The sequence below is a fragment of the Xenopus tropicalis genome, chromosome 2 (genome assembly GCF_000004195.4).
Source record: "Xenopus tropicalis strain Nigerian chromosome 2, UCB_Xtro_10.0, whole genome shotgun sequence".
NCBI lineage: Eukaryota > Metazoa > Chordata > Amphibia > Anura > Pipidae > Xenopus > Xenopus tropicalis.
Genome location: NC_030678.2, coordinates 36,062,121 through 36,206,299, shown reverse-complemented (window position 1 = coordinate 36,206,299; position 144,179 = coordinate 36,062,121). Strand labels below are relative to the sequence as shown.

The window sequence follows — 144,179 nt, the reverse complement described above, 5'->3', positions numbered from 1 at the left end:
CCAGTATGTATCACATGGTTCTCCCCCTACAGCCCTGTACCTACTGAATGGTTCTTCCCCTGCAGCCCAGTACATTCCAGATAGTTCTCTGCCTGCAGCCCAGTACATACAGATAGTTCTCTGCCTGCAGCCCAGTACATACCAGATAGTTCTCTGCCTGCAGCCCAGTACATACCAGATAGTTCTCTGCCTGCAGCCCAGTACATACCAGATAGTTCTCTGCCTGCAGCCCAGTACATACCAGATAGTTCTCTGCCTGCAGCCCAGTACATACCAGATAGTTCTCTGCCCCAGTAATACCAGATAGTTCTCTGCTGCAGCCCAGTACATACCAGATAGTTCTCTGCCTGCAGCCCAGTACATACCAGATAGTTCTCTGCCTGCAGCCCAGTACATACAGATAGTTCTCTGCCTGCAGCCCAGTACATAGCAGATAGTTCTCTGCCTGCAGCCCAGTACATAGCAGATAGTTCTCTGCCTGCAGCCCAGTACATAGCAGATAGTTCTCTGCCTGCAGCCCAGTACATAGCAGATAGTTCTCTGCCTGCAGCCCAGTACATAGCAGATAGTTCTCTGCCTGCAGCCCAGTACATAGCAGATAGTTCTCTGCCTGCAGCCCAGTACATAGCAGATAGTTCTCTGCCTGCAGCCCAGTACATAGCAGATAGTTCTCTGCCTGCAGCCCAGTACATAGCAGATAGTTCTCTGCCTGCAGCCCAGTACATAGCAGATAGTTCTCTGCCTGCAGCCCAGTACATAGCAGATAGTTCTCTGCCTGCAGCCCAGTACATAGCAGATAGTTCTCTGCCTGCAGCCCAGTACATAGCAGATAGTTCTCTGCCTGCAGCCCAGTACATAGCAGATAGTTCTCTGCCTGCAGCCCAGTACATAGCAGATAGTTCTCTGCCTGCAGCCCAGTACATACAGATAGTTCTCTGCCTGCAGCCCAGTACATAGCAGATAGTTCTCTGCCTGCAGCCCAGTACATAGCAGATAGTTCTCTGCCTGCAGCCCAGTACATACCAGATAGTTCTCTGCCTGCAACCCAGTACATACCAGATAGTTCTCTGCCTGCAGCCCAGTACATACCAGATAGTTCTCTGCCTGCAGCCCAGTACATACCGAGTTACATAGGCAGATAGTTATCTGCCTGCAGCCCAGTACATACCAGATAGTTCTCTGCCTGCAGCCCAGTACATACCAAGATAGTTCTCTGCCTGCAGCCCAGTACATACCAGATAGTTCTTTGCCTGCAGCCCAGTACATACCAGATAGTTCTCTGCCTGCAGCCCAGTACATACCAGATAGTTCTCTGCCTGCAGCCCAGTACATACCAGACAAGCAGATAGTTCTCTGCCTGCAGCCCAGTACATAGCAGATAGTTATCTGCCTGCAGCCCAGTACATACCAGTACATAGCAGATAGTTATCTGCCTGCAGCCCAGTACATACCAGTACATAGCAGATAGTTATCTGCCTGCAGCCCAGTACATACCAGTACATAGCAGATAGTTATCTGCCTGCAGCCCAGTACATACCAGTACATAGCAGATAGTTATCTGCCTGCAGCCCAGTACATACCAGTACATAGCAGATAGTTATCTGCCTGCAGCCCAGTACATACCAGTACATAGCAGATAGTTATCTGCCTGCAGCCCAGTACATACCAGTACATAGCAGATAGTTATCTGCCTGCAGCCCAGTACATACCAGTACATAGCAGATAGTTATCTGCCTGCAGCCCAGTACATAGCAGATAGTTATCTGCCTGCAGCCCAGTACATACCAGATAGTTCTCTGCCTGCAGCCCAGTACATACCAGTACATAGCAGATAGTTCTCTGCCTGCAGCCCAGTACATACCAGATAGTTCTCTGCCTGCAGCCCAGTACATACCAGTACATAGCAGATAGTTATCTGCCTGCAGCCCAGTACATACCAGATAGTTCTCTGCCTGCAACCCAGTACATACCAGATAGTTCTCTGCCTGCAGCCCAGTACATACCAGATAGTTCTCTGCCTGCAGCCCAGTACATACCAGTACATAGCAGATAGTTCTCTGCCTGCAGCCCAGTACATAGCAGATAGTTATCTGCCTGCAGCCCAGTACATACCAGATAGTTCTCTGCCTGCAGCCCAGTACATACCAGTACATAGCAGATAGTTATCTGCCTGCAGCCCAGTACATAGCAGATAGTTATCTGCCTGCAGCCCAGTACATACCAGATAGTTCTCTGCCTGCAGCCCAGTACATACCAGTACATACCAGATAGTTCTCTGCCTGCAGCCCAGTACATACCAGATAGTTCTCTGCCTGCAACCCAGTACATAGCAGATAGTTCTCTGCCTGCAGCCCAGTACATAGCAGATAGTTCTCTGCCTGCAGCCCAGTACATACCAGTACATAGCAGATAGTTCTCTGCCTGCAGCCCAGTACATACCAGATAGTTATCTGCCTGCAGCCCAGTACATACCAGATAGTTCTCTGCCTGCAGCCCAGTACATACCAGATAGTTCTCTGCCTGCAGCCCAGTACATACCAGATAGTTCTCTGCCTGCAGCCCAGTACATACCAGATAGTTCTCTGCCTGCAGCCCAGTACATACCAGATAGTTCTCTGCCTGCAACCCAGTACATACCAGATAGTTCTCTGCCTGCAGCCCAGTACATACCAGTACATAGCAGATAGTTCTCTGCCTGCAGCCCAGTACATAGCAGATAGTTCTCTGCCTGCAGCCCAGTACATAGCAGATGGTTCTCTGCCTGCAGCCCAGTACATAGCAGATAGTTCTCTGCCTGCAGCCCAGTACATAGCAGATAGTTCTCTGCCTGCAGCCCAGTACATACCAGATAGTTCTCTGCCTGCAACCCAGTACATACCAGATAGTTCTCTGCCTGCAGCCCAGTACATACCAGATAGTTCTCTGCCTGCAGCCCAGTACATACCAGTACATAGCAGATAGTTATCTGCCTGCAGCCCAGTACATACCAGATAGTTCTCTGCCTGCAGCCCAGTACATACCAGATAGTTCTCTGCCTGCAGCCCAGTACATACCAGATAGTTCTTTGCCTGCAGCCCAGTACATACCAGATAGTTCTCTGCCTGCAGCCCAGTACATACCAGATAGTTCTCTGCCTGCAGCCCAGTACATACCAGTACATAGCAGATAGTTCTCTGCCTGCAGCCCAGTACATACCAGATAGTTCTCTGCCTGCAGCCCAGTACATACCAGATAGTTCTCTGCCTGCAGCCCAGTACATACCAGATAGTTCTCTGCCTGCAGCCCAGTACATACCAGTACATACCAGATAGTTCTCTGCCTGCAGCCCAGTACATACCAGTACATAGCAGATAGTTCTCTGCCTGCAGCCCAGTACATACCGCATGGTTCGCCACTTCAGCCCTGTATATGTCACCCATATGACTCATGTCGTTAGTGTTAGAACTATCCAGTTTCAGATATTCTTTAAACCTGATTTTAACACTAAACAGTAAAGTGAAATGGGGTCTCCGAAATACATTATCAGTATAATAGGGTTAGCTGAATTTCCTGCAGTCATGTGCATATCACAAGCTTTTCCCCCCAGCAGCCCCATACACAAAGCAGTGTTCCCCAGCAGCCCAGTTCCCTGTGTGCCTTCCTGCATCCCTCACTCGCATCATTCCACCCAAGTACAGTGGGCCTCCTGCATCCCACTCCCTCCCAAAGCCACTCAAAGGCGGCCCTCCTGCACACCTTCTCAAAACAACCGCCCCTATAGCAAACCTTTAATCATTGTAGCGCTGTAGCTTTCTGCCACTTTAACTCGGTGGCACTGGGCCCACAATAATTCTGCGTTTCAATCCCCCCCCGTGCATGGGCTCTGCTGCCCGGCCGTCACGTGGTGCTGTGACGCTGTCACTCCCTGCAGATCCCCAGCAGCACAGGAGCGGCACACTCGGGCCATGTGATTTCAAGCTGCCCCGCCCACTTCTTCGTCACATGACTTTGACATCACGACCTCCTCAAGGCACTCCATTCTGGTATCCCAAGCTGAACTGCCCCGTTAAAGTCCTGGCTGTGGAGACAGTAGCCTCATTCCTGTGCCCAGCCCACAAAGGTAACCGCTCTTTCCAGCATGTTATGCTTCTGCATGCTGCCCCCTGCAACTGTGTAGTGAGGGGTTGTGCCAGCTGTTGTATTTGTGTCCGTACTGCGGTGCCTGTAGTGCATGGGTTGTATATTATGGGCTGTTACTGTGCATTAAGGTTGCTAAGCAGCTGTCATCCTCTAAAACGCTGGTTCTTAATCTGCAGTGCCCACATGTAGCTGAACTACTATTCCCTGCTGTCTGTAACATCAAGATCAGGCAAGTGAAAGTTGTAGTTCTAATACATTTTGGAGCTAAGCTGTTATGTACTATAGATTGGGCCTGAATAAAGTTTAAAATCCCTGCGCTCTTAGGGTTTAGACTACAATTCCCAGCATTCTTCCAGCGCTGCCCCATGTTCAGCAGATGATGCAGTTCAGTAGTTGTGTGCAGAATGGTTCTCTTTGCTATAATGTAGGGAACACAGACATATTTTAGTTCAATTTTTTGGCTCTCCTAACAGTTTGTAAGCACTGCTTTTTATAGGCATTACAAATGACGGAATGTACAGCATTCTTATTATCTGTGCACCCCCCCAAGACCCATCAGTTCATAATGATTTGTCATGTGTTACACTTCTGCTATACTGAACACAATATAAGGGCAGCACAGTGCTACACAATGCAGTCCCCTAGATCAGTGCTGTCCAACTTCTGCGGTGCCGAGGGCCAGAATTTCTTGCGCATACATGGCGGAGGGCCGCTAATAGAAGCCAGTTTTGACCACTCCCCCTTTTAAACCACACCTTACCCACTTCAAACCACACCCATTTTATCACAATGGTGTTAGTGCAGAAAAAACCCAAATGCTTGGTCCTCACTGCAGGGATATCAACCATCATTCATATGTGAAATAATTATATTATGTCATATTAAGACACACCCTAAAATCCATATGACTTCTCCTCCCCTGTGTGTAGCACAGCAACCCCCAGCATTTAATTACAGACCTTAGGGACCATTTAATGGCTATTTCCAACTGCTAACAAACTCCCAGAACAAACCCCTGCCAGGTTCACCTCCCACAGGCAGCATAGTGTAGAAAGAGTATGGCACACACAGGCAGCACTCTGCCTGGCCTACGCTACCTGTGTGTGCCATACTCTGCCTGCCCTATGATGCCTGTGTCTGCCATATGCTGCCTGTGTGTGCAATACCCTCCCTGCCCTATGCTGCCTATGTGCCATACTCTGCCTACCCTATGCTGTCTACACACAGGCAGCATAGGCCAGGCAGTACATACAATGTCTGAGGTGTGAACAGACGAACAATGTGGGTGATTACAGCCCAAACCTGAGGTGTGAACACTGCAGGGGGTGAAGAATGCATAGATTAAAATGTGTGAACAGTACAGAAGATTACATGTTTAAACAATACAGGGGGATTACAGGCTGAATCTGAGGTGAGAACCATGCGGGGGGGGGGGGCAGTTAATCTCAGTACTGATACCATTTAAAGCTTACACAAGGGTAAAACATCAAAGCAGCCAGACAGGTGGGGGGCCACAAAGAGGGGGGTCGAGGGCCGCATGCGGCCCGCGGGCCGCCAGTTGGACAGCACTGCCCTAGATCAACTATGTTTGCAAAAGGAGATACAAATACATCTTTATGCACTGGCAGAATATTTTTAGTGCATTTATCCTGCAATTACCATTACTTAGCAGTACTTCTCAATAATCTTGGTGGGTTAGTGGAGTAAAAAGCACTTTACTCTCTCTGTGTAAGTGATGTGTTTAAAAAATCAGGAAGTTCTGTTGTTCCTGCTGCTGAGGGTTTAAGTTAATATACATTTTGCTTAAAGGAACAGTTAGGCTGATGTCACGTGGGGATGATTCTCGGTCTGCGGAGAATCAGCCTCCTAACTTGCCTGCACCCAAAAGCATTGTGTCGGCCTGGGTGCAGGCACATGTGGTGGATAACTGCTCCGAATTGTGAACTCTAGTGTTCTTTGCCGATATCCGCTGTGTGTGCCTGCAACCGGGTCAACACAATGTTTCCGGGTGCAGGCAAGGTAGGAAGCTGATGACAGTGGCAATGCTGATTCTCAGCCAACATTTTACTACAATGTGTTTTTGGGCTCTGGCACACGGGGGAGATTAGTCGCCCGCGATTAACTCCCTGTTCGCGGGCGACTAATCTCCCCCGTGTGCCAGAGCCCTGAATGTGTCTTTGCTTCAGAAGCACTACTATAGTTAATATAAACAAAGTTACCGTATAGCCATGGAGGCAGCTGTTCAAGTTTAAAATAGGGCTAAATGACACAAGTTACATAGGAGATAATGGATAAGCTCTGTAAAACACAATTGCATTCTACATTCTTATCTGTTGTCTTCTTTGTAACCTGTGCCTTTATTCCAACTTGAATGGCTGCCTCCTTGGCTACACAGCAGCTTATTTATATAAACTATAGTAGTGTTTCTAAAGCAACCCTAGAACTTTTACCACTGCAGGACAACAGTACATTATATTTTAATTACTTTAAATTGTTTTGGTGTTACTGTTCCTTTAAGGCCCATGGGCCCCTTTGCAAAGTTTGTTGCAGCGTCATCTCCTTTCTATACCCACACCAGTATCTCCATTGACTCCTGTGCTTTTCATTTTAAATTGCACGTGCATAGTGCACAAATGTGTGCAAAACAGAGAGTTTATGTGTGTGTAGATTCTATTCATAAGGTGTTTGTGTCCCTACACTCTCCAACTTGCACCAAGTGCCATGTACCCTTTGCTCCTGCCCTAATGAATTCCACACAAGGGCACGCATTCATTAGCGGCTTGCATTAATAACTGCAACTGACTTGCTCCAAGTGAATCAGATGTTATAAAAGGAAAGGTAAAAACTAAGTAATCTTTATCAGAAAGGTCTATGTAAATACAGCCATACATACTTATAGAAACACTGCACCGACTTCTCTGTCAAAAGAAACAGGATTTGTTGTCTCTTTGTTTTCCTGTGCCTGTGAGTCTGCACAGCTCTCTCCTCTCTCCTGCTCCCCCCTCCCTCAAGAATGCTAAGAACTCCCTCCCACCCTTAGGAATGTGTGGGGAGACTTAAGGGCACTATTGAGAGATCTGAAGGTATGCCTGCAGCTTGAGATTTATTAGCCTTTCCTTCTCCTTTAATGCTAGAAGTAATAAACAAAACATACTTGTTTATTCAATTTACCAAATTGGACACAAGTCAGCATCTGTATTTGTGCACCATACACAAGCTGCAGTGGATGCAGTTTAGCATGTGCTAGCAATGGCACTGGAACTCTGCATTATGGGTAAAACACATTTGTATTCATATAGGTTTATAGTACAGAACTTGCCGTGGACACACCTGCAGTTACACTGAAATTCAGGTGGAAAGTCAGCATTATGGATAAAAAAAAAAAAAAAAAAAATAGATTCCAAAATTTGCACTTTTGCACTTTGCCCAAATACAAAATCTCCAAAGTTGATCTAAGGGAAGTGGCACACGGGGAGATTAGTCGCGCCGCAACAAATCTCCATTGTCGTGGGTGACTAATCTCCCCTCAATGCCATCCCACCGGCTTCAGTATAAATCACCGGTGGGATGACATACACTTTGTTGGATGTCCCCCAGTCGCCTGAAGTTGTCTTTAGAGGAAACTACGGGCGACTGCGGGACATCGCAGTGACGCGTATGCCATCCCACCGGCAATGGGTTGGATGGCATTGCAGAGACCGGCAATGGGTTGGATGGCATTAGTCGCCCGCGACAACAGAGATTTGTTGTGGCGCGACTAATCTCCCCATGTGCCACTGCGGGTGAAGACACACAGAGCTACTAGTAGCAGCTACTTGCCACGGCTACTAAACTAGACAATGCTGATCATTTACTGATAATTGTCTCTACGTGTGTTTTAGCAAAGGCAGTTCTCTGTATTGTCTATGGCAGGGTATTTTCTGGGATTTAGTAGCCGTGACAAGTTGCTGCTACCAAGTAGCTCCGTGAATCTTCACCCTAATACCAAACTGAGCTCGCAAAATAAAAGAATGTTTATTATCATCTTTATGCTAGTCTCCTTTATAGCACCTGCGGGTATAGGCTTTTATAGAGCATGCAGAAATCAGTCTTGTGATTTCACTTGCAGCCTGGCCAATGGTGATGAGTGCACTGCTGTTTGCCTGTGCAAGTATGCCGGTACGGGAATATATATGGCTTCATTTGCAGAAATTGGCTGGAGAGAATAAGGGCAATATTGCATCTAAATATACCAGAGAGAAGGGGTCAATCTGCAACTAGAAACTGTAAAACTGTTGCAGGACCACTTCAGTATGTAATAGGGGCCGTTTGCCCTTATCCATCCATGGCTTACCAGAGCTGGACTGTCAACACTGCTAAACTATGCACAAGTTCCCAAACAGAGGACATAAATTGTATGTCTAAAATAAAGTTTGCAGTTCCTTTACTTATGCATGTTAGTTGGATATGGGAGTGCCTGCTGTTCGTTTATGATATGATCCTCCTTGAGCTGTTGGATACTGTTTGTATGATTATACACTAAACATCCTTACTGAATTCTGGGAAAATTGCCTTATTATGGCTAAAAAAATACAGCAATTTGTGTGCATTTTAATGCTTTGCACTGCCATCAGTACCTGAGGCCCAGTGTTATTCAGGTTCATTAACGGATAAATTTGATTTATATTTTTTAAGCTATCTGATATAGATTTGATCTGTGTTACTGCACTACTGCAAATTTGCCCACTGTTCGTAAATTTGTCCCAGTAATTTTGTAACATTTACTTTAAACATTACACATTTGGAAGTGGGCTTTAATGTTTCTATAGTTTGTAATTAACATCATTTTCTCCATTAAGAAGGCATGATCACAGTTATATCATTAACGGTTCTGCAGTCTGTCTGCAGTAAAGAAATGACAGTGGGGAATAAAGGGTTGTATCCATTTCTTAGAAAATTCTGTTCATTAGACGAAGTAAGTGGACATAATCTGTCCCATGCTAATTTTAAAAATGCTCTGAAAGACTATCTTTTTAAAAGTGTTTATATTTTGCTTTGTGTTATTTCACAGATTATAATGCATTTGGGAAAGTAATATTACCTTCAAAATGGAGTGGCTTTTAGAAGCAGTCAAGAAAGAATTAAACATTGATTCAAGGCAGCTTATTATGGCTGAAGAGGGAACCCACGTTATTGCCTTGGTATCACAGAAATGGCTGGCAAGCATTAAAGAGCGCCGAACAGTCTCTTCGCAGTGCCCAAAACCAGAAGGGTTTAGCAGTGTGGAAATACAGACATTCCTTCAGAGATCTGTGCATAAGTTACCAGCTGGCTGGACTAGAATAGAAATCCATGGGGTGAGAAAAGAAAGATTGGCCTACCCTGTGGCACTGAATGATGGCTTCTTAGAGGGAAAGAATATTGATTCTGAATCTCTCATCAGGTTTATGCAGTGCATCGCTGTTCAGAATTACAATAACATGTGGAACGCGGCCCGTCGGACTTATGTGCAGCCGTACGAAAGTGTGCATAAAGTGCCAAGCATTCAAGCATTGGATGCGCTAAAGTTGTCACTTCAGAGGGTGTATGGTTGCCCCTTTGTTTTTATAAATAAAGCAGTGCCGAGTTTATCTCCTTCTAAAGACAGTTCCAGCTTTGTATTAGGTGCTTCATCCAGTTCCAATATTGTCCAAGCCGAAGCATTGCTGGAATCTGTATCTATATTATACATAATTTTACCTTATATACAATATTCCTTGTATGATGTGGTCACATTTAGTCCCGCTAAACTTGCCAATAGTCATGCCAAAGTACTCTTTATCTTGTACAATGTACTGCAGGCTCTAAAGGCATGCCATCAAGGGGGGCTATCAAGTGGGGCACTAACATTACGCAGTGTCTTAGTTGATGAGAAACTGTGCAGCCAGTTGAGGCCTAACTTTATTGACTATGAAAGAGAGTGTAAAAGCACAAAAGTGAAAGAAAATATTAATACAGAGCAACTTAGGACTGTTGGGTTGTGCACTTCTTGTAACAACGAGTTAAAACAGATTTTAATAGATTGGATTCATGGCAGGATCAGCAACTATGACTACCTTATGTATCTGAATAAGCTGGCTGGTAGACGAGAAGGTGATCCCAATTACCACCCAGTATTGCCTTGGGTTGTAGATTTCACTACCAAGAATGGAAAATTTAGAGACCTTAGAAAATCTAAGTTTCGATTAAACAAGGGGGACAAGCAGCTGGATTTTACTTATGAGATGACCAAACAAGCATTTGTAGCTGGAGGAAGCAGTTCAGATCACCTGCATGTTCCTCACCACATTTCTGATGTTCTGTCTGACATAACATACTATGTGTACAAGGCTAGGAGGACACCAAAGATTGTACTTTGCAACCACGTGCGATCTCAGTGGGAGCCAAATGAGTACCCTGCAAGCATGGAGCGAATGCAAGGTTGGACTCCTGATGAGTGCATTCCAGAGTTTTACACAGATCCCACCATTTTTAAATCCATCCACACTGACATGCCAGACCTTGAAATACCATCATGGTGCAGTTCATATGAGGACTTTATTCATGTCCACCGTGCACTTTTGGAAAGCCGAGATGTATCCCAGGATCTTCACCACTGGATAGATCTTACCTTTGGGTACAAATTAACTGGGAAGAATGCACTTATGGAAAAAAACGTTTGCCTTCATTTAGTGGATAATCATACTAACTTGACATGTTTTGGGGTGGTCCAGCTTTTTGATCAGCCGCATCCAAAGCGTTTATTAGGCCCCAGTTGCTCTTCTTTTGAACCCCCTGCCATATTGTCTACTCAAAACATTAGTCAAATGAGTGCGTGGAAAGATGAACATACTGGTAATGGAGTCAATGGTCCGGTAGTAGAGGCCACAGTGTGTGAGGCTGTTTGGAATACTGACAAAGTGTGTGCAGGGGATGAAGAACTGGAACAAGGAACAGAAGCTCTTGACTCGCTGAGCATTGTAGGAAAAGGTAATGATCAAGTATGCATCCCCTCTGTTCAGGTTACTAGTGCCAATATATTCCAAGGGGAAAACAGACCTCCAGGTAGTAAGCCAAATAGGATAAGCAGGGCCACAACTAATGCAGAGGAAAGTCAAAGGAAACTATTACTTCCTGATAGTTTTAATCCTGTTCAAGCCCTCGAAGAACTTGAAAAACTGGACAACTTTCTACTTAGGGGCTTACACAGTACTTTACTGCCGGTTGAAAAATCTTCTAAAATATTTCCACTTAGTCTTTTGGGTCTTTTTCAAAGAGATATGCAAGCCTTGGGTGTCATGATTGCAGAGATTGTTTTTGCTGGAAAGATTCATACCACGCCACCAAAAACCTCTTTGCTAGAACGTTATATTTTAGTTCGTAATCTTAGTAGACACCATCCAAAGGAGATTCCACTTCCCCTTTTGCAAATGCTTGAGTCATTACTGCAACTGCACACACCAGAAGAAGAGCTTCTTAAAGATGGTGGGGAAGATACAGGGGCCCTGCTTTTTGAGTTTCCACACATTTCAAAAGGTCTTCCCCCACCTTGTCCTTCTTTACTCCTCAGTCCCTTGTGCTCCATAATCCCTTTTCCTGCATACTTTCCCAATCTACACAAATTTATCTTAACGTACCAGTCAAGAAGAACTGAAGACGAGAGTCAAGGCCGGGAGCTAGTATTTCAGCTGTGGCAGCAAATTGATGGTATCCTCTGTGAGATTAACCCTGAAGGATTGGAGATCCTACTTCCTTTTGTCTTGTCTTTGATGACTGAAGAAAGCACAGCAGTCTATGCTGCATGGTATCTTTTTGAACCGGTAGCCAAGGCTTTAGGTCCAAAAAATTCAAATAAATACCTGTTGAAACCACTAATAGGGGCTTATGAAAGTCCTTCACATCTTAATGGAAGATTTTACCTATATACAGATTGCTTTGTAGCACAGTTGATTGTACGTTTGGGCTTACAGGCATTCCTGTCTAATTTACTTAACCACGTTCTTCAGATACTTATTGGGTTGGAAACCTCAGGTGAAGAGAGAAAGTTGCTGTCAGGAGGAGCTGAAGATGAAGAAAGTGGTGGTGATAGCCCAGTATCCTGCAACTTTGGAGAGGCAAGACAAACCAGTATAGATCAAAGTGCATCCTCTCATGAGCTCCTGGACTACACTTCTGGTGTCACTTTCCATGATCAGGGTTACCTAGCAGAAAATGAGGATTTTCAGGGTACTTTATATGTAAGTGACCCACTTCAACCACAAGAGCCAGAGTCTCTTAGTTTAGGGAGGTTAAGTGACAAGAGCAGTGCAAGTGAAGTCTCCCTTGGGGATGAAAAAGTTACAGACAGTGATTCACTAAAGGAGAAGGGGAGCTTGAAATCTGGAGACAGCAGTCAGGATTTGAAACAAAGTGAAGAATCTGAAGAAGAAGAGGATAGGGAACCCTCTCCTGGGCTCTCTGAGCTAACGTTGTCGGTCAACACTGATGTATCGGTGGATACAGTCCTAGCCAGTGAAAGCAGAGAGGACGAGGAAGAAGAGCAAGACCTAAATAACCAAACAGAGGAAAAGGAGCAAAAGATTTTAATAGGTAAGGCTTGTATTTTGTATTTCTTCAAGTTTTGTCTCTCTCTTTCTTTGTCCTGGTCAGTGACTTCATATAACTGTTATGGGCACTCAAAGCAGAGTTTTCGACAGTGCTACTTGACAGTACTGAAAGAACTAGCAAAAGTACTGAATCAATAGACTACCCACATGGGATAGGAAAAAGGACTGAGTAAAATCTTTAGCTGTAGATAAAGCACTCATAGAAGCAAAATTATCCAAAAGTGTAGAGAAGGAAAAGAATCCCTCCTATCCTAAACTGGCCTAAAGGTGGCCATACACGCACCGATATTATCGTACGAAACCTCGTTTCGTACGATAATCGGTGCGTGTATGGCATGTCGGCGAGTCGACCGATATCGCAGGAAGCTGCTGATATCGGACGACTCGCCGATCGGACCAGTTTGAAAATTTTGATCAGGCGCCATAGAAGGCGCCTGACCAAAATTCTCCCTTCAGAGCTGAATCGGCAGAAGGAGGTAGAAATCCTATTGTTTCTACCTCCTTACCTGCCGATTCAGCCCTGAATGGTGTGTGGCGGATCTTACGATGTTTCGTGCGACCGATGGTCGTACGAAACATCGTCAGATCGCCACGTGTATGGCCACCTTTAGGTGCCATAATGTCTGTCTAGGATAGATTTGGTGGATGGATGAGGAAGAATTAATAAGAGATTATTAGTTAATTTACTATGAAGTTACATGTATTTAAATAAAGATATTTAGATATATTAAACAGGAACTTCAGAAGCTGAAAAAAGATTTTTGTGTAATGAAAGCAACTTTCCAATACACATAAATTAGAGGGAACCCATACCTCTGAACTTTGCTCATCTAAGTAAAAACGTATCTCATAAAATGGCCCATGTCCAAAACACCGTTTCATATAAATAAAGTCTTTTTATGAACCTGTACTTTTTTAGTAGTATGTGCCTTTAGATAATCCCATATAGACAAACTGCTATTAACTACTAAAGTCTACTCTGTGGCACATACAAGCCTCTTTACTCACACAGAAACTATTCAGGCAAGCTGCGTTTTTTCTTTCCCTTATTTAATGTTTTCCCGGAATTCATACCATATTGATGCAGTCCCCCTGAAAAAAATAAAATCGGGGTTTTACCGTACATGTTTTTACACTACTCCAAACCTCTGTCCAGTGAAGTAGTTCCCAAAATTTCACTTAAGTTTAACAGAGTTTTATAAGAAACTCAAAAAGAATGCTATTTAGCCTATCAGTCAGTAGCAGACACACCAAGACACACCACACCTACAGACTGACTGTTATGAGGCCAGAATCTTGGAAGTAAAAGGAGAGGGAAAGTTGCGCATATGGTAAAATAATTAAAAAAATATATATATTAATCCAATTGAAAAATGTTGCATCTGTTTTATTTTAGAGGTTGAAATAAATGTGTTTTGCTTTAAGTGCATTCTTATTTTACAGTGCTCTTTATCTTTTGCCTCGCTTTTAAATGTTATATAAACTGCCAAGTTTTTAAAGGGCTAGTTCAACTTAAAATTAACTTTTAGTGTGATGTAGCTAGTGATATTCTGAGACAGTTTGCAATTGGACTTTTTTTATTTATGGTTTTTCAGTTATTTAGCTTTTGTTCAGCAGCTGTCCAGTTTGGTATTTCAGCCACTATCTTCTTTCTACGATCTTATTTTACCTAGAAACCAGGCAGTGGTCTGAATAAGAGACTGGAATAAGTATTGGGACTGAGTAGGTGATAAGTAACAATAACTATAAAATTGGAGCCTTACAAAGCAATAGTTTTTTGGCTGCTGGGGACAGTGACCCCCATTTGAAAGCTGGATATAGTGATAGAAGAGGAAGGCAAATAACTAGTACAGGTATCGGACCCCTTATCCGGAAACCCGTTATCCAGAAAGCTCCGAATTACGGAATGCCCATCTCCCATAGACTCCATTTTAATCAAATAATTCAGAATTTTAAAACTGATTTCCTTTTTCTCTGTAGAAATAAAACAGAACCTTGTAATTGATTCCAACTATTTTTTAGTAGACTTATGCTATTGAGATCCAAATTACGGAAAGACCCCTTATCCGGAATACCCTTGGTCCCGAGCATTCTGGATAATGGGTCCTATACCTGTAGTACATTTTATGCCATACTAAAAGTTATGTAGTGTACTACCCCTTTTTAAAGGAGAACTATACCCCCAGGCGCATACCTTGCCGATATCTTCTTAACGACTGAAGACTCTTTTGGGTCTCACCGCCAACACCTAACCTGCTTGCGCAGTTGAAGTGGATTTCCTGCTACCTCCAACTGCGCAAACAGGTTCATATCGGCAGAGAGACCTGAAGTGTCTTCAGTCAGTAAGATGTCGGCAAGGTACTTCGCTGCGCTTCTCTGCATTTCTCTGTAAACATAAAAACTATGCGATAAAGGAGAGGTGAGGGGGGTATAGGCAATGATAGTTAAGGGAGCTTTTTGCGCCTGGGGATATAGTTCTCCTTTAATTTCATCAGCAGAATTTTGCTTTAAATTAGCTGATCAGAAACCTTATCTGCTTGAGCATTGGCTTATGGGTATTTTATGGAAAGGGAAAAACCTAAAGCAAAAATCTGACTTCCTTCCCAGGGTTCCTGTTTTGCTCGTGGACAGGCATTTTAGTATGTTGAAAAGGGTTGAGAATGGTTTAGAATTGATTAAATTGAAGTGTTAACCCCCACACGTATGATATTTATATTGCAGAACTATACCAGGGTCTTTGTATAAAAGGAAGCTATGGATATTATTAGTGCTCGTTGTTTTCTTTATTACAGTTCATGTGTCACATTTCTCTTGTTTACTCTTTATCAGTTTGCAGTTCCTCAGGAACACATTATAAATCATTTATGTATCTGCCCGTATTTCTTGCAGACACCACATGTAAGATGGTGAGGTGGCTCTCGGCCAAACTTGGTCCAACTGTGACCTCGCGTTACATCGCCCGAAATCTGCTGAGATTGCTCACATCCTGTTATGTTGGTAATTTCTTTTTGTGTGTTTTTTGTAATTCTTTCATGGATAATGCTCTACATTAAGAGGCATCTTGCCATGAGTTATGTTGGAAAAACAAGATAGGAAGTTTCCATTTCCGATGCTATTTAAGAGTTTTTGGCCAGATTCATTTGGATGAAAAACCAATTTAATTGTTTATAACATGAAAATTAATTCAAGTCTACGGGAAATCTGGAATTGAATCGGAGGTCACCTATATCTTTCTGTTACTGAAGGCAAGATACATTTTTAGGTTTTATGTAAATCTAGAGTTGGTGGAGGCTTCCTCCTCCAGCTAACAAATGCAGAGAGTACTCCTTAAAGGACACGTTAACCCCAAGTTTTTGCCTAATAAAAGAAAACATAATTCTAAGCAACTTTCCAATCTGGCTTTATTAAAATTTGCTGAACTCCTGGTTGTTTCTTTTTAAACATTGATGCAAAAGCCAGTCTCCTCCAGCAAGACAGGTCTGTCAGGCTGCTGCCTTGTGTTACAAGAGTCAGAGCCACCAGGGCAGAGAATACTGTAGAGACAAACACTACTTTTAACAGCAATTATATATACAAATAACTCATAAACTATTAGTGAATGTGTATTGCAAAGTTTTTTCTTTTATAAGGCAAAATTATATCATGGGCTGACTCATCCTTTAAACTTAAAGAAAAAGTAACAACAAAAAATGAGAATGTATCAAAGTAATAAAAATATAATGTACTGTTGCACCGCACTAGTAAAAGATGTGTGATTGTTTGTATAAACTATAGTAGTCTTTCTGAAGGAAATACACAGCTTTTACCAGTGCAGGGGAACAGTATGTTATATTTAAATTACTTTTATACCCTTTCATTTTTTGGTGTTACTGTTCCTTTAATCCAGAAATGCTTTACATAAAGGCTAAGGTACTGCCCTGCAAGAGTATAGTAGGCACTTGATAATAGCTCTGCAGCTAATGCAGGGTTTCTTGTGTTTTAAACATCTTTTTTTACATTCTTAGGTCCCCAGCGACAACAGTTTGTGGCTAACATGGAGGAGAATAGCCCACTGAGTGTTAAGAAGCCAGTGTGTGGGGACCAGGTGTCTAAGCCTGTGTTGGACTGTCTCATGTATTTGGCTCATCTATATGGGGAACCGTTCCTTACATACCAGTATCTGCCTTACATCAACTACTTGGTAGGTCATACTGTTAAGCAGGTTATATGATATTTTTATGCTCATAGATTGCCATGTTGTGCTGTCTGGCCATCCATAAAAAGTAGGATGAGAGCAGCTACAACAATCACTGCCCTAGGAGCATTCCATTTTACTGGCACACCTTCCAGTAAACATATTATAACATTTGCTATTAAACTGTTATTTCTTATCTTTTTAGTGCTGTGAATAGAAGTGTCATCTGAGTTTTCAGAAGCAGTTGGGGTGGGTCTTTTAGTACGCTGTATAGTGTGCTACACTCTAGCTGCTTCTACACCATCATAGGGTATCTTCCACCTCCAGACACTATCAATACTCTGGAGATAGAGCAGTGTCTGCCACTTATAGAAAATAACAGCAGCTTAAAATTCAATGGTTTAAGCATAATCAGTATATGTAATAACCATATGATCTATTTATCTTCCTGAGTTTCTACCTACAACAGCTGCTATTTATGTTCCCCCACAGGAGTCAGTTCAGGTTGAAACACACTTAATGGGTAGTTCACCTTTAAACTAACAGGGCACTTTTTGCAGAGAGCAATGTCAGTAGGTGCAGAAGCCTTTTCTTTGTGCTTCCTAACACACCATAAATTGTGAGTCTAAATGAAAAGTGTTAGGGGGCATGTAGGGGTGTGTGGGGGACACCTACATGCCTCGCCCCTCTTGGATCCAGCATTGTCTGACACAGCCAGTGCTCGATCCCTGGGACATGCCTGTGGTAAGATACACACTACAGGACGCAGTGCAGAATAAAGGCAGACTATGGCCTTTATTTGTCCATTTGCCTCTGCTGTCCTTATTGCTTGTGTGTGTTAGATGGTTGCACAGATTCTCTAAAAAGCAGAGAGACCTGAAGAAGAGCCAGACAATCATGGATTTCTTATGTATGTCTGTATATAAAAACATTATATATATATATATATATTCATTTCTGAAGTTTCAGGCAGTGCACTGTACATAATCCCAATTAAACATAACCCCAATTAAACAAGATAATATCAGTTGGAGGGGGGGGAGTTATTTTTTCTCTTTAATATTTGTTCTGGTGTTTTTGCAGTATGCTCTTCAGCAGACTTCTCATCTATTGCTCTGACACATGAGTATCTTCATTGCATTTTTACAGGTGGCCCCCACCAGCGGCTGTAGACTGAATAGCCGTAAGGAAGCCAGTCTATTAGCTGCCGTGACTCTGACCCAGAAGATCATTGTCTATCTCTCAGACACTACTTTGATGGATATTCTGCCCAAGATTAACCAGGATGTTCTACTGCCTGTTCTCAGCATCTTGACTTCAGCCACTCTTGGGTAAGGTACTTCATGGCTATGTTCTGCACTGGATCACTGCTCATTTATTACTCATTGTTAGTTTCTATTGGTGGGTAGGCAGAAATCTCAATGCATTGTACCTGAGACTGAGCTTTCAGAAGGAGCCAGCGCTACACATTAGAGCTGCTTTCAGGTAACCTATTGTTTCTCCTACTCCCATGTAACTGGAGGAGTCCCAAGCCAGACTTGGCTTTCTTACTATTGAGTGCTATTCTGATATCTACTGGGAGCTGCTATCTTGCTTCATCCCATTGTGCTGCTGATCGGCTGCTGGGAGGGGGGGGGGGATATCACTCCAACTTGCAGCACAGCAGTAAAGTGTGACTGAAGTTTATCGGAGGACAGCTCACATGGCTGTGGCACCTTGGGAAATGAAGAATATGGCTAGCTCCATGTGAAATTTCAAAATTAAATTTAAAAAATCTGTTTGTTTTTGAAAATAGATTTCAATGCAGGATTCTGCTGGAGAAGCTCTATTAAAGGAGACTTGTCACCTTAAAGGAACAGTAACACTAAAAAATGAAAGAGCTTTAAAGTAATAAAAATATAATTTACTGTTGCCCTGCACTGGTAAAACTGGTGTGTTAGCTACAGTAACACTACTATAATTTATATAATAAGCTGCTGTGTAGCCACGGGGGCAGCCATTCAAGCTGGAAAAAAGGAGAAAAGGCACAGGTTACATAACAGATAACAGATAAGTTCTGTAGAATACAATAGTGTTTTATCTGTTATTTGCTATGTGCCTGTGCCTTTTCTCCTTTGAATGGCTGCCTCCATGGCTACACAGCAGCTTATTTATATAAATTATAGTAGACTTTCTGAAGTAAACACACAACTTTTACCAGTGCAGGGCAGCAGCACATTATATTTTAGTTACTTTCATACACTTTCATTTTTTGGTGTTACTGTTCCTTTAAGAAATAATTCCAAATTGTTTTCTATTGTGTTTGTCAAGCAAAATAAACTTTACGTACACTATATAAATTATTTGAATTGTAGTTTCTTCAGCTTTGGAATTCACAATTGCAGCAAGCAGGCAGGTGCCATTTTGTGGACGCTGTTATCAAAGCAGGCATTGCATCCTGACAAAATCTTGTTTCTGTGCCAGTATGGGGGGGACCGGATACCCATGCCCATGCACTGGTTACACAATTACATAGTGAGGAGGCAATATATGACTGACAGCTGGAATTTTTAAATGCTTTTATTATGGGTATGAATGCGGTAAAAAAACCAGGCAAAATTCTCCTATTTCAGATCACTTCCCTTGTGATTACCATGCATGGGGAAGTGAATATCACTGGAACCAGTTATAATGCATTAAGATGCAGAATGCTGAAACTCTCAGCACTCAACATTTATCAGTTTCATCCATCACAGTCATTAGAGTGAATGTTTTTTTTTTGTTTTGTTTTTTTCTTAATTAAAAAAAAAGATCAATGGAGATTGTTAGAGGAGTAAACATTGCTATATATTCTATTACTCAACACTTAAATGCATATACAGTGTTTTGTGAGCTGGTAGAGACACAGATCATGCTTTGCCAGTTCACATCACGCCTGTAGAATTATCTGTATATAAAACCTGTTTTTGACATAATTCCAAATTAACTGGGAGCGTTGTAATGATTGTACTGACTTACTAAAGCCATTTCTCGCTTCTCACCTTACCTTCAGTTAGGGGCACCCAGCAGAATGGGGATTACTGCAAGTAAAACATTTTACATGCAGGCTCTGGCTTAATCATGAGAGAATGTGGAAAAGGCATCTTAATCAAGCATCAGCAGTCATGTTTATGCCTTGAAAATGTTTCTTTTTATGAATGAAATACCAAAACTGATAAATAACATATATTCCCTGTATATAGTTTTCCCAGTGGTGCACAGGCCCGTATAGCTCTGTGTGTAAAGTGCAGCAGTCTCCTTTCTCTAATCTGCCTGAGGATCGGACGGGAGATGGTACAGCAGCATCTTGGTGATACTCTCAGAATTTTCTTCAGCAACTTTACATTAATGCAGGAACTCCATGAACAGGTTTGTGTGTCAACCGACATTTACTTTGTCAGGCTGACAGCTGAATATCCACCAGTGCATTATAGCAGGCTGAAATTTGTGGAGAGACCCAAAGGCTTGGATTTGGATAATAGAAATTGTGAAGTTGGTAGGTATGCTCCGCCCTAACCTTCTGGTGTCACAGCATCCTCTCTGCTTGTGCATACACAGCACAAAAACAGAAATTAGCAAAAAAATTCTGTATGACACGTGCGCTTGCCCACGGTGGTGCAGAGTATTTTGAGGCACCAAAAGAGTATGGCAGTGCAGAGAAAAAAATATATTTTTTTTGGAGCAACCAGCCCAGGGTAATAAGTAAGCAACCAGAATCACCGGGGCATGCCAAACAACAAATTATCTTGGTGGCAGTTCTCAAAAGGGGAATCTGGCCCCGTGCCTGAGAGTCAGTTAATATTTCACAACCTTTAATTTCATCCCCTGGGAAAAATGTATTTAACTTGCCTTTCCTGTTAATTTCATTTATACTTTTGCACAACATTGTAAAATATTTATAGGAACATAGTTATTCTAAGTTGTAAATTATCCTTTTTTTACATTTCTTTCTCTCACAATCTGAAAATGCTGTTTTGTTTTGTTTGACTGTAACATTTAACTAGAAGATTAATAGCAGAAACCTTGGCTTGCCAAATTCAGATAAAATAATCTCGAGTTTACACTAAAACATTCATACAACTCTTTCCCCCCGATGTAATAAAAGGCATTAAGTTTGCCCAGGCGCAATAACCCATAGCAACCAATAAGATGTTTGCTTTAAACAGGTGACAAGTAAATGCTGAAATAAAAAAATCCACTGGAGAGCCAAATGCGTTCTGTGTTGTTTATTAGTTCAGAGATGCATAGCACTACATGTTTCGGACCGCTGGGGTCCTTCCTCTGGTGCAGTATAAAGAACACTAGGTGAACATTCACCTAGTGTTCTTTATACTGCACCAGAGGAAGGACCCCAGCGGTCCGAAACATGTAGTGCTATGCATCTCTGAACTAATAAACAACACAGAACGCATTTGGCTCTCCAGTGGATTTTTTTATTTCTACATGGTACCAATTTGTAGACCTGGCGAAACCTACACCATTGTGATTGAGCCTCCTCACTGAATTTCACATTTTGTGGCACACCAGCTGTATTTTCCTTTTTGACAAGTAAATGCTACCTTCTGATTGGTTGCTATAGGTTACTGCAACTGGGCAAATACAGTGGTGTGAAAAACTATTTGCCCCCTTCCTGATTTCTTATTCTTTTGCATGTTTGTCACACTTAAATGTTTCTGCTCATCAAAAACCATTAACTATTAGTCAAAGATAACATAATTGAACACAAAATGCAGTTTTTAAATGAAGGTTTACGTTATTAAGGGAGAAAAAAAAACTCCAAATCTACATGGCCCTGTGTGAAAAAGTGATTGCCCCCCTTGTTAAAAAATAACTTAACTGTGGTTTATCACACCTGAGTTCAATTTCTGTAGTCACCCCCAGGCCTGATTACTGCCACACCTGTTTCAATCAAGAAATCACTTAAATAGGAGCTACCTGACACAGAGAAGTAGACCAAAAGCACCTCAAAAGCTAGACATCATGCCAAGATCCAAAGAAATTCAGGAACAAATGAGAACAAAAGTAATTGAGATCTATCAGTCTGGTAAAGGTTATAAAGCCATTTCTAAAGCTTTGGGACTCAAGCGAACCACAGTGAGAGCCATTATCCACAAATGGCAAAAACATGGAACAGTGGTGAACCTTCCCAGGAGTGGCCGGCTGACCAAAATTACCCCAAGAGCGCAGAGACAACTCATCCGAGAGGCCACAAAAGACCCCTGGACAACATCTAAAGAACTGCAGGCCTCACTTGCCTCAATTAAGGTCAGTGTTCACGACTCCACCATAAGAAAGAGACTGTGGGGATGCAGTTGGACAGTGGGGATGCAGTAGATATCATCTATTTGGATTTTGCCAAAGCATTTGATACCGTTCCCCACAAACGACTGCTTTCTAAGCTAAGGTCTATTGGTCTTAGTGAAGCCGTTTGCACATGGATAGAAAACTGGCTACAGGATCGGGTACAGAGGGTGGTTGTTAATGGTACATTCTCTACTTGGAATAAGGTCCTCAGTGGGGTCCCTCAGGGTTCTGTACTGGGTCCACTTTAGTTTAATTTGTTCATAAATGACTTAGGGGAGGGTATTATGAGTAATGTATCAGTGTTTGCAGATGACACAAAACTCTGCAGACCAGTCAATTCTATCCAGGATGTGACATCCCTGCAGCAGGATCTTGACCAACTGGCAATCTGGGCAGCTAAGTGGCAGATGAGATTAAATGTGGATAAATGTAAGGTCATGCACCTGGGATGTAAAAATATGCAAGCCCCGTATACCCTTAATGGGACTGCACTAGGCAAATCCATAATGGAGAAGGACCTTGGAGTCCTTGTAGATAATAAACTTGGCTGTAGCAAGCAATGCCAGGCAGCAGCTGCAAGGGCAAACAAGGTTTTGAGCTGTATTAAAAGGGGTATAGATTCACGGGAGGAGGGGGTTATTCTTCCCCTTTACAGAGCGCTGGTAAGGCCCCATCTAGAATATGCTGTTCAGTTTTGGTCTCCAGTGCTCAAACGGGACATTATTGAGTTAGAGAGGGTCCAGAGAAGGGCAACTAAGCTGGTAAAGGGTATGGAAAGTCTCAGTTATGAAGAAAGACTGGCCAAGTTGGGTCTGTTTACACTGGAGAAGAGGCGCTTAAGAGGTGACATGATAACTATGTATAAATATATAAAGGGATCATATAATAACCTTTCTAATGTTTTATTTACCAGTAGGTCCTTCCAACGGACACGAGGGCACCCACTCCGTTTAGAAGAAGGGAGGTTCCATTTAAACATTCGGAAAGGATTTTTTACAGTGAGAGCTGTGAGGTTCTGGAATTCCCTCCCCGAATCAGTCGTGCTGGCTGATACATTATATAACTTTAAGAAGGGGCTGGATGGATTCTTAGCAAGTGAGGGAATACAGGGTTATGGGAGATAGCTCTTAGTACTAGTTGATCCAGGCGCTGGTCCGATTGCCATCTTGGAGTCAGGAAGGAATTTTTTCCCCTCTGTGGCAAATTAGAGAGGCTTCAGATGGGGTTTTTTGCCTTCCTCTGGATCAACTAGTAGTTAGGCAGGTTATATATAGGCATTATGGTTGAACTTGATGGACGTATGTCTTTTTTCAACCCAACTTACTATGTTACTATGTTACTGGGCAAAAACGGCCTGCATGGCAGATTTCCAAGGCGCAAACCACTTTTAAGAAAAAAGAACATTATGGCTCGTCTCAATTTTGCTAAAAAACATCTCAATGATTGCCAAGACTTTTGGGAAAATACCTTGTGGACCAACGAGACAAAAGTTGAACTTTTTGGAAGGTGCGTGTCCCGTTACATCTGGTGTAAAAGTAACACAGCATTTCAGAAAAAGAACATCATACCAACAGTAAAATATGGTGGTGGTAGTGTGATGGTCTGGGGTTGTTTTGCTGCTTCAGGACCTGGAAGGCTTGCTGTGATAGATGGAACCATGAATTCTACTGTCTACCAAAAAATCCTGAAGGAGAATGTCCGGCCATCTGTTCGTCAACTCAAGCTGAAGCGATCTTGGGTGCTGCAGCAGGACAATGACCCAAAACACACCAGCAAATCCACCTCTGAATGGCTGAAGAAAAACAAAATGAAGACTTTGGAGTGGCCTAGTCAATGTCCTGACCTGAATCCTATTGAGATGTTGTGGCATGACCTTAAAAAGGCGGTTCATGCTAGAAAACCCTCAAATAAAGCTGAATTACAACAATTCTGCAAAGATGAGTGGGCCAAAATTCCTCCAGAGCGCTGTAAAAGACTCGTTGCAAGTTATCGCAAACGCTTGATTGCAGTTATTGCTGCTAAGGGTGGCCCAACCAGTTATTAGGTTCAGGGGGCAATTACTTTTTCACACAGGGCCATGTAGGTTTGGATTTTTTTTCTCCCTAAATAATAAAAACCCTCATTTAAAAACTGCATTTTGTGTTTACTTGTGTTATCTTTGACTAATAGTTAAATGTGTTTGATGATCAGAAACATTTTGTGTGACAAACATGCAAAAGAATAAGAAATCAGGAAGGGGGCAAATAGTTTTTCACACCACTGTATAGTGCCTTTTATTACATCAAGCCCTTTCTTCCTTATGCTGCTTGTAAGGGCCAAACATAGAAGGGACTGTTTGTTGAAGTGATAAAAGGGAAGTGGTCACCATAACCAAAGCGTGGAAGAGAAGTCTTACTAAATGCGTGTGTATCATTTAGAAACCAAACACATTGCTTTCCTTAGTTGACCAACATATTTCAGAATATACAGAAAGACCATAACAAAAAATTCATTAAAACGTGTGAAATTCCATAGAGCTTTTATCAGCCGGTGTATGGGCAACAAAAAAAACAACAACCAAATATACATAAAATACAAAGAATGAGCTTGTCTACATGTTGTATTTAGTAAGAGCCATTTTAAACCATTTACAACTTGGCTTGTAGGTTATAGCATTTTATCATTAATGCATTGTGTATTGTTCCCAAATCTTTAATGTGTCCTTGCTGAGCCTTTCTGATATCTCCATTATATTTGGCTGTTTTTTTGTCTACAACACTAGGATATCAGATGGCAAATCAGAGTAAAGGTAGCCCTACAACGGCTGATAGAAGCTGCCAACACACCATGTTGGCAGCTTATTGGCCTAGGTGTGGGGCAAATCAGGCAGATGTTGATTGGGCAGGTTTAAATGTATATTTCATACATTGGGTGCAGGCACAGGTAGGAGCGTATGGCGATATTTTCAGCTTGCTGAAATTATACGCCATACGCTAAGTGTGGCATCAGCCTTAAATGATATGTATCTACTGAGTGTTTCTTGAGTGAAAATGTTGCATAATCTTTCTTTGTGTGTGTGCAAACACTCCTGTATGCACTAAAAGTGGCAACCAATGCATAAAACATTGTAACAAAGAGCTGTTTCTACCTACCCTGATAGAAACAAACGAAGCACTAATGGTGCAGGTAAAAACTGCTTTCATTGGCAAACTTTCCCAGTCTTGCTTGAGAGAATTTGTTGCCAGTTTATTTTGAACACAGCTTATTGAGTCTCCGCTAAAAGAAAATAATTGTAAACCGTGACAATGTTACATTCATTTGCATTGATTAGAGCCCAAAGATACAGCTGTTGAGCAGCATAAGAATGCAGCATTCTAGTATGTGAAGAGCCTCGATGTATTGTTAGCAACTAAAATAAAAGATACAAATAATCAAGGCCACATTACGGTTTTGTCTGTCTGCTTCTAATTTCAGGGTTTAGTCATGGAGAATCCCGATAGCTTTGGAGCCAGTGGTACAGCATGTACAGTGCAAGGATGGAAGCACCCTGCCTGTTGATCTGAGTTTGCTTGATGAGCTGGAGAAAGTATACAATGCAGAAATGGCCTATGCCACCTATGTCCCCTTCTCGTGCCTTATAGGTATGTGATATTTCTTCAGTCCAGTGGAAATCTCATAAGGGAGCCTTCACAATGCCCCACATAGTGTGCAAAATGCAATTTCAAAGCATAGAGACCTGTGGACTGCTAAAGGGGTTGTGAAGGGGGGGCACGTAGGTGTCTTACCTATGCTTCAAATGCACATGCAAGGTAGGGAACGGAAGGAGGAGCAGCCCACACTGGGACCCTGTACTTACCAACTGCCCATAGACAGCAGTGTCCAAATGCTGCTTTCTGTATTAAGGCTCTCTGTGCAGAGAGCACCATCTGGAGACACAGCCCAGCCCTTTCCCTGTCTATGGGCAGGTGGTAAGTGCAAATTAAGGTAAGTGCCAGCAGGACAATGACCCAAAACACACCAGCAAAAACCTCTGAATGGCTGAAGAAAAACAAAATGAAGACTTTGGAGTGGCCTAGTCAATGTCCACCTGAATCCTATTGAGATGTTTGCATGACCTTAAAAAGGCGGTTCATGCTAGAAAACCCTCAAATAAAGCTGAATTACAACAATTCTGCAAAGATGAGTGGGCCAAAATTCCTCCAGAGCGCTGTAAAAGACTCGTTGCAAGTTATCGCAAACGCTTGATTGCAGTTATTGCTGCTAAGGGTGGCCCAACCAGTTATTAGGTTCAGGGGGCAATTACTTTTTCACACAGGGCCATGTAGGTTTGGATTTTTTTTCTCCCTAAATAATAAAAACCCTCATTTAAAAACTGCATTTTGTGTTTACTTGTGTTATCTTTGACTAATAGTTAAATGTGTTTGATGATCAGAAACATTTTGTGTGACAAACATGCAAAAGAATAAGAAATCAGGAAGGGGGCAAATAGTTTTTCACACCACTGTATAGTGCCTTTTATTACATCAAGCCCTTTCTTCCTTATGCTGCTTGTAAGGGCCAAACATAGAAGGGACTGTTTGTTGAAGTGATAAAAGGGAAGTGGTCACCATAACCAAAGCGTGGAAGAGAAGTCTTACTAAATGCGTGTGTATCATTTAGAAACCAAACACATTGCTTTCCTTAGTTGACCAACATATTTCAGAATATACAGAAAGACCATAACAAAAAATTCATTAAAACGTGTGAAATTCCATAGAGCTTTTATCAGCCGGTGTATGGGCAACAAAAAAAACAACAACCAAATATACATAAAATACAAAGAATGAGCTTGTCTACATGTTGTATTTAGTAAGAGCCATTTTAAACCATTTACAACTTGGCTTGTAGGTTATAGCATTTTATCATTAATGCATTGTGTATTGTTCCCAAATCTTTAATGTGTCCTTGCTGAGCCTTTCTGATATCTCCATTATATTTGGCTGTTTTTTGTCTACAACACTAGGATATCAGATGGCAAATCAGAGTAAAGGTAGCCCTACAACGGCTGATAGAAGCTGCCAACACACCATGTTGGCAGCTTATTGGCCTAGGTGTGGGGCAAATCAGGCAGATGTTGATTGGGCAGGTTTAAATGTATATTTCATACATTGGGTGCAGGCACAGGTAGGAGCGTATGGCGATATTTTCAGCTTGCTGAAATTATACGCCATACGCTAAGTGTGGCATCAGCCTTAAATGATATGTATCTACTGAGTGTTTCTTGAGTGAAAATGTTGCATAATCTTTCTTTGTGTGTGTGCAAACACTCCTGTATGCACTAAAAGTGGCAACCAATGCATAAAACATTGTAACAAAGAGCTGTTTCTACCTACCCTGATAGAAACAAACGAAGCACTAATGGTGCAGGTAAAAACTGCTTTCATTGGCAAACTTTCCCAGTCTTGCTTGAGAGAATTTGTTGCCAGTTTATTTTGAACACAGCTTATTGAGTCTCCGCTAAAAGAAAATAATTGTAACCGTGACAATGTTACATTCATTTGCATTGATTAGAGCCCAAAGATACAGCTGTTGAGCAGCATAAGAATGCAGCATTCTAGTATGTGAAGAGCCTCGATGTATTGTTAGCAACTAAAATAAAAGATACAAATAATCAAGGCCACATTACGGTTTTGTCTGTCTGCTTCTAATTTCAGGGTTTAGTCATGGAGAATCCCGATAGCTTGGAGCCAGTGGTACAGCATGTACAGTGCAAGGATGGAAGCACCCTGCCTGTTGATCTGAGTTTGCTTGATGAGCTGGAGAAAGTATACAATGCAGAAATGGCCTATGCCACCTATGTCCCCTTCTCGTGCCTTATAGGTATGTGATATTTCTTCAGTCCAGTGGAAATCTCATAAGGGAGCCTTCACAATGCCCCACATAGTGTGCAAAATGCAATTTCAAAGCATAGAGACCTGTGGACTGCTAAAGGGGTTGTGAAGGGGGGGCACGTAGGTGTCTTACCTATGCTTCAAATGCACATGCAAGGTAGGGAACGGAAGGAGGAGCAGCCCACACTGGGACCCTGTACTTACCAACTGCCCATAGACAGCAGTGTCCAAATGCTGCTTTCTGTATTAAGGCTCTCTGTGCAGAGAGCACCATCTGGAGACACAGCCCAGCCCTTTCCCTGTCTATGGGCAGGTGGTAAGTGCAAATTAAGGTAAGTGCAACCCCAGGGGGATGCAAGTGCTGTTAAATGATCACTAAGGGGTGGGCTCTTGTGCTTGAGCCCCCCGGATGATAAATGACCCCCATAGTTTTTTGGAGCATGTAAAGATGCAGGTACCTTTTTGAATAGCATGAGTAGGGGTCATTTACAACCCCGGGCGCACAAGTGTAAGAGCACTAAGCATTCCAGCCCTGTCCTACAAGGCCTTTACAGTATGTAGGCTGCACCTCTTTCCACTCTCTAACTGAAATGGAGCGCAGGGCTCTGCACCTATTTGCACAATATCCCACGCAGTGAGCAAAGTGCATAGAAAACTGGCTGACTGTAGCCTTTTTTTGCACACTGCGTGGGATAATGTGAAGGCCCCCTAATATGTGCTAATTTTTTTTTAATTCATTTTAGCAAATACGTTTGTAAGTGAGCCTTAAAGTCGTAGGAAGTACTCCATTATGCACATGCACCATACTGAACTAATATTCTTGTCTTCAAGGTGATGGCATTGGTCATGTGATCCCTAACCATGATTTGATATGGAAGCTAACAATGGTTTATCAGGAAGGGGTGATCCCAAAAGACATTGAGAGTCCAGCAGCACCACTGTCATCCGGTTCAAGGATAGGCTCTTCCTTTTACATTGCAGAAGATGATGGACAGTCGGGTACATTTGGCAGTGTCATGGTAGGCAACAGGATTCAAGTGCCTAAAGACATCCAGTATCCCATGTCCAGGTCAACATGCTGCACTCCAGTGATGGAGACCTTTCAGTCTGATGAAAACTCCTTCAAGCAGGACCTGCAAAAAAATGCCCAAGGGCTTTGTGGCAATTGGCTGGCATACTGGCAGTACGAAATTGGGGTCAGTCAGCAGGAACCTCACTTCTGTTTCCATCAAATTAAACTTCAGAGCTTTGTGGGTCACTCTGGGGCCATCAAATGTGTCAAACCACTGAGCGGAGAAGATTTCTTCATGAGCGGCAGCAAAGATAAAACTGTTCGCTTGTGGCCTTTGTACAACTATGGAGATGGCACCAGAGATATAGAAGCCCGTCACATCTATGCAGAGCACAAGAGGTCTGTCTTCTATGTGGGTCAGCTGGAGTCTGTACAGCAGTTGGTGAGCTGCGATGGAGCTGTGCATATTTGGGACCAATATACAGGTATCATTGTAAAGTAAAATCATTTACAAGTAAGGATTACACTGATATAAAAGCTGTAGAGAAGAGAATCCACAATTTGTTTTTTTATTTATGGTCTTTTAATAAGTGCTTATATTATTATATTAAATGTTGATCCAATGGTTAAACTGGCCATATTTTTGCTGCCACGTTCGCTTGTGGACTTCCAGTTGGATAGTCCTGTCTTAAAGGATAAGTAAGCCTTTAAAATAAGTGAATGTAAAATTCATAAGAGTGCTATTCTATTAATAGTAAGTGCTATTCTAAGCACTTTTGCAATTTCTTTTTCAAAAATATTAAGGAAAATATGTACTGTTAATATCAATTAATTTTGTTACAACAGCGTCACCTACAGGTCTGTTTCTGATCATGATGTAGTCAATGAAATTGTAAGGAGCAAAAAAGGGCTGATCTAATGTCCTTTTGCTATTAGAAAATATGTAAGAAAACTTATCTGCAGTTTCCTTCATGTCAATTCTCTCAACTACATCATGGTCAGAAAATGACCAGCAGATGGCACCGTTGTAACAATTCTTTCATATTTAACAGCACACATAACACTTAACATCTTCCAGTCTTGAAAAAAAATATATGTAACATCAATTTCACATTCACTTAATTGTTTACTTTAAGATTGGTTTGCAAAATGTGTATTTCTGTACTGTGCATGTTTCTTGCTTCAAAAGGCACAGGGGGATGCATGGGACACCAGAACAAGATATGAATTGTGGAGCCCCCACCCATGAATCCTCTCTGGTCCCTGCCTCTGTTATCCAGTAGGCTTGTAGTAGGAAAAGATAAAGTCAGTATCTGATTTGTAGGTCTCTGTATATCCGTGATTAGTAAAGTTAATATCCAACCAAGCGGAGAAGATGACCTCCACCAGATTCCCCCCTGCGTCTCTTAGCAGTGACACAAATGGTGTGTATGCCTGTAACTGCTTAGAGACATGGCGGTGCCTCAAGCAGTTGCCATGTTTTGTTTTTTTGGTTTTTTTTTTGTTGGTGTCGAAATTGCTCGGTCTGACGTTAGCCTCATATTTAATTGTGGGCATAGTTTTGATATCTGTCCGCTTTGATGGCAGTCTGCTTCCTATCTTCTTAGAAGCTAGAGGATAAAAAATTAAAATAATTAGGCCTCGGCCATGCTTCAGATGTATGTTTTATATGCGTACTACATCCTGTGCAAATAATATTGGGAGAGCGCCATCTAGTGGGGCATATTTGGCCACTTCAAACTACTTTGTAAGACTTTGCACTATATTGTAATATAATGGTTATTCTTTGTGGGTCTTTTTGTAATTTTTTAATTATGGCCAAAACAAGATATGAAAATATATATTTGTTTCTAACAGGTAAGAGTATTCGAACCTATGAAGCAGCAGATAGCAAACTGCCAATCACTGCTGTCGCCACCATGCCACCACCTTATTGCAGTGTGACTGTTGGAAGTGCTGACTCCATCCTTCGCTTTATCGATCTCAGGAAACCAGGACTGCAGGTATCCAAGTGATTTAGTAACGAGGAGGCTGATGAAGAGTCAGGAAAATGTCAATCAAAGCACTTGAAGGTTTTATTGCTTAGTGGCTGATGCCTGAAAGTAGCGTTACTAATGGGCAGGAACTGTTTAGCTTTCTTTCTATGTTTACAGGACAAGTAACACACAGCGGTCTGACAATGGAACTTTGTTACCTCTCCTTTAATCACATCATTACTGCTATTGGCAGTTACCACAAAGTAGGCAGCACAGTCTTTTAAATAATCTCATTGTACAAGTTTCAGTGGAACAAGGGGCTCGCCAAATCAATTAAAACAGTCCCAGACCATAATTCCTCCTCCAGCAAACTTTGCTCATTCATGCAGGCCATGTTCTGCTGGCACCCACTAAACCCAGGATGTTAGACTGGCAGATGTCAAGCAAAATTGACCATTTTATAATATTAATTTCACCCTTCCCCCATTCCCCAGAGCATGGCATTGCATACAGTAATTAAAAACAGAGGATCTTCCCAACTGTATCCAATGTTCCCCCATCAACTGCCCCCCCCCCCCCCCCCATACCTGGCAGCCACCTTGTATGATTGCATCACATTCTGTGTGCAGGCTCCCCCACAAAGAGGCGCTTGCACCCTGGAGGCTGCTCGGGACCTATTTTTAAGTGTGGAAACTCATGATCTCCAGTCAACCCCTGGAACCTACACACTACATGTGAGGTGGCCAGCCATGGCAGCTGCCAACCCCACACTGCTCTGATTTCTTGGGCCCCTTGATGGCTAATAATCCAAGCATCTGTGCTTTTATGGGGCTGTGTAAAGATACATACAGTACCCACCTGCCTGCTAAAAATTGCAGTGATATTTGAAGAAGGGACATAAATCCTGAAAACACCTGAAAATGTGCAAATAAAATGTGTTTAGCCCTCAAATCACCCTCTATAACAGTACCTGACAGGATTGCCCCCTGCCCCCACCCCCCATCATCTTTATAGCTACATGCCATACATGTAAATGACTTTATAAATTGCATCCTATTCAGAACTTCCTTAATATGTGACTGAGCCAATGAAATCTCTGCTGGCTGTAATGAGTAAAATCAGGACCCTTACCATAACCATATCCATTTATACATTTTTTTTCCTTTGTCTTTGCAGCCAACAGCCCTTTAATGCCTTGGTGTACTTATCCATCAAGATCTGTATAAAGTCTATGTACATAACTATACTCTGCTGCTCCCAGTCACTTCAGGCCAAACATGGACACTGGACAGATTATTTTTCTTTGGAAGAACATGCATTATTAACAAGGCAATGCTTCCTCCAATGTGCTGCCTGTTGCCAGATAACAACCCTACATGTTCCCCATGAGTATTTAAAAATTACAGGGTTATGAGTTAGTCATACTTAGCTGTGTAAAATAAATTGCAACTAGCTGGCATCTTCACCCCATTTTGCAGTCCTGTCTAAAGCTTTAATGAAAGAATATATAAAAAGAGTGTATTCAGTTAGTAAATGGAATCATTATATTTCCATATATTCATGCCTCACTCATGAATTTATATTTAGGCCAGTAGATGGCACTGTGTGCTACTGTAAAATTACAGTCCCCTTCCTTATGTTCTTGTTTTGCTTTTCTCAAATTATTTTTTGGAGGGGGGAGCAGTGTGCTTCCAAAAAAGTCTATTTAAAAGGGAATCTATAGGTTCTGATTCAGTTAATCACCACTTAGTACACAATTTTTTCAGGTTTTTGAATATAAAATGAAAGCAAGAATGAGGGCTAGCACATTCCCTTGTATTGTTCTCTTTGTCACTGGTCTGCTGCTTCATTGCCTCGGAGTAACTATATACTCATCTGTTGTTGTTTTTCAGCATGAATTTAAGCTAGCAAGTAATGTGAATGCTGGCCTTATCCGATGCTTGGCAGTCAGCCCAAATGGACGCAGCGTTGTAGCCGGTTATTCTTCGGGGTTTATCATTCTGCTGGACACCAGGACAGGGCTGGTCCTAAGAGGCTGGCCGGCACATGAAGGCGATATCCTGCAGATGAAGGTAAGGAAGCCAGAGTCGGGTTCACTTGTATTTGGGTGGAGCTTTTGAAGCGATTTTCATGACAAATGTAGGGTATTTTGTATCCTAAATTACCAGCCTAGGCCATTTCTCACACACCCATACCTCCATCCCACAACCCTCTGGTACATTTAGCAGATCAAAGGCCACAGAGAGTGGGCAGTGCAAGCTGCCTTCTGGTTACCTGCTACTTTATTTGTGTTACTGGCTGAACAAGTGAGAGTTTAATTATGAACTCAGGAAGGGAAGCCTACATAGTGCTGTAACTCAAGGTTACAAACCTCAACAAATGTCTCTTGCCTCCCTTGGGCCTACAGTACAAGGGACACTTTGTTGTTGCTATCTCTTCCTGGGATACACACTTCCACGAATTGTTGCATTCACTTTACATTTAGTTTCGTGGGAATCTAGTCAGTGGACTAGGGGTACATATTTTTGATAAGCTAGTAAACCACAGACTACTTGCCTCAATTTATGTTAAAGTCAATGGGAAGCAACCACAACCATTGCTTGTGGTCTGTTGCTCTGCCATCCCACAGTTACACAGCACTACAAGCGGCTGAACCCCCATCTTTACAAATGTTTTGCTTTTAATAATTTTCTTTGAAGAAATTAAGACACAGACATAGGATCTTTTATCCAGAATGCTCAGGGGTTTTCTGGATAAGGATGTTTCCATAATTTGGGTTTCGATAACTTAAAGTCTGCTAGAAATGATTTAAACGACAAATAAACCCAATAGGATTGTTTTGCAGCCAATGTGGATTCATGCAGCTTAGTTACTGTATCTTTAAGCAGAAAGCACTGGTAAAACTTTAGGAAAAATTAGAATTATTTGCTTAACATGATCTCTTGGGGAGATCCTGTTATCCTGAGCTTTCTGGATAACAGGTTTCAAGATAAGCAATCCCATACCTATAGTTGTATTCAGTATGATTTATGTGGTACAAAGCGGCCACCATCTTTAACAGGATTAATTGTTGATGTGAATGACTTATGAACCAAAATTTGTTAAGCCCCAAACAACACTGAAACCCCTAACATATCATGTAATGTGTTTTTTCAAAAAGTATGAATAAATACCATTTCTATATGCTAAAATCATGCTGCAAAACAGTTCTTCTCTCTCTGCATCATTTGAAATCCTGGCAGTGGAGGAGGGTCAAAACATTGATGTTACAAATTGTAACAACTTCTCCACAGCTTACAGACCGCATGCAGGGACTACATAACCCACAATGCATTACACTGTGATGTTCCTTTCCTTGTTGACATCACGTGTACAGGGGATTGTGGGATTTGGAGGATGTAAGCCGAGGGCAGTCGAATACTGTTACATTTTTTTGAGTCTCAAAGTAGTCAGCCAGATCAGCAGGAGCCCACGGGGCCAAGCTTAGGGAACTGTTCCAAACTATATTATTACATTAAATATCATGAAAAGGCTCCATATTATTTAACTGATGTATATTGCAAATGTGCTTGAAATTATATTTAGTTTTCAAAGAGCAAAAGTTGTATTTGAGACTCTGCAGTGCAGATCTGTTATAGGGTTGGAAGAGTTGGACTGTCTCTTCAATACAACAAAAACAAAGTTGAAATGTGATTCTGGTGTAACTTTTCTCTGAGTAACTGTAATGAATAACCCTACTTTATATTTACCTGCCCCCGTGCTCGCTGTTATAGTTTGTTTAACCTATTGGGAGTCAAGGTGAAAGAAAGTCCAATCATGGTTTGTTTACCTGTGCAAGGAGATTTTTTTTGCTCTTTTTCAGCTTAAGACCATACCATTTTTTTTTTCTTTTTATAAAATGAATCAAATATCAGTCTTATCATTGCATTCTACCCCTCTTTTGTCCTGTTGGTGGTAGATCAGATGCTTCATGTAGTGTCAAGCTTTAATAGTATTCTGTTATAATGCAGAGACAGAATACTGCCGAATTCTCCTAGCACATTTCATTAATGAGAGTACTGAAGCAAACACCATATGGACTAGTTTAACTCTAGAGCGCAGTTAGAATTTAATGACATTCTCGTAGCAAGCACTTCTCAAATCTCCTGAGCAACCTTTATATGGTCTACGATAAACATGGCTTTAGCTATACCATGAGAAATATGTTGATGCATAGGAAACACACTGTTGCCCAAAAACAAGGCAAGTCCAATCTAGGAAATGTATTATCTGGAATATCTGAAATGAGATATAGCAATAGAAAGTGCAGGCTCCTTAGAAAATATTAAAGTTGCTGCCTGCATAAAGAAGATGGAAACGTAAACATCCCCCATGATCTTGTGTGGCTGAACAAATCCTTGGATTGTCCTTTTGCTTATGATGTTCATGTTATGTTATAGAATTGCATTTTATTTTCTCTTATCACTAAAACAGTGATGTTGTACAGACCCATAAGGCTTTCCTGTTTTATGGGTACGGGATATTATCTCAGAAAGGCATGAAAGTCATCCAGAATGGGTTTTATTTAGTATCAACATAAAGGAGAATTCATAATACACATTTATGTCATTTTGTGCACTGTAAAAAAAAAGTCACATTTTAGAACAGTCCTGCCTTGGATATTTTATTTTGCACCGAAATAAGTGTGTTTATATAAAAGAAAAAATATATTTTCTCTGTGTGCTTAATGTTTCCTTTAGCATTGTTCTTAGTATAGGGGAATACTGGTAATGGTGTATGTTATGCCTCTGCAGACTATTAGAAAATTGTCACAGCGCCAGAGACATTAGTAACACTATTAGTAGCAGGAACATTTTCCTAAAAATATAGAGAAAATATTTTCCTTCTCTCAGTATTTCCAAAGTATTTGAAAGACCTATGAAAAACAAGTTGGCTATATCTGATACTTCTGAAGGTGGCCATACATGTAGTAATAAGGATCTTTTCTGCGACCACTGGTTTGTTTCCCCCATTGACATTCAGGGCTGAATCGTCACATATGGAGGTAGAAACAATAGACATTCTACCTACGATTCAACCCTAAATACAGATTTTGCTCGGGCGCCTTCAATGGTGCCTGATTAAAATCTTTTAACCCGCCCAATCGACAAGACGACCAATATCCGCAGCCTTTGTGATATTGGTCGCCTCATTGATCCACCATACAAGCACCGAATATCGTACGAAACAAGGTTTCATACGATAATATCAGTGCGAGTATGGCTAGCTTAACTGTCTTTCCACCTACCCAACACACAGACTCCAAGTCTGACTCCTCTGATCTCCTTTTTGTCCTCTAAAATCTAGTCAATCAAGAGTTTCCCTCAGTCCTCCACACCCCAGTACATCAGCATCTCAGTTTAGTTTTTCTGCACCCTAATCCATTATCACCTCCCATCTACCTTCCAATGTCACATTTTATCAGCATAACCCCCTGCCCATCCCAATCCAGCAGCATCTCTTCTCTACACCTCGGCACACCCGAGTCCACCGCATCTTCTTCTGGTCCCTATACCCAATCCATCATCATCTTTCCTCTGTCCTTCAGCACTTCCTTTTATTGGGCCTAATAATTAAACATCTTACCTCTTTTGGCTGCCATGCTCTCACCCTTTCTCCAAACTCCAATCCATCTGCATTGTTCCTCTGTTTGCCTACCCTAAGATCCATCAGCATCTCCTGTCTGTCTGCCATGTCTGGCATTATGCCTGACTGTTTCTTCCACTGCTAGTGACATACGTGCTTATACCTTCCATACCCAGTGCCATACCGTATCATATACCGTAAACGGTTCAATACATTTTATTTTGTGATTCTAGTACTACAACAGTGAATGAGTGGGGTGATTTCTCATGTAGTGTTTATACCCTCCCTTTCCTTCCCATGCAAACCTGATCCTTTCCCCTCACCTTGTGACATTGCCATGCATCCCTTCACCCCCAGTGACTCCGTGACATATCCATGGCTCAGTATAGGTTTTTAGGATTGGCTTGAGAAGGATTTAATCTGGGACCCACCGTTGGCCCTTTTTGACCATGCAGAATCTTTATTACCAGTAAATTGTGAACTGGCTTGAGAAGGAACCTTAATTAACAGTAATACATTTCCAGGAGTTCCATGACCACTTGGACACAAGGCCAAATCCCTACATGTTGTGGTTGGTCAAAGGTGATTTCTAATATGTTCATATGTCTGTAAGCACCTGTGGTTGCTATAGGTCATATATGTCAAACACAAGGCCTGGGGGCCAAATCCGGCCCACCTGGCTGTTTTAGGTGGCCCTTGGTGAGTGTGTCTGACCATCCAGCCTGATCAATTTCCATTTTCCTCACATAGTAACTAAGACTAAGGGGTATATTTATCATGCTGTGTAAAAAGTGGAGTGAAGCATTACCAGTAATGTTGCCCAAGGCATCCAATCAGTAATCAGATTTCAACAGTAGCAAAGCATCTATTGGCTGCTATGAGCAACATCACCGGTAATGTCTTACTCCACTTTTTACACATTGCGATAAATATACCCCTTAGTATCTTACTAAGTATATTAATAAAAATTTGGCCCACGACTTAGCCTGTGTTTTAGATTTCGGCCCCCTTATGTGATTGAGTTTGACACCCCTGCTATAGGTTATTAGAACAGTTGCATTTTTTCATAGAAGTAAATCCCATTAATGCATCACATAATCTGTGTCATCTTTCTAAAATGAACCTTGTGCCGGCAGTTTCAGGTTCAGTGCTGCATTCTATGTTGAATTGTAATGTTGAACAAAGCAGATCCACCCGTTCTTTTGGACTCATACACCTGAGATGCACGTGGGTATCCAGAATGCACTCTTGGCTCAGTGCTAAACTCCATGGGAGTTTTGTCAGATGGTGTCTTGACAAATGCATCCTACAAGACGGATGTAATCACATGGGTTAAAATATTCTGAAAATAATTCAATTGATCCAAAAACTGATATGTAAACTACACAAAAGAATTGCTATCTGACATGCCTGTTAGGAGGGATCGCTGCAAGCTGCAGCTTTATCTGACCAGATAAAATCTGATTGTGTCTGACAGACTTTTTGTTCTCACCAAAATACATTGAGTGACTGTTGAATGTAGATGCAGGAGCAAAACACGCCATCAGGCTTTATATTACAGCCTATGGAGAACAGATTTTGTGTGATCCTACAAAAATCACATGGTGTTGCATGACAAGATCAGATAAAATCTGACCCACAAAATCTGATCAAAATCTCCCTTGTAGTTTAGCTCTAATGGCTAAACTCCACAAGCACTTCACAGCAATGGCAGGTTGACCTGAATATGGTTCTAAACATAATAGATTCAAGGCCCCCTTTTATATCACCTGCTTGGAACACAATACAAGGCTGTCATAAACAGGGTGTTATCAACTTGATAACATGTAAAGTAAAAGAAAGTTCACCATGACAGTACAAGGAGCACTGTAGTGGAATATAGTGTTAATTAAGCATAGACATGTTTATCACATTATTACGTTTATTTAATCATTACACATAGCACATATGCAGTAGATGTACTTTGTGAAACATTAGATTATCTTGCTATAAAGAAGGGAGCTAATTAAAATTTGTGTTTGAAAAATTATTGGCTCATTCTTGTCTTGCAGGCAGCAGATGGAAACATTGTGGTGAGTTCCTCCACTGATCACTCGCTAACAGTCTGGAAGGAGCTGGAGCAGAAGCCTTTGCATCAATTTAAGTCCAACTCTGACCCAATTCACGTGTTTGATTTGTACGGAAATGAGATTGTCACGGGCACTGTTGCAAATAAGATCGGCATCTACTCCATGTTGGATTCCTTAGCCCTGCCCAACAGCACCACTAAACTCAGCAGTGAGAACTTTAGGGGTACCTTGACCAACCTTGCAGTCCTTCCTACCAAAAGACTCCTGCTTCTAGGTTCAGACAATGGAGTCGTACGGCTTCTGGCTTGACACATTTGACTTAGGTATAACTTTTATTTAAACAAAGACAGCGGATCTAAAGCGTCACCTTGTGTTTATTATTGCCAAAAACATGAAAGTGGGATCATAACATGGTTTTAAAGAATTTGAAACTTATTTATCTTAGAAAAATAAGTGTAGCCATTTCGCTACGATACAACAATATTTGTGTTGTACATATAGGAGACTATATAAGCTGGTCTTAAAGGGGTGCTATGCCTATAGCACAAAAAGGCACTTTATATTGAGTAGGGAATATTGAGATGGCCTTACTGTTTGAGAGGAAATACAGGGATTCAGATTCGCTGGTGTTTGGCAGAACAATTCTTTCTCTCTCCCTTTCCTCAATACATTGGGTGCCTACAAGTACAGGAGAGGCCAAGAGTCATTGATTTAATTGGAATGGAGGCCAGCGCTGAGCAGATGCCTTGCACTTGATTAGCCCCTTGGAAATGTCCACTTGTGGCTTAGTATAAAATGTTCATTACTATGCTAATATTCAATGAAAAAAAACGATTTAATCAAAGGTCAAGATGAAAATTAGACTTTTCTCATTCAGATCAGATCAAACAGAATTTTTGCTACTACAAATGTCAGGAGCTCAAACTTACTGAGATCCATTCTGAAGGATGGACACAACTTTTCTTTGAATGGAAATCTTTCTATCATGCACTTACTCAAGAGTTGTCCTCGAGATACTTCATCATTAGTCTATGGGAATAGTGCCAGAAAAAGCTTCTCGGGCATTGTCATACTCGAGAAGATCTGGGGGGCAAATAATAAATGCTTGGGACCAAAACCAAATAAAGAAACATTATTTGAACTTATCACATGCAAGATTAGAGAAATATTAAGAAAAAAATGAACAATTTTGACAAACCTTGATTTTCTCAATTCATCTCTTATGTAAGAAATCACAACAAGGTTTCTAGCATTTTTTATGTATTATGTAGGTTTTTTATCATTATTTGTTTCTCATATTGCACATATTTCCACAGACTTAAATGGTGAAGCAGCTCCAGAGCAGCTTCAAGTTAGTGGAGCAATAGAAAGATTTCCATTCAGGCACTCTTATGTTTGATAGGATCTTGGAGTTTTTTTTTCTTATTTTTTTTAGAAAAAAAATAAATTGATAACTCTCTAAATATTGTACTGATGAAAATCAATTTTTAGCTTGAGCTTAATACATTTTTCATCTTGACCAGTAATTAAATTGGCCTTTTAGAGTTAAAGGGGATAGATTGTGTAAAAAAACTAAAACATATTCCTCGAATTATAGAAGGAATGTGCAGTTAAAAGTTGCATAAAATTGGCTTCTTTTGGCTGGTTTCCCAGGCTGTGCAGGGAGCCTAGGAACTTTGTAGGATACCAACCAATCAAAATCTAGATGACCTGACAGTGAACCTCATATTGCTAAATGCAGGGTTGTGATTGGCAAGCCACTTCCTACTGTCCTTCTGCAAGGACTGTTTCGGCACGCTTACCAATGATTCGAGGTAATGTTAACTGTCATTTTCTGCCCAGATTGAAACTGGCACCAGCTATTCTTCACTATTGCCTACCAGATGTAGGGGTTTTGAGATGTACAGTGTGTCCCCCTTGAATCTGATATGATAAATGAGACCGCATTTGCACAACAGGTACAAGAAAAGGCTATATAGACGGGAACAAAATGTTGCTTGTGTTATTTTTAAGAATACTTAACCTTTAATCCCTACTAATAGCTTAGTTTGCATACTTGCACTTAAAATGTATTTCCTTAGTAACAGAATAGAAATTATAAAGTATTTTCTGTAAATTGTACATGGAAGTGGTTCCATTCTTTCTCCAGAGGAGCTGGACCAGCGTAATTCCTATTTATTACATCGGTTAAAAGCTTCCGTATGTAATAAAGGTAGTCGTGCCGTGAATAATAGCTGCCGGTTGCAGCACTGTACAGTAACTGACAAATAGCTTTTTTTTATGTAGGAGTTATCCGATTCTGAATAGAAATCACACATTTCTTATGTTAATTGCTTTTGGCAATAAACTGTGGCTGCGCAGGAGTCATAATTACAAAACCTGAAAAATAGGCGTCTCAGGAAATATAAAAATTCTCAGGCTTTCTTCACACTCATTATATTTTGTGTTTGTTTAAATATTATCATTGGGGTATCGGAGTCATTTTCATTTCTGCTGTCTATATCGGGGATTAGCACTGAGCCCCGGATGCTGAAATCTCCTGAATTCATTTCTCACCATTCTCAAACTCTCAGGAACAACTTCCCTGGTTTTCCTACCACCAAGGGTGATGGCACACAGGGGGTTTGTTGCCTGCGGTTAAATCTGGCTTAACGTGGGGGACAAATCTCCACCTCCTCGAGAAAGCTTTGGTCAACGATGGAAAACTAAATCATTCAAGGGAGGTTTGTTGCCCAGAGTAGCCCAAATTTAACCGCAGTTGCCAAATCTTCCTGGGTGGCATTACCCTTAACAAAGCTTACGGCAAACAGGGGCAAAAGCACTCAAAATCGCCCCTATTGCCTTCCATTGACATGCCTAAAAGAGCCAGCACCTGAGCTTTACACCCTCTAAAACACCCTAGTGCATGATGGGGGTTGGAGGCTTTTGCTCACACAATTATAAGCAGCACTCCATTATAAATTTAAAACACCTTTATTGTCACAGCGTGACAATAAAGGCATTTTAAATGTATAGCTGCGTATAATCTTGTGGGTAGAAGTATTTCCAGAAGTGGAAGGACCCTGGTGGATGTTCACCCATTGCTTAATCCTACATTTAAGTGTTGTGCAACCTATTTGCTTTGAGTTTGGAGGCTTTTGCTCCAAAGCTGCCTCAAAATACAGACCGAAAATGCTTCTAAAATGTACAACAAAAAGGCAGATGCTTTGCATTCTGGGTGATTGGCAAGACATTATAGATATAGATTATTAAGTACGTTTGCACTACAGAATCATGCAGGTAGATAAGCACCCCGACCATCTTGGCCACCCTGTTGCAGGTGCATTAAAAATCAGGTGTGCGGCGCAGAGTGCAGTCGGGCCCCGGACACTACTGACATTACTGAATGACCACTAAAGAGGTGTGATTTTGCGCCCCTTAGTGCTCTAGCTCTTGCACTTGGGCCTTTGTAAATGAGCCCTGCTGTTTCTGGCATACAAAATTGTAACCTCTGCTTTAACCGAGCAACCGTTACAGTAACACTTCCCTGTCCCTGTCGCCTTCAGACGATTGTCATTATAAAAGCATTGCAAGAATAATTGCCCTCGCCCGCTGCAATATCACATGCGGAGTGAGACTTCCAGACCTTGAGGAGAGAACTAATCATGCAGTAACATCCAGCGCTATTTTTGTGCTTATGAGGTCAGGATGTCCCTGTCTCAGCTCAATATGACTCGCTTGCCCATCTATTAAAGGACCAGTAACACCAAAAAATAATAGAGCTCCATATGCATAGCGTTTGTTTAAATCATGCTGTCTACATTTATAATATTATTTCTCTTTAAATAACTCCTGGGTCCAGGAGCAGACTACATCCCTCTATTCTCTGTAGGCTATGGGTACACCAGGTGCTTTATCTGGAGCTAAAAGTAGCAGCAGTCAGAAAGTCATTGTTCATCCCTAATTGTTTTCTTTCGATAGCAGTGGAAAGCACCTTGAGCAACCCTGGGCTTGCGACTTTCACCCCACACACACCGTGTATTCACGCTGTCTCCCTTTAAAGCGTATGAACAGTAATAAATTGTTCCCTTTACCAGGGCATCTTTTAAAGGACCAGTAATGCAAAAAAAAGAAAAAGTAAAGTACGAAACAACTGCAGAAGCTCTAATACCATTTATAGAAATAACCTTATTTGTTACTATGAACTTTACAAAGCATATGGCAAGTAAGCTGTTTTGAATGCAGTGGTTTTAGTACTTCAGTGCTGGTTAGGTTAATCTGGGATATATATATATATATATATATATATAATATATAGTTCTTTGCACGTGTACATAAAGATCTTATGTACTCCGAACAGTACTCCTGTTGCCAACAAACATGTTACTTACCAAACAGAAATAATTTCATTATCTATATAAATTCACTTCTTGTTTTCATTGGCCCTTTTTAAATCTGGATCTCAAACTGCCAGGGCTGCGCACCAATGGTATGTACCTTAAAGGGCATGGTGAGGTCCACTGAATTGTATGGGAAGAGAGCAGCAGAAGTCTAGTAAATGTGCATGGAAAGTGGGCAAAGTACGATAGTGATGAATGGAACATCGACCAAGTAGGGGTGTAACATATAAGAAGGGTTAGACCAACTGTTTTTGGATTCTGGTACCATGGATACAGGCCCAAGGGGGACCATCAAAACAGCATTTATGTTGCCTTAGTGTGGAATGAAAATGGGTAAATGCCCTGTTGCCTGTATTGAATATTACTTTAGATAGACTACAGTACACATGGGGTATATAAATTGGTATGGTTAACAAATATTCTCATGTAATACCTAAAAAAATAGCCTGCCACAGAACCCTCAGCAGCCTGTGCTTTCATTAAGCTAACTACCCTACAGTAGACTAGACAAAACTCATCTTCTATTGGTTGCTGTTTGTTCCCATAATGGCACAAACCTGCTCTTTTGTTGGTGAATTTTCCATATTGTCAAACTATTTTACTATCCCCATCAGTCTTGACGCTTAATATAAGTTTGATACCCCACTTACTAAATGTTTAGGGTAATGTACATCTTACAGGGGTGTATAGGCAGCCCTAGAGGCTTCTGGGATAGTGACCTCATTAACCTCTGTCTAAAAAGAACTTTGTTGTATTGTTCCAGTTGGGTAGAAAAGTATAAGATATCTTTTACAGAGAGGTTTCATTCTTTAGCTTTGTCATCTCTATGAATTACTGACATCTTTTTATTATCCAGGTTGAGTGCTAAAACCATTGTATCCTACAGAGCTAATGTGTTATTTTTATACGTAAAAGTGCCCCATAGCCCTATGAATCACTGTCCCTGTGCTACAGAGCAGGTTATATAGTGAATAATGGGCCCCCTTTTGTAAAATATAATATAATAATGTACAGTATAAGATACTGAGGAATTCCATGACCATAAAAAGTTTATAGAGGCTGAAGGCTGAGTGCTTTTATACAGGTCATAGAACTACAAGGTGATTTTTAATCTCATATTTTACTACAAGGGGGTACATTATTTATTATAATACACAAGTTTCGGTGAGGCACGTGACATAAAGGACAAGTAAATGGTAACAGTAAATCCATTTAAGTTTTTGGTGTTGCTGCTGTTTTATGCAATCATTTTTATAGATGAATTTTAAAAAATTCTTTGCCCAGAACAGACTGTATATTCCCTTCAAAGCATTACTGGCCCAGCAATGAAATCAGGGTCACTTTTGTCTTGAGATAGCCCCCCACAGAAACTGCTCAGGATTCCATGTGACTTTGTCTTGTGTGTATACATTTACAATACAAAGCTTGTATTTCATATTTGCTATATAAATAGTGGGCGGTTGTGCTGAGGGGACCCGGGTCAGCATCAAAATTTCATATTCATGATACCTCAGTACATTTTCTACTTCTCATAGATGATATGGCTTTTCTAGTAATCCATCGCTGTACATAGTCCGAATTAAATCTCTTGTATGTATATAATGATTTTATTTAACTGCACATATGACCTAATAATAAATTTAGGATGCTCATAATGTGAGTCCAGTGTATTTTTTTTTTTAATAAAATGGAGCAGTAAGTGAGATGAACAGGAGTTTTATCTTGACGTTGGTCGCTACCCAATATGTTGGACGGAAAATGGACCTTTTTAAACAAAGTTTGCTTCTAACCCAAAGGCCTCTCCTTCCCCCTCCTGAACCACAGCCACTGGGCAGCCATATAGCTGCAATGATCACCATAACTAATTATAAAATGCAGAGTAGGGGGCACCAACTGATTTTGTAACGGGACCTCTGCTTTAAGATCACCAACACAGATCATGTGTTATCAGGTCTGAATTGGCTTCAGTTTTACATGATCCGTGTGTTATAAAGGAACATAAACAACCCCCTGCTTTATGGGGGGGGGGGGGGGCCGGGGTCATGGCCATGTGGCCATGTTAAAGGGCACCTATTACCCACTGGAAGTGCAGACTAACAGAGACTGCACCCCCAATGGGGGAAAATATTTTTCTAGTAAACGCCATTGAGGGCTCTGGCAGGCATATACACAATGAGCGAGTCCCCCAGCTTCATCATTATGCTCATGTGTCTGCTGTAGATCAGACAGTGCGTCCCCCAATCCTACATTGCACACACACGTTAGGGCTCTCATTATGTGCGCCATGGGCTATAGTGTTAGGTAGAGGGATTTCATAGGAAAAAATATTATTGTTTCCCCATCCTGAAAGCAGGCTCTCTCTTTTTATAGGTGATAGAAGCCATTTAAGCCACTGTTTGGCTCTTTACAAAATGAATAATCACAGGTACAGTGAGGGGCTGATTTACTAAAATTCATTTTTTTCTGGCCTTGAAAGTCGTAGAAACTCGACATGGTATAAATTCAAATGAAATTAGATCATTATTGTATTAATATAATGTCACGATAATGCTTGAATTATTTGTGACAAAGGTAATGGACATTTGTTTCCATGAATCCTTTTTTTTTTACCCAAACAGGAATTGCTCCAGCTGCCATTTTAGGAGCATTGCCAATCATTCTTGTTAAACAATGTGTTTCACTAACAACTGGGTGAAATAGAAAACAATGAGGGGATTTGCTTCTCCTTAAAGTGGACCTGTCACCCAGACATAAAAAGCTGAATAATAGAAGTTCTTTTCAAGTTAAACATGATACCCAAATTCCTTTTTTTTAAATAACACATCCATACCCATTATGCATTTAAAAATCCCAGCTGTCAATCTTTAGCTTTCCATTCAGCACTTCCTAGATGTCACTGCACTTCACACTTTTTCCCACCCTCCCTATCACCTAATTATGTAGCCAGTGCATGGGTATGGGCATCTGGTCCTCCAACAAGATTTTTGTGTGATGCAAAGCTTGTCTTACTAACAGTGTCCACAAAATGGCAACTGCCTGCTTGCTGTGATTGAGTAATTCCAAGACTGAAGGAAACAAGATATGAAGTTTATTTTGCTCAACTAATATGATAGAAAAGAATTTGGAGTTTTTTCTTAGGGTGACAGGTCCCCTTTAAAATTGGGTGAAATAGAAAACAATGAGGGGATTTGCTTCTCCTTAAAATTGGGTGAAGTAGAAAACAATGAGGGATTAACTTCTCCTTAAAAATGTGCCAAGGACAGGCTGTCACTGACTATTCTATTCCTCTACTATTCTAAGCCTCTATAGGACTCAATGGTACTCGACAGATCAAACCTGACTTTTTTTTTTTTTTACAAAAAAGTTACCTGAACATTAATAAATCACAAATTATTGGAGTTATTTTCGAAAAACTCAAATGTTTCAGGGAAAATTTACAAAAAACAAATATTTTTTTTTTTTATAAACAAAATAAGAAAAATTGAGTACAGGTATGGGATCCCTTATCTGGAAACCCATTATCCAGAAACGGGAAAGCCAGACTCCATTATAAGCAAATAATTCTAATTTTTAAAAATAATTTCCTTTTTCTCTGTAATAATAAAACAGTACCTTGTAATTGATCCCAACTAAGATATAATTACCCCTTATTGGGGCAAAACAAGCCTATTGGGTTTATTTAATATTTGAATTATTTTTAGCAGACTTAAGTTATGGAGATCCAAATTACGGAAAGATCCTTTATCCGGAAAACCCCAGGTCCCGAGCATTCTGGATAACAGGTCCCATACCTGTACTGGCAGAAACCCATTCGTAAATCTTAAAAATATCTAGAAGTAAAAATAAAAAAAACTTTTTCTCAAAATTGCTTCATATATGTGCCCCTAAGTCTCACCCGAAGGGAATGTTGTGCAGACTTGTGCAGGGAAGTCTCACCCCAAAGTTCCTGAAAGATGACCTGTTTTTGGATACACTGAAACTAGATAAGCCTGTGCCCCCCTTGGCCCAACAACATTTGCAGATCTGCCCCTGTGTTGTTAAAGTCCTTCCAAACACAGATGTGGTGTGCCCAGACACAGGGCAAGTGAGCGGTACACAAATTACTGGATGAAAGCAGGATGACACAAGAAATATATAATAAAAATAATGAAGAATACAATTATCCATTAAGTCATTGTCGAAGCGGTGGATTTTGATACTCTCATCTGCAACATCCTGCCCTCGGCATGCCCACCCAAGGAACCCCGGGGCTGAATATAAAGCTGAGTCATTATGACAGATAGTGTGTTACTGATAGTGTAGAACTATAGCTGAACTGCTGGGAGCTAAGGACAAGATTAGAAACCAGTGACTGGCAATGATCTGACTATTTCATGACTAAAACTTGTAGGAAGTGGTTTGGAGCCAAAGTACACAGTGTGCATCCTAGATGTGCCCAAAGTGTTTGTTCTCTTTACTGAAAGTCTGTGCTTGAACCAAACACATTTATACACATGCACAAGTGCCTTAATACGCACTTTATAGAAACATATAGGGGCTCATTTATCAAAGTACGATAGCTTCCGAATACAAAAAAAATTTATTTTTCGTACTGTGCGTCTTTTTTGCAACTTTTTCATACTTAGTGTCAAAAAGGGTAACAAGTTGTGCGACAAAATCATATTTTTCACGCCGAGTTTCAGATTCATTCAAGCTTCGGTATCGTGACTTTCCTTGGGCCAGGTTGGAGCTGCAGAGTGCCATTGAGTCCTATGGGAGACTTTCCTTGGGCCAGGTTGGAGCTGCAGAGTGCCATTGAGCCCTATGGGAGACTTTCCTTGGGCCAGGTTGGAGCTGCAGAGTGCCATTGAGCCCTATGGGAGACTTTCCTTGGGCCGGGTTGGAGCTGCAGAGTGCCATTGAGCCCTATGGGAGACTTTCCTTGGGCCAGGTTGGAGCTGCAGAGTGCCATTGAGCCCTATGGGAGACTTTCCTTGGGCCAGGTTGGAGCTGCAGAGTGCCATTGAGCCCTATGGGAGACTTTCCTTGGGCCAGGTTGGAGCTGCAGAGTGCCATTGAGCCCTATGGGAGACTTTCCTTGGGCCAGGTTGGAGCTGCAGAGTGCCATTGAGCCCTATGGGAGGCTTTCCTTGGGCCAGGTTGGAGCTGCAGAGTGCCATTGAGCCCTATGGGAGACTTTCCTTGGGCCAGGTTGGAGCTGCAGAGTGCCATTGAGCCCTATGGGAGACTTTCCTTGGGCCAGGTTGGAGCTGCAGAGTGCCATTGAGCCCTATGGGAGACTTTCCTTGGGCCGGGTTGGAGCTGCAGAGTGCCATTGAGCCCTATGGGAGACTTTCCTTGGGCCGGGTTGGAGCTGCAGAGTGCCATTGAGCCCTATGGGAGACTTTCCTTGGGCCGGGTTGGAGCTGCAGAGTGCCATTGAGCCCTATGGGAGGCTTTCCTTGGGCCGGGTTGGAGCTGCAGAGTGCCATTGAGCCCTATGGGAGACTTTCCTTGGGCCGGGTTGGAGCTGCAGAGTGCCATTGAGCCCTATGGGAGACTTTCCTTGGGCCAGGTTGGAGCTGCAGAGTGCCATTGAGCCCTATGGGAGACTTTCCTTGGGCCAGGTTGGAGCTGCAGAGTGCCATTGAGCCCTATGGGAGACTTTCCTTGGGCCGGGTTGGAGCTGCAGAGTGCCATGAGCCCTATGGGAGACTTTCCTTGGGCCGGGTTGGAGCTGCAGAGTGCCATTGAGCCCTATGGGAGACTTTCCTTGGGCCGGGTTGGAGCTGCAGAGTGCCATTGAGCCCTATGGGAGACTTTCCTTGGGCCGGGTTGGAGCTGCAGAGTGCCATTGAGCCCTATGGGAGACTTTCCTTGGGCCGGGTTGGAGCTGCAGAGTGCCATTGAGCCCTATGGGAGACTTTCCTTGGGCCGGGTTGGAGCTGCAGAGTGCCATTGAGCCCTATGGGAGACTTTCCTTGGGCCAGGTTGGAGCTGCAGAGTGCCATTGAGCCTATGGGAGACTTTCCTTGGGCCAGGTTGGAGCTGCAGAGTGCCATTGAGCCCTATGGGAGACTTTCCTTGGGGGCCCTGGGATTGGGAGCTGCAGAGTGCCATTGAGCCCTATGGGAGACTTTCCTTGGGCCGGGTTGGAGCTGCAGAGTGCCATTGAGCCCTATGGGAGACTTTCCTTGGGCCGGGTTGGAGCTGCAGAGTGCCATTGAGCCCTATGGGAGACTTTCCTTGGGCCGGGTTGGAGCTGCAGAGTGCCATTGAGCCCTATGGGAGACTTTCCTTGGGCCAGGTTGGAGCTGCAGAGTGCCATTGAGCCTTATGGGAGACTTTCCTTGGGCCAGGTTGGAGCTGCAGAGTGCCATTGAGCCCTATGGGAGACTTTCCTTGGGCCGGGTTGGAGCTGCAGAGTGCCATTGAGCCCTATGGGAGACTTTCCTTGGGCCGGGTTGGAGCTGCAGAGTGCCATTGAGCCCTATGGGAGACTTTCCTTGGGCCGGGTTGGAGCTGCAGAGTGCCATTGAGCCCTATGGGAGGCTTGCCTTGGGCCGGGTTGGAGCTGCAGAGTGCCATTGAGCCCTATGGGAGACTTTCCTTGGGCCGGGTTGGAGCTGCAGAGTGCCATTGAGCCCTATGGGAGACTTTCCTTGGGCCAGGTTGGAGCTGCAGAGTGCCATTGAGCCCTATGGGAGACTTTCCTTGGGCCGGGTTGGAGCTGCAGAGTGCCATTGAGCCCTATGGGAGACTTTCCTTGGGCCAGGTTGGAGCTGCAGAGTGCCATTGAGCCCTATGGGAGGCTTCCAAAATCATGCACAGAAGGATCAAAGTTGGAAAGGTTTTCCCGACGTTTATGATCATTCGGATACAAAATTTTTGTGACTGTCGGATCGCCAATACAATATTATCGTGACTAATACGATATTTTCGCAAACATTTTCATTATATTTGCGATGACCAGAAATGATCGTATCTAATCCCAATTTTACCCATTTTGGGATTCAAACTCTTACTTTGATGAATCAGCCCCATAGTATTTAATGGGCTGAACACCATATTGGCAATCCCTTATAGCCATGAACATCGTTGGATTCCCGTAAAAGGAATAAGCGCTGAAGATGTAGAGGTCTCTCCCCCACCTGCACTATTTCTCGAGAATCACAGAAACCCACCCAAACCAGCGCAGTAGTCTATGGTGGGGTCACAAACCAGAGGTTAAATGGAAGTTCATTTTTAGCATATAATAGATCTGTTCTAAGCAACATTTCCAAAGGGCTTTGCTCCTTTTATTTTATATGTCTTTTTTATTTTATATTGCTTCTTTCTTTTTTCAGTTCTCTATTCATTTTCTAGTTTGACTTAAAAACTGCTCCCTGGTTGCTAGGGGAATTATCAGTTTAAATTCCAAGTCTGAGAGGAGGCGCAGAACACAAAAATGTAAATCATTAAAAAAAAAAGACCTGTTTCGGATTGTCTTAGAATTATGCTGTTTACACAATATTAAAAGTGAATTCTAGGGGGAACAACCCTTTAATAGAATACCAGCTTCAAACCTTCACTCCCAGATTTCTAACTCTTTATTTTTATTGGATTCATGTCTCAGGATTTCTAACTCAATATTTTTGAGTAAAGTCCCAAGGTGGGTATATACTCCTGTACCATTAAATACAGTTAAACCTCTTATAGTAAGAGAGCTTTGCGGCGGAATATAAGGTGTGCCAGCTGCCATGAAGCCCACCTTGTGTAAGTAGCACAACAGTGAATATACTGATGATGTTGGTTGTGCCCTGTGTGATTGATGATTTGTATGAGGTTTGTAGGATCTGTTGTGAGAGCCTCTGGTGGGAACAGTCAGGAGCAAAAGACAAGTTCCTACAGATGTTGCAAGGCAAAGGGCTTGATATAAATTTAATTCTGGGGTTACTTGTGCTTTCTGTAAGCGTATCTGTCACTCCCTGTCAAGGAATAAACATAACATGAACTATGTTCAGCAGGTTATTAAACTAGTGGCCTACAAACTATTACTGCAAATAATCAGTGGAATCATGGTTGAGACTTAACACCTCAGAGTAGATCTGATCTTCATGGGCGATGGGTTATGATGTATTAGGGTTATTAGGTCTTCCCACAGTGCTTAGAGTTTGGGTCATCAGTTTTCACCAACATGTTTCTCCTCTTCCTCTGGTGTAGGCACAGCACCAAGACATTGGGCTTCAGAACGCAGCCCCATGCCACTAGAGAGATGTGTAGATCTCCTGAAGGAAGGCATAGCTCCCAACAGAGAAGGAGACTACATACTGTTATGCATGGCCATGTTCCAACTTATTCAATACTGGCAAACTGTACCATTTTAAACATGAATATCTTCCTGTTTTCTGGTCAAGTTACATGCATTTTATAGAAGTCCTCAGTTTTTAAATGATCAGTTCACCTTAGCCAATTACCCCCGGGGGGCTTTACCTCCTAAATTTATCAAAAATAAGTTTGACCACAAAACTAGTCATTTTACTGTTAATCCAAAGCCACCAACCAGCAATTGGATCAAGTGTAGTAAGACTATGGGCCCTTAAATGCGGGTATTTATTCTTGCGCTGCGATGCAGTGGCTCTTTGATTCATTTTGCGGCAAGGAAACACATTAACAAAGCACATTCTTCTTCACTGTACCTGTGTTTGCAGTTCAGCACAGGCAGTGGCTACAGGCAACAAAGGGAAATATCTGTGTGTAAACAAGATTCTGCTGCAGTTACTGCTACATAAACATCATTAAACTTAGGCCAGAACTAGGGGTAGGAAGAAGTGCATAGGGCACAACGGGGGGTACTGGCACTTAACTTTTCTGCTTACCCCTTGTTAAGCAATGCAATGTGCGATGAACATTGTGCACTTCTTCTGTCATGTATTGCAACCCCTGCCCCTTACCCTAAGCAGTGCTTACTGCTAAGTGCCCTTACAAATGGCGTTTCCAAGCACATTTCAGTGTAGTGGCTTTTTTGTGTGGTCCACTGCCCCCAGTTATTCATAGAGCACATTCATCAAAGTACAAGTTTGAATCACAAAATGGGTAAAATTCGGATTAGATACGATAATTTTTGATCATCGCAAAAATCACGAAAAGGCTTACGAAAAAATCGTATTAGTCACGATAATATTGTATTGGCGATCCGAAAGTCACTAAATTTTCATATCCAATTGTAAACGTCGGGAAAACCTTTCCAACTTTGATCCTTCTGTGCATGATTTTGGAAGCCTCCTATAGGACTCAATGGCACTCTGCAGCTCCAACCCGGCCCAAGGAAAGCCTCCTATAGGACTCAATGGCACTCTGCAGCTCCAACCTGGCCCAAGGAAAGTCTCCCATAGGGCTCAATGGCACTCTGCAGCTCCAACCTGGCCCAAGGAAATTCTCCCATAGGGCTCAATGGCACTCTGCAGCTCCAACCCGGCCCAAGGAAAGTCTCCCATAGGGCTCAATGGCACTCTGAAGCTCCAACCTGGCCCAAGGAAAGTCTCCCAGAAGACTCAATGGCACTCTGCAGCTCCAACCCGGCCCAAGGAAAGTCTCCCATAGGGCTCAATGGCACTCTGCAGCTCCAACCTGGCCCAAGGAAAGTCACGATACCGAAGCTTGAATGAGTCAGAAACTTTCGTACTCAGCGTAACAATATGATTTTGACGCACAAATGTTGTCGCAAAGTACGGAAAAGTCGCAGAAAATACGCACAGTATGAAAAAAAAATTTTGTATTTCGGACCTGTCGTACTTTGATAAATCAGCCCTATAGGGTTGCCACCTTTCCCCCCTGCTGAAAGCTTGGCAGGGGTGAGGCCCAAGACGTCAGGGCTATGATTCAGCAGTCACCAATTGGCCAATCGCCAGGGCCGGATTTGTCTTCTGGGCGCCCCGAGGCCACCCCGTTGGTCGCCCCCCCGTGTGAATGCGCGAACACACAACACCCCCCCCCCCACCAGCCGCAAGTGCGCATGCACAAACCTTTAAACTCCCATACGGAGCAGTGGGGGAGAGGTCCCGACTGCTCCATATGGGAGCCAAATTTAAAAATTGTGTTGCGGCTGGGCGGCATGCCACCCCTTAACTTCTGCTGCCCTAGGCCCGAGCCTTAGTGGCCTCGCAGACAGTTCTGATACTAACAGCCCTTCTAAAAACTGGGGTTAAAACCGGACAGGTGGTAATTCTCTTCCTATGAGGACTATTCCAACTGAAGCAGACGGAGATGCTGAATGCAGATAACAATGGACAGAGGAGTGATATTGGGCTGCACATACACTAGCCTAGCCCTGCACAGTGCATTTGTTAATTTCTTTATTTAAAAGAGAATGTGGTGGGGGCTGTCACAAGAGCACCTTGTATTTGACACATAATATTGCTAAATATTTGATGTGGCAAATTTCCACCCTGCTTAAAATGACAAAGGACAAACACAGTAGTGGCAGCTGAGTAAGTCACTTATTGCAAAATAATTGAGGAAAGTGACATCCTCACACGTAGGCATCAGTCCCCCTCTATGATCTCGCCGCCCACATTTTCCCAGAAGTCAACCTGTGGGGCCGACATGCTTTGTAATGAATTGCTTTCTGCTTAGTAAATGCAACACTGCATGGGTTAGTAATGCTTGTTCCTAGCAAACAATTGCAGCGCCAGAATGCTCCCCCAGATGGGATTGCACGTTGAAGTGCCACTTAGGAACCTTTTCTGTTTTTTTTGTGCCAGGTTGTTGAAGGTTAATTTATTTACCAGGTACTAAGCCTTAGCAGAAACTAACAGTGTAAGGGATAGGGTTGCGATTTGGCCAGAAAAAAATGCTATTTGATCCAAATGAGATAAGGAGGTATTGATTCTTTTTCAGAAAGGGCAAGCAGGAACCTTATCTAAGATTTCAGCATTTTAATCCTCTGCTTAATTTATCTGGAACATTTAGCAACTCAAAATAATGAAAAGGAAGAATACTTTTGAACTTTATATTAAAATACAGAAAAAAATTCCAGCCTGGCTTGTTACACCAATTCATGCACCCCTCCTCCATATTCTGGGGGTGTCACAGACACAGACTGGGGTGGGCACAGGTTGCTATGTGCAGCTGGGGCTGATGTTTGCTCAATGCAATCAAACAGTAAACAGGGGAAATTGCACAGAGCGTTTCATCACGGGTGGGAAGGGCTTATTAAGAAGCTGAGAAACTGGAATTTGTTCCCTTTGTAAGAGGCTCACACAGGTTAGAACGCTGTAGGAATAGGTAAGTGTGGGAGAGGTAACTTTTGGGGCCACAGTATGTACCCTGAGATAATTTGCCCAAAATCTATCAAATAAAGCAGCTGTGGTTATGGAAAATATCAAATATATGTAGTAGCATATGTAGTAGTACTACCATTCCCTGCATTTACAGACCTCAGCTGGCAGAGGATACTGAGAATTGTAGTTTTACTTCATCTGAAGGCAATCATTCTTCCCCTTAATGACCTTAAACATTCTAAGCAGACTTTCTGTTAGTCAGGAATAGTAATGTACAGGTAGAGCTGGCTGCTGTTTGTCTGCCTGGGATAACGTAAAGGGACATGGACAAGTAACTGAGTTTGTGTTTTCTAATTTTATAACTTTCTTTGCAGGACAATGGGGCGGCTGCTGCTGCTGCTGGGTCTGATTGCTCTATCTGGAATTGCCTGCTCCTCAGCTGTAAGTATTTATTGCAATATGTTGTTTATATTCATGGGGAAGTTAATATATAGGAATAATTCTGACCCTGATTTTTGCGTCCCATTATTGCTGCCTGCTGAAGGACTGTTTGTTCAGTGGTTTCAGACCAAAACGGTGTCACATGATGCATTGGTAGGTGGTGGGGCACTAACAAGCAAAGTGCACCAGTCAAACTGATAACCTGATAGTCTGTTGCCACATCACCTCAGTAACTGATGACTATTAAAACCATGTTCTGTATAAATAATGTCCAATTAATTTGGGTCCATTCTGCATAGCTGCACAGAAACCACCACAGTTGGCAGCTGGCATTTAAATTTACCCCGTGCTAAATATGTGAGTGGGTTTTAAGGGTGAAGACACACCGAGCTACTAGTAGCAGATACAGAAAGAGACAATACTGATAATTGTCTCTACATGTGTTTTAGCAGAGGCAGTTCTCAGTAATGTCTATGGCAGGGTATTTCTGGCATTACGTAGGCATGACAAGAAGCTGCTACTAAGTAGCTCCGTTTGCCTTTAACCTAAGGGCTGGATATGAAAAGGTGCCACTGGTCAACTTGGAAGTGTGTGAATTATCTCTTATACAGTCACATAGTGCTACCTGGCCAGAATTCCATGTATGTGACTATTCGGCTGGTCACATGTGCCATACAGAGCAGCCGTCTGGGCACGGGGGGTACAAATGTAGGGGCTCACTCACTGGCAGGGCCCTGAAAACCAGTACAGTATATCCCTTATCCAGAAACCCATTATCCAGAAAGTTCCGAATTACAGAAAGGCCATCTCCCATAGACTCCATTATAAGCAAATAATTCTAATTTTTAAAATGATTTCCTTTTTCTCAACAAGCCTACTGGGTTTATTCAGTATTTAAATGATTTTTAGCAGACTTAAGTTTTGGCGATCCAAATTACAGAAAGACCACTTATCCGGAAAATACCAGGTCCCAAGCATTCTGGCTAGCAGGTCCCATACCTGTATTTAGTAACGTTTATTATGACAGAGGGAGCCCAAAATGTTACACTTGTTCAGGGGCCTAGTGGAATAAGTGATATCCTTTTGATTGTAAGCTCTTGTGGGCAAGGCTCTCTGGTCCAAGGCTCTCTGTATAAGCACAGTGAGTTTAGCCATAACGCAACAATTTCAGCGTATACGACATTCTCTATTGTTGTGCTCAAGGGAATTGTGTAAATTGGCGCTGGGAAGTAAAACTTACAACTGTCACTAAAAGACTGTCTTGTGCTCTGATTCCTAATGGGCTACTGCCAGGTAATAGGCAACCCCCTTTCCCTTCATTCTGTCTGAAATCTAGGGGTTTGTAGAAATGTATTTTTCATACAGATTTGAGGAAAATAAAGTGAAAATAAAACCAAAAAATCAAGTTGGCTTATTCTGCAGTCCTAATCAGTGATATATTATAATCCTACTGATAATTTGTTGTCACAATCTGCTTTTATAAGGGTTTAAAAAACATGTAGTAAAAACGAGTTGCAGAACACAATCTGGGGTAGAGAAGAAAACAAGGAGCATAAGGTTTGGTTCTCCGCTTTCCTTCAAATCCAATCATAGCTTGTAGGAAAGGAAATAAAGTACCATGATTTAAAGCTCTTTCAAATTTAGTAAAAGCATTTAGATATTAAAAAAGGGTTGTAATACTGTCAGCGTGGGTTTACTCTAGTGAGAATCAAACAAAGAGAAAGAGTGAGCGCTCGGTGTAAGCATTGGCCAGCGCCTATTTTTCAGTACTCGGACCAACCTACACTGTGCGGCTGCTACAAACGGTAATATATTTAGTTCTATATAGTTCTCGCTTGTTACTATGTACCGAGAAAAGAATAAAAAAAAAATGTCAAATTTTTGGCCATTAACCTCGCCCCCCCCCCCCTCCTTTTGTATGTAATAAAAGGGGCTCATTTTGCCCAGGGGCAGTAATACATAGTAACTTGTAATAAAATGTCTGTGTTTAAACCGGTGACCAGGTAAATCAAAAATGTTTTACATTTGCATTTTCCAAATGCGATTTATCAATACAAATTCCACCCCTCGCAAATTAATGCAAGCGTTTTTTTTCCCGTATTCCGGTGTTTTCATAAACAAACTTATGTAGAGTGCTGCTGTGGCTGCGTTGGGCATTGCCCTGCTTGGCCCCTTTACAGGCAGCTATTGCCTACTAAGCACTGGTATTATTCTGCTGGCGAATCAGTAGAAATCATCTCCAAGTGCTACTTTTTATCCCCTATAATGGAAGCAGTGATTCTCAACATTTTGATGGCAGGAAAATTTGATATACAAACATGGTACTTGGGTGCCATTCTCATTTTTAAAAGGAGAACTAAAGCCTAACTAAAGAGTTAGCCTATAAATGTTGTACATTATGTTTGGGGTTTCTGTACCAACCCAAGGCAACCACAGCCCTTTAGCAGGGAAGATCTGTGCCCCCAAAGATGCCCCAGTAGCCCCCCATCTCCTTTTCTGCTGATTCACTGCCCATGCTCTGTGCCGCTGTCCCTTACTGAGCTTAGAACCGACACACAATATACTGTATATGTAGAATATAAATGTCACAATATATGGCTGATGAGTAATTAGTACAGATAATTACTACATGGCAGCTCTGTAACCAGAGAAATTAGTGTCAGAATTCAATAATAAGCCCTGTAATACCAGTTTATATGACAAAACACAGTTTCTTCTTGGTAATTTGCTACAACCCCTAAGCTTAGCTTCTCAATAGCTGCCCAGAGCAAACTGAGCATGTGCAGTGTCACAGACACTTTTGAAGACAGCCCAGGACACACAATGGCTAAACCAGGATGCATGTGACATCCTCATACTCCATGGTTAATCAGCAATAATAAGATATTTGTTGTAGACTGCATTTAAAGGGGGATCTCAACCCAAAATCACTATTTTGCACAAATAAAGAAAATATAATTCTAAGCAACTTTCTAATGCACATTCCCTAAAAATGTGCAATGGCTTTTGTAACGTTCTTCATACTTATTTCTACTGGAAGCGGTATCTTCCTCTCCCTCCCTATTCTCTTCCCAGTCATTTCTGACTTTGGTAACAATGAAGCAGAAGCCTGCTGATTATCCTGTACTTGCAGGGAGAAAGGGGACTGTTGTTACAAATACTGGTTTCAATAGCAATTACAATTTTTTTTTTTTTTTTAAACCACTGAAAATCAGTAATTGATGTATATTAGAAAGCAGCTGTCTGCAAATCAGTTCCTGCTTTAAATGTGGCAGCACACACGTCGGTCATTGCAGCATTTTTCCCCCATAAGCTTTTGCTAATTCCATTATTATCCACTTGTTCTATTATAAGACTTAGTGCTGGGCCAAATATGAGGAGTTCCCAAGGGGAGAGAAGCAGGGTTGACAAGTGGGGTACGGGGGGATGTGGATTGGGGAGAATATGACAGGTGGGAGTGGCAATGCAAAGCACAATGTGATTGGCTGAAAGAGTTGATGCTCTCCCCAGTCAGAACTAAAGGTGGCCATACACGGGCCGACTATAGCTGCCGATATCGGTCCCTTGGACCGATTCGGCAGCTAATCGGCCCGTGTATGGGGAGAGCAGATCGGCCTGGCCGACCGATATCTGGCCTGAAATTGGCCAGATCTCGATCGGCCAGGTTAGAAAATCTGGTCGGATCGGGGACCGCATCGGCTCGTTGATGCGGTCCCCGATCCGACTGCCCCATTGCCGCCCACATAATCCGATCGTCTGGCCCCAGGGCCAAACGATCGGATTATTATTTTTTTTACCTAAATGGTCCCCGATATCGCCCACCCGTAGGTGGGGATATCGGGGGAAGATCCGCTCGCTTGGCGACATCGCCAAGCGAGCGGATCTGCTCGTGTATGGCCAGCTTAAGGGTGGGCAGGTAGCTGAGCTATATGCCTTGCACCCGCCTTTCTGTTGTGTCCTTGGTACATGCCAGTTCTGCCTACCCCTAATTACAGCCCTGATAAGACCATGACTGTGTTGAGCAGCTGTGCTTTTAGGCTTTTACATTGCCATTTTAGTATGACTGGTAATTATGGTAGAGACTTGTTGCAGACTGCATTTGTTTTTAAGCAGCCATAGATACATACACCTGATAGTAATGAGCACTGCAGTAACTTGAGTCTATATGGTTGGGTGATGGAGGCCCCCCAAACAGTGTTAAAATGTGTATCCCATGTTCACTTTGGTGCTTGAAGCAATTGCATTCCATTGCATTTTAAACACCTCAAGCTGCAATTTTTTTGTGTCCAAAAATGTCACTTATGACTAATTAGTAATGATATTACTAAGCTGTGCAGTGTGCATTTAACGAATCCATATTCTGAATGGGCAGTTAGGAACTCAGGTTCCTATTTGTAATGCAGCAACCCCTAACATATAATACTTGGATCTCTTCTGCCCGTTGCTCGCTATCCCTTCCACTCTTTGTCCCCACACATTGGAACAACAACTGGCGCCCCCCCAGACTCCAGATTCCACAATTCCTCCACTTTAAGGTCCATGTGTTCAGGACCAGCAGTGCACAGAATAGATACAACAAGCAGATACTGCTTAAATTAGTTCTCTAAGTTAATGTTATCTTGTAAAATTGCTTAGAATTAAACTTGCTATCAGTATGCAAAATGTTATATTTGGATTGGCTTATTGTTTGATAACATTATGAAACTGTAATTTAGCAGGGGGATTTGTCCAAAATTACTTTAGAATGATGTCCAGCTGCAGTAATATGGTATGGGCAAGAGCCACTTCAGTACCTTTTGCTAAATAACTTGATGTGCTTAGGGCTAAATGCAATTGTACTGAATAAACGCACATCCCACTATCAATTATCTGTGAGTAAGTGCCGGGCAGCAGAATACGACATAAAATGCTTTGGAGAGTGTTAAATTTCTATGGGGTTTCATCAGCTTCAAAGCCATTAATAGATACTATATGTGGCTGAAAACATGTTGCTGTTGTTTAGTGAAATGTTCCATGAAATTCACATTTCCGAGCAATGAGTAAAAGGCTGGTTTCCCGGTTTTTCTCTCAAAGACTACATTTTTAAATTTTTGCCTCAAACTTTGACTGAACAGTGAAAAATAGTTTCATAATATTCTTCTCTGGTTGTGGAAAATGTCCAATGCTGCTGGGAAACCAGTGTAACCAAAAGGGTTTGTTATAAGTTGTATATTTCTCTTTATGTAAAATGGGTTTCATTATGCCCCCTATCACGATCCCTGCAATTATCCATTAGAGATTTGTTAGGTGCCCCCCCCCCTGCAAATAGTATCACCTACCTTTTTTTTCTTGATATCAAAGCACCGTGCTGCTTTTTTAGTTCATTTCCAGGGATCTGCGCTGCCCAGGGATGGCACATACACAGTAAAGGCAAATGCTTGAATTAACAATAATGTGAATACAGACACTACAAAGCATTCCCTTGGTCTAGAATGATTTAAAATGGTAGCATAGTACTCTGATCGAAGCAAATTGGCACCCCAGTGGACTTCGCTTTCCTTATCCTTTAAAATGATTTACTCTTGTTAAGAGCAGCAGAGCAATCGATTTTACATTTCTGCTAATAACTGAACTTATAAGCACGTGGCTCCTTCTGATATATTTGCTCCAATCTGTGGCCCAGTTTAAAGGTGCCAATGCATACACAAATATATGTTGTCTTTGGTCTTTATGCCAGATGGCTGGTTAATGGAAGGGCACCTTGAGGGGCAGTTAAGACTGCAATGCAATAAGATTGCAAAAGTTTGTTTGGTCTGAAAATGTTAAGCAGCTATTTGGACCTTGTAAGGCATCAGCACAACTAGAAGTGAGAGGGAAGTCTCCTCTTCCTCCTGATTCTGTTTAACTTGTAATGGGTACAGAAAATGTAATAAAATATATTTTGTGTAAATAGTTATTCTTTCAGTCACTGGCACTGTTAGGTAGGGAATTCCCTTAAGGAGGTTCTAGAGCAGGTTCTCTGTGACACTGGGTGGGTAATCCTTCTTTTTTTGCTGAAGATAAGACAAGTCAAGCCAAGACATTAGGTTAACAAGTAGTAGGCCAGATCTGTGAAGCTTACTGTAGGTGGTGAGAGTTAGTGATAGGCCAGGTAGTTGAGCAGCTTAGGCTCCAATGAGGAGTTAGAAAAGGGACAGAACCCCGTGGTAATTCGTCAGTTAGGGACCCAGTGTATACGGAACTGGACTAGGTAGGTCCTGGCATTGCACAGAAGGCACCCCTCATGGGAGCTGTCTCTTGTACCAGATTAGGGTGACCAGATCACTTAAAAATTTGGGGACACATCTAGTAAATACATGCTGCAGGGCAGCACTAATTGCTTTTATAATAAACTGCAATCAGTTCAGCCCTGTGAGCTGGATTTTTTTAGACTTGTCCCTCAATTTTCAAGTGATCAATTTTCACCCGATACCAGATACCCATGAGCCACCTAATCAGAAGGAAGAGAGACATGAGGGTAGGCAGTGGGATGCTGGCAAGCAACCTGGTATTCCTTGTACTAATTATTTCTGTTGGGCTGCGTGGACCTCAAGTTAATTCCACTCTAAGGGGCAGATTTATCAAAATGTGAGATTACAGAAAAACTCACCCACTTCCAATTCATTCCTATGGGATTTTTAGAAGCATATATATGAAATGGTGAACTTTTACCCACTGATACAAATTCCACAGGGGTGAATTTTAATGTAAGGGTTAATTTGGCCATTTACTACAAAGTTATTAACACTTGCGGTACAACAGGTAACAAACTGGCAGATGAACAAGTTTCTATATAGAACTGAAGTTTTATTTATCTATCCACATGCAAGCCCAGGGTACCAGATAACACCAAGCTTGCTTGCAAGTTTAAATCTAGAATAAGAGTTATTTTTTTCATTAACAGCAATGTGTAAAAGCCCTGCTAGTCGCACAACACAAGTTTAAATTGCTTATCCCATTGCAGACAGCAGGGTAATGTCAAATACCATTTGCTATTAAAAATCTGTCACTGGTTATAAAATCCCGTATTGACTTAGTAGCAGGTAATGCTGAGGGCACGGAGGCTCTGTCTGCTGCCTCTGCCTTATCCGCCGCTGAATGAGCAAAGGTGTGGAACTTGTGAGTTCAGATGAATACGTTATAAAGAAAAATGGATTTCTACTGGATCAACTAGTAGTTAGGCAGGTAATATATAGGCATTATGGTTGAACTTGATGGACGTATGTCTTTTTTCAACCCAACTTACTATGTTACTATGTTACTTATTCAATGTGAAAAATTGTAGTTTTGCAGAAAGGCTTTGCTTATGATGTTTTACATTTCCACCAATGTGTTAGGGATGCAGGGCCAGTATTACGGCTCAGTAATGTGGGAATGAGGACATCAGAGAGGCTGTGGGGGAATAAATATTGACCAAAGTACATATTGTTTAAATATTTATTTTTAATACCAACATCAGTTATACCCAACCCGCATCGTTGTTGATCTCCCACCTTTCCTGCAATGGCCCAAACCATCCTATCTTTAATTTGTGCCTTGTAAGGATAGAACTAACCCTAACCTTGCCAGTTCCACAGTCACTTTTTCCTTCCTCCGCGATGAATACTGTGGAACTGTTCCGTGCTGAGTGTGCTTACTGGCATATTTATTATAGTATGTATATCTTTATTTATAAAGCGCTACTTATGTACGCAGCGCTGTACAGTAGAAAACATTAATACAAACAGGGTGTTAAGATAATAGATAAATACAAAGTATAATAATAAATACAGATAAATACAGCAGCAATAAGTTAAGAGTCGAGGACACAAGAGGAAGGAGGTCCCTGCCCCGTAGAGCTTACAATCTATATGGGAGGGTAACTAACAGACACAAATAGGCAAATATAAGTGCTGTAGGTCACAGTGGGTGACACTACAATGTAAGTGCCAGTTCCCAGATCAGGTGCTGGGCGAGTGCTCCAAAAGGTAGTCTTTAACCTTAGTTTTAAAAAGACTTCCAAATGTAAGGGGCAGCAAGGCAGAAAGGTTTAAGACGGGAAACCGCAGTAGTAGTGGGGGGTGCAACCAAACGATTGCTCTGCGAGGAACGAAGGAGTCGGCTGGGAACATACGGAGACACTAGGCAAGAGATGTAGTGAGGAGCAGAGGAATGGAGGGCTTTAAAGGTTAGGAGAAGAAGTTTGTAGGATATTCTTAGTTTGATAGGAAGCCACGATAAGGACTTTAGCAGGGGAAGGGCCTGAACTCTCCTGGATGAGAGGAGGAGAATTCTGGCAGCAGTATTTAATATAGACTGTAGGGGGGAAAGATGGGAGTTAGGGAGGCCGGTTAATAGCAGGTTGCAGTAATCCAGTCGTGACAGGATGAGAGCATGCATGAGCAGCTTAGCTGTTACAGTGGAAAGAAAGGGATGGATTTTGGCAATATTGCGTAAGAAAAAGTGACAGGTTTTGACAGTGGAGTTAATGTGGTTAGAAAAGGAGAGACTGGAGTCAAAGATCACCCCCAAACAACGCGCTGAATCGACAGGGTTGATGAGGGTGCCATCAATAGAGATAGAAAAGGGGGGGGTAGGACCAGGCTTAGGCGGAAAAATCATTAGTTCAGTTTTTGTTAGGTTGAGTTTGAGGTGGTGATGGTTCATCCAGTTAGAGATGGCCAGGAGGCAGTTAGAGATTTGAGTCTCAATTTCAGCTGTTAATGAAGGGGTCGACAGATAAATTTGGATATCATCAGCATACAGATGGTATTTGAAGCCAAATGAACGGATGAGATCTCCCAAAGACAGTGTGTAGAGGGAGAACAACAACGGCCCAAGTACAGAGCCTTGGGGTACCCCCACATTAAGAGGAACTGGAGATGAGGTTTTATTAGCGTAGGAGACAGTGAATGAACGGTTAGAGAGATAAGAAGAGATCCAGGATGCAGCCTGACTGCGGAGACCAATCGAATGCAGAATTTGCATCAGGAGGGAGTGGTCAACCGTATCAAACGCAGCCGATAGATCTAGGAGGATTAGTGCGGAAAAGTGACCTTTGGCTTTGGCAACCTGAAGATCGTTTGTAACTCTGCACAACGCTGTCTCAGTAGAGTGCGCAGGCCGAAAACCAGATTGCAGAGGGTCTAGTAAATTATGGTCATTGAGAAAATTAGTAATACGGGAGAAGACAATACGCTCTAAGATTTTGGAGGCAAGCGGTAGAAGAGAGACAGGGCGGTAGTTAGAGAGACAGGACTGGTCCAGCGTGGCCTTTTTTAGGATGGGCTTGACACAGGCCTGTTTGAAGGAAGAGGGGAAGCTTCCAAAGGTCAGAGAAGAGTTAAAGATGTGAGTAAGAGCCGGAGTAAGTTCAGGAATGCAGTGTTTGAGCAGAGAGGAAGGCATAGGGTCAAGAGAGCAAGTGGTGAGGGGAACAGACAAAAGGTGGGAGACCTCGGAGACAGTTACGGGACCAAAAGAGTTAAGACATGCAGAGGGGGGCTGAGGAAGGAGGAGCTGGTCTGTATTAGTAGAGGGGGGAATCTGATTGCGGATGGACTCCACTTTGTTCATGAAGAACTCGGCAAAGTCCTGGGGAGAGTGCATAGGGTGAGGTAATGGAGTCTGCGAGGGACGCAGAAGGGTATTGAAAATAGAAAACAGGCGTCGTGGGTTGGATTTATTGTGGTTTATGAGGGTGTTATAGTATTCCTGTTTAGCCTTTGACAGGGCAGAATTGAGGCAGGCCAATAGGAATTTATAATGTATAAAGTCTGCTTGCGTACGGGATTTCCTCCACATACGTTCCGCAGACCTCGTACAGGAGCGTAAGAATTTGGTGTGCACATTCAGCCACGGGCGTGGGTTTTGAGCCCGAGTACGCTTAGGCTGATCGGGTGCAAATAGGTCAATGGTGGAGGCAAGTATACTGTTGTACTTGTTAACCAGGGTATCAGGGTCCGACATCTCATCAAAGGAGGAGAGACTGGACCTGAAAGAGGAAGCTAAGGCCGGGAGATCCACGTTGCGTGTATTTCTAATTAATACAGTGGGGGAAGGAGCAGGTTGGGAAGGAGAGTGAGAGATATAAAATGAAACCAGGTGATGGTCAGAGAAGGGGAAGGGGACACTGTATATGTTATAGTGTGTAAGCCAACATCACTGGTGGTGTTGCCCATAGCAACCAATCAGATCTTTGCTCCTGTTTTCTAACATGTAGGGGACCGTTCAAATTCAGTTGTTGATTGGTTGTTATGGGCTACATTACCGGTGATGTTGGCTTACACACTATAATAAATATCCCCCATAATGTTCTTTTGCTGCTCTAGTGGATTCACTTCTAGAGCAATGTTTAGGGGATTCTGCATAGTATAAAAGGATATTCATCCGTTTTGCACTTAAATAGCATCAAACTTAATTCTTCAAGTTATAGGATTGCTAGGCCTAAGCAACTTTTCAATTGGTCGCCATTATTTATTTTTTATACTTTTTTGCCTTCTTCCCCTGACTTTTTCCAACTTTTAAACGGGGGTTACTGACCCCAGCAGCCAAAGAACTATTGCCTTTCAAGCAGTTTTATTGCTATTGTTAATTTGTATTACTTCAGGTCCTTTCCTATTCATATACCAGTCTCTCATTAAAACCACTCCCTGGTTACTAAGGCAATTTAAACCCTAACAACCATATAACTGCTGGAATTCCAAACTGGAGAGTTGCTGATCAAAAAGGGACATCATTAAAAAAACCACAAATAAAAAATGAAGACCAACTCCAAATTGTCTTTAGACTATTACTTTCTACATCATTCTAAAAGTTAACTTAAAGGGGAACATACCCTTTATGCTTCATTTTACAGTCATTCTTAAGGTGCCCATAAACGCACCAATATTATCCTAAGGAATAAGAAAATATTCGGTGCATGTATGGTGGATTGATGAGGCGACCAATATCGCAAAAGCCTTGGATATTGGACGATCAGGCGCCTTCGAAGGCAACCAAGCAAAGCCAATCGTTTAGCACTGAATCGTCAGGGGTAGAATTCCTAAGATCATAATTGTAATGTGTATGGTCACCTTTTATCAAAGTACAATTCAGAATACAAAAAATTTCGTATTGGTTCGTACTGTGCGCAACTTTTTCGTACATTTGCGCAACTTTTTCATACTTTGTGACAAAATGTGTGCGACAAAATCGTATTGTTGCGCTGACTACGAAAATTTCGGATTCATTCAAGCTTCGTTATCGTGACTTTCCTTGGGCCAGGTTGGGGCTGCAAAGTGCCATTGAGCCCTATGGGAGACTTTCCTTGGGTCGGGTTGGAGCTGCAGAGTGCCATTGAGCCCTATGGGAGACTTTCCTTGGGCCGGGTTGGAGCTGCAGAGTGCCATTGAGCCCTATGGGAGACTTTCCTTGGGCCGGGTTGGAGCTGCAGAGTGCCATTGAGCCCTATGGGAGACTTTCCTTGGGCCGGGTTGGAGTTACAGAGAGCCATTGAGCCCTATGGGAGACTTTCCTTGGGCCGGGTTGGAGTTGGAGTGCCATTGAGTCCTGTGGGAGGTTTTCAAAATCATGCACTGAAGGATCAAAGTCAGAAAGGTTTTCCCGCCGTTTACAATCGTTCGATACGACTGACCTCTAGTGATACCCTAAAATTGTAAGGGCATTAAGGATGATATAGAGCAAACTCTGACAATATCATTACCTGAGGCCTTAATAGGCAGTAGAATATGTGCAAACAAAATGTGTTTTACGCACATAGACTGAGGGTTTGAATTCTCCCTGCTGTGCCTTTTTGAAATCATTTGGAATCATGTGTATTGAATGCCTCGGCTTTATGCAAAACTGCGGGCTTTATAAACCAAAGCAATACTTGTTTGTGTTCTGGATGGATCACTGCTTTAATTATTCACAGTAGGCTGAGTTCACATTTGGAGTCTTGGTCTGATTTTCTTAGTCCCCCCCCCCTCCCTTTGTAATAATCTTTAAAACTATGAATGCTGGTGTGAAATTCTGCTTGATTGAAGTACTGAGCTTTTACTCTCAGTGGTGCACCATTTCTTTGCTGATGGCAAGTAAATGAAGTGGTGAATTCCTTAAGTTTGTCTTTAAGACCTTATGCATTCTATCTTGGAGATACAGTATGTTGAGTATATTTACACAGATATCAGGGTATTGCTTGGATGCTTTATGCTGGTCAAATACTCTATGTGCTGAACAATGAGTAAATAGAAGAATAAATAAGCAACAAATATCCCGTTGTTGCCATAACGGGATATATATATATATATATATATATATATATAATTTCAAGCAACTTTGCAATACATATTAATTAAAAAATATGAAGCCTTTTCATGATTTTTAGTAACAGTAGTTGACTGTCCTCACTCTGCCTTTAGCCTGGATCCATCAAATCCCACATTCCCCTGCACACATGATGTCAATAAGGAAAGGAACAACACTGTGCAATGCATTGTGGGTTATGTAGTTCCTGCGTGCTGTCTGTAAGCTTTGGAGAGGTTGTTACAAATTGTAACATCAATGTTTTAGTCCCTCCTCCCCTGGGCAGATTTCAAATAATGCAGAAAGACGCAGAGAGAAGAGCTGTTTTGCAGCTAAATTTCAGCATATAGGAATGGTATTTATTCATACATTTTGACGGAACAGTTTACAGCAGTAATCCCCAACCAGTGGCTCAGGGGTAACATGTTGCTCCCCAACCCCTTGGATGTTGCTCCCAGTGGCTTCAAAGCAGGTGCTTATTTTTGAATTCCTGGCTTGGAGGCAAGTTTTGGTTGCATAAAAACCCAGTATAATGCCAAACAGAGCCTTCTGTATATTGCCAGTCCACATAGGGGCTATTAAATAGCCAGTTATTGCTCCTATTGGCAACACCAGGAACCTTTTTCATGCTTGTGTTGCTCCCCAACACTTTTTGAATGTGGCTTACAGGTATAAAAGCTTGGGGATCCCTGGTTTACAGCGATGGGTATATTAGGGGGTGTTGTGTGGGGCTCTTTAACAAATCTTGGTTCAGAAGCCAGCGTTCCCCTTTCTGTTGTAAGCTCAATTGGGGCCGGGACTGAAATGAATGATGTATAATTTTTGTAAAGCACTGCGGGATATGTTGAGAGGGTCATTACAGAGACCATTTTTCCCTTGTTTGCAGTAGGCTGCTGACTCCAGTAAAAACTGGTTAGTCTATCCTCTATCAAGATGCCCCTTGGCTAGGTGCAAGATTGAAAGGACCCTGTGATGCCACGGTTTGTCTCAGTAGGGTCTGCACCCAAAGCATACCAATTCTGTGTGGACTATATTATAGTCTCAAACCCTGCCCCTAGCCAGCGGGCATCTAGATGAAGCAATTGTCTCTTTTTTGGGGGGGGCAGTACCTACCTATTTATGAGTGTTACCCTAGTGAAAAACCAGATGCATTATTAGCAATCTCATTCCTTTCTGTGCCTTTTTCTTACCTGCTCACCTGCATACAATGCCTTGTTACATTATAGGGATTTACACTGCATTTATGATTATGCTCAGTGGTTAAACAACTTCTCATCCTGTACTGCATGCACAGTTAGTTAGTAAACAAAGGTGATGAACATTTACTGAAACACTCTTGACTTGTTGCTGTTTTCCTTTAGGTCCTATCTTCTTAGTGCTAGGAAACTGCATATAAATGCAGACAGAATTAAACTGTTCTTCGGGGATATAAACTTGAGTAGGCAGGATGTTGATATTTGAGAGAACAGCACATAAGTGTTGAGCAAAGATCTATATTTATCCTATATTCTGTGCATCAGATAATAGTGTGGTGTAATATGGAAGATGAGTGAGGCATGTACTACAGCTAGCAAGTAGAAGTTAAAATCTGGGTTGCACATACATTTACCTTTTTGCCTTATATTCTTATATATTCTGCTGAACTTTCTTTCTTTCTCTTGTCTGTTAAATTATATAGTGGGTAGTACTTGATGTACATCTACATAATTCTGATGCCTGAAATTGTTTCCACTTGCAGCAAAATACAGAAGTGCCACATGATGCCAACACAGAAGACGACCATGTGACAACACAAAATTATGAAACAACTGATACCACAACAGTAACGACCTCTGCTCCTGAAAACTCTACCTCTGATACATGGGAGGAACTACATCCTCATAAAACTACAGCCTGTCCCACAAATGACTTTGAAACAACCACTTCAAGTGATAATCTTGGCTCAGATGTTCAGCTGGAGCAAGGGGCTGAGGATAAGGGGGAAGTGGGGCCTGATGGGGGTGAAGCGGGGCCTGATGAGGGTGAAGCGGGGCCTGATGAGGGTGAAGCGGGGCCTGATGAGGGGATAGCGGGGCCTGATGAGGGGATAGCGGGGCCTGATGAGGGGATAGCGGGGCCTGATGAGGGGAAAGCGGAGCCTGATGAGGGGCCTGATGAGGGGAAAGAAGAGGGGCCTGATGAGGGAAAAGAGAGGCCTGATAAGCTGAAGGAAGGGGTGGATGAGGAGCACTCAGGTGAAGTTGATCCTTCTAAACTTGTCCTGGATGATAACAATGAAGTAGAACAAGAAAGCTGTGATGAAAATGCGTCACTGGAGGAAATGCGCAAATTTTCTCAAGCAATTACATTCTTCAGCATTGACCTGTTGAAAGAAATTGATCCAGAATCCAAAAAGCCCAGTGTGGTCATGTCGCCATTTAGCATTGCTTTAGGATTACTCCAGTTGTCACTAGGTAGTAACCAACTCTGTTGAAGTTCACTATAAAATTATCTCTTTGTGTTCCTGTAGATAGGGATATTCTAAGAAATCTGCAATGTTTCATCCAGCAGTTCCATTTTGGAGCTGAAATTGTCTTATTGCTATGGCACCAACTTCTCTAGCAACCAGACAAAGGTTTCTGTAGCAGACTGTATGATAAAAGGTGATGGTCTGAACAAAAGGATAAGCAGTAAAAATAAATCAAATAAAAATCTTGATTTAGAATTTGGTTGTTGGGCATGCCTGAAATTGGCAAACAAATAGAGACTACTGAATAGAGGGGTTAAATGGAGTTAACCCATAGCAACCAATCAGCAGGTAGCATTTACTGGGCATTTTTTTTGGTTGCTATGGATTACTGCAGCTGGGTAGAATTTTCATCTTTTATTACATATGGGGAATAGAGTTTAAAAAACTAAATCTAGTGTACAGCAATAATTAGCTTGAGTATATTTTATGTATGTATATTGGTAGCTACTACCATATATCCCTTCTTGGAAAAGGTTATCTTGAAAAATCTGTTTAGACCCCCAAAGGCAATATGTTTATAGGACATAGTTAAACATAAAATAGATTGGTATAGTCTGAGACCTATGTTTTTGTTGACCTGGTTCTTCTTTGTTCATTGCTTTTGTAGGTGCTGGAAAAGAGATGCAGAACAAGTTAATGGAGACACTCCATGTGGAGTCATTGCACTGCCTCCACAACAAGCTAAAAACTGTCAGGAAGGAGCTCTCAAAATCCATTCTGAGAACTGCTACCCGCATATATCTAAAGAAAGGTTTGTGTCACTCCTTTTGTAAAGCCAATAAAGCAATTGATGTGTGCATTCATATCCAATGGGGTCCCTTAAATGAGCACTTCAAAATGTTAGACTTTACATCTTCTACTCTTTATCCAGCCAAGTATCACATTTCCAACCCACAGTCCCATGCATTTATAACAGTGGCAGAGGTGGGAGAAAGGGCATGGTTTGGGGCATACCATGGGCATGGTCAGAACTTACCCAGATTTAGTTCCCTGGATTTTAAATCTCTAAAGTATCTGCGTACCCAAAACATTTTGCTGCTTGGGGAGGCGAGAATTAAGGGGACATCTTCCTTCCAGATGGAAATAGGACTGGATTTAGTTTGCTGGTGTTACAAGAGAAGGTACAAACACTGCGGGGTGCCAAATGCCAGGCACCCCCCCAGCGATTGTAATCACTTACCTCATATCCTGTCAGTAGAAAACTGCACCGGCCAGGGGAACCTGCAAGCAAGTGATCTTTCCTTCCATCCTCCCAGGGCTGATGCATGTGCAGTAGAGAGAAAAAGCCATCTATTTTTGTTAAAGTTTTCACTCCACTACTGCACATATACATGCACAAACAGCACAAAGAAAGAAGGGGGAAGAGGATCGCATGCTAGCTTGCATATACCCCGGGCCGGTACAGTTTTCTGCTAACAAGAGCACCAGCCCGGGGTATCAGGTAAGCGATTACAATCACTGGGGGGTACCTAACATTATGGCCCCAGTAATTGTACCTTTCCTTCTCTTTTAACTTAGTTTGTTAGGAATGCTCTTCCTCCTCCTTCTTTTTTTTTTTTTTTTTTTTTACAGATCTAGGTCCCATTAACCCTGTTCTCCTGTCACCTGGTATAACTGTACCAAAGGTTCGGGACTACAAGTGCTGTAGCCCAGCTTAGGTCCGGACTGGGAGTCAAAATAGCCCCTGGCATTTCAAGTACACAGAGGCCCAAACAGCCCCCACCAGCCCAATAAATAGTGACTGTCTGTGGCATCTTACAGCAGCCCCTCTGGCATTTGCCACAATCCACAGATTGCCAGTCTAGGCCTGACCATGAATATGTTTTTCAGCATCAACATTACCTAGCCACCTGCAGTCAAACTGATTACTTTTCCAACAGGAAAACAGATGCAAGAAGTCCTAATATAATTTTTCTTTTTGAAAATACTGTTAATACTATTTCTGCATTAAATATGGTTTAATGTTTTCCGATGCAGGTTTTCAAATAAAAGACTCGTTTTTAAAAAGCTCTGAGAAGTGGTATGGATCAAAGCCTTTGCATCTGGGGGGCAGCAAAAAGAAGAATCTGGAATCCATCAACAAATGGGTCAAGGACATTACGGAAGGCCAGATCCCACATTTCCTCTCTGATCTCCCACAAGATGTCTTGCTAATTCTGCTGAATGCTATGCATTTTAAAGGTGCATATAATGCTTTTATTCTAAAGGGTTTTATTCATGCAAGATTTGGCCAGGCAAAGCCATTCTACCTTTGTCTAACATTAGTTGCATATTTGATCAAGAAATCTGCAGCTGTCTACTTGTCAAGCTACAGCACTAATGGTTGGCAGAGCATAGGAAGCTGTCCTAGTCAAAAAGCTTAAATAGTGATAAGACAAGGATTTAGGGATACTAAATTCTATTTGGAAAAGAAGGCATTTTTATAATTATTTTCCAGGAAATCCAAATGCACACTTTCTGTTGTTTATATTTAGCACTAATTTGTGGCTTTGAGCTAGATTTTCTTTTGCACTAATGGCAGCTTTTTTTAATGGAGTACAGGGAAACCTGTTTCAGATGCACCAGTTCCTCCTTTTGAGGCAGAGAGTCTTTCTAAGAAAGAGACTGATTGGACGTTATCGTCATACCCCTTACAAATGGCCTCCTTAGCTGCTGGAACCATATTCTTTTTCCATAAACCTAGAGCAACTGGGGATGTATCAAGCTTTTTTTTTTTGCCATAAGGTATAGGAAAATGCTACAGGATTGCAGCCGGATATATGAGTATTTTTCCCATCAAACATTTATACTGGTCCACTATTTGTTTAGAATGCACCTGTGTCTGTGGGAAAATACACTCTATATTCCTCTCTCTTTCAAACTGCTGCCTGGTTGCTAGGTTCAATTGGGACCCTAGCAACTAGATAGCTCCTGAAATTCTAAACTGGAGAGCTGCTGAACAAAAAGCTTAATGGTTCCAAAAACCGCAATAATAAAAAATGAAAATAAAAAAAGATCAATTGCAAATTGTCTCAGCATAGCACTCTACATCATACTCTGTACAAGTACATTATAGGGGATTATAGGCAGATGTTCTCTTTTCCTTAAAAATCAGCGCACCAGAGGCCCCCCCCCCTTTAGATTAGAACGGAGCTTCCATTTGAAGCAGCGTAGGGGGGTTTCTCACGGTGAGGGCAGTGAGGTTGGGGAATGCCCTTCCTAGTGATATTGTAATGGCAGATTCTGTTAATGCCTATAAGAGGGGCCTGGATGAGTTCCTGAACAATCAGAATATCCAAGGCTATGGTGATACTAATATCTACAGTTAGTATTGATGTTGGTATATAGGGTTTATGTATGTGAGTGTATAGATAGGTCAGTATCGGTTGTGGGTGCTGGGTCTCCTTGGAGGGCTTGAACTTGATGGACTCTGGTCTTTTTTCAACGCTATGTAACTATATTAAAAGTTTATTTAAGGGTGAACCACCCCTTTAACTTGACCTACTGTTTAGGCTCATAGAACACTGATGACTAATAACTGGGATGCAATAGTGATTGAAGTCCTATTAATGCAAAAGTTGTTAGTGGAGATACCTTTGCTAGTGAATGCATAAAAGAAAATTTCATGGTCAGCATCCAATTCTGCTTTTTCTTGTGTTGGACTGTCATTCTCAACAGTTTATTAGAATTTCCTGGATATCCTGCTAACTGTTGGGATCTATCACGAGCCAGCTCGTTGTGAGCCAACAATTAAAGCATCTGGTTATGAGTTATTAAGCCTGAAGCAAACGTTAACGACACAAACCCTGGATTGTTTCATGTGTCTAGGAAACCGTCACCTTGTATTCACTGTGCCTGTGGGTATTTAAGGCCCCCCCCCCATTTACTGATAAAAGATATAGGTGTAAATTTGATCAGTGCATGAAGCTATTCTCAGAATCAAGCATTTGCTATAAATACTGTAACTGCTCTAAAGCTAGTTGCTTATTGGTTCCAGTGGGTTATTTTGGATGTTTAGTGATGAAACTTTGTTTCTTTTTGTTAGTAAATTAAGGTGAACTTTCTATTTCACAGCTCTTCTTAAGCAACAAATGGTTTAGATATTGGAAACACTCAGATTTTTTTTTCTGTTTTACCTTGGTGTTTTTTGGTATTACTGCTTGTGAGATATGTTGGGGTTCCTAGTAGTCTCAAGCAGCGGTCACTCTGACTGAGGCACAACATCCCTAATGACTTCTAACAGGCACTGATCAACAGTGAAGTGATTCCATGTAAATTAAAACGTGATCTGCTGCCTTGTGCCTACTGAAATGATTATTCAACACTGCTGACAGCTGTTAGTTAAACACGTTTCTTGGTTACATGCCCGTCTTATGCAGCCTTTCCAGGCCGAGACTCCCTTTCTGGTGTTCCCATCTCATAATGGTCCCATATGGCTATAAACTGATATATGGTGACTTTATTATTGCCACAGATTCATATTCCAGACTGCAATGGATTTAAAGCAGCCAGGGAGAGTGTATTTGAATGCCTTCTTTCTGCAGTCCTGTGTGGTTTTTACTTGTGATAAGTTTTAAAATGGAGGGGGCAGTGACAACGATTTTCCTGGCAGTTTTCATTCTGTACTGGAATAAAATGTTATTCCAGTACAGAATGAAATGCATGGTGAATTAAATAGGAGATTAGAACTGGAATGGTCATATAAACCATAAGGCAGTTTTTTATAGGTTAAGGGGTGCTATGGAAACAGGGCATTCCCTCCGCCTTCCTGACTCATGACCAGGAAGTTATGTGGTTGTGAAGTTGTCACTCGCGTTCTAGCGTATTGTCACAGGCTCTAGGTCCAAGTTACAAATAAACCCGGTATCACAATGAACTTATCAAATCAGATGTTTTTCAAGCATTTTTTCATCAGCCACCTTTTTATGTTTAATCAAACCTAAACATTTTAGATCCCTTCATTGCTGTACCATAAATGTACCATTTTTCAGTACCACCTCGCAACCTGAACCAATGTGCCAGCTGTGTCCATTGGGGGGAGCTCCAGCACAGTGTATAAATAATGGGGACGCCACAGCATTTCACTGCTTCATTCCTATTCTCTGTGACCTGGGCCGATTACTCTGGGGACTCGGTAGCACAAGAAACATTCAGGTCTGGTTTTAGGGTAGAGCAGAATGAATGCGTTTTAATATCCCTGGCCTCACACAGGGCTGCATGGGCAGGAAACACCCATGGTAAAACTACAGATTATTTAGGTGCAAAAATTATTTTTAAAATTAAATCATGAAAACCTAATACGGCTACAGCTTTGAACATAGTCCGTTGGAGCTCAAATGCTGGAGGGCAGCAGCTTTGTCTCTCATTTTGTAAAGCGGTGCAGCATCCCCCTCTACTCAAGAGGCATGGCTTCTGTGGGCAAGGGATGTGACTTTATGAGCACAACTATTCTTATGCGCTGCCTTCCTGGTCTGGGGTTAATGGGATATGGTACAATATTCTGATCTAAGGGGCCCAAGATCAGAGAAGTCCAACCTGCATCCCCCCATGATTGCTGTTAAACTACCAATCTCAGCAGGCAACAGTTGCTGTTTATCTATTGTTATTCAATCTTTTCCCCTGTGAACTTTTTTTGCCGATTTTTGGGGCAAATATGCTTTTGGCCTACTAGGTGAGATTAGAGTAGTTCCACTGTCTGATTCTACTTCAGATGTGTAGTGACCCATGTTACAAACTGGCCTTTTAAACACCTGGCTCAAAAATGGGTTCCACCTTTGCTCTTTGAGGTAAAGGGAGCTTGATCCAGAGCCTGAGGCAATGGGCCCAAATTAAGTCTAAGTTGTGGGAAGTTATCGCTATTGAATTATTTGGTAGGTATGTTTCATGCTACTTCTTTGCCAGACTAACCAGTACAATGACCAAAGCTTGTGCTCTTCTCTAATAAACCTAATCCAATATCTAACTATAAAAAAACAAGTGCCCCCTCAGCAGGAGGTTATTTACACGCCTGGTGCCATGCTTTTACCTTCCCTTACATGTACTAAAGCCTAAAGCTGGCCATACACACACCGATGGTACAATATTCAGTGCGTGTATGGCGGCTTGACAAGGTGACTGATATCGCAGAAGGCTGCGGTCAACTTGTCGATCGGCCAGGTTAAAAGATTTTGATCGGGCGGAGCAAAATCTACGCTCAGGGCTGAATCGGCAGAAGAAGGTAGAATTTCTATTGTTTCTGCCTCCGTATCTGACCATTCAGCCCCGAACGTCAGTGGAGGGTGGGACCTATTGCCACACGAAAGATCGAAATTGCTACATGTATGGCCACCTTAAGGCATACAATTTCTGTAGACTGGTGGATATACAAAATGCAGCTCCCTGTATACAGTTACTTCTCATTCTGATTATCGCACTGATATTCTGCCTATGGTAGACAGCATACGGTACCTAAGTCGTCATTAAAAGTTCTCAATGCAGTCGTTAAAAAAAAAAATCAACAAACTATTGGACTGTATAGCATGTAACTGTGCCTGAATACTCCCTGCATTAGCTGGGTGCAGCGTTATACCAATCATAGCAAAAAGACCAATATATAGTGCATGTCCAATGTGGTCTCCATACTATGTGCCTATCACCAGTTTGTCCTGGGATTAGGAAATCCTTTTATGTAGTTTATCTATCTAGTAACACTGGGGATGTGGTGAAAGGCAGGTTATGGAAGCTTCTGTTGAAAGCAAGGGAATTGTATAACATTCACCATAACTTCTGTACTGGATACCAAAACCTTTTCACCCTGTGCAGGAGTTTGGAAAAATACATTTGACCCCAGTTTAACTTCTGAGGATTCTTTTTACATCAATGATGACATGAGTGTTCCAGTGGAGATGATGAGCGCTCAGAAATATCCTTTCAGTTGGTTCTTCCTGGAGAGCATTGAGAGTCAGGTGAGTTGAAAAAAGAGAAAACACGTCATGTCATCTGAGAATGAATCTTTAGTTATGCTGGCTTCATTGCTATGTTGTAACAAAAGTATATTTAAAAGAAGATATATCCATGTGGGCCTAGTTCCATGCATCACCCTAAGGCCTTATAAGTGACAATGCAAAGGTTGACTAAGCAAAATTGCATTCCATTAAAAAAGAACAGATGAGATTATCCCTTTAACTGCACACATTTGTAGTAATGTTTTATTATTTATTTTTTATATGTTATTTGCCCTGCGACAATTTTATATATATTTTTTTTTCTCGGTGGTGTGGGTAAAAGAGTGCAATGCAATGGCACGGTGCCTTCAACTAGTGGGTTCTAAGGATGAGCCAATAGGGGCCCCCCTATGGAAGTTTTAACCCATACACTGAATACAATAAGTAGTAATTAGAGCAAAGGCCAACTAATGTCTATGACATATGGTTGGTCAAAATACTGCTCACATTGTAGGGATATCTTCATTAAAGTTCCTAAACTCCCGAAACTCCTTTTTATATCCTTTTCATTAGGGAGATTCTCTAGCTGTGATCAAAAAGATTACAATGGACAGCTTATAAGGAACAAATATTAAGTGCATAATAAGGAATACGTCCAATATAAATAGGAAATAAGTTGTTTGCCCCTCACCTTTTCCCACTCTGTGCTGGTTGGCTGTTTTAAAAATATCCTGGTGGATGGTGGGACCAATAGGGAATATATACAGCCAGGCAATGTACCCCTGCTTACTTCTCCCTGCAGCCACAGGCAGCCCTGTGAAGCATTCCACCCTCCCTGTGGTTAATGGGTAGTGGGTAGTTGGCAGGCCTGGCACCTCCATGAGTTGGTAAACACTCTAGGAAGTTGATTTGGTCTGACAAGGAGGCTGGTACCAGGCTAGTTTGGCAGGTTGTGGCAGAGGTTGTGATTAACAGTTATAGGTTTAGTTAATTGTTTGTTATACAAACTATTAGGCCATGTTTGGCTATGATTATGCTGATATACCTGTATATGCTGGCCTTTATCAAGAGCTGTTAACCGTATAATGCTTTTTGGGGTAGTACTATAAAGTATACAAACAATATTTTTAAATATGTGTTCTCTTGTTTTTTCTTGCAGGTAGCTAAATTCCAGTTCAAGGGAAATATGAGTTTTGTTGTCCTAATGCCTTACAGTTCAACCTGGAACCTCTCAAAGCTTCTAGCCAATTTTAGTCAATCTGACCTCTACAGTCGGTTCCCCAGAGAGAAGAACACTAATCTAAAAATGCCTAAACTAAACTTGGACTACAAACTGGAGCTTCGCAACCCTCTAACAAACCTTGGTAAGAAAATGTCTGCTTGGAAATGATTTTTCTGTACTTGATTACATGCACCTTTGCCTACATATAGTCAACTCTCCTCCAACCAATACTCCAGCTCCCACAATGCCTTGCATGTTCTGAAATGCAAAAGATCTGTACAAAAGTAGAATCACAGAAGTGGGCAAGGCATTGAGGGAAACTGAATCTTGGCTAGAGGAGAGCTGCCTACTACACCATTATCTCCAAATCAAAAAATGCTGTTCAGCTGGAGTTATTTCAGACTAAATGTGGCCACGTAGTGATTTTTGATCTTTCTGTGACCATCGGTCGCACGAAAGAATGTTTCCACCCTCCACAGACATTCATGCCTGAATCGTCAGATATGGAGGTAGAAACAATAGGAATTCTACCTTCTTCTGATGATTCAGCCTTGAAGGTAGATTTTGCTCAGGCGCCTTCAATGGCACCCGATCAAAATCTTTTAACCTGGCCGATTGGCGAATCGACCGATATCCGCAGCGATATCTGTCTCCCCGGCGAGTCGCCATACACGCACTGAATATCGTACAAAACCTCATCGGTGCGTGTATGGCCAGCTTTACTCCAGATATCTCTTTACCTGGGTGTGTTAATACCCCGGGTCTGACGTTTAGAAAAGGAATGCTAATTAATAATTGATAAACTCAAGCAGAGCTCTCCCCATATACTCTGTTTCCCGGGTGCAAAAACCCCAAGTCCCATCCCAGTGAGGGAGCACACAGCAAATTCCCCACCAGCAAACCAGTTTAACACAAGCAGTAACTCTCACCCAATGCTTGTGCCGGTCTGGGTGCCAATGCCCCAATCGGTATCAGGAAAGAAATTACCATTTTCGTTTGTAAAAGGCTTGCACATCGGACACTGATTAAAAATCTTTATTCGATATCTAAAAATTAAAATCGCCAGACGCGTTTCGTCCACAACGGACATAATCATAGGCTAAGGAGCACATTTACTAATCCACGAATCCGAATCACGAATGGGGAAAAAATCGTATTGGAAACGAAAATTTTGGAAGATCGCAAGTATCACGAAAATGCTTACGAAAAAATCGTATTAGTCACGATAATATCGTATTGGCGATCCCAAAGTCACGAAATTTTCGTACTGAACAATTGTAAACAGCGGTAAAACCTTTCCGATTTTTTCGTGCAAACGTCCGAAAAAGTCGTGCGGCGTCCGAAAAAGTCGTGCGGACGCCCGAAAAAATCGACGAAAATACGCTCGGAGCGTTTGTGCTTTTGTAAATGTGCCCCTAAGTCTCATTGTGGAAGAAACGTGTCAGGCAATTTTAATCTTTTGATATGGAATAAAGGTTTTTATTATTAGTCCAGTGTGCAAGCATTTTACAAATGTGGCTTCTACAGCATTGTTGCTTACTTGTAGTCAGGACCAGCAGTGCAGAAAGTAGCAACAGATGGATCTATAAAGCTTTCAACAGTGATTCAATTTACAATGGTAAAATCACTGAAAATGTTTAATGTATAGTAGAGAGTTGCTTAGAATGTTATGTTTGAGTTTTCTTGAGGTTTATATATTTTCACATAGAATCAGCTTGCTGGGGTACAGCATTTGCTCCATATACTTGCATTGAAATTCTTATAGTAAGTGCTTTTTGATACGATCCGTTCTGACGGTGCTTAATATTGTCACATGCTTGTGCTGTGTAGGAGAAAGAAATATTCACTGTGTCGTTTCTTTACAGGACTTGGACAGCTATTTACTAATCCAGATTTAAGTGGAATAACCAATGAGGCATTGGTCGTGTCCAGTATCCAACACCAGTCAAGCCTAGAGCTGAATGAAGAAGGAGTCGAAGCATCTGCAGTCACAGCTGTTATCACATCTCGTTCGCATTCAGTTTACCGTATCAATCGCCCATTCCTATTCTTCCTCTTCGAGGACACCATGGGCATTCCGCTATTTATGGGGCATGTCCGTAATCCTAACCCAGGATTTCAGAAGACCGGTTTCAAAGACCCTAAAAACTTTGATAAGGGCTTCTTACCAAAATAAGAATTCTTATGTACAAAGAATAGGTGACTCCATCCTGCACGGCTGAGCATGTAACAGTCATTTATCAAGCTTTCAGATTTAATTTTTATGTTTTTTGATGAGGCAAAATAGGGGAGGATACTCAGGGTCTGCCTAGTATGTCTTCGATTTTGCAGCTAAAAGATCTTGGAAGTGAAAGGTGGTAAATATAGTAAGGAGGGAATCCAAATGTTTTGTATTTAAGATTAACTCATTGCTGTGTGCCTGTTTATAGTGCTCACGTGGGCTATACCAATACAGGACTTTACAAACCTAGGTTATCCAAACAGTTTGTATTATGTGCAGAGGCCAAATTTGTGTGGTTTTTTGTTTTGTTTTTTTTACCCTTGCCGCATCCATAGTCTTCCCTACAACTTGACTACTGATGGCAAAACTGGTATTTATCATTTTATGTTTGTCCAATCTGTGGGCTGCATGGGAAATGTTTTAATCTGTTTTAATAAATTTTTATTGTGAACAGCTTAAATGATATTACTTTTCTATACTTAGAGGCTACAGGGTGGGGGGATCATTATATATACAGTCATGCATGCAAAACCGTGTATTTTCTAGGTTGTGCGAAGTTACTAGAGGTAGTTGGACTAGTCTCTGTGTGAGCCATCACTTGTATTGAGCAAGTGGAATAACTACAGATATGGGATATGGGTTTTTTCTGTATTTTGGATCAACAGTGTGGATTCATACAGCTTAGTTACCATCAAGTACAAGATACTTTTATCTTATAGGACAGGGAAGAATTCATTTTTATCCCTGCAATAAGTAATCCAAATCTTTAAAGGATAAGGAAAGGCTACAAAATGTTAGGCACCCCCCAGTGACTTTAATCGCTTACCTGAAACCCCCGCCTGGGGTACTGTATATACAAGCTAGTAACCCTTCTTCCTTCTTTGATCTTCACGCATGTGCAGTAGAGTAGAAAGCTGACTTAAACAAAAAAGCCATCTTTTTTTATTCAACTGCGCATACGTCGCCCCGGGATTCTGAAGGAAGAAGACAGGCGGAAGAGGAAACGCTCGTTTGGCTTTTTTACCCCGGGCTGGTGCGTTTTTCTCGTAACAGGAGCATCGGCCCGAGGTATCAGGTAAGCAATTACAATCACTGGGGGTGCCCCAACATTGCACTCACCCATTATCAGTAATCTTTAGACAGATAACACCATCAAGGAAAAAGTTAAAAAGTCTTTATTGTAGGGAGGGCTTTCACATCTTGGACAACAGTGATGTTTCTGTCCCATTTATTACTCATTATTAACAAATACAAAACATTCTGTGCATTAAGCTACTAATGAGGGGTGGGCATTTTTAGTAGCTTAATGCACAAAATGTTTTGGTGCCGTATATATGTGAATTATACAAGCCATGCCCTTTTGGAGTCCAGTTTGGGGATGTCCAGGCTAAATCAGGCCATAAAACACTATCGCTTAGATGAGCTTACCTTGGTCTCCTTGGCTGGACTTTAAATGCCCCTCACCAGCTTGACTCGCACATCAAACTCTTTGATTTACAGGCGGGTGTGCTGCAAAAGAGGTATTTGCCCAGTGCCCCACCGTTGCTCCCTAGGCATGTTCCTTTTCTGTATCCATTAAGCCATGTTTCTTAACCTTAGTTGTCAAAGGTTGCAGAGCTAGAATTCTCAGCATACCTTATACTTAATTTGAATGATGCTGGAAACTGTAGTGCAGCTATATCTAGAAGCTAAGGTTAAGGAACAGACTGGATCATAGTACCAAGGGATACCTTGCCTGGAGCCTAACTCTCTCAAATAGCACTTTACAGATCCAGTGGAAAAAAACTGCAACTTGGAAAGAACAATATTATTCTACTTAATTTTAAAATGGTCTCCAATCACTTGTCAAAGCAACTGAGCAAACTAATAGGTTCAATATTCCCAGTATAGCTCTGAAATTGTTGGTAGTTGGGGATACAAATATTTCAAAAACCAACTCACTGTTAAAATGTGGCTTGTGTGCTCATACAGCGTGAGAGACATTTCCTCCTTCTACAAATAAATTGCTCCACTCAAGTGGATTTTATTAAATTTGCCTAATGGTGCTTTTCAAAATATATGACTACATAATGAAAGGGGAAAGAAATGGCTTCATCACAGAATTCAAAATACAAAGATTTATACATTAAGTCAAATAATGGTAATGATAATAAAGGGCAAAATACATGGCTTACAAGTTCTAAATTGATTGTTATAGCCATTAAGAGTTCAATTAAAAACACAAAAAAAGTCATCAAAAGCCAAATGAATGGCTGAGCTGGCACCCCAAACAAAGGATTATAGTAAATGAGCTACAGAAGCATTTAGTGAAAGCAACCAAATTCACTTTACTTGTTTTAAAGCAATTAAATCTTTTGATATTCACATTCTGCTGTGTTATTTAAAGCCAAAAATGTCAAGAGCAGTATGGGAAATGTATGCTCTTATAGAGTTGGATAAATCAAGACCCTACTGAATATAGGGCAGTGATTCCCCAACCAATGGCTTGGGAGCAACATTTTGCTCCCATGGTACCCCAGGTACATTTTTCATACTTGTGTTGCTCACGAACTCTTGGACAGATGGACAGATGCACATCTTTATCTATGTTTGTCTGACCAGGATAGAGAAACCAACCATCAGCCAGAATAGTGTTTGAACTAAGAATCGGAGATGGCACAGCCCTTTTTTTAATTGGCTCAACATATGAAATAGTAATGGTTCTGGAACTTTGGGTATCTGTTTGGTGGGAGGTCAGTCAAGAGAGAAGAAGGCATTTGTGGTAATGCAGGAAGACTGAAGACTCCACCTGAGGGAAAAAGACATACATCAAAGATGTACAACCAGTGGCCCCTAATCTGCACCACCCTGCATCCCCAAGAGAAATGTCACGGAAGCAAGTGTTCTTTTTTAGATCCATGAGCCGCTTCCATACTATTGAGAATTTCTGAAGAGAAGAAAGCAGAGAGAGAACTGGAGCTCTGGTTATTTGGTCTGTGCATTGCTCTTTCACTTACATTCATTCAGCATTTTCATTAGCGCAAGAGACGGAAATCAATTTGCAAATGGATTTCTGTCCGGCTGCATCTGTCTGACTGTGAGGCTGTATATCCTGGTCAGGGAAAGACAGAGATCACTTCCTCACTGCTGAGCCCATTAGGGAAATTTCCATTCAGCACATACATTTAATTGCCACTTCAAGACATTCACTAATAGAGATGTGATTAAGCAATTAATTTGGGTTTTGTATGCAACTTTAATTACTCTTTAGTGACTTTTTCCTAGTGCCCGGTAGAAAAACTTTCTTTTTCAGACAAATAAAATGCTGATTACTTATGGATTTTTAATCAGAAATTGAGTAAAGCTCCGCTTGTTTAAAGGACCAACCATTTTTTTTATAAATAAATATTACATTTTATATTATTTTCAGACTAGAGTGGGATGCACAGCTGAGCATCTTTAAGTGATCCAGCTGATGGTGGGAGTTTCACAACTAGCTGAGGGCTGAATAGTGCTAACTCCTGCAGTAGAACCTTACCTGTACATAAAAGGGAATAAGCAGGCCCAGAAGATAACAGAATTTATACTCCTCCCTATTTCATCTACTTCATTTTTGGTTGTGTGTTTCCTTCTGGAACACTCTGGTTTAGGTGATTTTGACCTCTCCGCTTGGTCATCATGGTATGTGAGGCACTTATACTTTTCTAGTTCAACTCAACAAGATCTGTAGGAGCAAAGTCTGGTTATGCATCTCCTTCTGGAATACTAAACTGTGGCTTGTCCGTGGTGGGATTTGGTTGGGTGATTTGGATGACTTTGATTTCTCTGCTTATGGTATGGCACTTATATTTTATTCTATTTCTCCTCACAAAGAATTGTAGGATCAAAGTCTAGTTGTGCCTCAATGTTTTTCATATTTTCATAATAATGTAACGCTCTAAAAATGTGGCGTATATCAGGTTTGGTTGGGTGATTTTGCCCTCTCTGCTTGTTCATCATGGTATATACAGTATAGCACCTTGTAGGATGGACAGTTTTCACAGTTTTTTCTTCAATTACAGATGTTCTGACCAAACTGAAATCCTTATCTGAACCATATTAGTGGGAAACATAAGCACTGCCAGATGGACCAGTATGCAAGCATAATACTGCAGCCACCCATTGCATTCCATTCTATGACTACACTAAGCCAATACTCCAGCTGAATGGGGTTAATTGCACATATAAGGCTAAGATGGGTCCCACCTAGAGACCAGATTCACCCTTGTTCCTCTTCATTTGTATACAAGACAGCAGGAATTTTGAGCTCTCATTTCTAGTTCCCTGTTAGCGTAAGATCAAATCCTAAGAATGTTTATCTGGCTAATAGAACTGTGAAATGTATCTGTGCAGTTTATCAGTTGTAAAAATCTGGAACATTTCCTGGAACATTTAATGAAAAATAGAGAGCTGTGCCTCATAATCAGGGGCGATTGGCAACAGTTTAATGTGGTGAATTTTATCCCTGAACATAGGATATGGCTTGCTCCTGCTGAGTAACTGTGATCCAAGCACCTAGTGTGCCATAGCCCTAAGGCAACACTGAGGTTGGAAGTGGAGCTAGTAATACTTTTATTGAACTTATTGGGAAATCAATACAAAAAGGGAAATTCTTATACCCTCAGCTTGTTCATATTTCCATTAGTAAAAAAAATCTGAATGGGCGGCCCTTTGACCTTATTAGAATAGGAGCAGGGTGATCTCCATGAGTACTGAACACTCTTTAACCACAAGCCACAGTTCATAAATTACACCCTTGAGTTCATCACAATTATGGTTTTAACTTACAACAGTTATTCACATTTTGCAAGAATCAATGCTGGGATTTTTGTTTAAACTCCTGGAAAGACATTTAGTATAATGTAACAGAAAGCCCTCAATTTACTCCTAACCAGTATTTTCTTGTTTAAATTATGGGATTTCATTTCCCTTTAATGTGCAAAATCCACAAGCCAAGATTTCTAGTAAATCAGTTCTGTTTGGCAAAGCTGTGCATGGATACATTTTAGGCTATACCAGTGCACAGTACAAACGAGAGGCACCTATTTCAGTCGTGGCTGTAGCTTGTAGATTCCAAGTTGTTTTGAACTACAATTCCCAAAATGAACAGGCAGACAAAGGCACAGTCTGGATATCCACAAGTTTTCAAAGCTCTTTGAGATGCTTTTATTTCTTGTCTTTAGCCTTGGCATTGTTTGCCACAGTTTCACCGGGATAGTATAGAGTTCTTATATCCCCAAGTTTATGTTCAAGAGTGTGGTGGGAACTTAACAGTAAATACCAATAATTATGAGTGGGTTTCCTGTTATATTTCAATATCCAGGTCCCCACCTTGCATAACTATTGCATAATCCAAAAAAGCCAATTTGCTGTCTTTCAAATCCTACCTTGTGAACATAATATTTTTTGCACAGCCATGTTTTAGATCCTAGGTTCAGCTTTATTCTGCTGCAGAGGGTGAGGTCTTTTTTTATCCATTTTCCATTGGTCATTGTCTCCAGTTTTACCTCATACACTTTAACAGTCCACATGCAAAGGCTTCCCCTAGGTAGACACAATGATACAAACCCTTACTGATGACCTTATTATTTTCTTCTCAAGCTGTTGTAAGTAATCTGAAACCTTTTTCTTGTAGCTGCTCAAAGGATCCCTCTTGAGTTGTTTATATGTATCACATAGTTGGCCACTTTAGAGTGATTTTTTTGGCAAGTGTCACTTGGCAGTGATATCCAAACTTGCGTTGGAAGGGGAAGTTTCAGCAATAGCTTTAGCATTAGTTGGGCCAATGATACTTTCAACCTGATGTTTTTAGCCTAATCAACTGGTATATCATTATTGTATGTATGTATGTATGTATAACTTTATTTATAAAGCGCCACAACGGTATGCAGCGCTGTACAATCTTACAAAATACAAAATTACACACGGGAGGATGTGATATAATAAATACAATAAATATATATACTATGTGTATATATATATATATATATATATATAAAATCACAGGGAATAAGTGCCATGTGGTATGAGACACAGTAAGAAGGTGGTCCCTGCCCGTAGAGCTTACAATCTAAGTGGTTGGGTAACATACAGGCACAAATTGGAAGGTAAGAGTGCACAAGGTATGGCATTTGCCCTTAAGCGCAGGACTGGGCAAAATAATGTTTTAGTGCTCCAGAAGGTAGCATCTGAGTTTTTTCTTGAAGAGAGTGGGTGAGTGTCCCCTACGGAGGGATTCAGTTGATAGAGTTCCAGAGGTAAGGAGCAGCAAGACAGAAAGGTTTAACACGAGAGAGCGCAGTGGGTGTGGATGGTGTAAAGAGATGCAGGGAGACCAGTGGATGGAAGAGTATGTTGCTGTGATGAAATCCACCTCTGGGACATACCATGGTGGCATGGCAAGGAAGAGACCCTTGGCTAAAACTTCCTTCTCTGGCTCAAGTCTGTCAAGTTCTTTACCCACAAATCCTGTTCTGAAATGTTTTGTTCTCATCTTCCCACCTTCCTATTGATTTGTCTGTTCTCTGTGTTTTGCTGGTTTGTGACAGTAAAATTGTGAATTTGTTTGTTTCTCTTTGCCCTTGACATATTGTGCTAGATGTGGCTCTGTGAAATCAGCCACCCTTTGCAAACAGGACAAAGGCAAACTTCTGATTTAGGGCCTCAATGGAGAAGTCTGTCTGTCTTACACATTCATTTAACAGTTTTTTCTGGGAATTAAATTAGCCCTGTGGCCTATTACTAAAGAACCCAGACGTAGGCTGCATGGTGATATCCGCACGACAGGTTAAATCGCTGATGATTTCTGTAATCTAAACCTTGTCTGGCTATCCTCTTGTATCCCTGTTCTAGCTTTAGTGTAATCTCCCTAAAATGAATAGCAATATACCTATGGAGATTTTTATTCAAGTTATGATATGCAGCGCAAGTATGGGACCTGTTATCGAGAATGCTTTTTTCGTTTTTTAGGGGTTTTCAGATAAGGGGTCTTTCTGTAATTTGGATATCCATATTTAAAGTCTAAAATATGGTAACTATGGTAACTCTCTCTTACACTAAGGAGAAATAGCTAAGAATATTTGTTCTCTAAACCTCTCTGAGTCGATCCTTTGGAGGGCCAGTTACCTTATACAACGGGAAATGCCTTACAATGCAACCCCCTCCCAATTCCTCCACATTCCCATAATAGTAGGCCATTAGTAATTAATGGTTTGACTTATCAAAAGGACTGATACCTGTGCACACATACCTCTGTACCAGGCAGTGATTGATAAATAGACCATAAATACATTTTTCCTCAGACATATCAAACCATCACTTTAATTACAATAGAAATTGCTTAAAATGTCTCTAAAAGCCCCATTACCTGAAACGACTTTGCTGTCACAGACATTGTGATACACAATCCCTAGTCAGCCTGCGAGCGAACAGGAGAAATGAACCCACTGCTGTAGGCTGCCAAGCACATAGAACAGAAGAATGGCTCATTTTAATGTATGAATATAATAATCATGAGGCGTAAATGGTTTTAGAACCCAAAACAACAGCTTAAAAACATTCATTGTTAATCATATAGAAATTATAGTCATTTTCTCTTCTGGGGTTGCTGGGTTTTCATTTTCTTTATCCTTTAAAATTACAGTATATATATGTATCTTTTGTGCTAAAAGTTCTGAAAAAGTCAACACAGAATGTACACGAGATGCCTTAACATTTTATAGAGTTTTCAGAAAGTTTAATGCCTTTTGCAAAGATCATAAAACAGATGTTATGTTTTCAAGTGTGGCTTATTGTCAAAATATTAAGTGGAATAACAGACCCAGCATATTGTTTTCCACAAGTGAAGACTAAGTTATCCCAACATCTATACTGGGTTTTGCAGCCTCAGTGAATACAACCCACATTTGTTGTTTCACAAAGAGCATTTTGGGAGATATATAACTTACCTTTAGAGTCTGCCCGGCTACTGTGCCACAATGTATTATATGTATTCTGATCTTAGAAATGTTTGGTTGAGAAGACCCAAGTGGGGAATTATTACTGAAGCAGAAAGAATGATACAGTAAAGAACAACCATATCCACAATAATAACAGAGCTGCCTGCCAGGGGAAGGATTCTGGAGAAGTGTGGGCAATTGTATTGTACTTGGCCCTGCCTTTTGATTGGTTTACTTTCTGATTGGACAAACAGAATATTATTATATAATATTTTATATTTTGGCCTGCAAAGTAGCATTCATTCTGATGGTGTCCCTCATCTAAAGTACAATTCTACTGACCATGGTCCTTAATGCATTTCAGTCAGCACAGATGTCCATTTTCAGTTTTGTGTGCAGTGTTCCCCAAAATCTGTACTTTATCTGTGTTCTATTCCTATACCTCTCATGCTTAGAGTAGAAAACTACCCTAATAAGAACCTGGTGAACATATATTAAATTTCTGTACAAAGTACACCTTTCTTTATGCATATTTACTAGTTATAATTTCTGTGTTTAAATGGTCAGAAGAAAACAAGACGACTTCTATAAAAGTAATTAACTGTGGATCCCACTTATCAATGGTAGTTTAGGTGCTTGATGATTTTGGAGCTATTGGTGTTTTTTCCCAGCATGCCTGACAGCTTTCCTGGCATGCTGAATGGTAGGGAGTAGGTGAATGTGCTAGTGTGGAATCATTGCTCTCTATTGTCATATGTGGCACCATGGGATCTAGGAGTGTCCTACTGGAGTCTTGAAATTCTGGCCTGTATGTGTGTTTACATCCCTAAATCTCCTGAATTTGTGTACCAGGCAGTCTACTTTTTCTGCCAAAACATTTTTTTTTAAAGAGACATACCCTTAACCATCAGGCTAAGGCTAATGTCCTATCAGGCATTTTTCTGGCCAGTGGAAACCCACCAGCAGACAACACACCAATTTGTTCTTACCTGCACTGACATTCATCTATCAGTGTGAACTCTGGAAAGATTGTGGCCCAAAAATGCAGACTAGGTAGATTCTAATCCAGTCAATGCCCACACATACAGGGTGCTTTTAACCCTGATCTTTCCCACCATATGGCATTGGCATAATTAAGGTTATCAAGCAACCCTAAAATACAGAGAGCAATACCTCAAAGGGCCTAATCTTTCAGTACAATTTGGCCACTTATGTAGCCATATTGGGCTTAATGCACCCATTCATTACATGACGATTGATGCATTTGTTGCCCAGTTAGTGTGTATATAGACTGTCTGCTTTGGGTTCCTATATATTACAGAAGGGAAGATTAAAGGGAAAACTGATGACTGTTTCTATGTAAATTGCTCATCCAAAAACTCTGCAGGAAAATTTTTGCTTATACCCTCTTGTAGAGGACAAATGAGCATTCTTTGCAGCTGGAAGAAAGGCATTTTATCTGCACATGCGGAAAGCATATTTTACAGTGAGACTAGTAAGGATGAGGAATGCGCTCCCTGAAGACTTTGTACTGGGCTATTGCCAGATAACAGTAGTCTCAAGAATTGGTTGAATTCCTGCTTAGCAAATCATAAAATACTAAGCTAGCATCTTGAGCTATGGATAACAGTGAATACACTTTATATGCATTGGGAGATAGTTTAGGATCTGCTGATAAATATGTCTTAGATTGGATTTCTTTTATATATCTAGCTATCCTGCACTTACACAAGAACAATATGCAAGGCACATCAATGCATGCAAATTGCCATGTTTCTACCCACAATGCAATGTTTTTTGCAGGAACTTGTTAAGTAGCATGCACTCTAACTTTTGTCAGATTTATCACTGTACACTGTAAATAATGTCTATGCCAATGGCACCCTCTAACTGCTATCCCACAGTCATAGTCCCTTCCCAGAGGCTATTAAATCACTTCTACTATAGGCACCATCTCTCCCTACTATACCTGCTATCCCACAGCCACAGTCCCTTCCCAGAGGCTATTATCCCACTGCTACTATAGGCATCATCTCTCCCTACTATACCTGCTATCCCACAGCCACAGTCCCTTCCCAGAGGCTATTATCCCACTGCTACTATAGGCACCATCTCTCCCTGCTATACCTGCTATCCCACAGCCACAGTCCCTTCCCAGAGGCTATTATCCCACTACTACTATAGGCATCATCTCTCCCTACTATACCTGCTATCCCACAGCCACAGTCCCTTCCCAGAGGCTATTATCCCACTGCTACTATAGGCACCATCTCTCCCTACTATACCTGCTATCCCACAGCCACAGTCCCTTCCCAGAGGCTATTATCCCCCCACTGCTACTATAGGCACCATCTCTCCCTACTATACCTGCTATCCCACAGCCATAGTCCCTTCCCAGAGGCTATTATCCCCCCATTGCTACTATAGGCACCATCTCTCCCTACTATACCTGCTATCCCACAGCCTCAGTCCCTTCCCAGAGGCTATTATCCCCACTGCTACTATAGGCACCATCTCTCCCTACTATACCTACTATCCCACAGACACAGTCCCTTCCCAGAGGCTATTATCCCCCCATTGCTACTATAGGCACCATCTCTCCCTACTATACCTGCTATCCCACAGCCCCAGTCCCTTCCCAGAGGCTATTATCCCCACTGCTACTATAGGCACCATCTCTCCCTACTATACCTGCTATCCCTCAGCCACAGTCCCTTCCCAGAGGCTATTATCCCCCCACTGCTACTATAGGCACCATCTCTCCCTACTATACCTGCTATCCCACAGCCACAGTCCCCTACCCAGAGGCTATTATCCCACTGCTACTATAGGGCACCATCTCTCCCTACTATACCTGCTATCCCACAGCCACAGTCCCTTCCCAGAGGCTATTATCCCCCACTGCTACTATAGGCACCATCTCTCCCTACTATAACCTGCTATCCCACAGCCCCAGTCCCTTCCCAGAGGCTATTATCCCCACTGCTACTATAGGCACCATCTCTCCCTACTATACCTGCTATCCCTCAGCCACAGTCCTTCCCAGAGGCTATTATCCCCCCACTGCTACTATAGGCACCATCTCTCCCTACTATACCTGCTATCCCACAGCCACAGTCCCTACCCAGAGGCTATTATCCCACTGCTACTATAGGCACCATCTCTCCCTACTATACCTGCTATCCCACAGCCACAGTCCCTACCCAGAGGCTATTATCCCACTGCTACTATAGGCACCATCTCTCCCTACTATACCTGCTATCCCACAGCCATAGTCCCTTCCCAGATGCTATTATATCACTTCTACTATAGGCACCATCTCTCCCTACTATACCTGCTATCCCACAGCCATAGTCCCTTCCCAGATGCTATTATATCACTTCTACTATAGGCACCATCTCTCCCTACTATACCTGCTATCCCACAGCCACAGTCCCTTCCCAGAGGCTATTATCCCCACTGCTACTATAGGCACCATCTCTCCCTACTATACCTGCTATCCCACAGCCATAGTCCCTTCCCAGATGCTATTATATCACTTCTACTATAGGCACCATCTCTCCCTACTATACCTGCTATCCCACAGTCACAGTCCCTTCCCAGAGGCTATTATCCCCCCACTGCTACTATAGGCACCATCTCTCCCTACTATACCTGCTATCCCACAGCCACAGTCCCTTCCCAGAGGCTATTATCCCCACTACTACTATAGGCACCATCTCTCCCTACTATACCTGCTATCCCACAGCCACAGTCCCTTCCCAGAGGCTATTATCCCACTACTACTATAGGCACCATCTCTCCCTACTATACCTGCTATCCCACAGTCACAGTCCCTTCCCAGAGGCTATTATCCCCCCACTGCTACTATAGGCACCATCTCTCCCTACTATACCTGCTATCCCACAGCCACAGTCCCTTCCCAGAGGCTATTATCCCCACTGCTACTATAGGCACCATCTCTCCCTACTATACCTGCTATCCCACAGCCACAGTCCCTTCCCAGAGGCTATTATCCCACTGCTACTATAGGCACCATTCTCTCCCTACTATACCTGCTATCCCACAACCACAGTCCCTTCCCAGAGGAAATTATCCCACTGCTACTATACACACTACTAAATGGTTGCATAAAAACTAGGTGTATTGACAGAGTCTCTTACAGTCCAAATAGGGGCTCCCAAAAAGCCAATTATAGCTCTTGTTTGGCTTTTTTCATGCTTGTGCCGCTTCCCAACACTTTTTCCATTTGAATATTGCTCACCAGGGGACCCCTGGCCTGAAGGACTCAAATTGGCAGCTTAAATCTACCTGTTTATGACCAGCATTACAGTCCGGCCACATCACCCTTTCCTCCAGCACTTGAGTGTGTCACAGGGATCACATATTGTGCTGATAGAGCAGCTGTGGCTGAAGGGATTTCACTTGACCCCCCTTCCATAGAGTTACAGAAACATCTGTTTGTCTGTTGAAGAATCCCTTGGAATGTCCCATCTGATCAGTAACATGAACCTTTCCCTCCCATCCCTCCAGCCTGCATCCCAGCTGTGTCTCTCCCACCCAGGGCCGCCCTCGGCTCCACCTCACAACTCACAGATAAAGAGAGGCACAGGGGCTGCCCTGCTCCACATTCCCAGAGTCACCGCCCGGGGGAGGTACCCTGTCCCAGGAGACAGAACCCGTGGGTACCAGCAATTACCCTTGCCAAGGTATGAGCAGAACTTCTTCCTTCATGTCACTTTATATTGCAGCACTGAGAAGATGGGGTGGATGGGGAAGGATAAATGTCTATAAATTCATGTATATAGTAATTAATGCTAAATGAAAGTTGCTTGGAGAATTGGGTGTGAGACATGGTCCTTGTGCATACAGGGTAACAGTCAGGGGGGACAGAGGGGACCATATAGATTCCATAATTTCTCACTCAGAAAAAGTCCTTCGCAAAACTTCCCAGGGAACTGTTTTCTTTAGGAAAAAAAATTACAGAGTTTTCTTATACAGTTTGACTGGGTGAGTGTAAATTACTGAATGGTTCTAAGGCATATAGTGACTAATATGTCTGACTTGCACATATACACATTATTTTAACATTTATTCCTTAATCATGCATCTTCTTCTGGATGTGCCTCAGGTTTCAACAACACTTAAGTCTATATAGTCTGGTCTATAGAGGAAATTAGCCCAGTTCAGGTTTATGTCACATAGTAAGATTAGTACCTGATTCTTGGAGCTGCCTAAAAATTAACTCTTCTGTCTTGGGGGCATAAAGGGTTACTTGCCCAGTACAATAAGCATTATAACCATTATTTTTTAGCTTAAAAGCAGCATCAGCTAATGTAGCACTTTGGCATATTTTTCCCATTGGTTTGGGCTGCTGTACGCTCTCACACAGTCTCACAGGCACGTTATACACAGTGTATCCAACTTCAGTCTTTTAGCTATTGCTGGACTCTAACTGCAGTCTTAGGGGCCTATTTATTATACTGTGTACAATGAAATTTGCAGAAATAATGAAAAAGTTGTGTAAAATAAATTGGAGACGGTCACTGTCCGAACGCCAGATTTTACGTTGTTATTTTACGTAAATTCCGGTGGAGGAATAAATGTGAAACCTGGCGATGCGTGGTGAATTTTGTAGCTGTTTTTTACACAGCATAATACATTTGCCCCTTAGTTATTTATGTATGAAGTGCTATTGTTATTATATATGAAGTGCTGTGTTTGTCATCTGCCAAATTAACATTTTTAATTAAATCAGTGCATGCCGTGCTTTCCTTTCCGACCTGTTTACAGTATGAATCAAGTCCAACCAATCTTTCCAGGGCAAACCAAAGGATTTTAGTGCCAGTTAGCTGCCTGTATGTATGGCCAAACAACTGATTGGGTGGATTAGCCAGAGAAGATGGGGTACCCCTCCATTTGTGTACATACAATGACAGCCAATTATAAAGTGCTCTATGCATGAAATGCGTAAGGCTGTTATGTAATTTGCATTTACTTAAAATAAAGTCTGCAGTTCCTTTTACTCTGCCTGTCCGTGGGTCTGTCAGTGCCTGCTACATAACTGTGAGTACTTACAAAGTGACCTAACTTAACAAATCAGATAGAGACAGAGATGCCACCATACAGATGTTCCAGGAGAAATTCTAAATGAGAACAATGTTCTGTAGATTTCTTTGCTGATCCCTGAAGGACAAATTTGCACCCAAAGATATGCAGTAAAGCTCAGTATACGTCACAGTAACAACTTTTTATTTAATTCTGCACCTCCCAAAAATATATCCTTCTTCACCCATGCTCTTTACATATATAACTGTGGTTAACCCCAACTTGCTGTTGTATCTAACCCTGCTACTGATCCGGTAGTCCAGGCCCCTTGCTTGAACTGGGCCCCGAACAGGGCTAGTGCATACTTGCCCCCCCCTCCCCAGTGGAGCCCTGAAGCAAAATATCATTAATTAAACCCAATAGGATTGCCTCCAATAAGGTCGGGGCACTTCTTTCTGTGCTCCCACACATTTATGTGCTCTTAAAGGTAATGTAATAAACAGTTGATAATAAAGTTGTCAACTATCCCATAGCAACCTTGGTCAAGCATGTTCTTGCTTTTAAACAGGTGCCTAGCAACTGCTGCCTTAGGATTGATTGCTAAGGGTTACTAGACCTAGTGCCCATTTTATGTCTTTAACTACATTACTTCATAAGTGATATTGCTCCATGGAATAGAGCTGCCATGAATTCTCACAAGTAGCTCTTCCATGCAGAGCATCTCTTATCCATGGCTTCCCTTCAATGGGAATCTCACTGCACACATTGTCTGCAGGCCAATACCGCACATTTGCTTGCCAGATGATCTTCTCTCTCTTTCCTCATCCCATTCCAGACATTTAAAAATAAACATGTACAGTAGGTTGAATGTTTCCTATTATTACAAATGTTTTGTGAAAGGACTGCTCTGTGCTGAAACCCTCGCGCCAGGCTTTCTTAGACCTCTGTGATACCGTGTGCAATAGGAACAACAGAAAAGAAACTGCAGCATCCTAATTACTCCAGACACACTGGGGGGCAGCAATTATTTAGCTAAAAGGATACCGTTTATGAGTAATTGTATCAAGTTGCAGTTGATGGATCCACCAAACATGCAACTGACTCTCAGTTTAAAGAGCAACAGCTGTTGATACTTTGATATAAAGGTGGGACCAAGCCATAATGCCAATAACAATTCAATGTAGTGCGCCAGCTGCCAAGTATTTCTGCCATATTCTAGAGGCTTATACTAAATTCCATTCCTAGAGAAGCATCAGAGATTTATTTTCCATAGATTCAGTTTGGTGTTGTTTTTGCTGCTGCTGGAGGAGTTCTAGTTCCAGAACAGGTGCCACAGACAGACACCCATGCTCTAGTTACCATGTTAAAATGCCAAATTCATAGGAGTGAAATCAGTTCACATATAATAAAATGGCACCAATCCATACTACGGGGGAAAGGGGTACATAAGTTTTGCTTTTTCTACCCTGTTGTACCATGGGGCAATTAAGGCAACCAGAAAATCTTTTGACTAGTCCATGGTGCACAAACAAGAGAGCTCCTTTATGAATATTGCCACTAAATTGCCACTCAGTGGGCCCATTTATTGTGGACATTTTGGCCATATCCTGCCATGCCACAGTCATACTCCAGTAGCAGTGGCTTTAGGGCATGTTCTGTTGGGAGTAACAGTAATCTGTGTGAAAACTATGGGGAGTGGAAATCCTGGCAACTACTGCTGGAATATAAATCAGAGGGGCCAAAATAAGTAGATGAAAAAAATGTAAGATGACATCTGAATGGCATAAGTTGCTAATAGAAACCAATCATCAGTCTCCCACAGGTTAGAATATGAAAGAAAAGCCATGATTTTTTTGCTACTGGCCACTGCACTTGTGCCCTTTTGTTTTCCATGGAAGAGTAAGAGATTTTAACCTGTTGTTCTAGATGCTTGATGTACCCAAAGATGGCTGCTCCAAAAATGTGCCATAATCCCAGATACTCCCAATCAGTATGCTTGCAACTGCTAGTAACATAGGGTTTAGGAGCCATGGGGTAAATGTAGTAAATAGCATCAGCTCAAAGGAAATAATAAAAAGGTGTTGTTTATGTTGTCTTTTGCTCATCCTCTCCTATGTCTTCTCCTTCCCTTTCTTCCTCTTTTAATTAGCAGAGTGACAAATTAATCAGTTCACTTATCCTACAAAATACAAATAGAAAAAGTGGAAAATGATAGGAAAATGGTATCCATTAACCCCACTATAAGCTTATTATCTCCCGCAGATCATGCCACTGCGATAGCAGCCCCCCCTGCTATACAGCAGTTACTGTTATCCCATTAGTGCAAATGACTGTGATACTCGCCGGAGGTCAAGAAGTCCAACCATATCACAAATCACTGACCCTACATAATTGTATCTAGCGATTGATAATACAGTTTTATTCACCCCTGTATACACTGATTCTACCTAGATATGTACATATACATGGCTATCAGGACTAGTGAGCGAATCTGTCCTGTTTTGCGTTGCCATAAAATTCGCGAAACAGCAATAAAATTCGCGAAAAGCCGGAAAATGGCAGCTCAATATTTACTGCTATATATATTCTATTTTGGTATGATTCTTTAATATGATATATACTGTTCCTTAACCAATATAATCTGTTGGTTAAGAATGCATTCTGAGGGTATAGTTTTCCTGAAATGTTAATTACCTGGAAAGAAACAATTAGAATCATTGACGCTACTGTAAGTTGATTTGGTACTGTAAATATTATGTAATGGTACCTATGAATTTGGATCTTTTAAAACTTGTTATAATATGAAGCTTTATGTTCCAAATTCAGAAAATAATTAATATTTAAGGGGCCAAAAACTCTACAGAATCCATTGCAAGCCGACGGCAATCGTTTTGTATTTGGGAAGAAACATATCTCATTTGATAATTTGGATACAGTTGCCGGCACTGCCTCAAACCATCTTGTTTACAGCCGAACAAGATTAATTATATTAAAGAATATGGACTCATTAAGGGCTTTGGGGTAAACTCCAAGGTGATTTTTCTTGTTAATTAAGGAACGACTACAGCCTATATATAGGATTTTTATGATTATTATAATAGTGGTGACATGCAGCATAGAGGAGCTGAATATAAATCTCTAAGCCATACATCATGCATATCTGCCCTTAATTTATCTAATTGTGCAAATCCAATGAATTACAGCCAATACAAACAAGATTCTTCTGCCCTGGAAAGATCATAAGAAGCTAGTAGCATAACTATAAAGGACCTTGGGGGGCCTAGACTGTGGCGTCTGCTTCCTCTATAGTTGTAGAAACCATAGTACCCAGCAGCCCACCCCACTTGTGTCCCCTGCTCTTCAGCCGCTCTTCTACCTAAAAGCGGCTGGGCGGCACAAGCTGGTGGGGAGCGGGGATGTAAGCAAGGTGGGCAGATGGTTATGGGGGGTGAGTTGCTTTGCACGCTGGGCTCCTACTCAGTTTTGTTGGTGGGGTGTAGTTACACCACTAAGAAGCCTCATTTATAAAGTGAAAGGTGCAAAGTATAAATAGTAATAAATAGCTTAATAAATGGCAGACAGTAAGGGCAGGGCTGACTGTACATGCCAGTGGCTTATCTTGTCCCCTGTCCCCAAATAAACCGGGCAAAGCAGCAGTGGCATGGTTACATAAATGGCAATATCAGCATTCACTCTCAGTCATAGAGAAGTTAAATAATTGAAGCCCCTGTTTCAGCGCTTTCCTAGGAAAACAAAACAAAAAAAACTAAAGTTTGGCTTCTGTTCTTTGATTGATTTTTTTCATTTGCTATTCATATCTCTGGTTGTTCCTTGGGAACCAGAAATTATGCTCTAAGCTCTAGTGGGCAGAAAATAAATGTGTCTGAGTAATTCCACACACAGCACATAGAATAAAATGGGTATATATTATTCTCGCTATCTTTCTTATAAATTTGTGCTTGCAGCCTTGATAAATGTTACATGGGCTAAAGGAAGATGCCGTATGTGTATCAAGGAACTCAAGTGAGTGCCAGCTGTGATACTTATATACACAAATGCAGATGGCCAATGTTAAAAATGAACCTTTTATGGCCCAACTAGGCCATTGAGGCTTGAAATAAAGCAGTCCCCATTCCTTAGATTTGTATTTAGTGTTTATTCTGGCCATCAGCATCAACTAAAGTGGCACATTCCAACCTATGCCTGATCGAGTCACATTCTGTCAGTCTCTCAGAACCAAAAACCAAGCTGTGGTGAATGTTATTGGTTGCCTGACAAACTAAATGAGCAGTGGCTGCACCATGTTCAGGATCCCAGTTGAATGTACCAGTTGGACACACATACAGGGATCATTAGGCCTGAGGGTGACTACACTGGAATCATAGGCTGGTGTTTCAAACCATTTGCAAATGCACCTATTTGCCAGTTCCACACCATGCATTTGCCTGTATTTTATGGGGTTTTCCCCAATATATAATATATATATAATATATGGTCATGGAACTCCTTGGAGACTTCTAATATCCTTACAATTTACAATATATAAATGGAATTTAGTGTTTTTCCCCCACAATGTAGTGTTTTTGTCCCAGAATTTGGGCATCATTGCAGTCGGAAAGGGGCTATGCTCTTGACACAATTGCACTGCACTTACCATAATTGCTTCTGATCCACCCAAGCTGCATGTGTGCTTCATCACAAATTAGGCGCAGTTGTGCAGAATATAACTGCTCTGTTATGGCTCCTGCTTCAAACCAGGCCCAGACTGGCAATCTATAGTTTCTGGCAAATGCCAGAGGGGCTGCTGTAAGATGCCATAGACAGTCACTATTTTAGGCTTGTGGGGGCCTCTGTGCAGTGCAAGGCCTAACTGGCCCCACCTCCATGCACAGAAATGAGCATTCGCATGGCTGAGGGGGGGGGGGGCAAGGGAGTGGAGTAGGCAGACTGAAGAGGTGTGTGCCTAGTGCCCCCCCAGCGGTGCGTCCTAGGCACGTGTCTCTTCTGCCTACCCCTAGTTCTGGCCCTTCCTCTGTGCACTTGAAATGCCAGGGTCTATTTTGAATCCCAGTCCAGGCCTCCTAGTATCTCCATGCTATTGTTAAAGCCCAGAGACCAGGCTGTTTCCCCTCAGACACACTGAGGATGTGACTTCTGGCTGCCTGCATTATGTCTGCATAAGAGTAGCATGTAATTAAATGCAAAGCTATCTAGCCACCAGCAGTGCTGATCTGTGCCTGACAAGTCTTTCATTATCACGGAAATATTTTCAGCTCTCCAACGAGTTTTTGTGGCATCAGCAAAATGATTTCCCTGAACTCGCATTTCTTCAAGGGTCGGACTTAAAAAACACTGTCATATTCCAAGAAAACCATGGCAGGCATTTTTTCCTGTGTGGTTTGGCCAACTCCTGTGTATCGTATTTATTGCAAAGAATTCACGAAAAAAGGGAAAACTCAGGAGAGTTCCAGTAAGTTTAGAGCTGGCGTTTTACTAGCAGATTCCATTTGTTTGTTGCAGCCCAAGTGAGTGTCGTTGGGAGCGGCCCCCTCGCTATAGCTCTGTTTTCTGTTATTTCTGTTAATAACTTATGTGTGTTACATGTTATTGATAAATCTGAAGTCTGTCCAGATCCATTGCTAGTAAGTCCCTGTGTTGGCTAGCTAGCAGTAGTATGACCCTCATTTTGTTTCATCTGACTTCCCGCTCTGAGGAGGCACCTTCATTGCCGAGCAATGAAAAAATAATAGTTTTGGGTTCACAGGAACTGTGTGGTGCTCTGGGTCAGAACAGATGGGGCAATGTCACTTGCAGGAAATTGCAGATGTAACAACAGGTTGTATTATCAGCTGAAAATGTGAATAAACGTTTTTTTAACAGCAGTGGTTTAGGCCAATACAAAGGTATTTTCAGGTGCTTTGTTGCTGCCAGGGCATTCAATTCCTTATGGGCAACAAAGGGTCCCATCTGCTTTTACCCTAAAGTAGATATTGTTGGGGGAGAGGGGGCATTTTATTGTACATTTTATTCCACCACCTAGCAGTTTAAAGGAAAAGGCCAGTTCATTGGCACCTGCCAGAGGTACTTGTATGGGTGCTCCAAGCCACCACCTTAACTCTATTTTTCATGGATTTTCCACTGTAAAGCTCAAGGCCTAGGATACTATCTGGTCTAGGATACTATCTGGCCTAGGATACTATCTGGTCTAGGATACTATCTGGCCTAGGATACTATCTGGTCTAGGATACTATCTGGCCTAGGATACTATCTGATCTAGGATACTATCTGGCTTAGGATACTATCTGGCCTAGGATACTATCTGATCTAGGATACTATCTGGTCTAGGATACTATCTGGCCTAGGATACTATCTGGTCTAGGATACTATCTGCAGGGTGTTTGTATGTTCTCCCCGTGTCTGCGTGGGTTTCCTCTGGGTACTCTGGTTTCCTCCCACACTCCAAAAACATATAGGCAGGATAACTGGCTCCTCATACAACTAGCCATAGTGTGTGATAGGGACCTTATATTGGAAGCTCTACTGGGGCAGAGACTGATGGGAATGATAAAATGTCTGCTGTGGATTATGTTGGCTCTGTAGAAATAAAGAATAATAATATTACTATAGTGTGTGCAAATGAGGAGATTGGGTACTAGGTTAGCACATTTGCGGGGGGTGTGCCTACTAACTTAGCACCCCACCCCAGCAGTAAACTGGCTTAAAGGAGAAGGAAAAGTAACTACTAAGTAAGCTTTATCAGAAAGGTCTATGCAAATAAAGCCATAAGCACTCACAGAAAAGCTGCATTGAGTCCTATCAAAAGAAACACAGGATTTCTTGTCTCCTTTTTTGTACACATGTTTTTTGGTATCAGACTTCCTCTTTCAGAAAAATCCTTCATTCCCAGGGCAGAGTCTGCACAGTTCTCTCCTCTCTCCTATTCCCCCTCCCATAGGAATTCATAAGAATGCATTCCCCCTTCCCATCAAAATGTGTGATCTGGGCTACCAACAGCTAGAGCTGCAACACAGAAGCTACAGAGACCAAGCTAAAAAGGCAGCTGCTATCTTAAACAAATAGAGGGAGTTTCTAGGGCTCTTTACACATGTATAGTTAAGCTTTCTGCTTAATAAATATAGTATTCTAGGTGGCACTAATGTGGCTAATCTATTGGCAGTAAAATGCCAAAAGTACTTTCCTTCTTCTTTAAGTAATACTTTAACTTTGCCACCTCTGCAAGCCTGCCTGGCAACTCTCATCTACACTGGTACAGTTTGATACATTAGTCACACACATTTGTCAGCAGCAGCTTCAGCCCCTACTGAGCATGCTAACTAAGAACTAGCAACTAATGTGCCCACCAAACTGTAACTGCTGCTCTGTAACCAATTTTAGTAAAGTGTAAGAGACATTACAGCAAGTAATGTATCGTATTCTATCATAATGTATCATAATGTAACATAACATATGGTAACAGAGTCAGCAATAGGGCTTGCTGGGCTGCTAATTCATTTGTAAAATGGTATAAACGATAGAAGGCAGAAAAAAAGCAATTATTGCAGCATACTAGTTGAAATCATTATTCTTTGGGAGGGCTAACTGCCCCTTAATCTAAGTAGAATTTCACAAGAGAGAAGTTGTTCTGTATCATGTCCAGCAGAGAGAAATTACTGTAAACTGCCACCACTTGTCATTGTGGGCAGCTGGAATCACTACAAGTGTGGCACACAAGAAAAATAATGTACCCCAGTTGAAAAATATTAGTATTTCCAAAGCAACGTCTAATATGCTACTATTTTAAAATAGGGGGTGCATTATCCCATTCTCTCCATTGCTGCATTTCCAGAAACAGGCTCTGTATTGTATCTTTATCCACAGAAATATTTCATGATTTATATCACCAGAAACCTGTTGATAAAGGGGACATAAGTACAAAAACAAAATGAATGCAAATGAGCTCAGAATGCTCTTTTGAGCACATTTGCAATCTATATTACTTTTTGATTTCTGTGATTGTAGCAGTTTTAGATATCAGGCTTTTTATCCTAGTAGTTCGTATTCAGAGCTGCTGTGCTGGCCCAGCTGTGGGGTAACTCGCTATGCAGTAGATGTCCCCAATCGCAGTTATCTATGTGTCTGCTATAGAATTTAAAGCTGTGCTAACAGATGGAGAAGGAAGCTCAGTGCAGCTACATGGAGCTGCTGATGGCAGCAAATCTTCTTGTTTCCATCTACCTACAAGATGCAGGAGGAGGGAAGCAGACCTTACGCCATGTGTGACTGTGGCCTTATTCACTGGTTTTTGTGCACATTTGCTTCTTATGAATATACTTCATGAGGTTTGGGCCAGGGGCATTACATGACCAACCCTTTGGAACCCCTTAGCTTGTGTATCAAACTAGGAAGTACCAATGGGAGCAAGGTACTGGGGAACTCTGTAGATACCCCACCTCAGTCCTGCTCCCTAAAAAAATGTATAAAGTTTATTTACTCCATATATAAAAATAGAGAAGGAAGCCTTACGCGTTTTGTACCAACAGGGTACTTAATCATAGGCTTTACAACATACACAGTATTTAAAACCAAGGTAACCAATAGGGATTATCCAAAAATTGGCCAATCACAATCATTATATAGTTAAGTGACAAACTGTGAATGGTTAAAAAAGAGAAATTTATATATGTATACTGAAGTATATCTCTTATATGAGAATGTATCCACCAACTAGGCACAATTTTATAAAGTGTACACTTATACATAACAAGTTACATTGTAACCGTACCATACAGTTGTCTGTTTTAGTTTATTTTTTTTTCTTAAAGCATGGGTAATGTCTCCCCCACCAGGATCAGGAATTATTCTATCAATTCCTATTACCTTCAGATAGGACAGTGACCTATTAGAACAAAAATGTTTCGCTATAGTGGTGTTGCATTTTTCATTTGTAATGATTAAAATATGTTCTCGGATTCTTTCAGTTTTCTACTCGTTTGGCCAATATATTGTTTATTGCATTTAGTGCACGTGAGTAGATAAATCACATATTTAGTATTACAATTGATGTAATGTTTAATCTGATAAGTATTCATTGTAATGGATGAACTGAAAGACTGGGTTTTAACAACAGAGTTGCAAGTGATGTCTGGAACCACATTTGTACATACCTTTTGTGGATAACCATGTATCTGTTGGTTTGTTTTGTTGGATCAGACTGGGGGATAATTTGTTGCTTAGGGTCAGTTTCAGTTTTCCTAGTTACAAATCTGTACCCTTATGCATGGCCCGCTGGCCCAGTCCAACCCTGTCGATACCTAAGGCAGGCATTAAAGAAGAATTAAAGACATAGATATAAGGGTGTATCCCTGGAGAGGCCTCCCACTAGTGTCCCCCCCCCCCCCCAAACACTGCCCCATTGTGGTTACCTGTAAAGAAAAAGCAGAGCAGCACAGAGGGGTTGGGGAATACCATCTTGTGTTGCTTAATCTTCTCCTGAAGCTGATCCAGACTTGGCTTCTACTGAGCATGCTCTGTATCTGTAATGACTTGCATAAGAAGATCAGGTGGCACAAGATGCTGCTCTTCTTTTCTTCTTATCAGGTAACAATAGTGGGGCAGGAATGGTTGGGTATTGGGGAGGAAGAGAGACTTCTCCAGTTTATTTATGGCATTCCTTGTCTTATAAGTACAGGCCTCCCTTGCTTTTGTTTGCATCAAAATTTAATGTGCAGATCACAAATCTGCACAATCTGCGTCCAGTTTTGCCCCCCTTAGAACTTTTGCACTTGTGTCCATGGAATTGTTATATGCGCTTTGCAGAACTTGTGTTTTCAATTTTGTTAGCTTTAATTTTGTTCGTTATACTGGACTGTTGGTCTTAGAAATGGGGCAGTGCTTGGGCAACACAAACATCAAGACCAGATGTTCATCAGATGTGGTATATGAATGCATTTAGTCTCCCCTTTCCACTCTCCGTATCCTCTTTTATGTGAAGCCCAGACAAATACTATGTATCCAAGTTCTTCGTGCTTGAAATGAGCCCAGGGTGTTTGAGCACATCCAAACTCCACCACAACATGGAATGAAATGATGGCTGCCCAAACAATGGCTTATTAAGTTTCCTCACAGGACTGGGCTTATAAAGGAGCTGCTTACTCCTAGTGCTGAATTCTGTCTGGCTGTAGCCAAGCTGTTGTAGGGACAGCAGAAAGGGTCAGGGGAAGCAGGGAGGGTATTTCAATACATGGACTACATAGCAACAAAGTAACAGCTGGAAGCCTCATAAAAGGAAAGAATTGGACAAGATGAAATGTTTCATTCACTATTCAGCCCTAAACACTAAAATGCATTGAGGTTGCAAAAAGGTGAAACCACCCACCATCTGTGCTGGTTTTTAACTTTCGCCCCAGCTCAAACCACATTCTTCATGCCATTTAAATTTTGTTCCATGACCCCTAACAGAAAGTTTAAAGAGGCAGCAGCAGCCACATCACAAAGCCGCCTTCAGGCTCGTTTCTGTCCCAGGCAACCCAAAGAAAGCATTTTGCAAATGTGTGAATGGCCGGCTCATTAATTGTAAAGGATCGGGGAATTTACTGCTGTGCAACACATAACAATGAGTTTCCGTGACAATAAGGGGCAGGAACCCGGTGTCCTTAACGGGATGTGCACTTATAGGGGGGCACACAGAATAGCTTTGTAAAGCAGCTGTGATTTTCCTTCTATTTTTAATGAGTGTCAATAATCAAAAGAGAAAAAGGCCATTGCCGCAGGTCTTTTATAGGTGTAAAGTGCATGGTTTCACTGTATGTGGCTGGCATGTAAATTGGAAGTGGTTTGAAATCACAAGGTGACTGACATTACATTCTGAGCTTCCAGCATATAAAAACCTGAGCCTTTATCAAGCAGAATATTCTTAGGAGACACTAAAAGTGCGCTGCAGATTCACAAATCTCTTCTCTTGCAGTTAAAATCTCCGAGATAACCTGACACTATGCCCAGAGGATTTGTACCCACTCGCATTCAGCATTGCATATGTTACATATTTTATTTCTGGTGCAAAATCTTCTAAGAACAGAGATTTTCTTTTTCTATCTGCAGAAGGTATAACAGCTAATTACAAAGGATTTCTGGAGCTGTGCAGACTCCCAGAATTCTTACTATATACCTATAGTTTCATGGAAAGAAGAACGTTACCTGATATAAAATATTTCACTGTTTATTAACATTAAACCCTTCTTAATGATGGGACGGAACTAGGGTTAGGCAGTGTGGGGGGGTGCTAGGCATGTACCTCTTCTGTAGTCATGCATGGGGTGGGGCACAGATGACTGGCCGACTTGCTCTGGGCTTAGGTTTACCAGCTCTCCAGCCTGGAAACTCTGGGCAGGGAGTAGGGTGTGACGTTACTGGCTTGGGCACGTTATCAAGGGGGCAGGGCTATTAGGTGGCGATCAGCAGTTCAATCTTCAAGAATCCTGTCCGGTTTTCCAAACTGGGAAAACCAGGCAGGCAGTTTTGACCCATACAGCCCTACCAAAACCAGACAGGTTGGCAACCCTACCTGGGCTCCTGGTTGGCCCGGCACTGTCTCTGTGTAATCTCCCACTGCTTGATTCTCAGGCTTCACCAGGCCCGGATTTGTGGCAAGGCCACAAAGGCCCGGGCCTAGGGCGGCATAAATTTAGGGGCGGCACCAAAATTTTGACACTTTGCTCCCATACAGAGCAATGGGGACTTCTCTCCACTACTACGTATGGGAGTTTAAATGCATGCGCGCTTGCGTTGGTGCAGCACGCGGGGGGGGGGAGAGAGGTTTGTTCACGCATGCGCAGGGGGGGAGCTGGTGAATAGAGGGCGGCCTTGGGGTGCCCGGATTTGAAATCCGGCGCTGAGCTTAACTGCATCTGATCTAAACTATTATGAGAGGTAAAAACACCTGCCCACAAGAAGCCTGTGCAGATTTACTATAAATCTCGACACACAAAGGGGTTGCAAAAGCCTGTCCCTTAGTTCTCATTCACTTGTGTCGGGAATCTATTTGCAATCTGCACCTAGCGCAGGTTCTCTGCATGACGTGCCAGTTTGGGAACAGGTGGGGGGGTGTGGTGCCAATGTGCTTCCCCCTATGAATACAGTGCTGCCAGAGAGGATGCAGGAGCACACGTAGGTCTCTGCGCTACACTTTAGAGCCCAGACACATAGGCAATTCATAAGAGTGCAGTGCAGGGTTGATGTGTGCAACAAACATACAAATGATCCCTAGAATCTACAACAGGTTGCACTCCTCAAACAGTCCTCCCTGATGGTGCAATCCTGTTCCGCAGAGCCAAAATATGTGTATAAGCCTGTTTCAGGTCATTGTTGGGCCCATATACAAGCCAACAGCCAAATGACCATCTCAGTAGCAAACAGCCTACCTTACAGCCTGATTTACTTTTGTGACACATGCATGGAACATAGAAATGTAATGCCGGCATCACTGCATTTTACTGTAATGCTCCATTGCTTAATGGGGTTGTTCATCTTTAACCATTAGCATGATATAAACAGTAATATTCTGAGACAATTTGCAATTGGTCTTAATATTTTATGGCTTCTCATTTATTTAGCTTTTTGTTCAGCAGCTCTCTTGTTGGAATTTCAGCAGCTGGTTGTTAGGATTTTGTTTACCTTAGCAACCAGGCAGCGGTTGGAGTTAGAGACTGGAATACGAATATGAGAGGGACTGAACAGTTGCACAAAGTTTCCTCCTGCAGGCCTTTCTACCGGTGATAAATCTCTGCTACCGTGGGCGACTAATCCCCCATGGGACATTACCGTAAACTTCCGGCCCACAACACTCTGGGACTTCACATTTAATGCATAAGTAATTGCTCTCTTACTGCTCAAATAATATACTTTAGTTCCTTGCCAATACTAAGGAATTAGAGTTACTTCTATTCAATATGGGTGAGAATAAATCACCCTAGTGTATTTAGTAGCACGTCAGCTCCATTATCTCCATAGCTCCCAGATTGCTGCAAATACCTTGCTCACCCTACCTAGATAACTAAGTGACACACTACGACATGCCCCCAAACCTTTTGCATCTACCGCTATAGTTGCGATCCCTTGGGCCAGATGTAACCCTGGGTGTACCTAGACAGCACTGCCCTAGAGCATTTATTTCCCAATAGTTTGGAAGGGCATTGCCAGCTGGTAGCCCCATTCACTTCCCAGTACGTACATATCAGCATGATTATGCCTACCTGATGCATTTTGCCCCTTCCTCAGGGGATAAAAAGTACCAATATTCTAGCCCTAAATATCCACCTGCCTCTGTCAGAATACATCAGGCTCCTGTGCCTTCCCTAATGAGATAGTATGCTCTGTTCTGGGGTGAGATTAAAATATATCTAACAGACATCATCTACTGCCTCCTAGTGGGAATCCTGAGAAGGAGTCTGGGACAGCACAATAATACATATAAAAACCACCACAATGGTAGGGATGGACAATACTTCTGATTTGTTCATCTGCACACCCAAGAGAAATGTACTGAAAGTGCCCCTGCGTCATAATTGTCCCTACATGTGTTTATTACATTATATGTCCCCTTTTTCTTTCTGTAATTCAAATAGTTTAGCAATGTATAAATCCACTTAGGCGCGACTTTGCGCGCAAGTGTTAACGCTACGAAAAAATTGCGACTTTGTGCAACTTTCGTAATGGCTACGAAAAACTCGCGTTTTTACGCAAAAATCGTAAAGACGCTGAAAAAATCGCAAAAAATACGAAAAAGTCGCAAAATGTTCGTTTCCATCAGAATTTTTCCAATTCGGACTCGAAATCGTGTCTTAGTAAATCAGCCCCTTAGTGTTCAACGCTTTATAAATACATGTTAATAATAATAATAACCATGATGCTTCATGGGAAAACCAGTTACTATGAGAAAGCTGGGGAATTATGTTCAAGGAGCGCCCCCTGGAGACCAACACACTGCATGACTGCAATAGGAACAGCACCGGCTCAACCCTGGCAATAGGGTGCAACTGCTGTACAGTGAGTTATTGATTTTCCTGTTGAATCACCCCAGTAACAGATAATGACATTGATACATTACTACAGCAGTGAAAATAAATCCTCATTAACACAAATATGGAGTTGGATTAACTGAAATTGTGTAGAAAACTGATAGAGGGGAGGGTGGAAAAAAATACAGCTTAAATTCCTGTGTTCTGTAGCCATGATAAAAGGCAGCAATTAGCCTGCAAGAATATTAGACATATGCTAACCTATGTGAATTACAGAAAGAAAGAGGGGGTCATATAAGGTAATAAACACTTGCAGGAATAATTATGACACAAAAGGGTTGATTCACTAAAGTGCAATAAGCGTTATTGCATGCTTTTTTGCGTTAAAAATGGTGCGAAAAAAACGTGCGATTCGCTTAATTATTAGTGGCATATCGCGTGTGTTAGTTAGCGCGCAACCACATGCGTTAATTTTACCGCATTGTGTTTATTAGCGCGCAGAAATAATACTAATGCATAATTCACAAACACTTAGGGGCGTATTTATTATGCTGTGTAAAACTAATTCGCGAAAAAAAGCTGTGTAATATAAGTGGAAAAGATCACCGTCTGAATGGCGGATATTACGCTGTTATTTTCCATAAGTTCTGGTGGAAGAAAAAACACGCAAAAAATTACGCTGATTTTACGCCGTTTTTACACGGCGAAGCCTCTTCTACCCCCATATTGGACCCCTCAGATATATACCAATGCTGCACTCTGTGAGCCTGGCTGCCACACTGAGCACACAGATGCCACTATAAGGGTACCACCCTTAAAGCCCAAAGACTCAAGGCAAACAAGGGGCTCATGTTCTAATAATGTGTAAATTTGCATGATTGTGTAATTGTTCTCACTGCCTCTTCTAACTGCAGAATAAAGGCAATCTATGCACACTGATAGAGCACACCTTGTACAGCATTGGAATATACATACAACTCTGCTTAGAGGCAAAATGGGTACTGTTGCCCTTCACATTTATACAAATGACCATGTTTTTTAAAGAAAAAGCAGGCCCAAATAACTGTCCACTTTATTGTCTACTGCTACAGATAGATCACTTACCGTGTGTGTCTAGCTCACATGGAAATATGCATTTGTTTCAAGGAATTATACTACTACATAAGTAATAGTGTTTCCCAAGGGATACTTTGGACAGTATTCTTTGATTAAAGTTGCAAGAGCCATCTTTAATTGAGAACACATATACTGTATATAGATAAGCCAGAAATGTAAGTGCATGTTTGCACATTGAACGTTGGATATCCTTAGATCAGTGCTGTCCAACTGGCGGCCCACGGGCCGCATGTGGCCCTCGACCCCCCTCTGTGTGGCCCCCCACCTGTCTGGCTGCTTTGATGGCTTAACTTTGTGTTAGCTTTAAATGGTATCAGTACTGAGATTAACTGGCCCCTGAATGGTTATCACCTCAGATTCAGGCTGTAAACCCTCTGTATTTTTTAAACATGCAATCCCCTGTGTTGTTCACATCTTTTAATCTCTGCATTGTTCAACCCCTGCAGTGTTCACACCTCAGGCTCAGGCTATAATCACCCACATTGTTCACCTCTTCACACCTCAGACATTGTATGTACTGCCTGGCCTATGCTGTCTGTGTATAGGCAGCATAGGGTAGGCAGAGTATGGCACATAAGCAGCATAGGGCAGGGAGGGTATGGCACCCACAGGCAGCATAGGACAGGCAGAGTATGGCACACACAGGCCTGCGTGTGCCATACTCTGCCTACCCTATGCTGCCTGTGGGAGGTGAACCTGGCAGGGGTTTGTTCTGGGAGTTTGTTAGCAGTTGGAAATAGCCATTAAATGGTCCCTAAGGTGTGTAATTATGTACTGGGGGTTGCTGTGCTATCCACAGTGGAGGAGGAGGCATATGGATTTAAGGGTGTGTCTTAATATGACATAATATAATTCTTTAACATATGAATGATGGTTGATATCCCTGCAGCGACCATTGTGATAAAATGGGTGTGGTTTAAAATGGGGGAGTGGCCAACCCTGGCTTCCATTAGCGGCCCTCCACCAAGTATGCAAGAGAAATTCCGGCCCTCGGCACCGCAGAAGTTGGACAGCACTGCCTTAGATTGTAAGACCCCTTTTCATTCTAAAATACTGTAAAACAATGTGTAACTTGTAAGCTCTTTTGGGCGGGGCTCTCTTCACCTCTTGTATCAGTTATTGATTGCTTTATATGTTACTCTGTATGTCCAATGTATGTAACCCACTTATTGTACAGCGCTGCGGGATATGTTGGCGCTTTATAAATAAATGTTAATAATAATAATTAATAATAGTAACTTGCTGGTGCTATCTAAAAATAAATGATGATTATAATCACTTATTATTAGTGATTGTAATTTTAAAAATGGTAACAATTAGCTATTGTGTAGTTCAGGTTCTTGTGCACAGGCCCAGACTGGCAATCTGTATATTCTGGCAAATACCATAGAGGCTGCTGTAACATGCCATAGACAGTCACTGTTCATTGGGCCTGTGGCAGCTGTTGGGGTCTTTGTGTAATGCCAGGGTATATTCTGAATTGCAGTTCAGACCTGTTTATACATAATGAATGTTTCAAATTTGTTAATATGTGATGTAATGACCGGGAAACAATGGTTGATTTTTATACATTTACACTTAAATGCCTTCTATTTCAAAATCAGTTCCTGTGTATTAGAAATAAGCATATACTGAATACTGCACCATTCATATTCAGTCATATATTCAGCCACTGGCCGCTTTTTTTTTCTTTTTTACTGGATAGCCCAGATTTGCCCACGAGCCAGGAAAAGCATTGCCAGAAATGCTGCCCAATATCCAAACTGCAGGATGTGTGGTGAGCTGGCTATATGTTTCCTTTATTCACAAATTTTATTCATCATTAAACAATAAAGTTTTTAATTCTCTGCCTAGAACTTATGTTGAAGCAGTTACTAAAAGGGGCTATGGAGGCAGCCACTTATGGTCACAGGGGACTCACAAAAACATTAGCAGTTTGTAAGCCAAATCCAGTATACAGTATAAAAGCCAAGAATATTGTTGTGTATAAGTACATGCAGGGCCTGTACATCTGAAGGAGACATAATGTACCAAATAAAATGGCAGCTAGCCATCCTTTATTTTTGGAAGGACAATAGTTTTAATATCCACAAAGGAAATGGACATTTGCATTTAACTTCTGCGCCAAATGTCTCAATGTTAAGTTGGAAGCAGCACAGAACATTCAGATTCTTTTCATGAATGAAAATTTAGGGGCTATTTTGAGTTCTCTGAAATGCTCCGCCTGCAAATGGTCCAGACAACAAAATAATAAACAGGAACCAGATATTTTTTAAATCTCTTTTTTTAATCACTGGACAGAAGTTTTGTCAAACTACATTGTTTTACATACTCATATTATTATTGCCCACAGCAGCTCCCCAGCTATGATCTTGTTGGGCTATCCTTTGTGTGCCAGTGGCACTGCACATGCTCAGTATTCTCTGGGCTGCTGCTGAGACATTATCAGAAAGTGATCTGTCACAGAAGCTACGAAATGAGGGTTTTTTGGTGGGGGCTGGGCCAGGAGGAGAGCTAGGCCAGGCACCACCTGTGACCTGATGGAGGTGCAATTTGTCGCTCTCGGCAATACTAATACATTAATATTTGACCATGAGCTGGGACAGTACCCCAAAATATGGGGTGTAAAATGGATTAAGTCATTGTTGAGCTTTAGTTCTACTTTAATAGGCCACATATGAGCTGAATGATCAGCCTTAAGGCGATAGTTAACTGGAAGTGCTGTGAACCTATCTGTTAACCACACAAATAAAGCATGATAATCTTTTCTGCATAGGAACATCAGGCTGCTCAATTACTACCTTGATCAAACCTCTCACTCCTAGAGCGAGCTATTACAAATTTATCCTCACAAGTTGGCTTTCCCTTTTATAAAACAGAACAGTAATATATCCTAGCCAGTAAAATGCTGAACAGCCCCAGGATCAGAAAACCGTTTCCCCTCCTTCCTAAAATTTAGGACCCAGCTTAGCTTTCTTTAGGGGACTGCCTGCAAACATAAAGGGTAACTAATTTATCAGTCCCCTACATTGGCAGGGGACTACATTAAGAAACATTTAGATGTCCAAATTATACTGATTAGGCTTGTTAGGCTGCTGAGCCAACAAAATTCTCAAAATCAGGTGCTGGTCTAATTTAGACACCATATTTTCATTGACCGAACTATTCACTTATGGGGGGTGCCTCTGCCCTTGGGATCAGTTCTGTCTACAGCAGACACTTTCATTTGACCAAAGCAGACATAGAATTCTTCAAATTTAGTTGCATAAGATGATAATCATTTCCATAAAAGCTCTTCCAGCCAGGATATCACCAGCTGGTTGAAACCAAGCCAACATTGCTAAGAGGGCTAATGGAGCTATAGCACTCCACATTCTCCCTCCAGATGTTTTTTTTTTCATTTAACTACAACTCACCCAGTAAGAGGAGAACACATTAAGATAAGCTTTTTCCCCTTGTGAGAGAGCACGGGTTCAGAAACCCAGGAACTTGGACAAGGATGAATAAAACTGAATAAAACATCCAGCAGTGATAGGCACATCATTCTCCTCCAGCTCCAGGGCTTAATGCCCATTGAAGAAATGCTGGTTTCAAATGAAGGTAACAATATTTTTTTAAATACTTCACACACCAGTAACATATTGCAATTAAGTGCAATAATTACCTATTTCTGTATAATCACCATACACCATAAGTGGCCTTTACTGCCTTCATTTTGTTTCCATGGTTTATCACATACAAGGTTTGTACTCCAGATTAATTCAGAAACATCCGGCTGGCACAAAACCAGACCATCACAGTTTAATTGTTTAAGTTAAAGAGAAAGTATATACCCCTTTTCAACAAGAACTCAATTAATAGGGCTAAAGCTGGCCATACACGCACCGATAATATTGTACGAAACCTGGCGAGGCGACTGATATCGCCATTGAAGGCACCCGAGCAAAATCTATGTTCAGGGCTGAATCAGCAGAAGGAGGTAGAAATCCCATTGTGGAAAAAAAACAATTTCCAAATAGTGCTTTATAATAATAATAATAAACAATTAAAATTAAATACATAGGCAGAATGCATTTGCAACACAAATTCTATACAGTGGAGGAAATAATTATTTGACCCCTCACTGATTTTGTAAGTTTGTCCAATGACAAAGAAATGAAAAGTCTCAGAACAGTATCATTTCAATGGTAGGTTTATTTTAACAGTGGCAGATAGCACATCAAAAGGAAAATCGAAAAAATAACTTTAAATAAAAGATAGCAACTGATTTGCATTTCATTGAGTGAAATAAGTTTTTGAACCCTCTAACAAAAAAAGATGTAACCCTCAGGGTTGCAACTATTTGCTATAAGCTATTTGACACCTTACGAGTAGGTGTCACTTTATCTTTAGTTCATCCTATCTGTAAATAGTTTGAGAGACCAACATCCCCTGTTTCTTGGGAAAGAATGGTTTCTTCCAGATTTCTAGAGAAGAGGAAGAGGATTTTGACTTCCTGGTTGTCTTGGTAGCTTCAGGGTCGGTTACAGACAGCCGTTGGGAGGGTGAGAGAATTGTTTACCTGCATAGAGGGTAAGACCCCCAAGGAATCCTCTCTTAGTTTTAGTAAGTATTAGCCAGCCTGTGTTATAGGAGTGGGTCAGCACCCACTTAGTGTCAGTCAGGGTAGCTGAGCAGTCCAAAGCTCCAACAGGAGGTCAGTGGGTTAGTTCCCTGGTTGTACACAGGTTGATGCCTGGCAACCCAGAATAGGGGCCTCAGTGATAAGGAGGGTGTTACTTATAGAGAGGATTCCCATTCTACCGGCAGTGTCCGTCAGCAGGCCTGGCTGGGTGAGACCATAGAGCATTGCTCATATTCTTTGTTAAAATATTATATTGCATTGTTTCCTGCTATTATATAACTTTGCCTGATTGCTTATATTATTGCATTCACTGTCACCACTGTAATACTTGAACAGTGTAGTGAGATGTTACTTTTCAGTTGCTGCATAAATAAATATACTTTCTAAAGAATTCCTGGCGCCATTACTCTTCATCTTAATTTACACCACAACCTTTTTGATAATCCTCTCACTACAAAGAGAGAGAGAGCCCAGCCCTGAGTGAAAACCACTGGTGTGGCCTTATACTGTTATAATAGTGCTACATCAACTGGCGCCCAACGTGGGGCCTAATTACTAATTTGTACATGATAAATTAAATCCAGTATCCTGTGCCTGGATGTATTTATTATTGTGGTGAAAAAAAAATTTAAACACAGACCAAGAGTGGACAGACCAGGAAACAGCTAGTGATACCTGAGATGTACCATAATATGATAATGACTGCTTTACATAATGATCACGGGCACCTGGGGACCGAAAAGACCTTTGAACTTATAAAAGAGAGATTTTATTGGGTTAAAATGTTAGCCTCTATAGAATATCACTGTAAGAGTTGTGCCAGGTGCGTAAAGAGGAAATCCCTACCACAAAAGGCAGCATATCTAACAAACATTGCTACTGATGCTCCTATGCAGCTGGTGTGCATGGACTTTTTATCACTAGAGAATGACCGCAAGAATTTTTCCAGCATTTTAGTAGTTACAGACCATTTTACCCGCTATGCCCAGGCCTACCCTACCAAAGATCAGAAGGCCAGTACTGTAGCTAAAATTTTGCTTAAAGACTTCTTCTTGCATTATGGCTTACCTGTTCGCATACACACAGATCAAGGTAGAGATTTTGAGAGTCGACTTATAAAAGAAATGCTTAGCTTACTAGGCATTAGAAAGTCCAGGACCACTCCTTACCATCCTCAGGGTGACCCCCAACCTGAGAGGTTAATCGTACCTTGCTGGACATGTTAGGTACCTTACGTTCTGCTCAAAAATCCAGGTGGAGTGAGCATGTTGAATTCTTAGTGCATGCTTATAACTGTACCAAAAATGAAGCCACTGGATATTCACCTTATTATCTGATGTTTGGAAGAGAAGCCAGGCTCCCTATTGATTTGTGTTTTGGGGTGTCTGCTGATGAAACCACTATAGATAGCTATCTACAGTATACTCAGCAACTAAAATGGAACTCAGAAAGGCCTATCATTTGGCCCAAGAAGCTGCTGGCCATAAAAATAGAATTAATAAACGGCAACATGACCAAAGAGTGAGAGAAAATGATTTGCAGCCAGGTGACAGAGTTCTGATAAGGAACTTGGGGTTAACCGGGAAACATAAACTTGCTGACAGATGGTGTCCTAACCCCTACATTATTGCTGAGAAGCTTGATAATCTACCAGTATACAAACTTAAACCTGAAAGGGGTGGGGGCATGTTTAAAACACTCCACCGAAATCATCTGTTGCCAATAGGATATCTGGAAGGAGATCAAAGAGCATCTGTGGTGGATTCCCCTAACAGGCACAAGAGGTTAAGACGTCATACCAGGCAGAGGGCTGCAGTGCAATCTACCTCTTCTGAGTCTGAACTTGATCCACCAGTTTATGTTGCCAATGTAGCATCTGATATAGAAAGCAGCAATGAGAATAATATGTGGTGGCCAAGTCTTCAAGATGCCTCCCCTGTTTTAGAGGCTCTGCAACCTCCAAATAGCTGCTCATCACCTCCTAATTTGCAGAGTGTTATACCTCTGAATCCAGAAGCAGGACCCTTTCAACCTGAACTTTTGTCTGAGTCCTACCTGAACCCTTCATTGGTTAAAGATGCCTCCCCTTTAATTGAGGTAGATGAGGCAGATGATCAAGGTGTTAACACTGATGTGACTTTTGCTCGGGAGCTTGATGCTTCATCCCAAAAGGAGTGTGATACTATTCAAGATACTATCCAAGAGACTCTTGTTCAAGAGTCTGGGGCAGAGCTTACTCAACCTTGTATGCCACATGATGGGGACATTGTTCCCACTCCACGTCGCTCAGCTAGAGTGAATAAGCCTGTGCAAAAGCTCACTTATGATGTACTTGGAACTTCAACTACTGTGCCTCTTCAGGTTGTGTCTAAATAAGTGAATGCTGTGACCTTTAGGGTCTTTAGGATTAACTGATATATTTGTCCTGTATAATTATTATTGTGGCTTTAAAATCCACAAATACCCAGCAGCTGATGTATTCTTTGTTGAAACATATGTGGGTTACTGCTATGCACTCTCTGTGTTTACTATACCTTGCCGAGGACGTCAAGGGTCTTTTGCTGGGGAAGAGTGTAACCCTCAGGGTTGCAACTATTTGCTATAAGCTATTTGACACCTTACGAGTAGGTGTCACTTTATCTTTAGTTCATCCTATCTGTAAATAGTTTGAGAGACCAACATCCCCTGTTTCTTGGGAAAGAATGGTTTCTTCCAGATTTCTAGAGAAGAGGAAGAGGATTTTGACTTCCTGGTTGTCTTGGTAGCTTCAGGGTCGGTTACAGACAGCCGTTGGGAGGGTGAGAGAATTGTTTACCTGCATAGAGGGTAAGACCCCCAAGGAATCCTCTCTTAGTTTTAGTAAGTATTAGCCAGCCTGTGTTATAGGAGTGGGTCAGCACCCACTTAGTGTCAGTCAGGGTAGCTGAGCAGTCCAAAGCTCCAACAGGAGGTCAGTGGGTTAGTTCCCTGGTTGTACACAGGTTGATGCCTGGCAACCCAGAATAGGGGCCTCAGTGATAAGGAGGGTGTTACTTATAGAGAGGATTCCCATTCTACCGGCAGTGTCCGTCAGCAGGCCTGGCTGGGTGAGACCATAGAGCATTGCTCATATTCTTTGTTAAAATATTATATTGCATTGTTTCCTGCTATTATATAACTTTGCCTGATTGCTTATATTATTGCATTCACTGTCACCACTGTAATACTTGAACAGTGTAGTGAGATGTTACTTTTCAGTTGCTGCATAAATAAATATACTTTCTAAAGAATTCCTGGCGCCATTACTCTTCATCTTAATTTACACCACAACCTTTTTGATAATCCTCTCACTACAAAGAGAGAGAGAGCCCAGCCCTGAGTGAAAACCACTGGTGTGGCCTTATACTGTTATAATAGTGCTACAAAGACTTAATACTTAGTGGAAAAACCCTTGTTTGCAAGCACAGAGGTCAAACGTTTCTTGTAATTGATGACCAAGTTTGCGCACATTTTAGGAGGAATGTTGGTCCACTCCTCTTTGCAGATCATCTCTAAATCCCTAAGGTTTCGAGGCTGTCTCTGTGCAACTCTGAGCTTGAGCTCCCTCCATAGGTTTTCTATTGGATTAAGGTCCGGAGACTGACTAGGCCACTCCATGACCTTAATGTGCTTCTTCTTGAGCCACTCCTTTGTTGCCTTTGCTGTATGTTTTGGGTCATTGTCGTGCTGGAACACCCATCCACGACCCGTTTTCAGTTTCCTGGCAGAGGGAAGGAGGTTGTCAATCAGGATTTCACGATACATGGCTCCATCCATTTTCCCGTTAATGCGAATAAGTTGTCCTGTGCCCTTAGCAGAAAAACACCCCCAAAGCAAAATGTTTCCACCCCCATGCTTGACGGTGGGGACGGTGTTTTGGGGGTCATAGGCAGCATTTTTCTTCCTCCAAACACAGCGAGTTGAGTTAATGCCAAAGAGCTCTATTTTGGTCTCATCAGACCACAGCACCTTCTCCCAGTCACTCACAGAATCATTCAGGCGTTCATTGGCAAACTTCAGACGGGCCTGCACATGTGCCTTCTTGAGCAGGGGGACCTTGCGAGCCCTGCAGGATTTTAATCCATTGCGGTGTAATGTGTTTCCAATGGTTTTCTTGGTGACTGTGATCCCTGCTAATTTGAGGTCATTAACTAACTCCTCCCGTGTAGTTCTAGGATGCTTTTTCACCTTTCTCAGAATCATTGACACCCCACGAGGTGAGATCTTGCGTGGAGCCCCAGAGCGAGGTCGATTGATGGTCATTTTGTGCTCCTTCCATTTTCGAACAATCGCACCAACAGTTGTCACCTTCTCTCCTAGCTTCTTGCTAATGGTTTTGTAGCCCATTCCAGCCTTGTGCAGGTCTACAATTTTGTCTCTGACATCCTTGGACAGCTCTTTGGTCTTTCCCATGTTGGAGAGTTTGGAGTCTGCTTGATTGATTGATTCTGTGGACAGGTGTCTTTTATACAGGTGACTAGTTAAGACAGGTGTCCTTAATGAGGTTGACTAATTGAGTAGAAGTGTCTAACCACTCTGTGGGAGCCAGAACTCTTAATGGTTGGTAGGGGTTCAAAAACTTATTTCACTCAATGAAATGCAAATCAGTTGCTATCTTTTATTTAAAGTTATTTTTTCGATTTTCCTTTTGATGTGCTATCTGCCACTGTTAAAATAAACCTACCATTGAAATGATACTGTTCTGAGACTTTTCATTTCTTTGTCATTGGACAAACTTACAAAATCAGTGAGGGATCAAATAATTATTTCCTCCACTGTATATTGTGCTAATTTTTAGCAAAGGTGCTCTTGGCATATAATGTTCATGCTTTAGGGGGCACTTAATCATAGTGATATACACATACAGCTATAAAGATGTTGTCCTAAAATAAAGAACCCTTCTTTAATAATATCTTTGGTTCCCACCACCGATTTCTACATTTAAAGTGGCAGATTTACAAAAATGTCAGATTAGAGATTAATATTAAATTAATAATAAATGTACCCTTGTTCTATTCCCATATGGGATTTTTAGAAGTGTATTTATCAATGAGTGAAAGCTAGAGTTCACCATTTGATAAATATTCTTCTAAAAATTCAACAGGAATGAACAGAACATAAATTAATTTAGTATGTATTAAGCTCTAAACTCCTATTTTGACAAATCTGTCCCTTAATGTAACAGACTTGCCTATGTCTTGTGTATGAGCTTTATTTCTAGAATACCTTGACATGTTTGAGATCACAGTCCATTTCAAGAAATTCTATCACTTTTTCCCATTATCTGGTAATAACGCTATGGTAATTTTACATTAAAAAAGCTGGTATTTTCTTGGCAGTAAAGTATGACGGCTGTTTTTAATTCATTATTTTACTGTTATTTCTTCTTAAACAATTCATTTCCATCCAGCTTATAAGATGCCTGTTTATTGGTAAGGTTTTTATTGTGTGCCAAGTGACTCATCAGCCTCCAGCAAAACAACTGCTCAGCCCCTATGATTATGAGCCTATAAAAACCTGGAAAATAATCCACTAGCAAATAACTGGGGAAAGAAAATAAAGAGGTTGTGTGATTGTCATGCACTAAGTTCGGTACACTTACCTGACAGAATAAATGTGGCCTATTAAAATTACACACACGTTCATTAAAGGTACATGATTCCGTACATACTCTTGCACATGGTTGTTGTTGAGGAAGTCCTAATGCACCCATCTAGCCTTGTCTGATGAATTATATGTGTAGGGACCTATAGGGTTAACAATCACTATTCTCCTTGATCCACGTCTGCTGTATGGGGTCCGGACCACTAGAGGTAGAAACCCAAAAGAGTTTGTTACTTCTCAAGCTACTCTCGAGAAGCTCAGTGATCCCCAACCAGTGGCTTGTGAGCAACATGTTGCTCACCAACCCCTTGGATGTTGCTCTCAGTGCCCCCAAACCAGGTAGTTATTTTTGAATTCCTGACTTGGTGGAAGGTGTTGGTTGAATAAAAACAAGATTTCCTACCAAATAAAGCCCCCTGTAAGCTGATAGTGTGCATAGAGGCTGCCTAATAGCCAATCACAGCCCTTATTTGGCACCTCCATGAACTTTTATGGTGCTTGTGTTGCTCTCCAAGTATTTTACATTTGACTGTGGCTCACAAGTAAGAAAGGTTGGGGACCCCTGCTCTAGCTGGTCATTGTCTGTTTTACGCCAGTAATGGGTTACATATGCTAGTGCACACACTGAACAAAATGTATACAGGCACAGCAGGTCCTCTAAAACAGAATAGCCTGGTGCACAGTCTTTTGGGGGGGTCAGCAGTCCCCCAAGTAGTATAAAGCAACAAGAAAGGTACTGGCACTCACAGGCAACTGCAATGTGGAACTAGTCCATTGTATTTAATGTGTTAAAAAGAAACAAACAATGTTTTAGGGGCGTGAACCAAGGGAAACCTGCAATAACCATCAGCCTGGGCATGGAGGTATTTCTTGGCCTCCACTAGCGGTCAAGTGCTACAGGCTTGCGACAAGCGAATGTCTGATTCACAGAAATACACAAGGTAATTAGAATGCATTTTGGTGCATCCTGCAATTGTAGTGAAGGCAATCAGGGCCAGATTTTAGGGCGCCCAGAGCCATCATCCTCCGCCACCCCCCATTCCTCCCACAGGATTGTGTGCAGGAGCATCTTTTGTTCATACACCTGGAGCACAAGGACAGGGCGCTGATTTCTCCAGTGTGCCTAGTCCGTAGTGCTCTGGATAAAAGCAAGCTTCAGGTGCGGCCGGGCCTTGCCACAAATCCAGGCCTGAAGGCAACTTAGTCTGTGACAAAGTATTAAAGTTTTCGACCAAAAAGGGCACTTAAGCACTGTTCTTGTACAATTTACCTTAGAAACCAGTCAGTGGTTTGAATGTGAGACCAGAAAATGAATTAGAAAAAGGCTGAATAGAAAGATAAGTAATTTAAAATAGCAATAACAATAAAATTGGAGCCCAGTGGAGCAATAGTTTTTGGCTGCCGGGGTCAGTGACAAATAATTGGAAAACTATACAAAATAAAAAAAATAAAGACCAACTGAATAGTGGCTAAGAGTGGGACATTATATAATATACTTCAAATTAACTTAAAGGTAAACAATATTTTGTATTCTGGAGCAGCTGTGTAATTTAGTTACTGTCCATTCAATGATTCTGCCATAAGAGAATGACATTATTCTTGCACTTTTTGACGTCTCTTCCAGCAAAGGTGGTGGAGGAAGCAATCCATTATGCTTTGGGTAATTGCAGTAGACAGCAAACATGTAATTGATCGCTGTAAAGCTATTTGATGTCAGGCACATGATAAACATAAATATGTTGATTTCACAAGTGTGAAATGGACCATGAAGGATATCTATGGGTCATTGGCGTTCTCATTTCCCTGCAGGCAGCACATGTCCTATAGCGTTAGTACAGTATCCGAGCACTATTACGTACGGTTTTAGAAATGGGAAAATGAATAGGCATTTCAATGAAGCCAAGAGAGGCTCTTTACAGCAGCTAATGATTTCCGACATCATAGACTGAGCCAAAGTATCAGATATGGCATCACAGCACAACACATCAATACTAACAGCCTGTAGCTCAGACGCTGTCTGTAGGTGCAACTGAGGATGCTGCAGGTTTGGAGAGATATTACAGCAGAACAGAGAGAATAACCTGCATGACTTTAGCTCCCACAACATTATATTTAGTATGACACATGGATTCACAAGCCACTACTCTTAAAGATGCTAACAGTCAGTTTTGATACAAATTATAGGGGTCATTATTAAATGCACCCATAGGCGGGGAAGCTCTAAAATGGACGTAATGGAAAGTACATATTGACGCAATAAAGATTCAGATATCGGGCCAATTTTCACCCAGACATAAGACAGGCAGGCCCTGCAAAGAGGCCCAACACACAGGCCAATAATCTGTTGACTCTGTCTGAAGGAAGTTAACAGCTTTTATTGGTCCACGTATAGATCCACCATTTATTCTAAGTAAAATGGACAACTCATCTGGCCATATGCAAAATATGCTGTTTTATTTACTTGTTAGATGCTGCCCTAGGCACCGGACCTTTGACCACTTGTCTCACCTTTGGTGTTTTGCATAGGATCGCCACCTGTCCCATTTTGACCCCTCTTTTTAAAGGAGCTGCCCAGTTCAAACCCTCCTTTCCAGTTTGTACTTTGCAAATCTGGACAAATCCCAGCGAATTGTGCAAAGTCCAAAATGAGGTCTAAGATGAAAAACCCCAGTCAGAGCAGACAAATAGCAGAACTCTGTAGGGTTAAGGTTCTCATATTTAAGAAACTCCCAAACTCTGCTTGATGGAACCTCAGAGAATCCATTACACTGAGCAAAGCAGTCGATCTTTGTACTAGCGAAGGCAAAAAATGTCTTCCAAATGATTAATGTCAAAGGTCCCTTCATCAGCATTGATCTCAGAAGTGGAAGCAAGCACCACCTTGCTAATTAGACAGCATTACAATAACTTTGCTTTGTCTGCTTTGTACAGTGGTGATAAAAAGCAAAGAACGGGCAGACGAATAAGGTTACAATTACTGAAATACTATACGTATATTAGAAACTTGCTTAGAAATCCGTTTAGGGGGGTGGTTTCCCCCTAAATGGGTCATCATTGTGGCTCCATCAAATTCCCCATACGTTTTGCATAAAGCCACTTTTATTAAAGTCAAAATGCACTCTTTGCACTTCCGTATAGTTACGCCCAGTGCCACTCAGTCCTTCCTGCCTCCCATTCCCTGAGTGCCTTGTGTCAATATGCTTTGTGCCTAAAAAACTTGCATACTGAATACCAGAAATGGTGCCAACCAGATTTTGGTGCAATCACATCTGATTTGCCACAATTGCATTAATTTTGACACATCAGCACCCCTGCTGGAATTCTGGGAAAACACTGCATTATGGGGAAAAAATGGTGTTTTCGTTCAAAACTGCACTTTGCTCACTGACTTTATTCAGTCCTTCCCAGTATTAAATAGAGACTGCAATATACTATAAAATGTAAAAAAGAGTTGGGGAGCAACACAAGCACAGAAAAAGTTCCCAGGGGTGCCACATAAGGGCTGTAGTTGGTTATTTGTACCCCCATTTGTGGACTGCCAGCCAGAATGTGCCTCCAAGCTTGGAAATAAAAAATAAGCACCTGCTTTGAGGCCACTGGCAGCAACACCAAACGTGTTGCTGAGCAATATGTTGCCCCCATGCCACTGGTTGGGGATCACTGCCCCAGAACATTTGTGTCCTATTTCTGACTGTGCTCCACTATTGCCAGGACTAGGGTTTATCTCTTTGCTGACACATGGAACGTTGACATCATTGTGCATGCTTTCATAGTAATCAGTTATCTTTACTTCTTACAGAACTGACAATGAAGATCTACCTGGCTTTGCTTTTTACAGGAAGTTTCCTTTCTTACACCAGCGCCCAGAATGCTGCAGATGAGGTAAAAAAAAACTATTACGTATTTTGCTTTTTAAGAATTATGTATAAGAACAATTAATTATAAAGCAATTACACAAAGGGACAGCTGTAAAGATCCCCTGGGGACAAGGGCACCTTTTTCTAAGCTGAGTTGCTTGTGAGGCACTTTATACAGTACTTAAAGTACTGAAGGTAAAAAGCACTGGGTGATGTCAATTTGTTATATCATTGACCTTTTATACTAGAATATTCTTAAAGAAATAGAGCAGTATGTTTCTGTAGAGAGCCATGTTTCCCTTGCTCTCCCTTCTGCTCCCAAGAACCACAATGCTGGGCATGCAGCCAGTTCAAAGGATGCTAGTAGGGAAAGCAGAGTGGTGCTGGGCTTTTTAGGAAATGCCCCTGGTTAGATTATAGCTTAAAGAAATGGAGGATTAATTGGCCAGGATTAATGCCAGTAAGTACACCAGTACACCAGTGTTTTTTTTTTAATTGTTAAAACAGTGTTGAAAGTTCCTGTCCACCAATTTCAGTGGATATTGCTATAACCTATAAGGGCTCAGATCCCAAGGCAGCACACTGCACAAAGGGCAATATTGGCATGCATATAACAATGTTTTTTATGCAGTTTCTTTGCAGAATTCCATTGTAATTGAGAGTGCACGCGAAGTTACATTCACGACAAGACTTTAACTAGCATCTGTTTCCATAAATTGGATGCAGGACAGTGTATCTAGTGAATTTTATTGTTGTTGTCAGAATTGCCTGGTTTGAATTAAGTGTAAAGGAGAATTAAAGGTAAAAACTAAGTAAGCTTTATCAGAAAAGGTCTATGTAAATACAGCCATAAGCACTCACAGAAATGCTGCACTGAGTCCTCTATCTAAAGAAACACAGGTTTTCTTGTCTTCTTTTGTGTAAACATATACTTCCTTTTATTCCTGGGGCCACAGTCGGCACAGCTCTCTCCTCTCTCCCTTCTCCTGCTCCCCCCCTCCCATAAGAATACATAAAACTCACTCCCCCCACCCTTAAGAAAGTGTAACCTGATCGACAACAGGTAGACCTGCAGCAGTAAGCTAATGTGGCAAATCTATTGGCAGTAAAATGCCAAAATGACTTTCCTTCTCCTTTAAAGGCCCTCTACCCCTCTACCTACAGCTGCCTGCATAGGGGCATATTGACAAAGGAGTAAAATATTCGCTATATTGGCATCAGCCTTGCACCCCGAATCACTGCATCGTCTGAGGTGAAGGCACATGCTGCAGATTTTGGCACAGAAATGCATACTCATGTGTTACCATGCAGAAACCTGTTGCATGTGTCTGCACGCAATGGTTCTGGGTGCAGGTGAGAAAGAAGGCTGATGCCAGTGTAGGGGTTGATTCTCAGCCTGCATTTTTCCCTGTGTGGCATTAATCTTATAAATGCATTTTCAAGTGTTTCCCATTGAAGTTGAGAGATGAGTAAGGGTGGCACAGATGCTTTCTATTCAGCAGAAACTCACTTTCTGTCATTAGTGTAAATCTGCCCAAGCTGATGATATTCCCCTGACCTTAGGCAAGCAGATCCTGAAAACTTACATCCCAAGGAGAAGCTGGGAGTTATTTGCCTGCATTATACATAATATTGCATTAAGGCTCAGCCCCTGGGGTTATCTTTCTTGTATATTAACAATGCGTGCAAGAGGATTGCACTGTGAACCCTCCTCGGTGTCCATGCTCAATTAAGCAAGTCTTTGGTTTTCTTTGTCTCAACAAAATGCTGTTTCATAAGTAGACACTCAATTAAGTAAATTACAGTGGCTGTGGGGTAATTAATATAGTGTCATTTTCTTCTTGACTTTGCTTGAGCCATAGAAGAAAGATTTGCATTTCTAATTACAGTTCAGCTACGAGGCCTTACACTTATGGCAGCTGTAAGCAGTTTTTCATTATAATGACTTCTTTTGGAAATGCTGAACTAAAATGTCTGTTGAAGGAAGCCCTTGCTAACATTTTTGGTTATAATAAATAGGCTGTTTCAGAAATACCCAATGGTTTTTACCTTTTCTTTAGCAAGGGAAAGGCAGTATTTAGTTCACCTTCCAAACTATACCCCCAGAATAAATACTTAACCAACAGATTTACTTTACAACAGTTTATATCATATTAAGTGGTCTTTTAAAGAATCCTACCAAACTGGACTATATATAGAAGTAAATATTGCCCTTTTACATCTTTTGCCTTGAGACTTCATTTAATGATGGGCGTGGGCTCCCTCAGGGATCACCTGACAGGAAATAATGCAGCTCTAACTGTAACAGGAAGTAGTGTGGGAGTAAATGACAGAACATTGTACATTAATTGGCTGATGTGACCTAACACGTACGTGTGCCCTTGCTTTGTTTGGGTGCACTGTGAATTGTATGATCCTATGGGATGGAACTTAGTTAAAATGGCAATTTTCTATTTAGGATTACCCAATGGCACATACTATGAAAAAAGTGTATTTTAATTAAAATGGTTTATTTAACTGAAGCAGGGTTTTACTTATGAGCTGTTTTGTGCAATATATTTTTATAGAGACCTACATTCTTTGAGGGTACAGTTTTCCTTTAAAGGGATTCTACATGATCTTTATGGTAACTTTTATTTCTAAATTACACTGTTTACATAGCAAATAATTCACTCTACCATTTAAAATGCTATTCCTGAGTGTGAGCTTTCAGAAGGAGCCAGTGCTACACATTAGAGACACTTTCAGATAACCTATTGTTTCTCCTACTCCCATGTAACTGGAGGAGTCCCAAGCCAGACTTGGATTTTTAACTATTGAGTGCTATTCTGATATCTACCACTTTTAGCAATACAGGTGTTAGGTAGCTGCTATGTTGCCACCTTCCCATTGTTCTGCTGATCAGCTGCTGTTATAAAAAAAAAACTGTTTGTGTTTTTAAAAAACTGATTTCAATGCAGGATTCTGCTGGAGAAGCTCTATTAACTGATGCATTCTGAAGCAAAATATGTTTTCCCATGACAGTATTTATTTAACAATTTAAGTTTAGCAACCCCCTCAAGTTAAATTTATTTGATAGGGCCAATCTAACCGGTAAAGAATGCTAATATCCATGCAATGCAATGCATGTTATTTGATTATGTTAGGTGATATAACTAAACCATGGTAGGCAGGGATGTAATAGCAGAGATCATTCCCCACTGTGTGAAATAAAATATAATTATAATTTTGTAACATAGGCTCATAAAACCAGTGTTTTTTCCATATTTGTCCTATGTAGTTATTGCTTCTGGTCAGTTGTTTTTACTGTCCACTGAATTTGTGTATATAATTTTTATATACTGTCTCCACTTGTTTTTAGTAGGGCTGCTATTTTATGTCCAATAGCTTAGTGTTCATGAAAATGTAAGTTTGGCAAGGTTGACAATGATATAATCATATAAAATTTTGGTTATGGTGACTGCGATGGTCTGTAACAAAATCCAAAATAACTGATAACTACTTGGCTGCTCAAATGCAAGGGAATGTAGAAAAGTTTTATAAAATATGAGCAGATAAAGGCTGTAGATGGAGGGGGTCTGTAGGCTGAAATGGAGGATATGGTTGGAGAAAATTAACAGGTATTAACTTAGAAGGAAATTATATTTCTTCAGCTCAAAGGGCAAGCTGAGTTTATGGACTGTGTCCCACCAAGACGCACATACATCCTATCATTCAGATTTGGCAAGCAACTACTTTGGCCATACAACAGTGTCATGTTATTGAGAGGTAAACTATATGCAAATGGAAATTAATGGACAGGCTGTTTGAGTACAATAAGTACTAGGCAAATTATGCAGAAAAAAACCCCAAAGAAAACCTTTGGACCTCACAGCTGACTTCCTAAGATGTACTTATATTTTGTATAACAATTATTTAATGTAAGTTTCCTTATGGCAATAGTTCCCAAACCGTGGAACTGCACCACTGAGGAGGGCCTGTTGCAGTGGCAAAGGGGGCCTCAAAATAAAGGCCATTTATAGTGAGGATAATGTCTATTTCTTTCCTAGAGCCCTCTGAAAGCCTTACTGGAAGGTATATATAAGCTTGTCATGAACAATGGGGGGATGGAACAAAGGCTGGGCCTCCAAGGGGTGCTTGAACCAACAAACAATGCCTTATGGCAGTGATCCCCAACCAGTGGCTTGTGAGCAACATGTTGCTTCTCAACCCCTTGGATGTTGCTCTCAGTGCCCCCAAACCAGGTAGTTATTTTTGAATTCCTGACTTGGTGGCAAGTTTTGGTTGGATAAAAACACGATTTACTACGAAATAAAGCCCCTGTAAGCAGATAATGTGCATAGAGGCTGCCTAATAGCCAATCTTAGCCCTTATTTGGCACCTCCATGAACCTTTATGATGCTTGTGTTGCTCTCCAAGTCTTTTGACTGTGGCTCATGAGTAAGAAAGGTTGGAGTCCCCTGCCTTATGGTATTTGGTTTGGTATTGGTTTAGATGGCATTCAAAAATATAACACTTATAATGTTCCTATAGGTCCCTACAGAGGTAGAAGAAGAAGATCCCTTCTACAAGAGTCCAATCAACAGGCTTGCCTCTTCTGCATCTAACTTTGGATATGACCTATATCGTATGCAAGCAAACAAAAATCCCAACAGCAATATCATTATTTCACCACTGAGCATTGCTACATCTCTGTCAAGTCTTTCCTTGGGTGAGTTTGATAAAGATGTGAAAGGAAAAATATTTTCATCCACTCTTTGCTATTATTTCAAACAACAACCATATCATCAATACTAAATACTTTTAAGGGATCTTGGATTGATGTCATTGTCATTTAAAATGGAAATGATAAGACTTGGCAGGGGTTTTAATACTTTGTAAATAAGTAAGCACATCAAGTGCAGAGCACACAAATTATTAGTACAGCAGGAACTGGAGCTGTGGCTGTATGTGTTTTATTAGTACATGTATGGCCAGTTTAACTCTAACAGGGCAGTGAGGTCAGTCGATGGATCACTATTCATTAATGGTACTTATGCCCAAAAACTCTCCTTGCAATTCCATGTAGCTGAGACACTAAGCACAACCATGTCTATTAATGCACGGAAACTCTGGAGCTATCGCCATTGTCAGGCTGGCAGTAAATCCAATTGTGTCCAGAATTGCACTTTGCACTCTTAAATTACCCTTTTACTATTCAGTCAAAATATAACTTTTTGGATTCTATCCAAGCTGAATCCTAGACCCTTTTTGAACGAAGAACTGGATCCTGGATTTGGTGAATCCCTACACATATATATATATAGTAAAATTAAGTGTTATTTTAACAGAAGGTGTAAGATTTTTGGAAACATATGTTGTATGGAGTTACATGGACGTGGTAATTAAAAAAAATTTTCTTGCTTCACAGCTAAGGAATGCATTTTTATATAGCGATAACTGATCAGATTTTTTTTGTTCATAGGGGGTGGACAAAGAACTGAATCATTAATCCAGCGTTCTCTATACTATGACCTTCTCAATGATCCTGAAGTCCATGCTACATATAAAGACTTGCTTGCAAGTTTTACTTCTCAAGCGAGTGGATTGAAAAGCACATGGCGAATCATGCTGGAGAGAAGTAATTAGCATTGTTCTCTACCTTATAGTAGTGTTTTGCATTACCTAAGGCCACACAAGCATGAAAAAGTTTCTGGGTGTTACCAAATAAGTGCTGTGATTGGATGCTAGCTAGCACCATGTGGGCCAGCCTGCAGTGTCTGTATGTCTTCCAAACTTGCCTCAAAGCCTTACATTTAAGCGTGAGCATCTGCTTTGCAGCCACATCTAATTGGGTGGTGAGCTACACGTTACTCACAATGAGTTTTTAAGCTTGAAAAAAAAAGTTGCTTCAAATCTTTAGAGACACTCCCCATTGACTACTAAAGAAACTTGGCAGAAAACTTTGAAATTCTTTACTATTCAAGTTCCAAAACTTGTACTCGGATTTCCAATCACGTCTTTTTGTTCTATTCTTTTTTTCAATTTGTAGAGAAAACACAATCTTGAGTTTTTATAAATTTGCCCCATATTCTGCCTCCAGTCCACTGCTGTTGATATTATGCAATACAGCCTTGTGTGTTCTCACAGTTTTAATGTAATAGTTGTCAACTCTAGGTTAAATATTGATCAAAAATTAGCTTTGGGTTTGACCAGATTGGATACATTAATAGTGATGAGCTAATCTGTCCTGTTTCGCTTTGCTGAAAAATTTGCGAATCTTTTAAAAGATTTGCGAAAAAGCTAAAATGTTGGATAGCAAAAAAAATTATCGCCTGCGGCATTCTTTTGAGGTGCATCTTTTTTTTATGATGTGCTGCAAATTGTTCTGTGGCAAATTTTGTCACCCATTTCACTAAAAAAATCCGCCAATGGCAAAACACAGAATACCCTGGAAGCCCAAAGGTTGGACAGCACCTAAATTACATATAATCACTCTTTTATAGGCTAAAAAGGCAGATTTTTATGCATTTTTAGACACTTTCTTAAAAGCACCTCTGCATTCACTCAAAATCTGTTGATAATTAGCCCAAAAATAAGAAGAAATTAAAGGGGCCCTAAGAACTAATCCAAATTCTTTCCTGTCATGTTATTTGAGCAAAATAAACTTTACTTGCACTATATAAATCACTTCAATCTTATTTCCTTCAGTCTAAGGGGCACATTTACTTACTCACGAACGGGCTGAATGCGTCTGATTGCGTTTTTTTCGTAATGATCGGTATTTGGCAATTTTTCGGAAAATTGTCGCGACTTTTTCGTTGCCATTCCGAATGTTGCGCAAAATCTGGCGATTTTTTTGTAGCGTTACTACTTGCGCGAAAAGACGCGACTTTTTCGTAGCCTTCGCGCCAAGTACGAAAGATTCGGATTCATTCAAGCTTCAGTATGGTGACTTTTCTTGGGCCAGGTTGGAGCTGCAGGGTGCCATTGAGTCCTATGGGAGGCTTCCAAAATCATGCTAAGTCTGAAAGTTTCGCCCGCCGCTTACGAGCGCTCAATACAAAATGTCGCGACAAGATACGAGCGCATCGTAATGGCTACGAAAAACTTGCGTTTTTTTGCGCAAATCGTATTGGTAACGAAAAAGTCGCGACAATTTCCAAAAAGTCGTAAAGGCGCCGAAAAAATCGCAAAAAAATACGAAAAAGTCGCAAAATGTTCGTTTTCCAATCAGAATTTTTCCAATTCGGATTCGTGGGTTAGTAAATGTGCCCCTTAGAATTCACAATCATAGCAAGCAGGCAGGTGCCATTTTGTGGATATTGTTATTAAGACAAGCTTTGCATCATCATCATGCCAAAATCTTGTTTATGTACCAGAACAAGGACCTGATGCCTATGCCTGGGATACACAGATATAGACTGTGAGGAGTGCAGTGACATCTAGAAAGTTCTGAACGGAAACTAAAAGTAATTGCCAGCCCCACCTGTATGAGGCATAGAGGTAGAGCAGACAATATATGATTGACAGCTGAGATTTTTAAATACCATAATAATAGGTATAGATGTTTTAATAAATAAAAGATATGGGGTTCCATGATTATTTGAAAGGAACTTTTATCAAACAATATGGGTGACAGGTCCCCTTTAAAAAACAAAACAAAACTATAAAGTATATTTAAAAATCAATATAAATGAATCTATTCTAACTGCTCTAGATCAGGAAAACTGCTTCTTGGCTGCTGCTAGTCTAAGCAAAAGACTTCACCCGTTGCTGCATAACCCATTCTGTATAAAATTAGCGAGCATGTATTTTCTCATTGTACATTTTATTGGGTAATTATTCCCATGTATATTCTAGTTACAGCAGGCCAATTTCTCTACACCTACCAAATGTGTTAGTTACATTGCACCAGTCCAATCATCCTTTGCAATCAATCAACAATGAGCCTGGATCATTCTCTGGCAGATTTTCAGACAAATTAATTCAAGGACCCTGAAGGATTTCTGCTGAAAGAGAGTTACTAGTTTATAAAGATTCAAAAGATTCCAACTGAAATAAAACTGCAATGTAAAGTCCCATTTCAATACCATTTTAGTAATGTTGGAAAATCAGTGGATTTTAAAATATCAATGGCCCTTCTCCCAGTTTGGGAAAATATAAATAGTGAATTTCACAAGGTTAAGAGCAAACATTTCCATACATTTGGGAAAAAACTAAATCTTTGGAATTTTTTATCACAAAATGTCAAAGTACTGTGTAAATGGGGAAAAAGATAAAAAGAAAAGCTGGAAGTCAAAATATCTTCTAAGCAAAATATATCTCTCGAAATAGAAGTCCACAAGATAGCATAAGTAGCAAATATCTGACAAATTTTTATATTATAACCGTTTATAAATTGTGCACAAAAATTCTGAACGTTTGGATTACTGTGCTAATCGGGATCTGTGTTGCATTTTCCCAATCATTTACCCCTTTAGCTGTAACAAATAAACACAAATGCTTACTTGCTTGTATTCTCCAAAAATATAAAATGGGATGGCAAGTCCAGTTCTGCATTTACATAACATTATTCAGAGTGAACAGAAAATTCTGCACTCAATAGTCCCCCAAAATACTCAGAAAATAAAGCAGAAGTGAATAGAATGTGGAGTATTTCATATGGAATTTTTAGAACACTTGTCTGTTAACCCTTTCAAATAAAATGCCCCTGTGTAAAACCAATTCGAAAGGACCTGACGTAACTCTCTCTATAATGAACAGGGCTCAGGCTACGGATGGATTTTGTGACTCAGGTAGAGAAGTTCTATGGAAACAAGCCAAAGGTTTTGACAGGAAGCACTCGCCTGGACCTGCAGGAAGCCAACGACTTTATACAGAAGCAGACACAAGGGAAAGTGGTGAAGTTCTTCAAAGAGATTCCAACTAGTGTGAGCATTCTGCTGCTCGGAACTACTTACTTAAAAGGTACAATTAAATGGCTATAATGTATGCATAATTCTTATTGGACAGTTCTACTTAAAATAACAATTTTTGATGTTGATTCATATTATTTCTACATGCTACAAAAGGTACTTTCTTTGAGATGAACAAATAGAACAAAGATTTTGTAGGGAAGTGCTAATTTACACTTTCCCCAAACACACAACCCTGTGACTTTAAATCTGGAGCAACCAAAAACATGGCTGCTGACTGTACTGCAAAGGGACAGTTCCCAGTCACAGCCTGGCCCAATCAGCAGGGGGGATTGGCTTCTGACCTTGTGACCCTGCTGAAAGAGCTTTGGAGCCAAAAAGATATGAAAGTGAGGCAGATCTGATTCAGGAAGAGAGGAGAAGGAAAGCATGGACTCTGCACAGTATTACTGAGAGCTGCCTGAGGTTTCTCCATCTTTCCTGTGAGTGTTCCTGTGATCTGTACAAGTAGGGAGCTAGGGTTCCACCTGTAGAACAATCTATTATATATAGGGAACCCCATAATCAGAGCATAGGGAGTTAGTTAACCCTTCCCATTCAGCCATTTAGTGAATGGGATTACTGCAGCAGGCCTGTTGTTAGGGTAGTAATCACTGTAGGATAGTTAGGACTTCAGCCCTGTAGTGAGTTACCAGCGTGTACACTGGATCTGGATGTGGGATTACCCATCAGCCTCCGTGACACCTGCAGTGAATCTCCATCAGGATCCCAAGAAGCCTTTCTCTCCCCCAGCATCTCAAGCTCAGTGAGGATTAAAGCTGCCAGACTGCTTCCCTGCATCTGCTCTGCCCCACAGGATCTATTCCCCTTTCACTGCCACCAGGAGTTGGTGAGGTTTTACAGTTACACACCCGGGGTGCTACAATCTGGTGTTGCAACACATAACTCTGTTACCCCTACCTTCATACAAGGAGTTAACTTGTGCACACTCAAGGTTCTTAAAGTGACAAGGGACATATTTTACACAAAGGGTAATAGTGTCAAATATTATATGTGTGTAACACCTGTTTGGCCAGTAAAGGGTCAATCCAGACTAGTATTAGGTAGAGCATGTGTTACATGCGATCCCCCTTTCCCAGGATGGGCCTCCGCTAAGTGGGTGATGACTTTTAGGAGCGTTTTTAGAGATGAGGATGGTGTTGAACTACACCTCCCTGATGCTGTATGGTGTAGTGCTAGTAATTAGGACGCCAGAAGGTTCTTTGCTGATCAACTATTAACATTTATTGTTACACACAGAATGATGCAGGGTGATACTCACAAATACTGAGATAGATGGTGAAGCAGATAATACAGTTGTAGTTATGCAATGCAGAGTAACACCACGTTGGAGGTAGATAAGGAGATATAGACAATCCTAAGGATGATCACCTGATACTGGGCCGGATCCCTACAGCAACGGTGGATCAGGGGAAGAAACTGCCTGATACCTATGTCTGACTGCGGTCCCTTCAGTAAGGCAAACAGAGCCTGGGTATTGCTAAACCCTTTTTAGATCTCCTATGGTGGAGCGATTGCTGCTCATGCTAGATAGCCCTGACTGTCTCACACTATATAGAGTGTGCTATTACAGGATCTATCCCTCTGCTAACTTCACCTCATTCACGGGGCCCTGTCCCCGACTTTCACTAGAGTACCAAGGGGCTACTCTAGGGCAAATGGCTTTTACTGGGGCCAAGTCTGATCCCAGGCTCGATGGAGATGTCACCTGAGAGTCAGAAGGCAGCCAAAGAGGAAGCCCTCCTCCTTGCAAGACACTTTATCAGTCTGCAAGGGGAGTGGTCATCCTTAGTAAACCAATAAGGCACAATATAGTATGAACTAGATACATGGTGCTTTGCCCAGCAACAGCACTAGGAACTAGGAAGTAGGGATTTAAAGCCATAGGAACTCTAATACCTATGGGTCCCTACATTCACCCGGGGGAAAAACCCATTCCGACCCGGCAATGGTAAATTAAATGAAGTTGCACATCATACAATTGAAAAATCATAAACACAGTACCAAACATCCTCTTCTGGTATCCTCTCCGGAGGAATACCTGGGTACAATGGTTCCTGTGGATTAAGGAAGTTACAGGCACAAATTTAAACTGTTTCAGTTACTGTTACCCAAACTTATATACACTTCTTGAGTGTCCTATGGATCACTCAGGCATATTACTTGAGATCCTAGAAATACCACCTGGCTCTGCAACAGGGGTATAACAGGCACACACTTACACTTGAGAACGATCCTGCCTTCACTCAGGTGTCCCCAGGCACAACACTTGGACTGTAAAGAAAATTTGTTAAGTTCAAGCAATTTGCAAACACTCCCATCTCCCCAACTTTATTAAGTCCATCTGTCCCACCCTAACCCAGTGTTCATGAATCTCCCGACACGCACTCCGTAGGGTGTAAGGACAAGATGGTTCCTACTCAGTGGTAGGTCCTGCAGAAGTTGTAGTGAGATGGGGCTCAGCAGTCCTGTCTCTTGAACCCAACTATGTACAGTCATAAATAAAGTCTCTCTAGTGAGAGTTTAATCAAAAACAAGGGCCCGCTTATACAGGGCAACAGAAAACAAGGTCACACCCTAGAGTACCTCTATCATGTGGGAGTCTCTGGGGGTGGACAAAAAGGATTATTTTCACATCCTGGGGAAAACATCATGGACTTTATATGTGAATGTCATACTTGGCCAGTGTATCCTCAAAGGATATATAGTAGGCAGGGTGTGGTTTGTCCACTCGGCCACCCTGTGGAAGGTCTGCTGACAGGCTGAAATACTTATCCTCTTGGTATTTCCCGCAGCTTTTTACGAAATGTTTTAGTATGGTTCTGCCAAACCACCATTCCTTGGATATATCATAAAGATAGTTCACATCCTTCTGCCTCTGATTGGGATCGCTGTGGAACACTCCCCGTGTTCTCAGCTTCTCCCGCCGGACCAGCTCACCGTAGATCCATTCCTCTAGGTGCGCTTCCACTTCATCATAGACCCATTCGGGCCCATAAGGCATATAGTACCCCCATCTTTCCAAAACATGGGCATTGATGATCCGTTGGACGCGGGACACCGTGCGCTGTTTGGCTGGATCTGCCCTTCCAGGTGCAATCCAGAAATGGTCGTCTGATGGGGGCATGTAAGGAGGCAGTTGGGGTGCAGATGGCGATACCACAATAATGGGGTCCTCTTCCTTGAAGGATGACTCGTCAGAAGGGGTCCCGAATTCCATCAAATCCCACTTTGGTTTAGGGGACTTTGCTTTTGGAGTGTTAGTATCCGGAGTAGGAGGGCCAGGTGGTGGTGCCACTGTGGAACCGCTCACTGATGTGTTAGTGCGGGGTCTACCCCTCCCCGCAGCAGCCCTGGCCACTACCTCCGGGTCAGCAATGTTCAAATTTAGCTCTGAAACAGTCCTCAGCCAGGTGGGCCCTTCCTCCTTTACAGGGGCAGCGGTGGCAACTGGTAAGCTTTGCACCGACATGGCCTTGAAGGACTCCTTTGGACTAAAAGGAGCAATTGAACTGTCCTGTGTAGTGGTAGCCCTCTCCTTGGGGTCATTGGGTGTTTTTCCTTGGGGACCCTGCGAGGTGGATGACACCTCCGTCACTGGGGAGGGGCTGTCTACGCGTGTCGGCCCAGCCCAACACCGGTTCTGACAGTGGGGGCAACGCGCCTTAACATTTCGCAGTACGCGCCACACTTGCTTCCCACATGCGCCACAATAGGGGACAATCTCCGTAGCGGTTTCGCTAACATACTGTTCCCCAAACATGCCAGTCCATAGGTACCGAAGTGGGGATGGTGGCGGTATAACTGGCTTGGTAGTAAATGAGCGGCTCCCTTCCGGAACTTCCGGATCAGGCCACCCGTCCCAGCCCTTCTCTGCCATCCCTGCGGAGGGGTAGTGGGCACTATAGGGTACTGGGGTTTAATAGAAGTGTCCGGTATGTGTTCCGCAGTGTGCGGTAACACTATTGAAATAGTTGGAAAGTTCCGTATATTACCCAGGTCTCAGCCGAGAATCCTGATACGGGTTGATGATTATTTAGAGAGAGCCGCAGCCGCGGTTGTACTCACTCTTGCCTTGTGGGGTACTCCGGCAGGTATATCCAGGCCTCAGCCGAGGGTCCTGGTAGTGCTCGGTACTCCCTTCAGTCCCCGGTTGTCCTCCTCTGGGGATGGTACAGGTAGGTAGGCTGAATTTTAAGGGCTTGAAATGGAACGTAGAATTTCCTCAGTAGGCCGCTAAAGACGTGACTTCTACGGAGCAGTAGTCGCGCTTGCGTCTGGTGAGGAGTGGTTCACAAAATGGCCGACCCACCCTTTTTATGGGCGGGCACCGCCCTGCCAAATCTCGTAAACAAGGTGGGACTTCGCGCGGGAGTACAGAAAATGCGCCAAAAGTTCCACAGAGATGATTGACAGTTGTTTAAGCCAATGGGTGCACCCGGGGAAACCTTCAAGACCCGAACCCACGGCCAACTAGAACGTAGTTTTTACGATCAGACACTGCAGGTGCCTTTTTCCTATCGAGTCCGGCAACCTGTCAGCGATTTTTAAAGTGATATGCACACACACAGCTCAGTCCTCAGGTAATGGCTCCGTAATGGTAAAATACAATAATTGCTGGCTCCGCCCCACGTTGGGCGCCAAATGTAACACCTGTTTGGCCAGTAAAGGGTCAATCCAGACTAGTATTAGGTAGAGCATGTGTTACATGCGATCCCCCTTTCCCAGGATGGGCCTCCGCTAAGTGGGAGATGACTTTTAGGAGCGTTTTTAGAGATGAGGATGGTGTTGAACTACACCTCCCTGATGCTGTATGGTGTAGTGCTAGTAATTAGGACGCCAGAAGGTTCTTTGCTGATCAACTATTAACATTTATTGTTGCACACAGAATGATGCAGGGTGATACTCACAAATACTGAGATAGATGGTGAAGCAGATAATACAGTTGTAGTTATGCAATGCAGAGTAACACCACGTTGGAGGTAGATAAGGAGATATAGACAATCCTAAGGATGATCACCTGATACTGGGCCGGATCCCTACAGCAACGGTGGATCAGGGGAAGAAACAGCCTGATACCTATGTCTGACTGCGGTCCCTTCAGTAAGGCAAACAGAGCCTGGGTATTGCTAAACCCTTTTTAGATCTCCTATGGTGGAGCGATTGCTGCTCATGCTAGATAGCCCTGACTGTCTCACACTATATAGAGTGTGCTATTACAGGATCTATCCCTCTGCTAACTTCACCTCATTCACGGGGCCCTGTCCCCGATTTTCACTAGAGTACCAAGGGGCTACTCTAGGGCAAATGGCTTTTACTGGGGCCAAGTCTGATCCCAGGCTCGATGGAGATGTCACCTGAGAGTCAGAAGGCAGCCAAAGAGGAAGCCCTCCTCCTTGCAAGACACTTTATCAGTCTGCAAGGGGAGTGGTCATCCTTAGTAAACCAATAAGGCACAATATAGTATGAACTAGATACATAGTGCTTTGCCCAGCAACAGCACTAGGAACTAGGAAGTAGGGATTTAAAGCCATAGGAACTCTAATACCTATGGGTCCCTACATGTGTTATGTGAAACTGTTATTCACTGTTTTCATTTCATTGCATCTTGCATATATATTACAATTTATTTCATATCTATCAATTGTGTGGTTTATTTCCATTGCATTTGGTATATTAATCACTGCTGTTGCAGTTCCCAGGGAGTTGTTGCCCACTAATACATGGTTTAGCCCTGGGTGGAGGCACTTTAAACTTTCCAAATCCCGCAAATCTCCCACTTAGCGGAGGCTTGGGATTTTTCCTGTTTGCGCCCCAGTGTGGCCCTGGATATCAGTGCCAAGAAAGGGTTACAATTTTATCACAGCAAAATGGATTAATTTGTCAATAGGATGACCAAACTGCATTTACTATGGAACATTTGTTAGAAAAGCAAAGGCTTATTCTATCCCACATCCATCAAAGCCCACGGATTTGGAGATGGAACCAACAGCAGGTAGCAAGGAACAAACAACAACAACAAATGACAAATGCCTCTTTATAATGAATGAGATACGCAATTCTACCTGTGCTGCATTTACTTGTCTGCTGCACACCTATATGTGGCTTTCAATAAACACCATACAAATATAAATACCACTTTTAAAGGTGAATGAAAGCTTAACAAAGAAATAGGCTAGTTTGGGTTTTGGACACAAGCCCTTTAGCAGTTTAGATCTGTGCTTCTGAAGATGCCCTATCTGCTTTTTTCCCTCATTCACAGAATATGTTCTGCTTTGACCTTTGTAATTACAATGCAGATAGAAAGCACACACATTAATAATTAGCCCGGTAGCTTCTATGACAGTGTAACCTCACTTTCTGCTTGGCTTTTCTAGAGCAGCCCAGGCCACAGTGAGCATGTACAGTGCCACTACCACTCCAAACATGGTTTAACAAGGTAAAAAGATGGGCAGCTCCTGTGGATAGCTTTGAAGACCAGGATCAATATTGTTATATGTCTCTCCTTTACTGGCAAATGTACAGGGTCGAGGTGCTGTTCTATTGAGTTCCCTGCAGTTTTAGTCTGTCTCAGGGATCCTTAGCGACAAGTCTGGGCTCCACACATGCACAGTGGGAAAAAAATAAATTTTAGATGCAAAAGCCAAATCATTGCTGTGTTGCACATGCTCCCCACCCTTGGCTGTAGCAGGATATGCCCAGATTGGCATCCCACCAGTCATAACCCTTTTATTCCCCTGTAAAGCTTTCATCCCAATGGGGAGGATCTACTAAAATAAGAACATTTTTACAATGTGAAGGTTTCACATAGCAAAACAACGAGTCTGTCATCTTGCAAGTACTAAACATATAAAAGAATTGTTTTCCCTTGGCATGGTACGGCATAGCAGCAAACGTTCTGCGATCTAAAATCTTATCGAATGTTCAACTAGGAAAACAAACGTTCCTTTTTTTCCCTTAATTAATAGAAGTGACTAACACATTTCTGAATTTATAACAGGCCAGTGGGCGTACAAATTTAATCCTCGGGAAACTGTCCAGCGTGAATTCCACCTCGATGAACAGACATCTGTCACTGTTCCAATGATGTCATCTAAAAACATCCCCGTGAGATACGGCTTAGACTCTGATTTTAACTGCAAGGTGTGAAAGCTTTCTTCTCTGTGTTTCAGTGAGGGAACCTGGGAATGGCACACAGAATCCGGTCTTCTCCATCTCTTCTCTTCAGTCACACTCTCCATTTGCCATTAAAGCTTTAAACATTGTTCTCTTCTCCAGATGCCTCATATGTCTAGGCTGCTTGCTGTAGATATATATATATATATATATATATATATAATTAAAGTTTCTGCATTCTCATTTAAAATTTATTTTTTCACCTACAAAAGGTTTCAAGTAAGCCTGACTCCTATTCAAACTACAAAGCACTATCTTTATCACAGCTTTTCTGCACTATTAATGCCACCTATTGAGGCACAGACAACGGCAAATCAGATTCCTTCTTTAACACAAAGTGAATGAAAAGGCCAATTTTTTTTTTTGCATTATTTGTAACTATAAAGATCAAAAGTGTGTCAAATTTGATAGAGTGCAGTTCAGTTGGAATTAATAATATGGCTTTCTAACTCTAACATGCCATGAATCAAACAGCTCTGTTAGGTTTCCAAGCTAAGGGCAATGGCATATGAGGAAATTAGTAGCGCACGATAAATTTCCTCTACCTATTAACCTCCAAATGCCTTTCCACCAGCAATAAAGTAAATCGCCGGTAGGAAAACATATGTATCATTCTGAAGCTGCTTGAAGAAGCCTCTCAACGAAGCTTCGGGTGACTTCAGAAAGCCAAAGCGACTTGTGTGTTTTCCCACTGGTGATTTACATTATTGCTTGTAGGAAGGCATTTGCAGATTAGTTGCACACGGTAGAAGAGATTTATAGCAGGCAACTAATCTCCTGGTCTGTCACAGCTCTAACAGCCGCCATGTACATATGCAAATATTGAATGATCTCTTTTCTCTTGGGCTTTAAAGATGTTAGGGCAGTGGCACACGGGGAGATTTGTCGCCCGCAATTTTTAAAAGAGAGATTTGACGACTAATTGGTTGTTTTGTCTTCCAAGAGAGATCAATGTAAATTGCTAGCGTCAGAACATACAAGGCTACATATAATCGCCTGTTGTTCCAAATCGCACACAGACCCTTTTCTGAGCGACTTCACTGAAATAGCATTGCCTTTAACAAGCACTGAAATAGAGCACAGCACAGCACACTAGGAGATTGGTAGCCACAATTGTATACAAATTTTATGCATTGACATCTACGTGATGTCATAGAGGTGGCTCTAACGTTACACGTCATTTCCTGGGCGGTGGTTTTGAATTGGGTTTTGTCCCAGCGTCTTGTCGCCATTAACCATTCAGAAAGTGGAATTTTCATGCACACATTTTTCCTTACAGATTGTTCAGCTTCCTCTCACTGGTGGGGTTAGCATCATGTTTTTCCTGCCAAACACAGTCACCCAGAACTTGACTATGATTGAAGAGGGCCTGACATCTGAGTTTGTCCATGACATAGACCAGGCACTGCAGCCTATCAACTTGGTCCTAAGCGTCCCTAAACTGAAGCTGAACTATGAAGCTGAGCTTAAGGAAGCACTGCAGGAATCAAGTATGTTTCTTGCTATTCGTATCTGCTACAATGTAAATATTATTGACATTTATTTATATTGTGCTGACATATTTATACTGAGCTGATATTGTTCATATTTCAATCCCTTCCCCAGGGGAGCGTACAGTTTAATCTTGGGTAACTGTCTGGGGTGAGGGGGGGCCGCTGAAATTGCTATTCCTTTGCTGCAAAATGTCAAACCTGCAGCCCTTTATTGCAATGCTAATAATCAAGGGTGCTGAGACTTATTAAAGGGGTGGTTCACCTTTAAGTTAAGTATGTAATAGAATGGTCAGTTCTTAGCAACTTTTTACATTGGTCTTCAGTGCTTGTTTGTTTATATAATTTTGTTTTAATTATTTTTAATTTGCTTTGTTCTACTTTCCAGCTTTCAAATGGGGTTCACTGACCCTGGAAGTCAAAAACTATTGCTCTTTGGGGCTACACTTTCTTTGTAGTTGTTGCTTATCTTTTTATTCAGACACACTTCTATTCATATTCCAGTTTCTCATTCAAACCAGTGCCTAGTTGGTAATGTAATTTGGACCTTAGCAACCATATAACCACTAAAATTCCAAGCTGGAGAACTGCTGAATAAAGAGCTAAATAACTTAAAAACCACAGATAATAAAAACTGAAAACCAATTGCAAATTGTTTCAAAAACGCACTCTCTACATCATACTAAAAGTTAATTTATAGGTGAACAACCCCTTTAAAGTAAAAAAAAAAATACTGCCACCAGCTAAAGGTCTTCAGACTGAAAATCTTAATATACACTATTACATAAAAAAGCTGGAGTAATGAGTTTTCCTGATTATTCTGATTGCTGCTTACAGTAGAAAATCACTTGATTACCCATGCCAATTACACAGAGATGCCAGCCCCTATGCTTACCTTTAGCAAAAAACAGGGATTATGGGCTGCTAGTGTAGTGAGAAAGCAACAAAATTCCAGTTTTAAAAAAATGACCAGGGCTTAGTGTCACTGAAAATCCAGACAACAATGTTACTTACTGAAACACATATACTCCAGCAGGGCACACCAGCCTTCTATCAGTGGACATATTTCACTATGGGAATGTCAGTCACAAGAAAGAAAACGTGCTAATGTTTCTGAGATTGAAATAAATATGCCCCTTATTGTATATGGAAATCTGTGAGAATTGCATTTTATTGCACATTAGATTATATTTAGAATATCTTGCACAGATGGTTACATATCTCATAAAACAATACAGCTAGATGAGTATTTTAATGACACATTTTAATACTAATAATGAGAATATTATCACTCTTACAGTTTCATGGCTTAGGCAATCTGTTAGCGCTCTGAGAAGCTGCCAGGTAAACCTAAATCATGAATTCCTAATGCACTAAACAGATTTCAGCAGGTTGTTAAATAGTGCCCTTTCTATATGTGTCCATTGTGTGAAGGGATAGGCATCTGGCACAGTCAAATTATTCCATAACGTTCAAAGATTGGAAGAGATTAGAAGAATGTCAAATGGAAGGAACTCCAGAGAAACAATGAAGCTCTCTGCTCACAATAGCTTCTTACCCAAAAGCAGCAGTAACATGAGCACATTTTTCTTGATATTATTGTCGCCTTTTAGATATTTGTCTGAATATCGCTGCATTTGCACACAGCACACATTTTCTTACTCCTATAGAAAGTAATGTGCTTAATTCCTAGTTGAACAGAATATGCTTTGTTTTCTGTCTTTGCCAACTTATGCATTTTATTGTTAATTATTTACAGAGCTCCAATCCCTTTTCGCCACTCCTGACTTCAGCAAAATCTCCTCAAAGCCATTAAAGCTCTCCTATGTCGTACATAAAGCCACCTTGGAATTGAACGAGGAAGGAGCAGAGACAGCGCCAAAACCAGAGGACAGCCACCGCAATTACTTTCCTTTGGAGTATCACTTAGATCATCCTTTCTTGTTTGTTCTCCGTGCCAATGACAACGGCGCTCTCCTCTTCATTGGGAAAGTTATGGACCCTAAGGGATTCTCCTTCTAATAAATCAGTGCTGTGCTATCTCCCTTTAATGTTCTGAATGACGGAGAAGTGCAATAAATTGCTTTGCAAAATATCTCAAGTCCCTTTGGCAGAGAGCAACTGTAGCTACTGTACTGTAGCCGACTCCAATGCCACAGTTGCCTGTGTTCAATCCCACTGTGTTATTAAATCATTTTCCAGAAGACAATTTTCCCACAGACCTCTGATTCGATATGACAATTCACAGAAACACAAGTGTTATCTTAAAAGCAATAGCTTAAGATGGCCACACACGTGGCGATTTGCGATCTTTCATGCGACCATCGTTCCAATCCGCCACTAACGTTCAGGGCTGAAACGCCAGATAAGGAGGTAGAAACAATAGGATTTCTACCTCCTTCTGCCGATTCAGCCCTGAAGGCAGATTTTGCTCAGGCGCCTTCTATGGCGATCAAAATCTTTTAACCCTCGCCGACTTGCCATACACGCACCAAATATCGTACGAAATGAGGTTTTGTACGATATTATCGAAGTGTGTATGGCCAGCTTTAAGCATATCCTAGACCAACAAAAGATCAGTGAGGACACTGTTACTTTGTTATGGGTGAAGACACACAGGGCGATTAGTCGCTGTAACTTGGTAGCGGCGACTAATCACAGCTATTTAGCTACCATAGATTAAAATACAAGTTGCCATAACTAATCAGCAATTGTTTACAGCGTGGTAATTAGTCACCGTGGCTTTTGAAAAAGTCGATGCTACTAATTGCCCCGTGTGTCTTTGCCCTAATAGGAATCAGGTCAGTCACAGTCCCACAAGGACCAGTTCCTGTGGCACTTCAGTATAGCACAGTATAGCACACTAAAAATGCTTAGCAATGGAAACAGGTCTTGTCACCAATACTAAAAAAATAAACATACCTTGCCTTTACATGGTGAAAAAAAGTTTTAACGATTTCCCAAACCAAGGGTATTAATATGCACATGCTCCATGTGGCCATTGAAAAGAAGAGGACCCAAAGGGTACAGGATGGCGCCTGACAACTCCACTTCCCTGCTCTGCATTTTAAAACCAGGTGCACATTTGGACTAGTAACAGTACTTTATATCTTAAATTAACTTAAAAACAATTTCAATTTCTTGGGGCTACTGTTGCTTTAAGGTTTGCTTTTATTAGATCCAGGGACTCTAAGCTGAACCATGGAAAACAGCTCCAGACGATTATTCCTCATCCAGCAAAATTTACTGTAGATATTATGTATTATTGCACGTAGACTTTTACATTAGACTGCCATATGGTGAACTTCTACTCTTACACTACTCCAGCTTGGCATTACAACTAGTGATTTTAGGTTTGTTTTCCTCTGATCAGCCAT

At 41.7% G+C, this 144,179-nt stretch overlaps 3 protein-coding genes and 1 long non-coding RNA gene across 8 annotated transcripts in view; 3 read left to right on the top strand and 1 right to left on the bottom strand.

The window, feature by feature from the left end:
• Positions 1-3,926, bottom strand: part of LOC105946500 — a 51,781-nt gene extending 47,855 nt beyond the window's left edge. For 2 of the 4 annotated variants that reach the window (XR_004221254.1, XR_004221255.1), the window contains exon 1: positions 3,766-3,926. This is a non-coding gene — a long non-coding RNA (uncharacterized LOC105946500). The remainder of the gene's footprint in view (positions 1-3,765) is intronic. The other 2 variants (XR_004221256.1, XR_004221253.1) reach the window with 2 other exon arrangements.
• Positions 3,882-44,783, top strand: wdr81 (WD repeat domain 81). 2 transcript variants are annotated; one of them, XM_002937146.3, is made up of 11 exons: positions 3,882-4,099; positions 9,170-12,705; positions 15,612-15,719; positions 16,727-16,902; positions 18,046-18,227; positions 20,118-20,283; positions 27,891-28,056; positions 28,899-29,564; positions 30,937-31,082; positions 32,948-33,127; positions 38,732-44,783. In XM_002937146.3, exons 2-11 carry the CDS (start codon positions 9,207-9,209, stop codon positions 39,056-39,058), a joined length of 5,616 nt encoding a protein of 1,871 aa, XP_002937192.2. In that variant the 5' UTR covers positions 3,882-4,099; positions 9,170-9,206; the 3' UTR covers positions 39,059-44,783. The 2 variants fall into 2 exon arrangements, with proteins under 2 accessions (XP_002937192.2, XP_031752539.1); XM_031896679.1 differs by lacking the exon at positions 9,170-12,705 and having other exon boundaries at positions 3,936-4,099.
• A 9,478-nt stretch (positions 44,784-54,261) lies between these two features.
• serpinf2 (serpin peptidase inhibitor, clade F (alpha-2 antiplasmin, pigment epithelium derived factor), member 2) lies at positions 54,262-80,405 on the top strand. The gene is made up of 8 exons (XM_002937147.5): positions 54,262-54,372; positions 54,743-54,809; positions 68,830-69,544; positions 70,208-70,351; positions 71,578-71,781; positions 76,381-76,523; positions 77,662-77,866; positions 79,590-80,405. The coding sequence occupies exons 2-8, from the start codon at positions 54,747-54,749 to the stop codon at positions 79,898-79,900; spliced, it is 1,785 nt and encodes a 594-aa protein (XP_002937193.2). The 5' UTR covers positions 54,262-54,372; positions 54,743-54,746; the 3' UTR covers positions 79,901-80,405.
• Positions 80,406-92,544: 12,139 nt separating this feature from the next.
• Positions 92,545-143,006, top strand: serpinf1 (serpin peptidase inhibitor, clade F (alpha-2 antiplasmin, pigment epithelium derived factor), member 1). Its single transcript, NM_203755.1, is given in 8 exon segments — positions 92,545-92,609; positions 123,122-123,204; positions 127,713-127,890; positions 128,644-128,799; positions 131,925-132,128; positions 139,137-139,279; positions 140,592-140,802; positions 142,562-143,006. Coding segments are annotated over 7 exon segments (1,230 nt in total). The 5' UTR covers positions 92,545-92,609; positions 123,122-123,129; the 3' UTR covers positions 142,825-143,006.
• Positions 143,007-144,179: the final 1,173 nt, after the last annotated feature.

Excerpts from the sequence above, each read along its gene's own strand:
- wdr81 (XM_002937146.3), top strand. The coding sequence starts at position 9,207 with ATGGAGTGGCTTTTAGAAGCAGTCAAGAAAGAATTAAACATTGATTCA. Across the intron at positions 12,706-15,611 it reads GGAGCAAAAGATTTTAATAG|ACACCACATGTAAGATGGTG; the intron begins GTAAGGCTTGTA and ends TATTTCTTGCAG. Across the intron at positions 28,057-28,898 it reads CCCCTTCTCGTGCCTTATAG|GTGATGGCATTGGTCATGTG; the intron begins GTATGTGATATT and ends CTTGTCTTCAAG.
- serpinf2 (XM_002937147.5), top strand. The coding sequence starts at position 54,747 with ATGGGGCGGCTGCTGCTGCTGCTGGGTCTGATTGCTCTATCTGGAATT. Across the intron at positions 69,545-70,207 it reads ATTACTCCAGTTGTCACTAG|GTGCTGGAAAAGAGATGCAG; the intron begins GTAGTAACCAAC and ends TTGCTTTTGTAG. Across the intron at positions 77,867-79,589 it reads CAACCCTCTAACAAACCTTG|GACTTGGACAGCTATTTACT; the intron begins GTAAGAAAATGT and ends GTTTCTTTACAG.